The following is a 144,179-nucleotide window of genomic DNA, read 5'->3' on the forward strand; positions in this document are numbered from 1 at the left end:
GTAAATAAGAGCTAGCCATTGGCAATGTGTGTTGTTAGTCAATATCACTTTAGTATAGCTTTCTTTTGAAGATTAAAACTGGCCTGATGCCCCCTAACGGTATGAAGGAAATATAAAGGAAATCCAAAAGCTGAAGGAATATCACATAGCTGTTAGACTGTATAAAAACACTTTTGAAACACTGAGCTTTTAAACACTTTGTTTATAAAAACACTTTCTTTTTAAATATCAAAGCAACACTCTTGCTATATGGTTATGTTGATTTTAATGACTTTGCTTTAAGAAGTCGTTAACACCCTTCTGGTGTTTGATATTTCAAGGATACACATTATTACTGAGAAATTAAGAAACATGCTGCTAGTTTTTATGTAGTAACTTAGATTAAGTCGTTAGCTATTCTGATAATTTTAAAGAACAATCCTAGAGTAACTTTAATGGCACCTGATGGTTTCAGTGACTGAAATAAAAATAATGCGGATATATATATATACCGATACTGTCTGAATCTGGTTTACATGGGGTGTTGGCAACAGGGAGGCTGCAGGGGTAGCCTTTGTGAGAAGAGACTGGGAGCTGCTCCCATCTTGGACACAGCTAGCTCCAGCCAGCTCTAAAATGGACCCATGGCTGCCCAAAGCAGAGCCTTACCAACAACACTGGTGGCTGGCACCTCTGTGATAACATATTTAATAAAGAGTAAAAAATGACGCATAGCTGCTGTGAGAGAGAGTGAGAAAAATGTGAGAGAAACAATCATGCAGGCGCCAAGGTCTGTGAAGAAGGAGAGGGAGAAGGTGCTCCAGGCGGCGGATCAGAGAATCCCCTGCAGCACATGGACAAGACCATGGTGGAGAAGGTTTTCCCCTCCAGCTCGTGGAGGACCATGCCGGAGCAGCTATTCACAATGCAGCCCATGGAGGACCTCAAGCCACAGCAAGTGGACATGGCCTGAAGGAAGCTGCAGTCTGTAGAGAGCCCACACTGGGGCGGAGATCATGCAGGAGCAAATTTTCTGGCAGGACCTGTGACCTCATGGGGGAGCCACAATGGAGCAGTCTGTTCCTGAAGGACTGCACCCTATGGAAAGGATCCATGCTGGAGCAGTTCTTGAAGAACTGCAGCTCACGGGAAGGACTCACCTTGGAGAAATTTGAGAAGGATGATATCCTGTGGGAAAAACCTCACTTTGGAGCATGGGAAGAGCATGAGGAGGAAGGAGTGGCAGAGACAAAGATAAGATGAATAGATCAAAACCCCTATTTCCCATCCCCTACACTGTTTGAGGTGTGTGTGTGGAGGAGTCAGGAATGAAGGAGTGAAGATGAGCCTGGGAAGAAGGGGGAGATGGGGGGAAGGTGATTTCAGTTTTGTTTCTAATTCTTGCTATCCAACTCTTATTTTCAATTGGCAATGAATTAAATTAATTTTCCCCAAGTTCAGATTGTTTTGCCTCTGACAGTAATTGGTGAGTGATCGCTCTATCTTTATCTCAACCCATGGGCTTTTTCGTCTTACTTTCTTCCCCTGTCCTGTTGAGGAGTGGGAGTGAGAGAGTGGTTGGGTGGGAATCTGGCAGCAAGGCAAGGTCAACACACCACATTGTCTCACGCAGACTTGCTCTGTTGTTTTCATTCTCCCTAACACCAGTGGAGCCACAATGCTGCCAGCATGAGAAGCAGCCACCTACAATGGAGGTCAGGCATATGAGAAATGGAAGTTTTCTTTAAAAACCAGAAGTACCTGTGAGAAATAAGTTCCGGTCCAAATGAAACAGGCTCAGGCAGAATCCTCTGTGAAGCACGTTTTTATTCACGTTCTTGCAAGAGTGGGTGACCTAGCAAGTAGGCACACCTTCAGTTCTTGAAACACACCTTTCTATTTCCTAATCCCGGGGGAATTTTTCCCTCCCCTGTTTCCCATTGGTTAGGTACTCCAGGGTTCACAGTCTGTCCAAGGCACCTAAAATTCTTCCCGCATGTCCTGCCTCCCTTTACTTCTCTTTATGCTACACCTACAGGGATTATCTGACTAGTTTATTTCCTTCCTTTTTAGTAACAAAAAGATTGCTCAATGTCATTAGCCCTGGTTAAATGTTTGACTACCCTTCTAGACACTAATCCAGTAGGAATCAGTTTGTCCTTTTGTGTGTGTGATAAAAGATGTTCTACAAGCCTTTGCTGGAGCCTCTTTGTCTTAGTCATTCCCTTATCATGTCACCTCTGATGGAAACGGTTTTTCTCCTCTGCAAAAGCAATACCTGCCTTTCTTACAACTTCCCCTTTTCCCTTTTTCATAATCTTATTGTCTTTTGCATTTCTAGGGCATGGTTCCATATGAGGCCTCTAGAGCTGACAGCATGATGTTACATTCTTCTTCTTCTCGACAGTTTTTATTGTCTTCTAGATGAGGCATTCTCCCAGGGTATGGGGGAGGGTCTACTTCCATTCGTTTCGTTAGGGCAGTTTCAATTAATCGTTGAACTAATCCTTGCACACAGGGAATGATACAGCATCCTACAGCCGCTAACATTCCCGCTACCATTATAAGAGAAGTCAATATTGATACCACCATACATTTCCATTTCCCAAACCAGGAATCCAGCCAACTTGTCAGTGACGTGTCTATTCTAGAGTTCTCAGCTAACTCATCAGCTAGAGTGGTGAGCCCTTGAAGGGCTTTAGTTATAGTACCATCTGGAGCTGCATTGTTGGGGATGAAGGTACAGCACCGATTCCCTAACATTACACACACACCTCCCCTCTCTGCTAAGATCATGTCCAGAGCGATCCTATTTTCCCATGCCATTCGGCTGGTTGCATCCAATTGTTCAGCTATTCCTTTTAGTGCATTCCAGGTATAATTAATAAACCTCTGTTGGTTATAGTAAATATAATTTATCCAATCTACATTTTTGTTTATAGTTACCCACCAGAAAAAGACAGATTCAAATCCTGCTCCTATCTGATTCCTTGCTTTGTGCTCATCTGGGACTCCTCTAGGGACTCCAATGGAATCTATATATATCCGTTCATCAAAGGATACACCCACACTTCTTTTTACTCTGTTGCCTGAGCTCAGGGTTCCTGTTCCTTTTTCAAATGCTAGGGTGAATGGTATTGCCAATTGTACTATTGCACATGTACCTTTCCAGTTAGCTGGCAACACAGATCGCAAGGTCTTCCCTCCACAATACCACCAGAGATCCGCCCGAGGCACTCATATCACTGAGTTGTTTCCTTTTATATCCTTGGTCACATTCAGAGTTTCAGTGCACAGGGTAAATCCCCCCACAGGTTTGGTAGCATTCACACCCTGCCGTGAGAGGCAGACTGGATGGTTACCAATTGCTGTGGAAAATGCTGGTGGCACTTTAACATCTCTAGATTCTAAGGCAGGAAACAGTAAGGAAAGTGAATGACAGGTCTCATTTCCCCAGGCGGTCCTTTCTTGGTATAATGCTGTCATAGACCACATCCCTACAGAATCTTTCGTCCACCCTAAGGGAAAAGGGACGATCTGTGCTGTGGGCCTTCCTGAGGCACAAGCATAGCAATTGCTTTGGTTCAAACTACTAACAGTATATTTTACCCGTTCTACCCAAGCACTTGTCTCACCGTACCCTGTCTCAATCTCAAATGTTTGTCTAAGATCTTTAATCTCAGTAACCGTTACCAAGGCTAGATCATTCAGTGGTTCCCATTGTTGTATTACTGGGAGTTTTAGTAGTCATAGTTGTCCCTTCCATTTGACTGCTATTTTCCAGTACAGCTATTCTAAATCTTCCCCTTGGATCTCTTCCAGACACATCTGCTCCTATTCCATATATTAGGTTAGCCGTATCATCCCTCTGGGTTATAGTTATCAACAGTGGATTACATTCGAAAAGGCCACACTCTGGGGAAGGTGACCCTTTGTAAAAATGTATTTTCTTTTTTGAGAGGGTAATAGTAAGAAGACTTGATCCACTTGTCATCAACGGTCCACCCTCCAATTTGGGTGGTCCACCACACTTCACTCCATTGGTCACAAGGTGCAGCCTCATGATATCCCTCTGCGACCCTCCAAATTTCTGGGCACAGGTACTTGTTTTCACCACTCAACCATCTTTGGGCCTCTAGATTCCCACACTTCACTACTTGACGGGCATCAAAGCGTACAGTCTGTGGGGTATTTCCTTTAGTGATATTTATGATAAGCCTAACCGGGTAATCTGGGTGTGCACTTCGTATGTGATCTATGCGTACACTCCAGCTTCCTAGTGGGAAGCTCAGTACTGCCCCTATGACCAGTATCATCGCAAAATGCTTCTTAAAATTCATGGCATACACAGATTTATGTCTCCCAACTGGATCATCCCGCCCCAACCCACAGCTCATTTTCTCTTTAGGGTTACTCGCAGCGGGCTGTCAGTAGAATGTACAGTCCACCATTCTACTGGATCTGTTGGCAGGGGTTCAACTGGTCCTTTTAGCCGAGTGTAGTGAGTCCATCCTTTTTCTGCTGTCCTCACTGCGGTTTCAGTAGTGAGGAGTACTTGGAATGGTCCTTCCCACTCCGGTTGGAGCTTACTCTCTGTCCAGGATTTGACTAGTAGCCAGTCCCCTGGTTTATACGGATGGACGACAAATTCCAATGGCAGAGATTGAGCAAGAAGGCTTTTAGTTCTGAGGAAAGAGAGAGAAGACAACAGCCCTGGTATATATTTCTTAAGGAACATGTCCTTGGTTTCAAAGGGCACACCTTTCTGGATCTTCCCATTCAAATGCAAATAGATCTCTGCTCCCTTCATCTAGTGGACAAGCCCAAAAAGCATCTTTTAAATCCACTACACTAAACCATTTATGATGAGGAGGAATTTTACTCATTAGGGTATAGGGATTTGGGACCACCGGATGTCGTGCCTGCACTATTTCATTAATCTTTCTCAAGTCTTGCACTAAGCGATATGAACCATCCGTTTTTTGCACTGGCAGGATCAGAGTGTTAAAAGGGGACATACAGGGTTCTATTAACCCATCTTTGGCTAGTGCTTGTATTACTGGTTGCAGCCCTTGCCTTCCCTCAAGGGGAATTGGGTACTGCTTTTGTGGAATCACATTTGAATGCAGAATGAGTTTTACCCTGAGGGGTTCTATTTTTAACCCTCCTCGGTTCCCTTCACTCACCCGCACCTCGGGACTTATCTTTTGCTCATCCTGTTCTGTTAGCAGCTTCATAGATACCATTGTCTGTCCTCTTAAAGTTTCTATCTTTAATTCTAAACCAGTGATAAAATCCCTACCTAGGAGGTTACTCCCAGCTTCTGGTATGTATAACAGAGTTCCCATCACTTTTTCAGTTTCGCTTCCCACAGTCATGGGTTCAAAAACAGGGACTGAGAGACCTTCACCCTGTATTCCTGACACAACTATTCCTTGATTAGACAATTTTGCCCCTTGGGGTATAAGATTCAAAGAAGTTCTAGAAGCTCCAGTATCGACTAAGAAGACTGCTTCCTCTTCCTGAGGTCCCACCTTTAAATTTACCAAGGGTTCCCGGTGGGACCTCGAGCTGGGGAACCCCTGACTTCCCTATGCTACATAATCAAAATCCATCAACGACAGCACTCGTTCCTCCCTTCTGAAGTCAGGGCACTCCCGCCTGAAATGGCCTATTTTCCCACAATGATAACACCGTGCCAGTGAACCCCGAGCTGCTGGTAGGAGTGGTCGGGGCAGCCCTCTTCCCCGCTCTCTTCCCCTGTTATTCACCCCTCTTCCTCGCCCCCAAGTTTCTCGCCTTTGAGTTATTACAGGATCAATCCTTTGTCTTACGACTTGATCCACAGTAGATACCATCATTTTTGCTTTCTGCTTCTGTTTTTCCTTCTACCTTTTGACATATACCTACCATATACCTCAACAAATCTTCTAAGGGTCTCTCGCTCCACCTCTCCATTTTTTGTAGTTTCCTTTGTATATCCGGCCAGGCCTTCGTGACAAAGTGAACTTTTAATAATCCCTGTGCTACTGGGTCATCAGGGTTCATGCCTGAATATTTTCTCATTTGATCCCTCAGCCTTTGTAAGAAGGCAGAGGGTGTCTCATCTTTTCCTTGTTGTATTTCAGAAGCTTTAATAAGATTTTGCGACTTAGGAGCGGCTTCTCTAATGCCCAAAATTATCGTTTCCCTCAGGTCTTTCATATTTGTTCTGTGTTCAGGATTATTGTTATCCCACTGGGGATCCACATTTGGGAATTTCTGTTCGGCTGGCACTACACCCTGAGCAGGTGGGTTTCGTTTTTCACGTTCCTGCATAGCAGCCCTTCTAATCATTCCTCTTTCTTCTCCCGTGAACAAAATATTTAAAATGGACATGATTTTGGACCAAGAATAAAAACTTGGCCCTAAGAATTGATCTAACTGTTCGGCTACCCCTATGGGATCCGCAATTACAGATTTCACCTCTCTCTTAAACGCCCTCACTTCGCTACTTGTGAGTGGAGCACTAACGTAACCCACTTCTCCTGCTCCTAGGGGAACCTCCCTTAGGGGATCTGCAGTTATCTTGCTCCCGCTTCCGACTGTTCTTTTTCTGAAGGCAAAGGGAGATTTAGGATGTCTTTACGACATTGCTCTATTTCCTAGCTCAATCTGGAGCATGCTTTGGTGGGGGTCACGCTGGGGACTTTCACTTGGGAATCTTCCCGAGGTGGCTCTTCTCTCCTGGGAGATTGGGGCTCCCCCGCTTCTGCAGCTTCACTGGGACCTGGGAGCACTGGCACTGGTGGTGCTTGGGGTGGATTATAAGGGGGTGGTAAACAATCTAAAGGGTCTCAGTTTGTAGATTCGACCTTTGTGCTATCTGATTTATCATTAGGAGTCTTATTTGGAAACATATAAAATGGATACGGATGACTCCAACTCCCATATCTACTTATTTTAACACAACAAAATGCGTATTCGCGTTCTTCTAAGGAGACAGGTTCCTTACTATTTACATATACATTTAGAGTCTGGCACACGCGAACTTCATCAGACCTGAATTTGGGCCAAAACACACTAGGAGGTCTTATAGGCTCCTTTGTCCAGACAAAACAACAACATTGTATCACTTTCTTTTTGTCTTTATCCCTTGTACAAGATGGACTATTCCAATATCTCAACATCCTCCCTAATGGACTGTCTGGGGGAATGTTCCCGGGGTCTTTCCTAGTATCCCCTTTCCCATCCCTAGGCCTAGAATCCTTATTTCCCATTCTGAACACAGACTTTTCTTACACCCCTTCCTTTCGCTTCGTCCTTCTCCGGCTGCGCCCCTCGCGGGACTGCAGAACCGCGGATCCGGACTCCACACTCGCTTTGTACCGCAGTACATCTCAGTCACTCGCACACAAGTCCCTTAGAATGTCCCGACCACCAAGGCAATACAGTCCGATTTTTCTTACCTTGGTCCATGCACGGAATTGCCTAGTCGTGCTGTCTGTGCCTACTGCACCTATCCCTTTTCCCCCTGTGGTTCACAGAGTCTGCCGTCCAACTGGGTCTCGAGATCTTAGTCGATTCCTCCCAGAATCCCTGCCGATGATCCACGAGACCGTTGAAATCAACGGGACGCGTCTTCCCATCCTTCGGTGACAGGGACTCCCAAGAAGATGACTTCTTATCCCGGATGAGCCCCCAGATTGTGAGAAATAAGTTCCGGTCCAAATGAAACAGGCTCAGGCAGAATCCTCTGTGAAGCACGTTTTTATTCACGTTCTTGCAAGAGTGGGTGACCTAGCAAGCAGGCACACCTTCAGTTCTTGAAACATACCTTTCTGTTTCCTAATCCCGGCCGAATTTTTCCCTCCCCTGTTTCCCATTGGTTAGGTACTCCAGGGTTCACAGTCTGTCCAAGGCACCTAAAATTCTTCCCGCATGTCCTGCCTCCCTTTACTTCTCTTTATGCTACACCTACAGGGATTATCTGACTAGTTTATTTCCTTCCTTTTTAGTAACAAAAAGATTGCTCAATGTCATTAGCCCTGGTTAAATGTCTGACTACCCTTCTAGACACTAATCTAGTATGAATCAGCTTGTCCTTTTGTCTGTGTGATAAGAGATGTTCTACAAGCCTTTGCTGGAGCCTCTTTGTCTTAGTCATTCCCTTATCATGAAACGGTTTTTCTCCTCTGCAAAAGCAATACCTGCCTTTCTTACATAGCTAACCTACAAATGCACTCATTTGCTGTGAAAATAATAGTTTGCAGCTACAAGTTCATTTTTAAAAACATGCATTACCGTAAAGGCAGTTATTGCAACACACAATTCTAGTAAAAAGATGCTACTGTGTCAGCCTTACTGTACTTAATAGAGGTTAAATCCAACTCCTGAGAGATTCTGCTAATTTACATGGTAGTAAGAACAGCCTTAGTTACAAGATTCAAGATAATAATACTCCTAACTCATTTTTTCTGATGTGAAAAAATCACTTTTTCATAGCCGTGAAGAGATTCTTACAATAATCATATAAGGCTGTCCTGGAACCAGGAAGCTTATAAAAAGCCTTTCACAGTGAGAAAGGGGGTGGAGCATGGGGGTGTGTTTGGTAATTTCTGAGTCATCAGTTGACCAATCCCACAAAACAAGGAAGAAGAGATGATAAATGTGACTGTGCAGACCTGACTCAAAACTGACCACGATCACAGGCCAGATTTATGTGAAGCCCTACAGATCAGCTGGCTGCCAACTGTCATCTACTATTACACTTTGTCTGGAGGGGACAATATTAATATTAATAATAATAATAATAATAATAATAATAATAATAGCTTACAAAGAGTAGTGAAACTGTAAATAGACTTTGACATACAGCATAAACAAGTGCCTGAAACTCACAGTCATCTGAAGCTTTTCCTCAGTTAGTTACAATAACTTTTCAGTAGCTGTAGCCTCACTCATACTTGGGAAGGCAGCTTTCTGGCCCGCTCAGTCCAAAAAGCAATATACTTTTACACCCACGAAGAGCAACATTTAATTAAAAATCCATGTTTGCTGAAAAAAACCCAACCCTGTAACAAAGTTTGCTACAGTCTTATCTCACCACTTACACTTAAGAAGGTAAGCAGTTCTCTAAATAGCTGTTTAGTTACTAAGCTGTTACAATTATATTTTACTATTTCATAATCAGTTGCTGACAATAAATTGGAACTGATTTTACCTTCTTACAGTAAGGTAAGTGTGGTGGTGCAACCCCAGTGCTTGGTGTGATTTTCCTCCACCTGGGCAATGTAAAAACCCAACATAAAACAGGAAAGAATGCGAGGGGCAATGGACCAGAATGCTATGGCAACCCATTAGCACACCTAGTTCCCACATCCCCTATTGCTTGGAAACACTATCGATAATCAATCACCCCCTGACAGTACCGGGATTGTGGCCCAAAGACGGTGAGTGGTACCAAAACTTCAAGATTGAGCAAGTTCTGACCTTGCACAACTGGTGGAAAAGCATCAGATACCCCATTATCCAAGATGGGCCAGGGTGGAAAAGTCAATGATGATGAAACTCAATTATCTTGGACCCTATAGGTAGCGACTCTAGTGAGACCCTTTGAACTTCTGGATTGCAGTGGGCTGTGACCAGCCCTGAGCTGGGACACCGCTCAGGCAGACATCTCGAGGGTTAAAGGGCCAGGGCGAGTTAACCCTCTTGAGTTATCACCCACCAAGGAATGCTGATGCATTGTGAGTATTTATTCCAATTCTAACTATAGGGTAGCCTCTCTTTCATCCATCTTTCTATCCATGTGTCTCTAATATACACATTAGCTCTTACGAGTGTGGGTGTTCATACTGGATACAAATATTTTCTGTCTGTTTGTCTGTCTGTGTGGAGTCGAAAGGGATACCTGTTGACTCACTGTGAAGGGACCTTGATCCTAGCTGTTAAAAGCTCGGGTGGTGTGTGTGTGCGACCCCTTAAATGGTGTGTGTTTACATATTTTGTGTTAATACATATGCACTGATTTGGGATACCTTATAGTAAGTTAGTGTGAATCTTGTCATTTTCAAATCTGTAATTAAGTCACTGTTGAATTATCTGGATTCCAGCGGTAGCTTGCCAGCAGCAAAATACACACTATCTTTTGGACATCTGATCTTCCTGTTTCTGGTTTACCCCGTTCTAACACTGCCCAAGAAAGCTCCTCACTATCCTGGGCTGCCATCTGTTGTCTGAAAAGTTCAGGAACTCCTTTCTGCTGGCAGCAAAGCGAAGTGTGAACTTTCCCCTGGGTTAGAGAAAGGTGTCACTTTAGTTGCAACCAATGTCTGCAAAGTGTAAAGAACTGGGTAAACATTTAAACATTTTCCTTGAAAACGGCACCTTACATTTTGAGAGCTTGTAATCACTGTATCTGTCTTGTCTTAAGGATACTAGGTACAATTTTTATTCATCATTCCTACTGATTGGATGGTGGTGATCGGAAGCGAGCTTTTACTTCTCAAAGGAGAGCTGTTCGGTTGCAATTATGCGCTCCATAGAGGAAGGCATAAAGATACAGTCCCCCTAAAGTCCTTGTGATCCTCGGTCTGTCAGGTGTATTTTAAATCTGTAGTTTCCCCAGCACAGGGGATTTTTGTTCTATATTTGCACATCTGCCACTGTCGGGTCCTGGTCTATGTCTATGACTTTTATTAGCATAAAAATACCAATATTATACATATGTGTAAAGAAATACTAGCATAAAATACACATATTAAAAACTTATGAAAACAATCAAAATTTTTAATTAGTAAACTGGACTTCCCCCCTTGCAACAGATAATAAACATATAACATAGTAAATAACTTCCCATTTACAAATATTGACAATTTCCTGCTAAAATCTATTTAAAAGATATAGAGGTACACCACACACCATTAACTTTGAAGGACAGATTTAAAACAGTAGGGAGCTGGCTTGACAACTGACAGTATAAAGCAGCCTATTTAAATCTGAAAGGGAGACATAGCTTAATACAGAGAAATGACTGAAATGCCTGTCCCTCTCAATTCAAGTGTGAAGAAATAAGAGGCCCTGGAACAGGAGACAACTGCTGTCCATGAAGGAAACAGAAATTTTTCACCTGTTACCAAATTATTGCAACATGGTTCATACCTGGGCCTTTCTATATGTGGCTAAAATTCTGTCTTTGGCCTCTCCAATATCTCTGCATTGTTGGCAGTGGCTCTGCTCTTAGTTGCTCTCACAGGAAATTGTCTTTAACGACCAGTCTTGCTGTGGCTTGGTTCCCTTCCCTTCCCTTCCCTTCCCTTCCCTTCCCTTCCCTTCCCTTCCCTTCCCTTCCCTTCCCTTCCCTTCCCTTCCCTTCCCTTCCCTTCCCTTCCCTTCCCTTCCCTTCCCTTCCCTTCCCTTCCCTTCCCTTCCCTTCCCTTCCCTTCCCTTCTCTTCCTTCCTTTCTTCCTTTTCTCCTTTCTTCTCCCCCCCACTTCCGTCCAGTATTGCAAGATATTTAATATTATGATCTTGGTTTTTTTTCTGATGGTCCAGCTCAGCTACCCATCTGTTTTGTTGTATATGAGACCCATTCTTACACTAATCCTACAGCACAGAAATAAAATCCAACAGTCACAGATTTTGTAGGACAGACAGGTTTTTTTTTCCCCCTGCTTTTTAAAGCTCACAGAGATAAAGAAATGAATTTTCAAATACCTGATTAAAAACATCGAGTCATAATGGAAAATATGCTAAAGATGGTGAGGTGAGAATTTAATTAAAATATTGTCCCACAGCTGAAAAGGAGCCAGTTGAGAAACGTGCTCAGATTAAACTCCTGTTCACCATATCTGAAGCTAAACTTCCACCGTGCTCTTCCAGCTTGGTCTTTGTACTAGCACATAAAAGCTCAGATGTTCATTTGCACTGGGTTGTTTCTGTGATCTCAGTCACATGAGGAGGCTTTCAGCAGACTGTTCACATTCCTTTAAACTCTTGCATAACAGAAAGCAGTTGCTAAGCATGCTGCTGAACACTTTGCTGCTCTTCTTTCAGCCTTTCCTCATTGCAGAGAATCTCCTCCTGCAGGGAAACTGGAGATGAAGCTTTAAATGAAACATCCAGATACAACAATTAGCATGGAGAGTGAGTTATATTATAACTTGCTATCCAGCCATCTTCTGTCCACAAGTCCTAGAGAGCTACTGCTCTGGTAAACTGAGGGTTTTTTAGCTAGCTTCAAAATTACCACACACCCCTCAACAAACCCAAACTCAAAACACCACACTACAAAATACCCAGAAATGGAACTCCACAAAGTTAACCCTCATGGTCGAGTACAAAGTTTGGGGCATGCCATTATCCACAAGAAAATGGAAAATTCAATTCTGGATTTGCAGGGAACAAGTCTTTTTTTATGTGATGCCTCTGCAAGACAAAAAACTTTTACCTCAGGGTGATTAACAGGATGCACAGTGATTTACCAGGAGTTGAGAAGATTGCAGTCTTTTTCTTTTCCTACTAAGGCTGCCCGGTGGTGCAGGTCACAGGCAATAAAGGGGCCGATAACTGTACAGCCAGCTCCCCTTTCCTCAGCCCCACTCAGCCCCACAGGGACATCCAGCCTTGCCAGGAAAGAACCCTTCCTAATCCTCAGAAATAGAGGATGACCTCCTTGGAGCTCATTATCTTAGGGTTGTCAAGTTAAAAAAAAAACAGAAAAGGGATATAAAGACATTGTTCCCATCCCATAACCCCATAGGAAGGGGCTACAGGATGGGAACAATCCTGACTCCTGTCTTCAGAAAGCACAGGCACAAGTCAGGTCAAGTAACTCAAACCCAGCCAAGTCCTCCCTCCTCCTCCTCCTCTGCTGTCTCTGGGGGGAGACATATCACTTACCCAGGTTCATAGACTGAGTGAGGGAAAATTCAAGATGGTAGGCACGTGGTTACTTGTCCCATATTGTGGGGCTCATCGAATGGACTTTAAACTAGATTTGAAGGGAGAAAGGGATGAAACCAGGCTCTTTAGAGGTAAACCTGGGGGTGGTGCACCGATGTCTGGGGGACAGGATGCTAGTGAGATCCTTTGGTCTGCTGACTCAGTGACGGCAGGGAGTGGAAATTCATGCAAGAGCAGAGATGCGAGAGTCATTGATGGATTAGAAACTATGGCTGTGCCTGGGAATGGACAGGTAGGAGTTAAGACTTCTCCCAGCAAAAAGGTGTCATGACCCGTAGCCCAGTGGAAGTGCTTCTACACTAATGCACACAGCATGGGCAACAAACAGGAGGAGGTGGAAGCCATTGTGCAGCAGGAAAACCATGATGTAGTCGCCATCAGAGAAACATGGTGGGATGACTCACACAACTGGAGTGCTGCTTTAGATGGCTACAAACCCTTCAGAAGGGACAGGCAAGGAAGGAGAGGAGGTGTTTGTTAGGGAGTGTTATGTATGTCAAGAACTTAATGATGGTGACAACTGGCTTGAGTGTTTATGGGTAAGAATCGGGGGGGGGACAACAAGGCAGATGTCATGGTGGGAATCTGTTATAGACTGCCCAACCAGGATGCAGGGGCAGATGAAATGTTCTACAAGCAGCTGGGACAAGTCTCAAGATCACTTGCCCTAGTCGTCATGAGAGACTTCAACCTACCAGATATCAGCTGGGAATATAATACAGCTGGGAAAGTCTAGGATGTTCCTGGAGTGTGCTGAGGATAACTTCCTAACACAGTGGGTGAGGGAGCTGACTAGGGAAGGAACCCTGCTGGACCTGCTGTTTGTACACAGAGAAGGCCTTGTGGGGGATGTGGTGGTTGGAGGCCATCTTGGACATAGTGATCATGAAGTGATAGAGTTGAGATTGATTCTTAGAGAAGCAAGGAGGGGGGATCATCAGAACTGCCACCATGGACTTCTGGAGCACAGACGTTGGTCTTTTCAGGAGCTCACTTGACAGAGTCCCTTGGGAAGCAGTCCTGAAGGCTGGATGTTTTTCAAGAAGGAAGTCTTAAAGGCACAGGAGCAGGCCGTTGCCATGTACCAAAAAACGAGCCATTGGGAAAAAAGACTGGCCTGGCTGAACAGAGAGATATGGTTACAATTCAGGGAAAAAAGGAGTTTATGCCCTTTGGACGAAGGGGCGGACCACTCATGTAGGGAGAAAATTAGAAGGGCCAAAGCCCAACTAGAACTTAACCTGGCTTTGGATTTAAGAACAATTTAAACAGTTTCTAAAAGGACAACTAAGGAGAATCTCCATCCTTTATTAGATGAGGGCAGGAACATGGTGACAAAGGATTAGGAGAAGGCTGAGGTACTTTATGCCTTCTTTGCTGCAGTCTTCAGTAGTAGAATCTGTTGTTCCCTGAGTACCCAGTCTCCTGAGCTAGTAGATAGGGGCAGGGACAGTTCTAATTTGTGACTATGCCTGCCATCTAAGGTACTAGGCCAGCATATTTTGCCCTTGTTTTCTGTCTAATCTGACTTACAGACACCTCTGAAGGACTCAGAAGGAAACTAGCTCCTTCATGGATCTGCATTACCTCATGTTGGTGGGAACAGCGCTGTCTTAGTTCAGGTTTCTGTGTGTAAACCCACAGCCAAGGAAAGGGTGCTCCTTCAGAAATCACTGGGCTCCCAGGAAGCTTTTCTCTATCACCTGAAACCTCTCATTCCAAAATGAAAAAGGCCAAAGCAGGATTTGCAGAAACCTCCAGGTGGGTGGAGTGGCATTTGAGCACTGTCCAGAGTGGTGAAGACACCAGCTACAGTGGAGGTTGGCACCGCTGTCTCCGATTGCACCACCATCTCCCTGCCCCAGCCTGAGTTCTGCTTCTCTCAGATGAAAGACCCGAAGCCATGTCTTTATCTGCTCATCTGTGGAGAAGGAAAACCACCCAAGTTTCAGCTTGTAGTGCCTTCCGTCATTGTAACTGAAGAAGGCTGTGTCTGCCCTTGCTGTAATAAAAGAAAAGCATTTTGGTAATGCTAAGAAAGCCTGACTCTGCATAGCCCAATTAGGATGTTTTAAATGTATGTGTCTAGCAAAGCAGTACAAGAAAAGGGGTTTCACTATCTTCCTACAAAAATAAACTTTTTTTGGTTTCATTGCTAATGTGGGAATTTCATAATAAATTAGAGCTCAAATAGAGCTATGGTGAAAAACATGTGTTCAGTGTTCATGCAACTGTTCCATCCCCCATGTCCACAAAACATAACTAAGAAGTTCATGCAACTGTTCCATCCCCCATGTCCACAAAACATAACTAAGAAGTTCATGCAACTGTTCCATCCCCCATGTCCACAAAACATAACTAAGAAGTTGAAGAAAAAAACAAGTACAGTATTTGAAAGCAATTTAAAAATATTACCCAGCACCATCAGTCAGCGAATTGTTCTAACAGTTCCCTGAAGTATTTAGGTAATACTGATTTTGTATCATCTTGGCATGCAGTGTTCAAGGAACAAGAAAAACATTTTGCAGTAAGAATTGTGCCCAAAACACATATTAAAAGGATGCAAGTGGAATCTTCAGTTTTACCCAAAGCTGTACAATCTCATTGGGAAAAAAGTTTACCCTTAGTTAATGATCTTCTTTCCTTGCCGTTGTCCTCTGACCTGGCTTTGAGCTGGGCTCCGTTTGGGGCTTTTATGCTTTCTGAGGATCCTGTGCAGTTCATGATTTAAAAATAGAAGATTACAAAAATGAATATACATCCCTAGTATCTATTAGTTTAATGTGCTTGCACGTGATTAACAGATGAAAAGATAATACAGAGAGGTTATCTTTATGATAAAATTTCTCAGAAACACATTCCCATTCAAATTGAGATCTTTTTATGTTTTCCTTTCTCTAGATTGTATTTCACTGACTTTTCTGTTTAGTAAGCAACAAGAAACACTCTGCAAAGTGCAGGCATTTACCATTTCAGTGTCTGGTTCGATGTATCCCAGTCCACATTCACTTGGCTAAATATTACTTACATGGCAGGTGGTAATCCGTGAACTTTTATACCTGAACAGTTGAACTTGTGAGTGAAATTTAAAACCTCTTCTGTAGCTGCACTGAACATCTTGCAATATCACAAGGAAGAGATATCATGGCCAGGGGACTCACAGGACAGATACTGTGCAAGTCTGAATGTGCACAGGTAAGGATTATTTTCGTAAATTGGCTCTGCAAATTGAGCTCCAGCATTGACGAGTGTATAGCTAGTGGCCTAATGATGATGCTTGGAAAAAAAATTGATTTTAAATTAATATGAAAATTGCAAATGAGAATTAAAAAAATCAAATTAGCAAGGTAGGCTATAGGAAAAGTGGTTTCAAATGATGCAGCAATGTATGAATGGAAAAAAACCAAGAAGAATATACAGGTTTGGAAATGAGACCATTGTACTCTGCTGAGGTTAGGTTAATGAACCACACAGACAGAATCTGTGAAGGGCAGAAGGGTATGATTGTTGTTATTGATGTTGTATTAACTTTAAATAGACTAAGTTTTAAATATATCAATTTTTGGAATATTAAAGTCTATGCACAGAAGCTGTTTACATCCCCTTCTAAAGTCCATCTTTGCCCTGAAAGCTACTGAACTTGCTATTCTGAAATGGCTGTTAGGGAGATATGAATAGATTATTATAAGGATTTATTTGCAGGTCTTAAAATTTAAGTTTTCTTCCTGAGCTCTGGGAGGCAATTTCAACGCTTAAATGTGTATTGAGCAAATTAATCATCAAGCAGTTAAGGAAAATGGCACCTTCTTACACAATGCACCAAACCTGTTACATTCATTGTCTAAGACACACCTCCAAGATGAAAACGTCAGGAAGAATTGAAAGACTCAACTAAAAGCATGCAGTCAAAGAACTTAAGTAAAACTAGATTAAACTTCTAATTGGATATCTTCTGGTAGTAAAATGAGCTTTGATCTTGTCCGAGTAGCCAGCTCCTGTACCACTTATTCTTGTTAGTTTTACAGAGTTAATATAGCTAAGAGGAGTTAAGCTGGCTTTGACTGTGGTTCATGTACACGTACAGTTAAATCCATGGATATTTATGGTGACCCTGCAGCTGGTGAAAAATCAGTTTTTCTTTGTTCCACTTACAAACTCTGCACGCATTCTTATTTGGCATTTGTTAGTGGAGGCATCCAGGCAAAAGTATGAAGGCCCGTGCTTTACTTGGCTGTTGTTGGTCTGGCTAAAGGAGGAACAGAAAGGAAACAAGTAAGAGCATTGGACAGGAGGGTAAGCAGCTGAGTTTACCCAAGAAAAGGTGGGAGCAGAAGCTCAAAAAAATGAAGGAAAAACAACTGGCTTTTCATCTCCATATTCAGTGGAAGATGTTCTGTATAAAAGCTGTGGTCAATCCCAATGCTGATATTTAATTCCAGCTATTGTCACTAAGAGAGTAAGTGCTGGCAAATACAGTATTCTGTGGATATTCAGGGAAGAGGAGAAACAGATTGAATGTACCTGCCAAAATAATATTAGAACCAAGACAATTAGGAGGGGAATAATTTAGAGTAAATGAATTTTAAATTTCTTCCATGAACAGCAGCAATCTTTCAGCGGACACTCAGACAATCTATTCTCAAGAGTTATAACAACCCACTTGAATGATCCTTATTAAGCATCACTACATCGTTAACCAGAAGTCTCTTCAGCCCTAGCTCAAGAACTGTCTGCATAAGGAATATGTGCTTTAACTCACCAACTCATTTTGCAATCACTATTTCTTCAATATTAATTCTCAATGCACAAGAATATTTTATATCAAATACTTAACTGTAATTCATCTCAAGACACTTCCAACAAGGTCTCAAAACAGTTCATTTAGTCTGCAGTTCAGTTAATACTTTAAGCTGATGTAAGCCAGTCTTTCTATCAAAAGAATCAGTCCCACTGTCAGTTACCCATGACTTCTACCCACTCCCTTGTTCCAGTACAGTTGTTTGCCTGGCTGGAAGGTTAACTAGATTAGTAAATTTGTGGAGATCAAAAATAAGTATTTTGCTAATTTCTTTGTGCCAGCTTCATGATTCCCTTCACTGCATGGCTACACAAATACATGTGCAGAAGGCATGTGTAGGACTCCTTCAACAAGCATGGGTAGGACTCCTTCTTTTGACGTTGCAAGACATTTTGTATTTAAATTAATCATTAATTCTGTAGCCTTCTAAATGCTTCTCTTTCACCTTTAAGCATTCTGGAATGGGTTTGAACTGCTAAGCACTATGAGCCTTAAGTAGGACCAACTTTTCTGAAGACTTGGTGGCACTAAAAAAAAAATCCTATAAATATGTATTGCATCTTAACAACAAAAGTGTTTATGAAAGAAAGATAAATACAAAATATACAGAGTCAACTCTCCTACCTCCAAGCTCCTACCACAGAATGAAAAAAAATGGAGAAAAGGAGTTGTATGCTATAGAAAGAAACCCTGATGATTAATCTTTCAGAAGAGTGGCAGGTTGCCTTGTAATTTGGTAACCAAGGGCAGACAACAGCTGGCTAAGTTACAGAGTAACATATTACAATGTCTGTGTAGAAACAACCCTCAAATAACACACTGTGGGAAAGCGTTACTACATTTTCCATCTTGTCTTTTGCAGTGGTAAATTCATATTCACAGCAGGAGATCATTTCACCCCATTCAGCAAAGGGTGAACAGGTGCTCAGGTCCTAAGGACAAACCAAAGAAAACAAGATCCAATGCAGCAGAGCAGAGAAAAGGTTCTGGAAGGAGCTTGCTAATGCAAAATTTTTGGTAAAATGTTGCTTAGAAACTTTCAGCTGATTTGTTCCTATTCCTTTCTGGGTGCAGACTATTTCCTCTTAATGATTGATGACAAATTCTTGTAGGCCACCACAAGACCCTGGATCATGAGGTTTGTTGTAAATTTATCATCACATTCACATTAATATTCTTGAAATAAAAACTTATATAGTATCCATATGTGATTTATTGCTGAGTTTTTTCAGGTTTTTTTTTAATTGGTGGGAAAAATGAGAAGGGGGACAGCCTGTGTCAGCTTAACTGTGTACTGGATTTACTAATTCTCTGCCTATCATGTTCCTTTTCCTGTCCACAAGTATAGTTTCCATGTGTAAGAGTTCAGGAGAGAAAGTGCATCCAGCTGCCTGTTGCCCAAGAAAGTTCCTTCACATAGCTCTTATTTAACAGCAGCATTTTCAATATCTGAAGTAATGCAGCAAACACATTGCGGGGGTGCATAAATATACAGGATCACACCAGGAAGGTCATTCCATCATAAAGAGAGCATGAGGAGTGCAGAGAAAGCAAGCTGTGGCCATACTAGTTATAGCAATTACATTTTGCTGGGCATGTGCCGACAATGTGTGCTCACAGCCCAGAAAGACAAACCATCACCATCCTGGGCTGCATCAACGGAAGCATAGCTAGCAGGTTAAGGGAGGTGATTCTGCCCCTCTACTCCACTCTGGTGAGACCTCACCTGGAGTACTGCATCCAACTCTGGAGCCCTCAGCCTAGGAAAGACATGGACCTGTTGAAGCGGGTCCAGAGGAGGGCCACAAAAATGATCAGAGGAATTGAACACCTCTCCTATGAGGACAGGCTGAGAGAGTTGGGGTTGTTCAGCCTGGAGAAGAGAAGGCTCTGGGGAGACCTTATTGTGGCCTTTCAATACTTAAAGGGGACCCAGAGGAAAGATGGGGACAAACTTTTTAGCAGGGCCTGGTGTGATAGGCCAAGGAGTAAGAGGGAAGATTTAGACTAGATATAAGGAAGACATTTTTTACAATGAGGGCTGGTGAAATACTGGCACAGATTGCCCAGAGAGGTGGTAGATGCGCCATCCCTGGAAACATACAGGGCCATGCTGGACAGGGCTCTGAGCCACCCAGTCTTGTTGAAGATGTCCCTGCGCATTGCAGGGGGGTTAGACTAGACTACCTTTAAAGGTCCCTGTTACATCCCGGTCTGACTATGTTGGGCCCGGGAGAGGTTTGTAATGATTCCAAGTGTGAGATTAAGACACAAACAAGGTCAGATGCCACTCACTGTAGCTTTATTGTTATTCTCCAGCAATAGTCACTGAGACAAGAGATAGAGTAAAGGCAGAAGTAGAGAGAAGGCAGAAAGGAGAAGCAGTATTATGAATAAGAGTATAGTCACCATCACAGGCCCGACGGTCCTCTGGAATTCAGCGGCATCCCATTGATCCATGGTTCTCAAGTCACAATGGTGGTGAGGGTCCTGATCCCCATTGAGGTGGGGTACTGCACTAGTTATAGTCTAGGCCGGTTCATAGTTCGACCAATCAGCGTGACGGTGGCCTTTGCTCAGCCAGTCATCATTCAACACAGCCTCTGTTTGAACTCTTCCTGCCCTTGTTGCTTGGGTAGCGCTTGGTTCAGCACAGTCATCATGCCCCAGCATGAGCAGGACAAGTCCGGGCCAGTCCCTGGAGTAGATGGGGTCTGTCCACTCTGATAACCAAAGGCCTACATCCTTTTCAGTTGGTGGCAACAATGGATGGTGTCCGATAAGAAAAAGGGTGGTCTGCAGAAAGTTCTAAATAGACTCAAGCAAGCTTTGAGACAGTTGTCATTCCAGTCTCTCACAGTCCCTTCCAACCCAAACTATTCTATGATTCTATGATTTTATGCAGGTATCTCCAGGACTTTCATATCCCAAAAGCATTCTGCAGTCAATGACTAGGAGTAGGAACTCTAGACATGTCTCACACACCACAAAAAGTTCTTGTTCACTTCCGTACGGCAATGATGCAAAGAAGAAACACTGTCTATGAAGTCATTATTCGTGGTATTAGCCCTGCCTGGAAACCTATTTGCTGCTGCTTTCTCAGTAATTTGTAAGCTTCCTCTTCTTTTTGAAAAAGCAATAGTGAGCTGAAACAGTTCAGATTTTCTCCCTAAAAATCACAAGAAATAAAAAAAGAGAGTACTTCTTGTACTACTTATACTTCTTTTTTATTTCATAAGTCATAATACAAAGCTGCTAATGTTTTCAATTTTCTTAACAAAAACCATACTATCATTTGAAGTGAAAATTAGTTTTCAGAAATCTGATGTTGGAGATCTGTGTTTCTAGTGTGTGGACATGCAGAATGGAGTAACACAAAGTAAGATCAGACATCTACAACACGCTCAGCTTGCAGCCTGTTCTAACCTTTTGAGAATGTAGCAACCATCACTGACTTCTCTTCTTCATAAGGAGGTACATACAGAAGCTGCATAACAGCAAAGAATCAGTTTTCATAGTATTGAAGCACCTGAAGCAAGACTCAATTGCCGTAGCTGAGCTGGCTGTAAACATTTCCTACAAGAAGGATATTAGAGACCAGGATGAATAACACATCCCCATCCAATGAATTTATGCATTCTTAACAAATTTAGAAGACCATATTCCGTTGCACAATTGGTATGCTGTGATATGTAAAAGGGAATCTGCCAAAATAGGAAATCTATGTCTTAGGGGCTTTCCAGATGTCTTTCCAAAGTTCTTTCAGTCTACTGTTGCAAGCATACCAGAGTGTCCTGACTCTACATCAGCCAAGGCTGAAAGGATTAACTTCTAAAAGCGTGGCTCCTAGTGGAGTTGAGATCCAGAGAGAAGTCTGTCAAATCAAATCATTTCTACAAGGTAAAAAATATAAGTAAAAAGTATAAAGTAAAAGTATAAAAGTAAAAATATAAGTAAAAAGTAAAAAAATAGTTCAGGAATAAGGAAGATGCTTGAGTGCTGGACAGAATGAAGCCCATTCTTCCACTTCTATCTGCCAGTACTATTTAGCAAAAGTTGTGGCATGATACAGCACTGTGGCACCCCAGCTCAATTCCTCAGTCATTTCATGAGGAGCAATTACATTACCTTCCCTCATGATTTAAAGCTCCTTGAGACCAATCAGGCCAACTCCTTCCTTCCTCAGGACTTCCAAGAGCTTCTTTCAGCATTTCTCCTTCAACCTCTGTCACAGCAGCTGTAACTACAACTGGTCAGATTTTGCCCAAAAAAGGCCTGTGAGGTTTCCTGTGCTAGGTTTGTGTCTCTCTAGAAAGATTTCTGAGGAAGGTTTCCACTTAGTCTTATGCACCAAAATCCATCTTTCTTCAAGGTTGGTTTCTCACCCCAACACATTCTATCAGAAGACTCTTTCTGAAGAGCTCATCTCTTGAGGCCTCTTGACCAAGTTCCTAGCATTTTTTAATATGCGGCATGTAATACACAGTAGTAGCATCAGGGCTATAGTCCATCTTGTTTAGTGAACTTCCCTTGAATTACCATGTCTTGGAATAAAGTTGACTGGCTCTATATCCACATTACTCAGAAATGGGATAGATTTCCAAACTCTATGCCCTTCCTTTTGCAAGTGTATGCACGTGTATTTCCGTGCAATCAGTCTTTCCTTATTATGATTCAGTGTCTAAATTTTCCAGAACTCCCTATTTTCTCACAGAGGAAGTACATCTGAAGAGAATCCCTGTTAAACATATAGCCGTGGGCAGAGTCCTTTGGGCCAGCATAAGGTTTCCATGTGGATGATTCTGCTTTTCCTCAGATTTTGAGGATACTCCAGGGTATCTGTGTGCATATATGCATGAGTCTTCTCCTCATACAGTTATACAGTCATATATAATACTTTGTAATACACCGATATTATTATGTCAGAGTGGCAATCTGTCACCTTGAACACCAGCACTAAATCTAATGGCAGCTCTTCCAAATTTTCATTCATTTTTAAAAGCCATCAGCCTTTGACATTCCAAAACTATAGTAATTTTGGACAGGTTTTAAGCAGACAGTATAAGCATTAAAGTGTTTGGTGGCTTTTGAAACTCCAGGTCCAGCAAGACAAAGTCTGTGGTAGTAGGATTCACTGCCTGGTTATGCACTAAAATGAAATCTCCAAGTTGAACTGCCTGTGTAGAAAGTCATTAGTTAACACAGCTTGAGCTACCACAGAGAACCACATAAGAAGAGAAAGAGTTTAATTACTATTAGCCTCCATTTATCTCTACTATGGTATGTCAACATTTTCTCATCAAGACCCACTGTTCTGGTAACCTGTTTTTCCCTTTGTGATGATAAGCGGTGTCAGGTTTGGCCACAGCGCTGACCTATGTTGGTCATTATTCCACAGCAGGAAGCCATCTCAGAATTAGTAGCTTGCTCAAGTCAATTACTTTTACAGTTTTTCACCCTGTCTCACTGGGTAGCCACTTTACCCTCTCTGTTCCCAAAAGAGATTTATTCTACCATGGATTTTCCTTTTTTAATCCCTTTGACAGCTTTTACTTTGACAAGTAAAACATGCTTCCACTACTAGTCCTGGAGGCCGACTTTCAACTCTTTTCAAGTTCAGATTTGAATCATCTGCAGTCTTCCCAAAAGGGAATAACTCTGCTTTGAAATTACTAATAGTAATAAAATAAACCCCATAATAATAATAATAAAATAAAACCCATTCTGCAAATAATTCGTAGTGGATTGTTTAATAATTTCAAGCTATTCAGGATTAATTAATTCCTTTACCGACCAATGTCTTTACTTAGTAATTGAATCACTAATTAAATATTTTACTAAGTAAATTAAGTACTGGGTAATTATCTGTTCACTAATGTTGTTACCTTCCCAAGCAAGTAATTGAACACACACGTGGCCCATTTAAATTGTTCCCTCCAGCAAATAGTTTATGTAGTAATTGTATTGTAGCGATAGTTTTGAAATTATATTCCCAGAAGACCACATATGCAGGTTGTACGCTGAGCTTGCAAACTCAAAATTTCTTGTGATACCATAAAAATGTATGAAATTGATCTGAATGTTTTCTACCAAATAAGGAGTTTATTAGCCCATAATTTGAAACTTGTTGCTGAAATTTCTATGTGTGTGATAGTTGTGACTGAATAATGTTATCTGCCCCATTTTTACTGTCCTTTGCTGTTGAGTAAAGCCCTTACAAAGCTGAGTGAATGCTTTGTGAACTGGGATCTTAACCAGCAAAAAATGAAACTTGTCTTAAAGATAGAAATCTAAATGTCACTCCTGTTTCACGGAGAATGAAGGCTATTTACTTGTCACCTCAGCCCAAAGGGTATCGTGACACTGTTGAGAAAGATTGAGTCTAAGCCAGATATTAAAATGTGCCTATTGAACATTTCGTAAATAAGCTTATGCTAAAAGGGAGTCTTAGTTGAGCGCTGGAGTCAGCCTAAGTACATTTAGTGCCTTACAATGGGCCTTGCTTCTCTTGTTCATGGTTCTGGATAAATCTGATAGATCTATACAGTATACAGATTCAGAGGTACGCTACAGTGCATAGAGATATTCCCAGCAGGAGCACTGGCTTTATTTCCAGTTTCCTGAAGTCATTCACCTCTCCAGTGATGTTTACAGGGTCACTTCCATATTTAATATTATCACCTCTTATATGTTGCACTTTCTGGGATAAAAGGAATATTCTTCCTTTTCACAACATCAGCTCTTCCTTGCCTAGCATAGGTGCTTCTCTATGAGCCTTCAGCCTGCTTGTATTCAACTCTGTTGGGCTCATTTTGCAAAGTCTGAGAACAGAAGAATGGGAGGTCTGGTCTTTTAGCCACAGAGCTTTGCCAAGCTCTGGTCTGCCATGCAGATATCTAGGTGGGAGCAAATACAGATATATTAACACCCTCTGAGACACCTCTGCAGCTGCTACTGAACAGTCATAGATGGACATCAGCCAATAATAGTTCAAGTCCTGTAGGAGTCGTGTTGCCAGAAGCTAGGGAAGCAGAAAAGGTGCAGACACTACAGCAGGATAACTCTGGTTCTCAATACATACATTCTTTCCATAGGTCCTACAACTACCTGAAAGGAGGTAGTGAGGTGGGGGTCAGGCTCTTCTCCCAGGTAAGAAGCGATAGAACAACAGGAAATGGCCTCAAGTTGCAGCAGGGGAAGTATAGATTGGATATTAGGAAAAATTTCTTCATTGTTGTCAAGCATTGGAACAGGCCACCCAGGGAAGTAGCTGAGTCACCATCCCTGGAGGTATTTAGAAGATGTGTAGATGTGGCACTTAGGGACATGGTTTAGTGGTGGACTTGGCAGTATTGGGTTAACAGTTGGACTTGATGATCTTAAAGGTCTTTTCCAACCTAAATGATTCTATGATTCTGTAAGAAGAAGCTCCCTTCCCCAATGTACTCTCTCAGCGGCCTGCAAGTTCTGACACAGCGGTGTTTCTCTATATAGCCTCTATATAAAACATGCACTTTAAACCAAAAGAAAACAAAAAAACCCCACAAACAAACAAACAAAAGAAACACCACAAAACCCATCTCTGAAAGCATAAACAATTAGGGAAGTGTATCTGCAAAGAAGCCGTTTTGTATTTGCCCTGAGGCTTAATAAGACAAATCCGCCCAGTTTTTCAGGACACCTGTCTTTCCTCCTTGCAATCAACCTGAGGGTTAATGTCAGAGAGAATGAAACACGTAGAATACCTCACCCCTTCCTGCTTTATTTTCGTGTAAACGTGCATTTCCTCAATGTGTCTAATAAATCTATAGGTCTAATAAGACAAAGAAACTGAGGATCTAGGTCTGCTGATGACAAGTTGAGATGCTTACTCACCTGCAGGCAGGTGTTCATCCTGGGGTGGAGTGATGATTCTGTTAATTTGTATTTCCCTTTGGGGATTTTAGAGGGGATAAAAGTACAGACATGTACATACACACACATACACAAAACTGCAATTGAACACATTTCAAACAAAGAGAAAATGGCTCCATAGGGAATGAGTGCTGGTTTTTCTTCTTGTAATCTGGAAATCCTATTTAGTGAATGGAAGCCCAGCTGTTCGTATCAACAGAATTATTTGCTATTTTTTGCATAAAATAAATAAAGCCACTAGCAAATTAGCAAGACTATCTGAGATCCTGAATGTATAGCATTGCATCCTATTTTCTTTCTTACACCAATGTCCGTGATTTGCATTTTATATTAGCATTATATCTGCAATTACTAATATCAGTAGGTATTATCATTAGGTCAAACCATGCTAGTCACACTGCATCAGAAGGGGTGATAGCCAGGAAAGCAAGATTTATTAATTATATTTTAAGTTCTCCAGGGCTGAAAACTTTGGAAATGTGAAAACTGACTGTCTCTAAAAATTGACCGTGCTTACAGACGATGTAAATTTGTACATATCAATACAAATGAGTTGTATTAGTGTATTGGATATCAGGAAGAAATTTTTCTTTATGAGAATGGTGAGGCACTGGAACAGGTTGCCCAGGTAAGTTGTGGATGCCCCATTGGAACCAGATGATCTTTAAGATACCTTCCAACTTAAACCAGTCTATGATTCTATGATCTGTATAAATACATGTATCTATTACAGATCTATAATTTAACAATAAAGACAAAACAATTATTCTACTTTAATAATGAAGAAAAAAAAGCCAGTTTAAATTGAAAATATGTAGTCACACCTTAAAAAATATTTCACACCTAAGAGTAGGATATCAGCTTTTTTTTACTCTGCCTGGTTTAATAATTAACTGGAGGAATAGTGCTTGGCTATATGATCCCTCTCATAGAGTTCACCTGAGGACTCTGAAGAGGTTTTTGACTGAAGTCACCAATTCAGCTGCTGCATCTAAATCTGACAGGGCTAATGAATGAGGACTTTCAGCTACTGGAGCTCATTGTCTGCCATATTAACACACTGAAATGTTGATTTGTCTTAATACATGAACTGAATTGTCTTAACATATGAATGGCTGAACAGCATTGCTGCTCCCGTGGGCAGAAAGGCTCTCCCTTCTGTCCCACTTTGGACAGAAAGATAGAGTGGACAGCTTGCATGAATGACCAAAGATGGTGATGTGCACCATCTGGATGCTTTCCAAGCGTGTGACAGCACTATGAGGGAGGTAGAAAATTCTTTCAGACTAGCATATGCTCACAGGTCTGTAAAGTCACAGATCTATCCCCACATTTTTCATATACTTCTGTCACTTCAAAGTACAGACACCTCATGCTCCAATCCCATGCTTTCTGTCATCTATAAGGATCAAAAACTCATTCTTCACCTTTCTTTTTCCCCTGTTTTTGCAAAACTCCCTGGAACTTTCTCAATTTCAGGAAGGGAACAGATATCTATTCCATATTTGCCCTTGTTGCTTGGTCATCATCACGAACAAGAACTTTCAAGCAGCAACTGAAGGTCAACCTGGTCCAAAACTTGTTTCTTCCTGACACAGACTATCTACTGATAAGACAGAAACGCTTCTTTTGGTTTGTTAGTAGTCCAGTGAAGGTAAGCCTGAGGCAAGGGCTGCTGGAAGTAGAGAGAGGAGCAAAATGGAAAAGAGAAAGGAGAAAAGAGTGTAAACTTTCATATAAGGGAGTCTGAATGTCAGTACTTACATCTAAATGTCAGCACATTCTATCACTGTCTTTAAAAGTTGGTCACTGGCTAGCAAGGTAGACACTTATGTATCTGTGCTACTATATTTCCCACTGAAATGTGAACAATAATAAAAGATGGGCCGGAAACGACAAACCACATTAGTTAAACATATATTTAAGATTATTTGCAACGGTAAATTATCTTGCTGCCTATACGTGACAGGTCACGCAGAGAAACAACCAGGATGACAAATTCACAAGTTTTCAATTCCACTCCCACCCCACTTAATCACCTTTAAGACAAAGAGCAAAACAATGAAAAAGTGCAAGGGGTACCTTGCTGCTTGCTCCTTGAATTCCAAACTCCTTCGTTATGGAAATTGTCAGACATTTTCCTTATGTACCTTAAGGCAATTTACGAATGAGGGCTAGAGCAAGAAATTGTAGGTATCAAAAAAGATTTCATATAGGAAACTTTTTTGCAATCTTACAAACTAATTGGGTTAGAATCATATAATTGTAGTAGCATTGGTAGGTGCCCTACTTGTAACATGCAGAGCTTTTGTAACTAATGCAAGTATTCATTAGCAGGGTACATTTCAAAATGCTCACAATTACATACCTCAAGATCATTTAGAAGATGCAACTACCTTAGAATATGACTGCCAGCTCTGTTAGTGGGTTATATGACAGAAAGAATATTAAACATTTTCTCCAAAGATCATCCTGGATATGTACTTGCATGTTGATGTTGCAAAGGCGTAGATACAAACCCCTTGGGACAGGAGCTGCCCCTACTTCTCTGTGAGTGACATGATATAACTATGTTTTAATCCTATCTGGGTCGTATTTGCTTCAGTAATATAAATATTAAATAATAACTATGGCTGTCATTTTAGCTGCTTCAGCAATTGCTTCTCAATATCAGTGTAGTCCATCAACTGATGAACTCCTGAACCCTTTTTTTCTCTCTTAGCTTTAATTTCCTTTTAATTTTGTATTTTCATATTCACTAGTTGTAAATATTTCTGCCTTGGTATAAAATTTTCAGAGGAATTGCGGACAGCTTCTTGACAAAGGATGAGAGAAGGCTGAGGTACTTAATGCCTTCTTTGCCTCAGTCTTCAGTAGTAGAATCGGCTATTCCCTGAGTACCCAATCTCCTGAGCTAGTAGGTAGGGGCAGGCAGCAGAATTAAGCCCCCATAATCCAAAGGGAAATGGTGAGGGACCTGCTCCAGCACCTAGACATATGCAAGTCTATGGGGCCGGATGTGATCCACCCAAGGGTACTGAGGGAGCTGGTGGAAGTGCTCACCAAGCCACTTTCCATCATTTACCAGCAGTTCTGGCAAACCAGGGAGGTCCCAGTTCACTAGCATCTAGAAAATATGACACCCATCCACAAGAAAGGCCAGAAGGATGATCCAGGGAATTACAGGCCTGTCAGTCTGACCATAGTGCCTGAGAAGGTCATGGAACAGATCATCCTGAGTCCCATTGTGCAGCACAGGAAGGACAAACAGGCAATCAGGCCCAGTCAGCATGGGTTCGCAAAGGGCAGGTCCTGCTTGACAAATCTGATCTCCTTCTATGACAAAGTGACTTTCTTGGTGGATGAAGGAAAAGCTGTGGATGTTGTTTACCTGGACTTCAGAAAGGCGTTTGATACGGTTACCCATGGCATTCTCTTGGATAAACTGGCTGCCCATGGCTTGGACAGGAGTGCTCTCCACTGGGTAAAAAACTGGCTGGAGGGCCAGGCCTAGAGAGTGGTGGTGAATGGAGTTAAATCCAGTTGGTGGCCAGCGACGAGTGGTGTTCCCCAGGGCTTGGTACTGGGGCCAGTTCTCTTTAATATCTTTGTCAATGATCTGGACGAGGGGCTCAAGTGCACCCTCAGTAAGTTTGCGGACAATACCAAGTTATCTGGGAGTGCCGACCTGCTTGAGGGTAGAAATGTGTTGCAGAGGGATCTGGACAGGCTGGATCAATGGGCCGAGGCCAGTGGTATGCAGTTCAACAAGGCTAAGTGCCGGGTCCTGCACTTGGGCCACAACAAACCCATGCAGCATTACAAGCTTGGGGAAGAGTACCTGGCGAGCTGCCTGGCAGAAAAGGACCTGGGCGTGTTGGTCGACTGCCAGCTGAATATGAGCCAGCAGTGTGCCCAGGTGGACAAGAAGGACAACAGCATCCTGGCCTGTATCAGGAAAAGCATAGTGAGTAGGACTAGGGAAGTGATCGTACCTCTGTACTCAGCACTGGTGAGGCCCCACTTCGAGTACTGTGTCCAGTTTTGGGCCCCTCACAACAAAAAAGACATTGAGGTGCTGGAGCATGTCCAGAGAAGGGTAATGAAGCTGGTGAGGGGTCTGGAGAATAAGTCTTATGAGGAGCAGTTGAGGGGAGACCTTGTCATGCTCTACAACTACCTGAAAGGAGGTTGTAGAGAGGTGAGGTCAGTCTCTTCTCCCAAGTAACAGGCAATAGGACAAGGGGACGTGGCCTCAAGTTGCACCAGGTAAGGTTTAGACTGGATATTAGGAAAAATTTTTACACAGAAAAGATTATTAAGCATTGGAACAGGCTGCCCAGGGAAGTGGTTGAGTCACCATCCCTGTAGGTATTTAAAAGACGGGTAGACATAGTTGTAGTTTAGCCTCAGACGGCAACAAAGAACCACGTGGCCACTCTCTCAACCCCTCCATGGTTGTGGCAGAGAATCGAAAGAAAAAGGCAAAATTTGTGGGTTGAGACAAAGGCAGTTCAACAGAACAGCAAAGGGAACAAGAAAACACCAACAATAACACTGATAGAGGAATGTACAAACATGATTACAGTACCACTGCTCACCCACCAGACCTGGGACACTCCAGCCTGCTCCAAGCGGTGACTTCCTGCCCCCTCGCCTAGCCAGGTCCCAACTATAGACTGGGTGTGGCTCACATGGGATGGAATCCCTGTGTACCTGCCAGATCCTGGGGAAATTAACCCTATGCCCACCAGAACCAGGACAGTAGTGCTTACAGATATGGTTTAGTGATAGTTTTTGTCAGTGTTAGGTTGATGGTTGGACTGGATGATCTGAAAGGTCCCTTCCAACCTAGGCAATTCTATGATGATTCTATGATGATTCTAATGCAATGAGCTGGCTCATTTATCAATTCATTTATGCTGCAGCCTGGTTTATTCTTCATATGTACTTTGTGCTAGGAATAGTGTGAATACTGGGAATTCTCTAAACCTGCAACATAGCATTGGACTTTGGTATACATACACATGTCTCAGTGCATACTGTAATCCACTATCAATTAGTATTTCATAACTATTAGTCCATTTGTCCCCTATTTGGCACCTCATTAGAGTCTACATCATACTGCTGATATTCACAAAGTTGAAGGATGTTTTTCATCCTTCAACTTTTTTCATGTTCTTGTTTAGCATTGCTTCTGAGTTTAAATTTTTGCCATATCCTATATATATGCATTTGAAAATAGGGTGTTTGTAAATATGGTCAAAACTCAATTCCATTTGAGTCAAACATTGTGTAAATTAAGCATAATGAAAATACAAAGATGTGTTTATAACAGACATTATATCATTCTGTCTGCAGTTTGTAGTTCAAAATCCTTCCATTCATTTCAATGCTATTCTACCTCCAGAATACAGAATATAGAATATTCTACCTCCACACAACCCATTTTTGTGCACACGTTGACATCTGTGACAAGGAGAAAAATATTTACTCTCTTGGCCTGGATAAGTGTCAGTTTTCTTCCATCTGTTTTGAATGCATCATAGCTACTTGACATGATAGAATTAGCCCTACTCTTTAAAAGCTGAGTATATTCCTGATGATTTTAACTAATATTCATTTGTGTATGAAGAAGTAACAAAGACCAGCCAAGTTTACATGCTCCACACTCGTTTCAAGCCCTTGCTTTGGAAATTTAGTTTGAAAACAAAGACAGCCAGCAATAAAATCACTCTTGGTCCAAACATTTTGTTGTTGCCCTTGTTGTACTCCTCCAGCTTGACAGCTTGCCCGACAGCTTACGGTCTTCTCTCCTGCTGCTGTACTAAAACTCCATAACATTGGTGTAATTTACTGCTCCTTGAGTTCCAGAGTGCAACAATTATGACACTGCACTTGACCCCTGACTTCAGAAAGACATATGAAAATACACTGTAGGGTGAAAAACAGAAGAAATCACACAGGGTTAAGAAATGCTACCAAGAAACGGATCATGCAGAACTTACGTCCCTTCCACCTAGCTGTTTCATCTTGGAGGTTGCAGTGTTCTTAAATTAGGGGGCTATACATATCTAAAAATAACAAACCCCTAAGAAGAAACACCCATCAGTGAGGCACAGGTGGCCAGATACCATTCTCCTCAAAAAAAAGACCTGCCGCTAGAATAGCAGAGGTGCTCACATCAGTGGAAAAACTCTGTTGAGTTTCGATAGAAGAGCAGTAGTCTAATGGGAGACAGAGCTATGCTACAAAGAAAAGCAGAATCACAGACTGTTCAGAGGTATGTGGCATGTTATAAATGGTCCAGAGCTGTGAGTATCAGCTCATACAGTGCTGCTGTACTTGCCAATATATTCTTATCGCTACTCGTAAAACAGGACTGTGGAGTGCATACCAGTTAAATGGTCTGTAAATGTGGAGGGCAAAGAAAGCTGGAGCATGTTTTTGTGCTGATATCTAAGGGGTGGTATAACGTGATGACATTTCATTACAGTTGAGGAAGTTGCTCACTCCTTAATATGCAGTTTTAGGGTAGAAATATAGTAGATACATATTAGTGAGATGATGGTGACTAAGCACTGTAATTCACAAAATGAGCAGTATACTGTTTAATGATTCACCACGCCTTTTATGGATGAAACACAGAACTTACTCTCTAAGATATTTTAATGCTTTTTAAAATATCATGAGTTAAAATCATTCCACCATTACAAGTGATCAAAGCCATCTATTAGATATATGTGTGTGTTTACAGCCATAAATACTGTGTCCATGCTGGGCATTATTTTAATGTGGAGAGAGATGCTTTTAAAGCTGTTTACATTTGCATTAAATGTATGCTGTACTGTATAGATCAGTACCAGCCAATGGCTAGATGAGTAAGCAGAAACTGATTTAATAAAGCTTTACTGAAGTCAAATTCTAATTGTACAGACTCAGAGTTTAACAATCTGAGAAGATCTGAAAGTAAAAAGATTCCAGTAATCACAGCTTGATCTTTAAAAAAACTATATTGATTTTAAAAGGTTAATATTACAGAGGCAATTTTTTGATAGCCTTTTTTTGATCTTTACTGTGTCTGGAGGTAAGTAGATTTGTTCCCAATTAAAAAGCTACAAAAAGAATAGTAAATTTACTGCAACTGCTTGACTGTTTGAGGATAATCTTCTCTTGTTAAATTACTATACTACTATTTTAAAAGGCTTTTACACTGAAATCAATCCTGCTTTAGTACATCTCAAGCGCAGGAAGCATTTTCTCCCTCCAAATGCTCACTGCAGCCAGCAAGATCATGTGCTGTGGCTCTGTAGCACCAAAACTCAGCAGAACACTCACGAATGTAAAAACATACCTAAACTTACCTGTGGTCTTAAGTCTTACACACCTACACAAGCTAAAGCTTGTGCTTACAAACTTCACCAAATTGAGAATCTTATCATTTAAGGAGGGTTGTCATTAAGCTTTAGGCTGCCTGGAGCACTGAAAAAACATGGCCATTGAAAGCAAGGGAAAACAATAGCCAGAAGACAAAGTCTTCCAGCTTCACAACTTTTTGTATATTTCTGAATGGGCTGCAGTGGGTACAGGAGTCTTCATTTGTCTGTGTTTGACTTAGAGCCTTAGGCATAGGTAGAGTTTCTGTGGCATTACTGCCTTAACATAGGGTGTAACGCCCACACTAGTTTGGATTTGAGATGGTTTACATCCTGTTAGGACCCCAAACTGGGGTCCTATTTTTGATTGTTTTTGAATAAAATGTTACAAAGATGACAGAATGTCTGAAAAAATGATACATTAGATTTAGTACTTCTTATATTGGTCCATTGGTATCTAAGCAGTCCACTGTTTCTACTCATTTTACAACATCTCCAGGCCTTCACCAGAAGTTTGGGGGTGAATGTGGACAACAACAGTTGTTTTTCACCAGACCTAAATATTTTAGTGGTTCAAGTTTAGTGGTTCAACACTACCCATTTTAGTGTTCCAAGGTCAAACTGAACTCCCTAGGTTTCCTTCACAAGCTTCATTTGGGGAACCTGCCAAGATTTAACTAGGAGAACTCGTGACATTTCTTCTAGCTCTTTTAAATCAAGTCCCTTGATTTATAAGATCAAGGGTTTATAAGTCTCATCCATTATACCACTGAACTTTCTTCTGTAGCTCTGCCAAAGATTAAAAGGTAGAAATTTGAGTAAAAGCGAGAGACTTCAGTGCAAATCAGCATATGTCAAGAGTACATAATTACAAAAAAAATGTGAGTTAAAGTTTGTTGAATACCTCTGTATCCTTTGTACCCTTCTTATATAATATTGCTTCAATGTATTACAATGAAACCCATATGAAAGTTACTCAATGCTGCAGCCTTGGAACAGGGAGAGGAGTGCTTACAACTGATGCTGTCGGTCCTGTCTGGGAAGTATAAAGCAAGGTGTGGGAGATGTCTCCAGTCTCTCTAACCTATGTCACATTTGGTCATACAGTATTTTTCTATCCAACTTGCAGGGTAAGAAAAGTCTTACATGTAAAGGGGGACCTTTAATATTTGGTACCTTTGGAGCAATGAAACAGTAAAGCAAAAACCAAGTAACAAAATTAATGTTAGTTCAAAAGAAAGTGATACAGAGACAAACAGCTAAGAAAAAGTGGTCAGAGTTTACAGGTAGCACTGTGAAAAAGAGAGCACATACACCATACAGGTTTTGCATTATCTAGGCACTAAAAGACATCAAGTAAGCAGAGATACTGAAAGCTAAACAGTACTATGAAAAAATGCAAATGAAGAAGTACTGCAGAAATGTGAAAAAGCGTCCCAGGAAAATATTTCTGTAATGTAAAAACTGCACCAGATAGGAGGGGAAAAAAACGGCCTTTTCTGCAGAGAAGACCAAGCAAAGCCTACGTATTGCAGACCTTACCAGGTGCTCATTTTCTTTCTGCAGATGGGAAAGATGGGGATGTTTGGAATCTGACTGCAAATTTCAGAAGTGGTGATAATGCTGTTAAGTCAAAGGCCTTGCTGATCCCTCCTTCTACTGGTAATATTTTGCTAGTAGAAAAAACCCTTAATATATTTCAGCTTTGCAACTTACTGATAAACTGTATTTTGTTGTTAACTAAGACTATTAAAGTGACTTCCATTCCATTTTTAAAACAATGCAATTTAATGAGGTTTGATAGAAGCTGAAGTACAGAAAATGATGACAACAGGTAACTAGTAGATAGTGACAATACATGTAAGAACTGAAGAGACTGCAACTCAGTATATTGCTTGAATAAACACTGATTGTATGCAGAACACTTAAATCAGCAAAACCAATTGTTTGTTGTGACCCAGGTTTGGCAGAGGGCTTCTTCCAATATTGTTTTCCCTGGCATGGCTATGAAGAGTAAATGCTTCATGGCTGCAGCTACAAGCATGGGACTTTCCTATGTAAAGTGGCATCTACTATTTCTATTTACTTCGCTGTAAAATACAATACAAAAAAAACCCAAATACAAAATAAGAGACACTGCTAGTGCAATAAGAGACACACCTCTGCAGTGGATTTCATCCTAGGTGTTCTTCATATCACAAATGCATAATGTAGTGTTTGCAAGTCTAAGATATTTGTATAATTATACGCCTTGCCAAGTAAATGACTGCAGCAACAAAAGCTACGGAAAAAGAAATATGTAGGTAGGTTCTGGATATGAAAGGTTCTGTCAGGCAAATATCTTTAATTCTTCCAAACAGTGAAAGTCTGAATTCAGGAAGCTCAAAATGCTTAAAACTAAAGCCATTATCCCATTAAAAATACGTGGGGATTACCATAATAAAAATAACTGTATTTGAAACAAGCTTCTAAGAAAATGTCCAAAGGATGACAGATGAAAGGAAAGGCTATTTGTCATGTCAGGAAGGATAATAATATAATGAGAAAGTCGTTTATATAGACAGAGTAGATTTTAGTCTCACATGTTTTATAAATAGTATTCAGGAATTATTTTCCCCACTGGTGGTAGTCACTGAGGAAACATAAGCTGATCCCTTCCAGCAGTACACAGACTTGAATCAATTCCTCCTTGAGAGAAAGGATGATCTCGCTCTAAAGAACCAGGTGGAGTTACAGGAGTGGTGTAGAGTGTAGGAAAGGGCAAAGAAGTGCTGGCATTGCCCCCACAGCTTCAGCATTTCAATACTTGTTATTCGTTCTGATATCTCCTGGAAAAGTGAATCACAGATATTTTGTATTATAGCTCTACTGCCACACAGGCTTTCCACCATCAAAGGAATCCACTGGTGGAAATATGCCTTATTGATGCAAGGCCAGAAATTGCACACAGTGAGGAAATGCACAAAAGTACAAGTCACAAGAAACCATGATATTTACTGTGCTTTATCTACTGATAAAAGCTATGACAGATAACAGGGCTGGCCCCAGAGAAAGGGCAGAACACGTGAAACACAGCATTGCTATGCAGATATTCAGTACAGACAGCAGAAAGGCATACAAATTCACTTAATTGTTTAAACTTTTGGGACTTCTGAAATATTTGAGCATGTTAGTTATTTAAAGGAAGAAAAGATGGCAAAAACAAAATCATGAAAAATATCAAACTAACATGAAGAAAATGAAACAACAATGAATTTACAAAAACCAGACTTTTTTATCTGATTTATTTTTCTTTTACTGTTAAAAATCAAAAAAATTGCCATAAGCATTATGCTACCACTACCTCTCTGCACTGCATGATGCAAGTCCATGGCTAATCTACCTTTCTTTATTTCCATTCTGGTTTAAAAGAAAAACTAAAATTTCAACTGAGTTTACTAGAACTGTGTTTGCTTACAGGCTTTTTTTTTTACAGCAGATCATACTAAGTAACTGCTAATTTCATTGATAAATAACTGTATTTCTAGGCTGACACACAGACTCCTTTGATACAGGTTGTGTGAGTGAATGCTCACCATAGAAAGGAAGCAAAGGGGTCTCAAAATTTATGTCTCAGGATTTGTGTTATCAGAGATAAATAGGGCTGTATCTTGCAGTCTCCTGGGCAAAATAAGGTGTTGGATTGAAGTTGTTTAGCAAACTTGTGTACAGAAATATTGTAAACTCAATTAACCCATAAAATGCTGTCCAGACTTGCATTACAGACTCCAGATAATTACCAGAGGGCACAGTAACTTTTTTTAAGAAAGCACAAAAAAAAGGACTTAGATTTAAAGTTTCTTATGTATAAATATTATACAGTCATCATTACATCTCACAGATTTGCAATTAACTCCTAAATGAAGGATCACAAATTGATTAGCATTGTGTTTGGATATTCTTGTATATGTTTCCAAGCAGATGCAAAGAGGTATACAATCTTGTTTTGTTGCCCTGGTGTATGTTAAACTAGGATACTTTTTTATGCCGTGTTATTCTATCCAGCAATTAAAAACTGTTCTTCCTGACTAACGCACCATTGCAATATTATTCACCTTAATATATAATTCCCTGGTACTTTATTGCCATCTTTGGACCCACATGTTCCTCCAAATGAAGAGATAGCCTATAATAAAATATACACGTCACCATACTCAGATCAATATCTTATGCAAAGTCTTTCCCGCATATATAGGTAGACACACAAGTATTTATACCAGTGTAAAAATACTCCTCTCATTTACGGAGGAAAAAAGAAAGAAGTGGAGGAAAGATCTCATCTGTTTTTATCTCTTATTAAGGACAGAAGGTAACTGGGATTTGATGAAATCTACTGTGAACTCTCTGAGTAGATCTCAATGGCTAGGGAACTCCTCTGGTCCTACACTATCTAATATCCTAATGCATTTCAGTAGGCATCCTAGATGTTTCCCATGTCCTAGTGAAAGAAAAAGAAACCCCAGGCTGCTGGGAAGTGAAGGGCATTTGGGACTACAGCTAAAAAAATTACCCAATCCCCACTTTCAGCACACGGATTCCCTGCCGACAACAGCATGGCTGAATTTTTAAGGGAACAAACCTGCCAGTCAGCACTCTCACAGCAACCTCTGCAGGCTGATTGGTGGTGTGACAAAAGAGAAGATCACAAAATAAACAAATGAACAAATCATGGGGTTTTTTCTTCTGATGTGAACTTAGTGCTTGCAACACTGTGCTCTTGTAAATGAATCTGTCACTTACAAACCCTTGAAAAACAGTGAAATTCAAGAAATATCCATGTTGCGCTGCTTGTGGCCCTGACCTTAGTGCTGGAAAAATCCCCCTATAGGGGTGAAAACAGTCTTAAATTCCTCTCCTATCTGTCCTGGGTGTCTTATAAGACTTCCAGCCGCTGTGTTATTTATTCATGTGGACAACAGAAAACTTTTCTGATTGCTTTCAAAAGTCAAAGAGTCAGTAGAAAGTAATGCTGTTCAGTCATTATTCTCTCGAAGTTCTTTGAGCGCTAAAGGCTGAAGAGCCCTTTTGGAAATTTAGGCCTATAAGTTGTACCTAAGACTGCCATATAACTCAGGGATGTCAGAGGCAGGACCAGTGTGCAGGAGATACTGCCTGTTCAGGTTGTTTGAGCACACTGCTGTTCAGCACGCCACAGAATAGAAGACTGTACAGACACCCGCAATGGTGCTGTCTCTGTTAGACCTCTGAAAATGATTCGCTGATGTATTTTTTTACACACCATAAGAGAAATAATTTTCGACAGAGAGATGAAATCAATTGTTACCTTGTCATGGTGTCCTGTCAATGTCATGATGTGTTCTTCCAATGGGTATTTCTACTTTGGCTTTGCATTGCTGCTGCATCAGTCTGAGGGAACATAGCTTAGAATAAATATGCAATTTTCATTACTTCCTTTGCTGTCTGGAAACTGTATTTAAAATTCTCCCTCCTCCGCAATAAATCACAATTCTTTGAAATGTAGCTATCAACACAAAGATACCCATAAATAAGAAATACTAGTGTCTCCAGTCTAGGGGGTGATGCAAATAAAGTGAAGAAACAAAGAAACTTCTTTCTTAGATTCCTGCTTTCTGGAAAAGATTAACACAGGCTGCCTGCACATCCCACACTGAAAGGAACGCACCGAGTTTCTGGCGTGACCCTTCAATAGCCACACAAAACAGCAACACATTTATTTTAGAGAAAATTTGTTTCACTGTAAGAATGCCAACATGTCAGGAAAAATTACTAATTTCCAGGTGAAACAATTGAAATGAAAGCATGGGTTGCAGGGAGCAGGAGCAGGAAAAGTGGGGAGGAGAAGAATGTTTCAGCAATAAGTCTCAAGAATAAATATTTCATGGGATCATAGCATACTGTAGGATATCAATGTCGGCTGCAAAAATCTTCTGTATCTCCTGGGAAGCTGGTATTAGCAGTTGTCAAGAAACTCTTCTTTTTTAACCTGATAAGAATGTAAGGACATTAAATGTCATATGAAGGGAATAATTTGTGATAGAGAAAGCCACCTGAATTCAATACATACACATCAGTAGAGTATGTATTTTCATTAGAAAGGCCTCCAAACACAATTTATTACACTGTAGTAAAAGCATGACCTGAAAAGAATGAAGTAACTACTGATTCCAAGAATATTTCTAGAATTAATTAAATTAGTATGGTTATTAAATACAGAGAAATCAGACTAGCATTAGATGACTGTGAGAGTAATACTGCAGAAAATATATCCCTTTTATTTGCTGTCATTAGGAGTTTCTTTCCCATTTCTGAAGAGGATCTAAAACTTAATCCCATATTCCTGATTTGTTCCAGTATAACTGAAGTAGTAAATCTTCTTACCATTGAGTTTTCTTCATCCACGATTCTGCACCTTGGGATAAAAATCCAGATGTACAAAATGGGTATGCTTGGAGGGTGGAAAATATTGATCAAGACCTGGAACTAGAAATATCATTGTAGAACATAATATTTTCACAAGATCTGGCGTACCAGAAGATTGTTACAACCTTTGGGACCATGCTATCTCAGTCCACATAAAAGTAGGTTTAAGAAGCAAACAGTAACACAGTTTCTACAAAAAATTATAAAATCTGTTTCAAAAGAATGAAAACCATGTTTTCTAGTTAAAACATAACTAATGAAAACCAGACATCAGTATATGGAAGAAATGGAGTAACCCCTATATTTCTATAATGACAAATCACTAAAGTTTAAAATATCATATAAGGTAAAATGGTAAATTGCAAAAAGGAAGTAAAAATGTCTGCAGAAGTTGTCCTTGGAGGACAGTGTCTCTGTGTTGAAAAAACATATGGCCTTTCCAAAGTCCTGAAGTTCTCCACCAGGTCTAAGAGAAATAAGTCATGTTAATAATGATTTTTAACATCTATACAGAAAAGAGCAGACATTCCATTGGTTTAAAATATTAGTTACTTAAAACATAACATCAGAAGGATTTCAAGGGCATTTTTTGTCAGTTAAAAATATATTGTAAATTATTTCATTTCATGTTGAAAATTTAATTTTCTAAAAGATAACGTAAGTGTATTTAAAAGCATCATTGGAAAAAAAAAACCACCACCAAAAAAGTGTTGCTTTAAAATGCATGGACAGCAAATGTAAGTATTATTTTCCATTTTTACAATATTTTATACAACATAAGACACAAGAAACCATACAGGTTCTCCCTGTTTGGAGTCACTGTCAAAAAGCATGCCCATATTAGTTTGTTGAGGTTTAAGTGAATCATTCACGCTCTACTAGAGTTTATAAGAGATCATGAGATTCCTCCTTGAATCAAAGAGTTATGAAGGCATATCTCTTTTGTATCATCTGAATGAAATAACATCCACGTTAAAGGAGAAGCTTCTGTCTGAGCATTCACACACCATTCATGGTGTCGCACACCCACACACTTAGTCTCAGGCACACTTCCTTGGAGAAGGACTTCAAGCTCAACCTTAGGTTTCTTGCAGCAGAGCCTTAGGTGTCAGATTTTACAGAATAATTTATTTAATTGAAAGCTACAGCAGCAAGGACAGCCTGGGCTGGGTGCTTCCAAAGACAGGGACCTCGAACAAAGAAATACCCTTGTGATCCATACATCTGCCCTTCACATGCTGCCCACGGGTCTTTAAGTCCAATGGTGATTACTGGTCTGGGGTCTTCTAACATCTTATTAGATTCTTTTTCTGTGTCCAGGCAGGCAGGGTCTTATCTTGTTGATTTGCAGATTCAGCTGAGGGTTGGAGCCTCCTTGTCTTCTGGTTTACATTCCTTGTGCACCTGCACTCGCTGACAGACCATGGAGATCTGGAGTCCCAGACTTGGGAAAAAAATTACCAGAACATCAGTGTGATATCAACATCTTTCCCATACTTTCCCATACATAAAAGACTAAATGCAGCACTGTACCAGCTGCTAGGAAAATTACTAAGAAAAGTAACTCTATCGCGGCCTAAAGGCTTCAGCAAATCTAGCTACTCATGCTAAGTAAAGCTAGGCAAACAGCACAAATCACACCATATTATTAATCCTAAGTAATTTATTCTAATTAAAACTTATTTATGCTAAACAACTAATACCCGTCAACAATCCATTTCCACATAAAATTATTCCAAAACCCTGAAGAAAACACACTTTATAAAATGGGCAGGCTACTTGTCTATTTGAACATCTATTTAGCATCTGTAAGACTTTTAAAGAACTTTTAAAGTCTTAGGTAGGAAAATAATAGTACTATGCAGGATCTTCAACTGAGTAATCTAGGGTTCTGATTTTGTTACAGAATTTGTTAGATTCCCTTAACGTCTGTTCTGTAACATCTGTTTTTATTACAAATCTATTCATCACAACCATGGCTTTTTGCCTCAATAATGGAATTGGAACAAATTTGTTATGGTACTATCATAATGATTTCTCATCTGTATTGTGGGGTATCACCTATGATCTTTCTTTAGTGACCAAGACCACATTATGCTAGGTACCACACAAACACAGAACAAAAAGATGATGTTTATCCCTCAGTTTTGCATTCTATAACATGGCACATTCATTAATTCCGCTTTCTTGTGTAGAGTAAGTAACTGTGTACATTCAGCTGTCACACATGCCTGATCAGGCTACATCACGACAGCCATGGAAAAGCTCGTTTCACACTAGGACCTTCACAGTAGGACACTGTTCACCGCAACCTGCCTATCTCCTTTCTTCAAAGCCTATTTAATCAATGTGAGAGGTTTAAATCTACTTACAACCTATGCCAGCCCCTGTGTTTTATTTGTAGTGAATAATACTTTGTCATGGAAATGTAAATATGGAGCCAAGGTCAGAATACATTCTATAGGACAATCCATTCTTTGTGTACCTCTTTCATAAAGCAGACCTTGTGGGTTTTGCTGAAAAGCTTTTTATGTTAATGGTGGAAGCATGAGAAATATTTTCCATTACAATCACAGCTCTGAAAAATTGCGGCAAACAGGATGGCTAATTACTGTTTTGATTACACAGCTGGAATCACAGCCATGAAAAACTCTAGTCACAATTCTGCATTCCATATGTATTCCAATTACTTCAGTAAGTCAAATGCAAAGTGTATAAATTCAGTCTTCGTGTAAGTGGGGTGCTACAATAACTGCTCTGTTTCTGACAGAGGTAAACATGGCCTAAAGTTATTTATCTGCTATTTATAAATAAAGTGCAATTTTTCCTGTTTTTAACAATCCTGTTTGCTTCTTGTGTTAACCATGAGAGTATAACCACATTCATGCCATTCATTAGATACTGAATTTAGCTGAAAGGTAAACACAAGATAGGTAAGAAAAATCTTTCTGTACTATTAACACATCTGCATCACTCTGAAACTTGTTGTACCTATGTCCAAGTTCTGGTGGGGATAGGGTTAATAATCCCCAGGCTTGGGGAGGGACACAGGTATTCCATCCCATGTAAGCCACATCCACTCTAAGCTGCCGGGGGAGGGGGCAGGAAGTCGCAGCTTGGAGCGGGCTGGGGCATCCCGGGTCCGGTTGGTGAGCGGTGGTTCTGGTTCCATAACCGTGTTTGTATATTCCTCTATCTGTGTTACTGCTGTTGTTTTCTTGTTCCCTTTGCTGTTCTGTTAAATTGCCTTTGTCTCAACGCATGAGTTTTACCTTTTTCTTCCGATTCTTTCCTGTATTGGGAAAGCTCAAGAGAGCAGCACATGGTTCTTCATTGCCATTTGAGGCCAAACCACAACAACCTATGATTCTGTCATCACAAACACATTTAGCTTAAAACAGAAACAACAAGTAGGGGATGACAGATGGTTATGAAGTTAATTTCACAACTAAACTGCCTTGATTCTGCAAGCAAAAGTGCAAAGAGAAGAATCCACACCACAGGTCATCTTTGTAGACATTATACTGATACTAGAAAGCCTTTCATTTGAAAATACAGTCAACCAAGAGGTTTTTCTGGAGCACCAAAGCTATTTGCTTTTCCACCCTCAAAGAGCCCTGGTGAACTTTATTTTTCAGGGAGTCTAAAGCTACACATTGAGCAAAAAAGACCTCCTATTGTCATATTTTAGTATGAGTATTGCTCCAGGACAATTCTTGTCATGGATTATTGCATGAGACAAAAAGAAGCACTTTTGTATACCTACACATTCATTTGCCGTCTCATGGCTAGGATAACCTGCATATTAAATTAAACTCTTAAATGCTGGGAAACTGACTCATAAGTAGTAGCAATCTGATTGAACTAGAAACATTTGCTTTTAGCTCAGAAAATACTCCAGTGGTCATTGCCTATAATATTTTCCAGGACTGGCTATATATTCAGAAATCTTACCTAGATGGATTAGCTTAATATCCACTTCAGGGGGAATTTCCCTTTGGTGACATATTTTAGGATTTTTAGTGATATAGAAAGTCAGGCTATTTATTAATAACCTTTTGATTTGTTCCTATTTTTTGTTTTTAACGAGAGAAGGGAATTTGTGATCTACTATGAGTTTGCAGATTTTAGCCTTCACGATGTAAGCAGTATCCTACTGAGTCAGTTTCAGGGGCAGACACATTTTAGGATTTGGCTTTTTATGAAAAACTGAAGCCCTGTAAGTGTTTTAAACAATTGTCTTTGCTTGTTGGATGCCATGCAGAAACAAATCTGGACTTTAGGGCATAATCCATTACAAAGCCACTGGTGAAGCCTTGATGGAGTTTAGTTTTGTTTATAAAGCTAAGATTCAAATTCTGTGTTAAGTATATGGAATTCATCATATCTTCCACAAACGTTTATCACTTATTAATTGAATATGTAATTATTTTTTTTCAGTATTTACATATAAAGTCATAAACTGAATAATAGATTAAAAGAAACTAAAAATGAGACAGAATTTTAGCATCTGTGTGAGCTGGTCCTTTGCCCTGAATAATCCAAACAATGGAATAAAGCAGCCCTTTCAGGCTCATTGTGAAAACTAATTGAGATTTGATATACAGGGCTGTATTTGAATATGTTCTTAATAGTTGCTGTACCTATTAATTGGAAAGTCTTGAAGAGGTCATCAACTCTGATGACTTTTAAATGGAATTGTGGGAATAGTTTAAATGATGACTGTTCATCCTCTAGATTTACGCCAGTGAAAAAGTTCTGCTATTTTTTGTGACTCAGAGATAAGAACGAAGCCAGATACTCATGTCACCTCACTACCAGATTACATGTTCCATCCCTGCTTGTTGTTAAAGATCCTACGGTTGCAGTCAAGCTCATGTGTCAGTGCCTGATGGACACCTGGGGGCAGCGCTGGCTTGGTTGTAAGCTGCTTAAATCTAAAAGTTTTTCTTCTTTTCTTAAGTGTGATGTTGGCATTAATGAAAAAAGCTCTGAATTGTTCAGAAATGGTCATTTTGCAAACTGGACTCTTATAAACTCAATCAACCTACAGCCCTGCCAGCTTTGTTATACACATACATGGCTATACCCTACATTATTTCACTAAAAGGCCTTAGCAGAAATTTGGACATGTATTTATAAATTGAGAAAATCTGTCAGTCTGTATTTCTATATCGTTCTTGGCTTCTGCAACAAGACTGTTAAGAGAGGTGTTTTTTTATCTACTGTGAAAATAAAAGGGAAACAACCAAATATGTTTCACATTAAGTGCATTATAAAACTAACACATCGTAGTCATTGCCGACATAGTGTGGCCATAACGCAGGAAAGCAGAAGTGGAAGTCTGTATGTTCAATTTCAACCCCTGCAAGTTAACATATTGTAAAAAAAGGAAAAGCAAAATAAACATTTACTTGGGGTGAGAGAAACCCATAGGTTGTTCATGTGTTTGATCTTGGGTTTGAACGCTTGGAGAAACTGTAAAAAGGGAGGAGATTCCAGCAAAATTGTTAAGATCCCCAGGCTCTCAAACCGTTTTAAATCTACTTATTACTGCCTTTGGAAACTGAGCTGCAGGTAAATTAAATATCTTCTGCGCCCCCCCCCCCCATCCCTGTCCCTGCAGAAGTTGCAGAGTCAGAAAATAAGTTGAATTAATTTAGTTCTCTTGAGTGTGTACTTTGATGTAGTCTGTAATTTCATGGTTGTCTACATTTCTCTCCTCAAGAAAGATCTTTGCCTCTTTCAATGCACAGTATAAACATTATACATCTCATGGGGAAGAGAAAAATGGAAAAAGATAAATACTACTGCACAAGTGTGTAATGTCATCCATTCAGGTCATCAGTTGACTTAGAATCTGAAAATCCTCTGCACAGACCTCTGTACTTGAACTAATAGAGTAACAGTCTGACATTTTGCCAGTCTGTTTGGACAAGCCCTAAAGGAAGAGGAGATACTCCTGTGTTTTTTAGCATCAAGTAAATACTAAACTTCCAGAACATTGAGTTACACGGTGGTGTCTTCCTCCTTCACAACCCAAAAGGTTGTGAAAGGGGACATTAAGAACACAGAACAGGTAGACAAACCTTAAATCATAGAATTATTTAGGTTGGAAAAGACCCTTAAGATCATCAAGTCCAACCATTGACCTAACACTACCAAGTTGTCCTGGTCTGAGGTAGAACAGAACCAACTTTCTGTTCAGTAATTTTATTTTTTAGCTCAGCCTCTTCTAACTCTCTGAAATTAACAGCATATTGTGCAGAAAACTGTTCATTCTCAGAGTGATAAGACCTATGCTTATAGTTAATGCCAAGGAATGGCATGCAGAGAGGCTCTTGCTTATACTTATTGCTATAACAACCAAGGTCAGGTACCTTTGTTATTTGCCCCAGTGGAGGGTCGGAATCAGAAATGCATAAAGGGGTCATACCTGTGGGGAGAAACAGACAGGACAGTTGACCCAAAAGTGACAACGGGGTACTCCATCCCATCTGCCCCATGCTTAGTGCAAAAGCTGAGGGATCAAAGGTTCAGCTCTCTTTCTTCAATGCCACCATCTGAGGAGGACCTTGTCTGTCTGTCTGCCTTTGATCCTGATCCATGTGTTCCTGATCTGGAATCCAGTTCCCATCCATCGCTGAGTCCAGTTTGGGAATTCCCCAGTGCCTGCTGGTGATATCATCCTGGGAGATTGATACAGTTTCATATATATTGTATCTATTTCATTATTTTCTTTTTATTTTATTATTAATATTTCATTAAAGTAGTTTAGTTCCTTCTAAACTCGTAATCCTCTTTATCTCGCCTTCTCCTCTCCTGGGAGCAAGAGGTGGGGGAGAGCATCTGTCATCTTGTCATTGGCCAATCCAGCCTAAACCAAGACACAAGTCCACCACTAAACCATGTCCCTAGATACCACATCTACCACATCTTTTAAATACCACCAGGGATAGTGACCACTTCCCTGGGCAGATTGTTCTAATCCTTGATAACCCTTTTGGTGAAGAAATTTTTCATTATATCAAACTTAAATTTCCCCTGGAGCAAATTGAGGCCGTTTCCTCTTGCCCTATCACTTGTTACTTGGGCAAAGAGACTGACACCCACCTTGCTACTTTCAGGTAGTTGTAGAGAGCGACCAGGTCTCTCCTCAGCCTCCTTTTCTCCAGACTAAATAACCCCAGTTCCCTCAGCTGCTCCTCATAAGACTTGTGCTCTAGACCCCTCACCAGCTTTGTTGCTCTTCTTTGGACACACTCCAGCACCTCAATGTCTTATTTGCAGTGAGGGGCCCAAAACTGAACAGAGTATTTGAGGTGCGGCCTCGCCACTGCTGAGTACAGCGGGACGATCACTTCCCTAGTCCTACTCACCATACTATTCCTGGTACATGCCAGGATGCTGTTCGCCTTCTTGGTCACCTGGGCACACTGCTGCCTCATATTCAGATGTCAGTAAACCAACACCCCCAGGGTCCTTTTCTGCCAGGCATCTTCCCCAAGCCTGTAGTGTTGCATGGGGTTGTTGTGACTCATGGAAACTGTCCACAAAAAGTTCCTGTAATGTACCAAACCCGAGTTTTCTAAAAAGAATGTTTGCCAGAATTTTTTCGGAATTTCAAATCCTGCAAAGCAAAATAGCGAGCATCAGGGGAGAGACATTTGGCTTGTAAAACTGAAGCTGTAATGGTTTTTCTTGGCAGAGTTATAAGGCAAGTTATGAGAAGTGATAATTGACCTTAAAATTCCTGGATGTGCCTGAAATATTTGCATGTGTGTGTGTAGAAATGTTTTAAAATTTGTATAGTTCACTGAAAGAAACAAACATTTCAGGTGCTTATGAGACTGTGATTTTAATCATGACAATAACACAACTCATTTCTATAGAGCTATAATCCTCAAATGACAGGTCAAGACCCTCAAGCAAGTCATGAGGTGGTAGGTGGTAGGAGACAGAAAGCAGCAGCAGCAGTTTTACATCCTGTGAGCTGTGCAGAAGCTCAGTTCTTTCAAGGTGGAAAAATGAGAAAAGACCATAGTGACTGACAGTAAGCATTTGTTAGACAAGATCTGCCTTTCATTACTGGCACTCAGTTTCTGCAAAGAAGGGAAGTAAACATAAACACTTGCTGCCACTTATTATTCCCATTTTCCAAGACCCTATTCTGGAGACGCCAAACTGCTAGCATGGGTATACCTTTACTAGGTTGTGCAAAGGACAGAGCTTGCAATGAGTTTGACCACTGATGGTTACGCATTTTTCCATACTAATATCCAAATACTGCCCACGTACTAGACAAATGAGAAAATCATATTGCTTTCAAGTTCCCACATTCCCTTAAGAATTTCAAGTATTAAAAAATACTTACAAGAATTATGTCTGATAAAACTTTAAAAAATTGTTGTCATATATGTTGCTACATCTATTGACATGCCAAGAGAATGAAATCAAAACTCAAAATGTCTTGATGACACTTCCAAAAAACTAACAAAGTCTGCAAATTCCATCTTCATTTCAAATTTACTTAGAGCCTGAAGAATGTTGCTCAGCTCTTCCAGGCATTTTCTCAAGGCAGTAGGTGATGAAGGATAGTTTTCCCAGGATTTCTCCAACTGAACTGCAGGCTTAGTAACATTACATCATACATATTTTTCTTATGCTTAATGGGGTTTAGTCTTTAATTTTAAATTGTATGAAACCTCACTCTGAAAGTAAACCAGGAAGGATGCTGTTTCAAGAATGAATGAAAATTTTTACCCTTTGACAATAACCTTTAATTTTTCATTTTGGGTTTTGTTGTATTGTCTCTTTTAATGGTTTCCATACTGACTGCCCATTTATCATTTACATATTTCTCATGATAAGAAGTGCATTACAGAATGTTAATTAAAAAAGTATTATTTCTTATTCTATGAGAATACAAAATTTTTCAGCCTTCAAAAATGGTATTATATATACTATATATATAATATATACTAAATGGTATTATATATATTATATATACATATATATATACACATTATATATATATGACAAAAAGAAAAGAAGTTGCTTTGCAATTTGCATTTAAAGCAGCACTGAAAATTTATTCTTTCAGTTTTCTGACTGTCATATGGTCATTTTTTAGGACAATTAGGTATTGCTGTTACTTAAATTGCAGAAATACTGGCAGAAGAATGTTTTTCTTACCTTAGGTCTTACATTATTAATTATATTATCCATGTAATACCTCTGTCAAATAATTTGCTATTTTGACTTCAATTTGTTTCATCTTATTCTCCAGAATATAAACTTCTCAGGTCACTTAATTGACTTTTTAAATGAGTATCATTTTAATAGTACAGGTGTATTTTATTTGTTTTCAAAGAAATGCTTCTTAAGTATGCATCTCAAATTATCACGTCACAGTTTAAAAATAAGAATATATTGTTTCCTTGTCTTTAAATGTTAAAAAATGACATTTTTTTACAAATGACATCTACATTTGCAGAATTGTACCATATATATCATGCTTGGAGCTTGAATTTCAGCTTGAAGCTGACATTAGTTGGAAAATTCTTCATCAATTGTGAGCTCACTATACTTCAAAACTTTGAATCAAATAACTTCTTATTCTCAAATATGCTGGTCTTAAAATAATTCATCATTAAACTGCTACCACATGCTGAACCAGTGGTTTTAACAGGGGTCTAACTAAAAGATTGTGAAATACAATATGGAATTTTACACCAAAAGTCATAGTAACAGCAGGGTAATTGATTATAACTTGTACCCTCTGCCGCATTTGTAAATTTTAATGAAGAATGAGAACTCCATATGACAGCACAAAAAGAATGTTAATGATCTAAAAGGTATTGTCATTAGTTTATCAGCATTAATAAAACCATACTTTACTTATATGCGATACAATCCAATATTTTATGAAAACCAAAAGAACAGTGCCTAAAGTTATCCAGCTGTTTAAATGGTCTTCTTATACAAATGGTAACAAAAAAAATCCATCCAGTTAAACACAGGTAACCTGTGAGTTTCAACTACATTAAGAGCTACTTATTTTCTTAGGTGTATAAATATGTGTTCTGGTAAATAATGTGAGCAGAAAGATGTTCTCTTAAATGTATGTCCTTAAGTTTTATATTGGAGTAAGACATTGATTAAGTAATTCATGTTTATATAGCACATATATAAGCATTTGTAAACCTGATTTTAATGTTAGTCTTCATCGAATGCAAACATACTTTCCACTTTGCAATTGCAATTTTTCTTAAGGTTGCATAGACTTACCCTAAAACTCAAATATATTGTTTCAGCATTGTGAGACATGTTTCCTAAACACAAAGACGGCTTTATTTACTTGACTGAACACGTTCAGATCATCAATCACTTCCTCATAGTGGATACTAGGATAAACACAGACACTTTCCCCGACCACAGCTGAGCTGTGTCTTGAGTAAGGCGTGACCAATAGCTTTTTTATCTTCTGGCATGCTAAAAAAAAACAACAAAGAAAGAACAGAAGTAGAAACAAAACCCTTTCTCTGCATTCATCATTTTTGAATGGGAAGGGAACAGGGCTGGTGTATCCAGAGAGAGTTAATTGAGCATGGCCAACAGGGCATAGCGTGGCAGTTTGCATGGAAGGGTGTGGGAAGGGCGCGGAAAGCTCAGGAGGGAAGCTCAGCTGTGGTCTCTACCCAAAAGACGCAGTTTCCTGCGTCTTCTGCACTTGTCAGAGCAGACGTAGCCATACAAACAGAGCTCTCATGGAGGCATGCAGCCACCCAGGTCTCTGGCTGCAGGGGGTGCCTTAACCTCTCATGGCTAGTGGACGGTAAAAGAGATGACAGCTGTGTGAGATGCAATCAAGTGGATAACCTACTCAGCCTGGTAGCAGAGCTAAAAGAGGAAGTAGAAAGGCCGTGGAGCATCAGGGAGTGTAAGAAATTGATTGGTAAAAAACCAGAGGAGCCACCAAAAAAACCCCGAGCTGAAGGTTGTTCTGGTACCCTCCCCCTGCTAGACCGAAGGCAGTGGCCAAAAGAAGGGTATTGAATGGACGCTAGTCCGTACTAAGGGTGCCAAGCAAACCCCCTCCTTGCCCACATTCCCTAACCAGGTGCCTCTGTATAATAGGTATGAGGCTTTCAAGGAGGCAGGCCAGCCTATGGATAGCATGGAAGATGGTTTGGCTACACCAGAAGAGTTGCCAGGACCAGTAAGGCCTACTCCCCATTTGAAAACCACCTCCACAAGGAAGAAGAGGCGAGCTATAGCAGTAGGTGACTCCCTTCTGAGGGGAACAGAGGGCCTAATATGCTGGGCAGACCTTCTTCATAGGGAAGTATGCTGCCTCCCTGGGGCCCAGGTCCGGGACATGGCTAGAAAACTTACCAGCCTGGTTCGGCCCTACCACCCACTGTTCCTCTTTCACGTGGGTGGTGATGAGGTGGCAACACATAGCCCAAGAACAATCAAAAGAGACTTCAGGGCCTTGGGAAGGTTAATAAGGGAGTCTGGGGTGCAGGTTATCTTTTCTTCTGTTCTCCCAGTTACAGGCAGGCACTCTGAAAGAAACAGACATGTGCATTCTGTCAATACATGGCTCCGTGGCTGGTGTCACTGCCACAGTTTTGGGTTTTTCCACAATGGGATGGCCTAAACGGCACGAGGCTTGTTGGTGTCGGATGGGGCTCATCTTTCCGACAGGGGGAAGAGGGTGTTTGCTCATGAGCTAGCAGGGTTCATTGACTGGGCTTTAAACTAGACTTATTGGGGGAAGGGGATATTACCTGGCTTGCTCTTGACAAGCCAAGGGATGATGCTCTAAGGACTGAGGGATGGGTCACTAGCAAAGGCCTTCAGCCTGTTGCTCCGAGATGTGCTGGGTACACTGCAGCACACTCAAAGTCTTATGGGGAGGAGCCAGGGGCTCCTGAGGCAATAGGACCCGGGGAGTCACAGATAAACACCTCAAAGGAAGACCACCTGAAGAGCAGCATGAAGGAAAGGCAGACGCTCCAGCCAGTGAGTCAGCTTCATCAGGTGCCCAACTGAAGTGGCTTTACGCAAATTCACGTAGCATGGGAAACAAGCAAGAGGAGTTAGAGATGTGCGCACACCTCCAGGGCTATGATCTTATTGGCATCAGAGAGACATGGTGGGATGGCTCTTATGCTTGGAGTGTTGGAATGGAGGGATACAGACTCTTCAGGAAGGACAGGCTGGGGAGATGAGGAGGGGGTGTTGCTCTCTATATCAATGAACAGCTGGAGTCCATGGAGCTCCACCTGGGGATGGACGAAGACCCAACGGAGAGCTTAGGGGTCAAGATTAAAGGGAACACAGGGGCAGGTGACATTACAGTAGGGGTCTGCTACAGGCCACCTGACCAAGACATTGGAGTGGAGGAGGCCCTCCATAGACAGATAGGAGCAGGAGCAGCATTGCATTCACAGACCCTGGTCACCATGGGGGACTTCAGCCACCCTGAGATCTGTTGGAAGGACAACACAGTGGGGCAAGAGAAATCCAGGAAGTTCTTGGAATGTGTCGATGACAACTTTCTTCTCCAAATGGCAGAGGAGCCAATGAGGGTCTGTGAACCTCCGGGAACTATGCTGGTCCAGGAACCCATAGTTCCTGGGTCCAGGAACTATGCTGGACCTTGTCCTTGCCGACAAGGAGAGGCTGGTGGGGAATAACAAGCCCAAGGGTAGCCTTGGCTGCAGTGATCATGAAATGGTAGAATTCAAGATCCTTCGAGCAGTAAGGAGGGCACACAGCAGGCTCGCTACCCTGGACTTCAGGAGAGCAGACTTTGGCCTCTTGAGGGACCTGCTTGGCAGGGTAACATGGCAAAAAGTACTGGAGGAAAGAGGGCCCCAAGAAAGCTGGTTAGTATTCAAGGATCACCTCCTCCAAGCTCAGGAGCGGTGCATCCCAAGAAAAAAGAAGTCAGGCAAAAATGTCAAGAGGCCTGCGTGGATTAACAACCTCAAAAGCAAAAAGGAGGCCTACAGAGGGTGGAAGCAAGGACGGGTTGACTGGATGGAATACAGAGTGTCCAAGTGGCCAGGAACCAGATTAGGCAAGCTAAACCCAGATAGAATTATATCTGGCTAAGGAAATCAAGGATAACAAGAAAAAATTCTATAAGTATGTCAGGGATAAAGGCAAGAGTAGGGAAGATGCGGGCCCTCCTTTCCACAAGGAAACAGGAGACTTGATCACCCAGGATATGGAGAAGGCTGAGGTGCTGAATGACTTTTTTGCCTCAGTCTTCACCAGCAAGGGCTGCAACCACACCACCCAAGTTGCAGAAGGCAAAGGCAGGGTCTATGAGAATGAAGAACCACCCACTGTAGGAGAAGATCAGGTTCAAGACCATCTGAGGAACCTGACGGTGCATAAGTCCATAGGACCTGATGAAGTCCATCCACGGGTCCTGAGGGAACTAGCATATGAAGTCACTAAGCTGCTTTCCGTTATATTTGAAAAGTTGTGGCAGTCTGGTAAAGTTTCTGCTGACTGAAAAAAGGGAAACATAACACCCATTTTCAAAAAGGGAAAAAAGGAAGATCCAGGGAACTACAGACCACTCAGTCTCACCTCTGTGCCCAGCAAGATCATGGAGCAGATCCTCCTGGAAACTATGCTAAGGCACATGGAAAATAAGGAGGTGGCTGGCCATAGCCAAAATGGCTCCACCAAAGGCAAACCGCGCCTGACAAATTTGGTGGCCTTCTATGATGTTGCCACAGCATTGGTAGATAAGGGGAGAGCAACCGATCTCATCTACCTGGACTTATGCAAAGCATTTGACACTGGCCTGCATGACATCCTGGTCTCTAAATTGGAAAGGCGTGGATTTGATGGATGGACCACTTGGTGGATAAGGAACTGGCTAGATGGCTGCACTCAAAGGGTTGTAGTCAATGGCTCAACGTCCAAGTGGAAACCAGTGACGAGTGGCATTCCTCGGAGTCAGTACTGGGACCAGTGCCATTTAACATCTTTGTCGGAGACACAGACAGTGCACCCTCAGCAAGTTTGCTAATGACACCAAACTGTGTGGGGCGGTCAACACACTACAGGGAAGGGATGCCATCCAGAGGGACCTGGACAGGCTTGAGAGGTGGGCCTGTACGAACCTCATGAAATTCAACCAGGCCAAGTGCAAGGTCCTGCACCTGGGTCATGGCAATCCCAGGCACAAATGCAAGCTGGGCAGAGAATGGCTTGAGGGCAGCCCCAAGCAGAAGGACTTGGGAGTGCTGGTGGACAAGAAGCTCAACATGAGCAGGCAATGTGCACTTGCAGCCCAGAAAACCAACTGCATCCTGTGCTGCATCAAAAGAAGTATGGCCAGCAGTTCGAGGGAGGTGATGCTACCCCTCTGCTCCACTCTGGTGAGACCACACCTGGAGTACTGCATGCAGCTCTGGAGCCCTCAGCAGAAGAAGGACATGGACCTGTTGGAATGAGTCCAGTGGAGGGCCACGAAGATGATCAGAGGGCTGAAGCACCTATGCTATGAGGACAGGCTGAGAAGCTCTGGGGAGACCTTATAGCAGCCTTCCAGTACCTGAACGGGGCTTACAGGAAAGATGGGGAGGGACTCATTATCACGGAGTGAAATGATAGGACAAGGGGTAATGGCCTCAAACTGAAAGAGGGTAGATTTAGGTTGGATATTAGGAAGAAATTCTTTACTGTGAGGGTGGTGAGGTGGAGGAACAAGGGAGATTGTGGATACCCCATCCCTGGAAGTGTTCAAGACCAGGCTGGATGGGGCTTTGAGCAACCTGTTCTAGTGGGAGGTGTCCCTGACCATGGCAGGGGGCTTCAACCAGATGACCTTGAAGGTACCTTCCAACCCAAACTATTCTATGATTCTATGATTCTATGATTTTGTCTCGATACAAACTTGCGTTTGCAGAGGACAAAAGCAATCTGCTGTGTCAGCTCTTTTGACAGCAGATGTCATGAATGTTTGAGCCACTCAGAATGTCTTGCTTATATCTGCATAGCTCTGATTTGTATCCAAATTAATTTCCTATATATTTTCTTTTTTTTGGGGGGTGGGGTGGTTTTGCTGGGTTATTTATTTATTTAATTAATTTGGTTTGGTTTTGTTGTTGTTGTTGCTGGGTTTTTTTTGTGTTATGGGTTGGGTTTTTTTGTGTGCTTCGTTTTGTTTTAGTTTGTTTTTTAATATTAGTCACCTCCTGTTGGTTTGCCTTCCTCACACCACTTTACTGGTGAGCCACAGATCCCCAATCACTTTCACTGGATGTGCAGAGAGGCTGGGGAAAGAGGTTATAGTCTAGTTATGTTTCTTTAGCTGTGTGCACATTTATTGAGGGGAGTTCAGGGAGATGCAGGTTATTATAATCATTAAATTAAATATTGTTGTAGTTAGTGTTTTAAACATCTTAAAAAGTACAAAAATATTACAGCATTCTGTCAGAAAATAAGAGAAAACTTTTTTCCGTCAGAGTGGTCAAACACTGGAAATGGTTCCCCAGAATGGCTGAGGAATTTCCATCCATGGAGATATTAATCTCCTGACTAGACATGTTCCAGAGCAACCTAGTGTCGATTTAAGTCTGGTGTCTACTTTAAGCAGTGGTATCAATATAAATGCATTAATTATTCCATATCAGCAAGAGAAAAAAGAGGAAGGAGCAGCAGAGACATCATATGACAAGGAGACAAAGGAGTTGTTAAAGTTGTTATTAACAATTGTGAAATAAGACAAGTGGAAATGGTGGAAAGTAACAGCACAGAGTTGCAAAGAGTCTAGGAAAAACAGTAAAGGGGCTTTTGCTTGGCATAGTGAATCAGAGAAAACCAGCTGCCTGACAAAAAAAAGTGAACTAAAATGGACAGAGCAACACAGATGATTCTGTGATGGTGTAACTGTTAGGAGGTAAGTGCTAGGGAGAAAAAAAGAAGCAAAGAAACTATGACTCTAAGATTCTGGGACATTTAAGCTGCAGGCAGGAGGATTTGGTTGGGTGGAAAGAAATGAAAAGACATTTTAAGCAATATTAAGCAGTAAGATTTAAACAGACATAGTAATAAATAAAGACATGAAAGTTTAAGATCTCTTATTTTAGTTCCTCATACAGCTCTAACCTTGAATTAGTTTTGGAGAGGAGCAATTTAACAAAGATATGTAGTAATACAGTTACAACTTGTCTTTAGGTCACAAAAAGAGGCAAGTTTTAGATAAACATATCTAAACCAACCCTTATTATTGTGTGTTACACAACACTTGAAAAATCAAGCCCAGAGGTACAGTCTTTTACTTAAAATGAAAAAAAAAAATTACATTACCTGTTCTTTAATACCACTGGCAATAATCTTATATCAGGCAAAGGCAGTGACTTCCCATAGTCCCACCACCAAATTTTAAATACCATGGTTCATTTTAGACACAAACATTTTGTATGCAAAAAACACAAGTCTATTTTCTATCTGGTCAGGCAGAAGTGCATGGCATTTGCACAAGAGTGGTATTTCTGGGATCCCAGCAAATGACCATAGAGTCCTGACCTGTCTATGTTTCCTTCCTCAGAAATGCAGATATTTGAACACACATATAAAGCAGGCCAAGACCTGAATTTATTCCCATATTTCTTCTTCATAAACAACTGTAGTGACAAGTCACACATCAACCCGATTGAACTTCATAATATTACGTCATCTCTTTGGAAGCGATGGATTTCATCCATGATGTTCAGTCTCAGAATAATAATTGCTTAAAAAAAATAAAAATCAAGGAAAGTAAAACAAAAGATCTAAACTAAAATGTGCAAAATGTCACCTTGCATGAACAATGCTAGCAAAATTCTTATACTCAGACTGATATAAAAACCTGAAGGCAGATATACCTTAAATAGTAATAGGAAGGAAATGCAGCCCTGCAAAATGTAAATTAAGTTACTCATGTTCTGCATCCCCACCTACACAAAAGCAGAGTCTATACATTTTTTCTCATCAGTGTGAAGCATACATTCAAACCTGGCTCAACATTAGAGAAAATTCTAAGCAAGTTCTAATGGACTTGGTTAAGGGTGCTGGCTGAACGCTCTGCAGGTTGTGCACTCCACTACAAATGACAAACATGGTCAACTAAAAAATTTCCACAGCCCTTTCTGTAGTACCAGAAGCTTGTAAGTTGCATTCACAGTATCACAGAATTGCATAATATACAACAGGTTTTCTGTCAGCCTAAGTATCCATAATGATCTATTGCTGAAAAATGCGTTCTCACTCTGCTGGTGTAATATAAAATAATCACCATAAAAATCTGGAAAATTTTAATGCTGCTCATTTCAGAGGAGTAAACACAACCAACATTTGTAATCATGACGGCAACAGGAAACAACCTAGACTTAGGAGGTCTTATCCTTCTATGTGTAATAATAAGTCATTCATCCATTAAGAAACCAGGAAAGTTGAGAAGATAAAAAAAGTTCTCTGTAGGGGTTACCCTTAGATTAGTTCCAGAGCTCTCATGGTCCACCCCATTCACATACAAAACACATCATGCAACAGGTCAGATTTTGCCCTCTGGCCCTTCTTTTGCTATTCCTTCTTCACAGTTGCTTCAGTGATGAATATCCCACTGCCTCTCTTGTGACTGCCTGCTCAACACCACCCATCTGCAGTGGCATTTTTCTTCCTTTCTGAAGACAGATCCATGGGCATCACTGGAGCATCAGCTGAAGCTGGATCTTACCCATAACTGTTAACATGGATGAAGCAGCCCATAATGTGTATGCATCTTTTCAGATAAGAAGTTGTCTGATTCAATGTCGCTTTACCTGCTCAAGCTGTTTTACCTTTCTGATTACCATTATCTCAGGAAATAAAAAAAATCTGTCAATTTTCTGTATTTGGCTTTTATATGCCTTTTATAAGGCACATTTTATAAGCTCTGGGATAGATCTCTTGCTCTTTCCCATCACAGTTGTTCCATTTATACTAATTGACATATAAACAGAGAACTAGAGAGAGTGAATAAATCCATAGCCTAGTAGGTGTGTAGGTACGTGAGCTACGGACCACTCAGGTTCACTTGCTTGTTCTGCCAGAGTATCTCATATCCCATTGAAATGTAATGTCTCTGGATCAATTATTATTAGCATCTCTGTGTTTTTTCAGGAAGGAAAGGGAAACTTCAAAAAATATTGCATTTATCCTGACATTGATGGCAATACTTTGGAAATTATTAAGATATTTCTCCCACCAACCTCTAAGCACAATGTCTGGGAACATTTTCCAAGGTGTATTTACTAAAGTTCCTGTTTTCACATGAACACTGAAAATGATACTGTTGAAAGGATGTGTTTTGAGCATGCGTTCTGCTCACTGTTTTAAGTTATGTTCCTCTGTGGAGCCAAGAAGTCTGAAGTGGGACCTGAAATGCTGCATACTGAGAACTGGCATTTGGCACAGAACTAGATTTTTATTCAGAAAGCTCACAGCAAGGAACCTCACTCAGTGAGCCAAGCTGCCTTCAGTGAATGAAGTAAGGAGATATGTAAAAAAGGTACTCCCAAGTAAGCTGCATTCCATCTAGGTGTCTATCTATGCTCCTTATAAATAACCTGTAGAATTACAGCAGCAGCTACACCAATAAAGAAAGTTAACCAATTCCTGTATGTGTCTTCATTCCATTAAAACACCAAGAAACACACTATCTTTGTAGAGCTGGCTAATGTCTAGTAGCTAAGATGCCTGAAATAATTAGCTTTATGGAAAAAATCACTATAACACACTAGACTTTGGGAATCCAAAATGGATTTTGTTAAGTTTTTGTATTTATAAAGCAATGATATTTTAAGGGAATTGGTAGATCTTTTGCATGTAGTATCACATACATTATAAGTATTTAATATTGTATTTTACTATAAAATATTCTAATATGTATCAAAATAATATTCCTAATATAACTGATGTTTTTGGAGGTGATAAGGATATAGACAGTTCTACTAAGGCACAAGCTGAATAGATGCCAATTCTCATCACCAGTTTGCATTACAAAAGCAGCACTGAAAAAATGCTATATTTGTAAAGAAAAAAAAAACAAACACAAAAAAACAACCCAGCTCTTTGCATTTGACATTGCTTTAGTTAAACTGTAAACAGAATTCACTTTGAAATTTTGTATTCACTAAGATCATAGCTGTAGACTCCTGGAAGACAATCTTCAGCATCATGCATCGAACATCCTGCAAATAAATATAACTTCCCTTCTGGCACAGTGAAATGTAAGGTAAGGATTGAATGACTGATTTATAACATGGCTCCTGAGTTAATAAGTACAATTTCTATAAAATCCAGGATGTTTTCAGATTTATTCTTTACAGCAAATAATATATGTAAAACATTTATTGGATTCAGGCATAATAAACTTCATCCGCAATCTGATGAAAATTCCTACTTGCTTGCATTATATGTAGCATTTTCAAAAGCAGTATAAGGGATCAGTATACTAAAATGGCATATGCATTCCCATTGCTTGCATATGAAGCTTTCATTTTACTCTTCAGTATATTAAAAGGACTACAAATAATTTTACAAAATTCAGAAGTATTACAGAAAAAAAGCCTTCCTTTGATTTTTTAGAATTGAAATGCATACTTTCAACTTGTTGCTGAAAAAAAAGTGTTGTTTTGTCCTTATGACACATCTTTAAGCAGTGTGAATCAAAAAGCACGACAAAGAAATGAAAAGTAGTTCTAAATCAAGGAAAGTAGAAGCTATTGCCTCTTAAGTAAAAAATAGAAGCTTATCAGTGTGTTTAAAGAAAATTAGTATAGATTAAAAACCTAGAAAGCAAAAATACATTGATGCCAAATTTTTACCTGTAATTCACCACTGCTGTTGAAACAGAACAATGTTATTCTTCCTTCAGTTTGACTAATATGGAGATTTGGATTCTAGTTGTATTTTTCCAGATTTTGTTCTGTTTTAATTTGTATATTGATTTCAATAATTTTAATTTTTCAGTAGATACCGATGTGATTGTTTTACACTATCTTCTTTACACTATCTTTTACAATTAGTCGTTCAGAGTGATTCATATATTTGAGTACTTTTACAACAACTTTTGCTAAGCTTTTCTTACTAAGGAAGCCTGTGCTACTCTTCTATGTTATCTGTTACACATATCTAATTGTTGCGTATTTTTTTGTGATTAAACATTGTGGATTTTCATATAGGTATATAGTTTAAAGGATGCATATGCCATTTTAGTATACTGATCCCTTATACCACTTTTGAAAATGCTACATATAATATCTGATCAATTTTTCTCTCTAAAGCATCTATCTCTAAAATGATAATGAACTAGTAGAAGTATACATGTAGAGAGAGCAAAAATACAGTTGCTTTGCTTGACTATAGAAAGTTTAATCTATGAGAGTCACGTCACATGTCTTTCCTATATCCAAGACTGAAATCTATGCAGTAAGTGGAAATCTTAAAAAGATAGACTACTGCTACAGGCCAAATGAGACACTGGTATAGTGATTATATGGATTATAAATATGTGTTTCAGAAACAGATGATTTCAAAATACAGTGAGGTCAGCAGTCCTCCTGACAGTCCTTCGACATGACTCTCATGGTTAAGGACTCCACGCCATGCAACTGTTTGGCTGTCATGTTTTTCATTTGTTTTTTTGGCTGCACCACATGAAATCAATTCCAAGCAACAAAATAAAATCTTTTTGAAAGCAGAAAACAGTCAGAAGTTTTATGTACGTACTACAATTCTTTTATTTATAAGAATACATATTACAATGACAATTAAATGCAGAGTCCAGAAGGGAGTGCTGAGAATTAAGGCTCAAAGCTTCTGGGCCTTATCTAACCAAAAACATGCAAAATCACTGAACCAGTTCTATTTCTCACTCTCTTTGTCTTTTAAAAGGAAGTAATACTAAGCAACATCATAGGAATGCTGCAAGCTTTGGTTACCTGATACTCTGAAGAGCTTCAGTATTCTTAGAAGCATCGAAATGTTCTTATTCCTTTTAAGATTAAAAATTCCCTTTTTCTTTAAGAATGTATGTCTCTCCAGTAGACAAATTGGCTCCTTATGGGAAAAGCGTGTGCAAGAGGCAGTGAACACAATGGCATAAATTAAGAGTAATGTTAAGGAACCTTACAAATGATTGTAAAACAGTTAACAAACGTGATCTTTTGCTGTAGGTTGTTTTCTGTGGTGTGTTTCCACTTAGCAGTCAGGTTGCTTATTGCACTCAGGCAGAGCAGTTCTGTTGATGTGTGTTCCCTGAGAAGCCTGACACTGAGAGCAGGGCTTTGTCTAGCTTAGAGACAGTTGCACCAGCAAATGCACCAGTTTCACCTCGGTGCAGCATATTGCACTAGAAAATTGCTCAGCAATACATCAACATAATTATACAAGAACAACTGCCTCTAACTTATCCACAGCTGGAAACCTCATGCCACATTATCTAAATTTTATTCCCTTAGACCATCGCTCTTCAACATTTTTAATTGATAGATCACCTAGCCTTTTTAAAATACATGCACAAAACTGCATGCCTCTCCTGTTAAGTACCAGGCAAGACAGCTGAGGATTGCTGTGTATCATGTAAGTAAATAGAAAGTTATTACTTTATAAAATTGTGGTTTATCTCAAAATTAGAAACGATTAAATCCAGAAGACCAAAAAAAGAATGTGGCGCTTGGGCTGGGATGCCAGAAGATACCCACAGCAATCATGAATTAACTCCTAGCTTTCCTTCAGGGTACTTGCTATTTCTCTGATTGCAGTATTTTTTACAAATTATCTTCTCCTGCCTTATGAGTAAATTGTGACTTATGGACAATGGGCTAAATAACACTGCAGATGTACTTATGAGCTCCCAACAAGAGAAAGAAAGTACAGTTAGCATCTGAAATTAGGTGGGAGTGGGGACAGGAACTTAAGCCTGTTGGAGGGAGGACAGCAAGGAATACAATTACAAACCATACGCAGATCCTTAGTGTGAAAAATAGTGAAGGTATTGTTGGCTTTCGCCATAATAAGGCTATAAATCTTTGACTTATAAGGATAACTAACCTTTAGTAAATTAGGAAACATGAGAAACCTCAAAGAATTGGCCTTGGGCTGGGTATCGTGCTGGCCAAGACTTTCTTCTTTCCAGTAGGTATTATTTCCAGCTTCACTATAATTGCTCACTAGCCATGTTGGGGAAAGGGGGACAGAGGTCCATGGCCAGCTTTCCAGGCCAAATGGTCCTCCACACACCCAACAGTTAAACATATTAAACATACTGTCTACAGATTTTCCCAAGGTTACAAACTCATTTTCCCATTTGAGGGAAAAATTTGTTGCAGGGACTATTGCAGGGGCTTGTAGAACCACGGTTAGAAAGACTCCGCACTTGCTCCCCAGATCCGGACTGTCTGGTCCGAGTTCCACACACGCAGCAATCAAGCCCCAAACCCGCCCAACCAAGCGGTACTTACAGTCCTGTTTTCTTGCCTGGGTCTTCGTGCACAAGAATTATGGGCTACCGCGGTTTTTCCTGGGGAGACTTACCCCTTTTGCTTTATGAGTCCCTCCTCTCGTGGGATTATTAGCTTGGAGTCTCAACAGGCACCGGGAAGTCCTCCGAGCAGGCCGCCAAAATCGGTGGGGTGCACCTCCTGCTGGGGGTCTCGGAGCCCACTGGGACCAAGTGGATTATCCCGGACGAGCCCCCAAATTGTAACAAATAGCCAGATCCCTTAAACAGAAATGGCCCTTATTTTATTATAGGGACAAAGTCAATAAAGCAAAAGCACAGCGCTGGGTACATGACTCAAGTCAGAGGCACACCAGCTAACACTTCAACCATGTCTTATGTACATTCAATATTGCATACGTATTCACTATTTTAGACAGAGTAATTGTTTATAATGACTGATTGTTATTAGTCCTTTTTCTCTTCTATTTGTGTGTTTCCTTCTGACAATTGTTTCTGAGGATCGATGATCTTCAGTTCCCTTTTCCCGTGCATCTGTTTCCTTCTGGTAGGATCGATTATCATCAACTCCCTTCTCCTATGCATCTGTTTCCTTCTGTTAATCACTTGTGGAGTCTTTTGGAGAAGTTCTCTTTTGTTTCTCTCGGATGTTTTTCTTCATGATGTTTTTCTTCATAGTTGCTGTTAGTTGTTATCTTTGAGGTTTCTCATGTTTCCTAATTTACTAAAGGTTAGTTATCCTTATAAGTCAAAGATTTATAGCCTTATTATGGCGAAAGCCAACAACACCTTCACTATTTTTCACAACCAGAACTCAACAAATTTTCTGTACCTGCAACTTACATGGATATCCTTATTAAGTATGCTGTGAATTTACACATTCATTTTCACTAACTAGGTTGGCTCTATAAAATGTTACTTTGTTAATCACTAGCAACTAGTGATAGTTTTTGTCTGGTAAATATTTTTAGAACTCTTTTTTTTCAAACTGAAAGGGGATGTTCAAATAACGAGTAGTGCATAGAATGGTATTAAAGTTCCAGTAAAAACGCTGAAGGTATACTATTGCAAGGTATTTACACGATCATGCACTACAAACAGAAGACTGGAGCTAGTTTGTTCTGAATGAGACACCCTCGTGGGAAATGGGAATCACAACACAAGCAGTGGAGGCAGCCATGACCACCCCTGTTGCAGGAAGCTACCAAACAGTGCTCTGCAGTGCCTCGCAATATGTGAATCTGTCATTCAAAGTGAAGTGCTATGAATGCTCCAACCTTTAGGCCCTTTCAAACAGCTTAAATCACTATTATATTTCATATTCTATTATTTTAGTAGAAGTTTAAAGAGGTGATAATTGTATTCTTCTTCCTTAATTGGTGACATGAGATCTGTAAGGTTAGGGATACAGAGAAGTCAACACAATAAGGACGGCTTTTCTACTACCCTACTAGTAAGCTTGAGGCTAAGCTATGGCTCAGTAAACTTTTGCTTCACACCAGAGAAGCAGAGGAACAGTAGCACCAGCAGCAGATAGATTTAACTGGATAAGGGCAATGCTAGCTGAAATTCCAACAGAGAAAATATCTGGTTTCCAGCTGTAATTTTTGATATTCACATTTTCTGTTTCTTGAGCAAATTCAGGTTTAAGTAAGTATGTTCTGCCTTCCCGGCCTTTTCCTTTACTTCAAATTGACTCCTCTATTCTTTATTTCATCTATTAAATTATGCAAGCTGCTGCAAACTCTTGAACTACAGCCATTTGTGGTTGAGTGATTGTTGTGATATAAAGTGAGGAAGCAGTGCCCACTACAGTTGAGTTTTGATTTCCATCCTTCACATGTAGCCAGTAAATTCACCTGGGGCTGAGTTTATATGAAATAGGATCTGTGTTGATAACTGTCAAACACCATCTTCCTTATTTCGGTTTAAGTTTGAACTCTTGCAGTTTCTGGCACTGGCACCAGTAGCTAACCTGACATTTCCTGCCGACAAGGATTCTTCAGCATTTTAACGTGTTGGTTTTTTTATTATTCATTTCTACTACTCTAAAACCCATAGAGAACATAGGAGATATGCATATCTGTATACGGTAGAGACAATTTTAAAATACAGAACAGTAGTAATTAAAAGTTTCCCTTATTCGTTGCAACCTGGATCTTTCTTGATGAAGCCATACTTTGATAACGCGGTAATTTTCACCATAATGTTTCTTTTCCTTTGATTACCAACTGGTCCCAAGATGTAAACACACACAAAGGCCTAGTGATAGATATGTGAGTGTCTTGGAAATATGGCATCAATGTCAACCTTGCTGCATGCCTGAAGCACCGTTGAACACATTATTTCCTTACAGAGTAACCGAAGGCACAAGAATCTACTGGAACTTCTTCTAACTCATCTCCCATAGGAAATCAGCTAAATGAGTTTCTGGACCTCCACAGGAAATCAGCTAAATGAGTTTCTGGACCTCTAAATAGTGGTCCGATTTTTTTACAGCACTGCTGTGAGCCAGCAGTATTTCCCTTGTTGCCTGTGTATGCATTCTCCTCGATGCTAACATGCCTCTTCAGACTGAAAGCATATACCATTCTGACTTATGAATAGGTGTTCCAGTTCCCTTAATTGTCCTAATGGATCACTTCAAGACCATAATAATGGTCAAACTTTCAATATTGTCCCACAGATGTAGCAGACTGTATATTATGATCTGAATCAAATGTATCAGTACCATAATTTCCAATATTCTTAAATCCCTATAATTTTCAAGTAGGAACGTAGATTTACACATTATGATTTTTGTAAAACTGTTAAGCAGTAGAATTCCATGCTAGAGGGCTCCCTTAGGCTAAAAATACCCCAAACCAATTAGAAGTAATTTTAAAAGGACACAAACAGGGAATTGTCAGTTTTGAGTGAAATGGTTAAAGGTCTCGAAAATCCTACAGTGATTCAGAAAAATAATTGTCTAAATTTGCTCTTCTGACAAATCACAGCATAACAATGTATATTATACGTATCTTGTGAAGTAACTGGTGGAAGAAATGGTTAGATGCTGATCCTGGTTATCCTTAACAATAATTAAATAAATTTAATTAAATAATAATTAAATTAAAATTTAGAAGATAAATAACTGGGCCCAGTATTAACAGGTCTCATCTCATTCTTATTATTGATATCCCATGATCCCAGTGTTCCCAGTTGGAGTGTAATTTGTGACTACATTAAAAAGTAGGCATTTTTCATTGTCATATTTAGATTTTGAGGTAAAACAAGACTAGATTAGGTAGGAAACAGAATTTCTATTTAAAAGAGATATATCAATGAATGGAGCACCTTGATCTGATGTATAAATGTTGACTATCATATCGGGTATCGTACTGGTACATGTATGTAAAACATTCTACTGTCTGTATTTTTTGTGAAGCCTATTCCCAACTGCTTCTATTTGCTCTACAATAAGGGTTTGCGGAGATATGCAAAGGGTAAGACAATAAAACATGGGATGGTCACTTTTCCACAGCAAGGTGCATTATTCACTCAGATATACAAAGCATTCCTGAATTCCATTCCTCTCTCAGATCCCAGCTGGAGGGTTCTCTGTTATTCTTGCATTTTTAATGAAATACAGAGATCACTTTAGTAGCTCTGTTGATGACCAGACAGCCATGTGTCTCCAATTAACAATAAGTGGAGCTATTGTGCATCCTACATTTTGCAATATGGAGTTCCTAAACTGAGCAACTTTTATAATTGATATAGAAGTTGAAATAGGCAATACCACAAGGGAAAATGCTAATGCTCAACTGACTTCTCCCTAGTCCCTGCCCCTGCTATGAGGTAATTTCACTTCACGCAGCACAGAAAAACATTCAAGCCAATCAGTTATTACAAATCATCAGGAATACGATTTTTGAAAACATCTTCTTGTTAATCTTCCAGGTCTTCTCTGACTACACTAACTCCTTAATGGTAACTCTTGCCACTCATTAGCAATAACATTTTTACAGTTTTTAAGTGGACACCTACCTATGTTTGCTTAAATTAGCTATAATATATTCAGGGACTTAACAGTAAAGCACCTTGTAAAGAAATACCCCAAGACTCCTTTGAGTGGAAAACCTAAATTGATGTTTACCCCTGGCTGAATTCCAATAAAAAACAAAGGTAAAATGTGCATAACACCTTCTTCAGTTCACAGTGAACAACACTTTGTTCCTGAAAGATAACTGACTATCATATTTGCATATAATCTACTTGACAGCTATAAAAAATAGAAATGATGGAAAACACACCTTCATCACTGTATAGATAAATCTGAAATAAATTCATTACAAATTTTTTGAAAACTCAAGCATATCACTCTTATGACTGTACACAAACTAAAGACAAATCAAATTGAAATTAGCTTCCAAAACTATCGGTCAAAAGTGGGAAATTGCCCATATCCTGCAGCTGTGGATCACAGAATTACACAAAATTGTCTTTAAACATTTTGGCCTGAACAGTTGCACTTTACCACTCATAGGCATTTAGATAACATGGGGTTTGGAACTAGATGATCTTTAAGGTCCCTCCCAACTCAAATCATTCTATGATTCTATAATCTCATAGACTAATGTTTTAGTTTTTGTCATTAATTTTTGCTGTATGTTTTTATGTGTTACACAGCTCATCCATAACAACAGTCTACACTGCTTGATGCAATATCAAATTTTGACCTTTGCTACTTTTGTCTATGGAATTAAGGAAATGGTCTAACCAACGTGTATGTTCTTGTCTGACACAAAAAATATACCCTTCATGTGGTATCCTCTGCAAAGTCATATCAGTGTGAGTGACCACTGACAAATAAGAATGTTATATAAGTAATGTACATGTTATACTTTCATTATTTTCAATAATAATTTCACCTTGAAATTATTGTAAAGAAGTGCTTTTTATTTGGAAAACAGCACATGCTACATCTTTTGACATGGATGCTTTTAGTAAGGAATGGATTACCTACCATCGAGGAAGAAAAATTCCTTGAGCTCCCAGCTCACCATCCTTTCTTCCCATCCTTGCTGAAACATGTCAAGTTTCTCTGCTACAATGTTGCAGAAAAACCCAAACCTCAATTATATGTTGTAAAAGGGATTATGAAAAACTAATTCTATATGCTGGAGATCTGGCAGCAACAGCAAAGTGTTCTAACTACATAGAATATTTCCACAAGCATATATGAATACAGCAGGCTAGCAAATAATGACTGTTAAATGGAACCACAGAAACATAGTAGCATAGAATAGTTTTGGGTTGGAAGGGACCTTTAAAGATCATCTAGTCCAACTTCTCCTGCAATTAGCAAGATCTGGTTGCTCAGAGCCCCATCTAACCTACCTTGAACGTTTCCACAGACAGTGCATCTACCACCTCTCTGGGCAACCTGTTCTAGTGTTTTACCATCCTCATTGTAAAAAACTTCTTCCTTATATCTATTCTGAATCTACCCACGTTATTTTAAAACCATTACCCCTTGCCCCTCGTTCTTTCTTCACAGGAGAGGTGTTCCATACCTCTGATCATTTTTGTTGCCCTCCTCTGGACCTGCTCCCAACAGGTCCATGACTTTCCTGTACTGACGACTCCAGACCTGCACACAGTAGTCCAGGTGGCGTCTCACCAGAGCAGAGTAAGGGGGCAAAATCACCTCCCTCGACCTGCTAGCAATGCTTCTTTTGATGCAGCCCAGGATACAGTTGGCATTCTGGGCTGCGAGCACATACTGTCAGCTCATGTTCATCTTTTCATCCACCAGTATTCCCTAGTCTTTCTCTGCAGGAATGCTCTCAATCCTTTCATCCCCAACCTGTAATGATACTGGGGGTTGCCCTGACCCAGGTGTAGGACCTTGCATTTGGCCTTCTTGAACGTCAAGAAGTTCACATGGGGAACCTTGTAGTTGGTGCCTACTACAAGCCACCTGATCAAGGGGAACCTACTGATGAAGCCTTCTTACTCCAGCTACAGGAGGCATCGCGCTTGAAGGCTCTCGTCCTGCTGGGGGATTTCAACCACCCCAACATCTGCTGGAAAAGTAACATGGCGAGCTCTAGACAACCCAGGAGGTTCCTGGAGTGCCTTGACGATAAATTCCTAAGACAGGAAATAGACAGCCCTACCCAGGGGGTTGCCATACTGGACCTCCTAGTCACCAGTGCGAGTGAGCTTATAGGGCATGTCAAGATTGGAGGCAACCTGTGCTGCAGTGACCACACACTGGTGGAGTTCACGGTCCTGAGGGATATGTGCCAGACGAGGAGCCTAGTCAGGACCCTGAATTTTAGGAAAGCAATCCTCTGGCTCTTCAAGGAGTTAGTCAATAGGAGTCCCTGTGAAACGGTCCTCAGGGAAAAGGGGGCAGAACAGAACTGGCAGATCTTCAAGGACACTTTCAATAGAGCACAAGATCTCTCGATCCCCAGGTGTAAGAAATCAGCAAGAAAGGGAAGGGACTGGCATGACTGAGTTGGGACCTGCTGGTCAAACTAAAAGGCAAGAAGGAACTGCACAGGCAGTTCAAGCAGGATCAGGTGTCCTGGGAAGAGTATAGGGATGCTGCCCGGTTATGTAGGGATGAGGTCAGGAAGGCCAAGGTGCAGCTGGAGATGAACTTGGCAAGGGATGCTAAGAATAACAAGAGGGGCTTCTACAGGTATGTCAACCAGAAAAGGAAGGTTAAAGAAAGCGTATCCTCCCTGATGACCAAGAATGGCAAACTAGTAACAACAGACAAGAAGAAGGCTCAGGGTCTCAACAATTTTTTTGCCTCGGCCTTTGTGAAAGACTGGAACTTTAAAATAATTGTCTCAAAGCTTGCTTAAGCTTCTGCAAATTGACAGCAGGCTTGCGGGCTGGTAAGAAGCTTGCTTGTATCTATTTAGCACCTTCTGTAGACTATCCTCTCGCTTGCCAGTCACCACCCAAGACTGCCATCAGCTGAAGAGGGTGTGTTGCCACCCCCCAGCTGGAAAGGGTGTAGGCCTCTGGCTATCAAAGTGCCAGACTTGTATCTCAGCTTGTGGCCAATGCTGTATGCGGTTAGAAAAACACTCTCTTAAAGACGACACATTACATGTTTGAACAGGTAAAGGACTATGGGATGCCTGGCAAATAGACTACGTTGGCCCATTCCAAAGGTCTAACAGGAAACATTATGTACTAGTAGGGGTGGAAATTGTGTCAGGCCTGGTGCAAGCTGAGGTTTTTTCCCGTGCGACGGGAGAAAGCACTGTTAAGGCCTTGCAACTGTGGTTCAGTACTTTCCCTAAGCCACAGTCTATCCAGTCAGACAATGGCTCCCACTTTACTGCCAAGGTCATACAAGATTGGGCAAAAGAGAAAGGAATTCAATGGATGTTCCACACTCCGTATTATGCTCAAGCCAATGGAATAGTGGAATGCACTAATGGTCTTCTCAAATGATTCCTCAAGCCCCATGAGTCAGGATGGGACGAGCGTCTTTGGGAAGCTGTCACACACATCAATAGTCAATGGGGGACAAACAGGTGTCTGAAAATTACAGCCTTCTGCCCACAAGCCCCTGCAATAGTCCCTGCAACAAATTTTTCCCTCAAATGGGAAAATGAGTTTGTAACCATGGGAAAATGAGTTTGTAACCTTGGGAAAATCTGTAGACAGTATGTTTAATATGTTTAACTGTTGGGTGTGTGGAGGACCATTTGGCCTGGAAAGCTGGCCATGGACCTCTGTCCCCCTTTCCCCAAAATGGCTAGTGAGCAATTATAGTGAAGCTGGAAATAATACCTACGGGAAAGAAGAAAGTCTTGGCCAGCACGATACCCAGCCCGAGGCCAATATTGCCTGAACTGCACCCAGCTGGGTGGTACTTTCATGGGAATTAGTAGATGTGACTGGACCTTCACACAGGCAAATCATAAGCCTCCTAATAGTACTTACGTGGTATCCACACAACAGGCCCACGGCCTCGCAGTCGATGGTGTAGCCAAGGATGCCTAATGGGCTTGGGTTAATGAAGCAGGGCATGAGAAATCATTTTCTGGCTTCTGGTCTCCAACTAATATGACCAGAAATGAAACTCATGGAGAGTGGCCATTTACTACAAAACTAAAAGTAACAAGTAAATGGAGGAATAACACAGGTGCCTGGTCATGTCATGTTGCGGGCCTTGCCTTTTTCCTTGGTTCATACGGGCCATGGCTAAATCTGACAGTCCTCAACCCTCTAGGGATGGGCAACTCAACTTATTTTCAAGTGCCCTCCACTCCCACCAGTTTATTTGAAAATGGTACTAAAGCCCTAAAACGCCACTATTGGATTTACGGACATTGCACATATAAAGTGCTGCCAGCAAATTGGACTGCAGTATGTTATGTTGGAATAATTCGCCCCTTGTTTTTCTTACTCCCTGAAGATGGTGGTGATAATTTAGGCGTTAAACTGTATGATGATCTCATATGAAGTAAGCGATCTATTAAAACAGGTCTGACTGCCGGAAGTGGACAAAAGTGGGGCCCCCAGCGAATCACTGAACATATGGGCCAGCCACCTGGAACCCCCATGAGTGGATTAGTGGCGCTCGAGAACCTAGTTATAATCTAAACCCATATAATTCGACTGCAAGCTGTTTTAGAAATTATTACTAATGAAACTGCTCGCGCCGTGTATCTATTGGCAGACCAAGCCGTGCAAATGCGAACTGCAATTTTGCAACACCACATGGTTCTCGATTACCTGCTAGCCGAGGAAGGAGGTGTTTGTGGTAAATTAAATGATTCGAACTGTTGTTTAAAATTTGATGATAATAGCCAAGTTGTTAAACAAATAACCTCCGGAATAAGAAAACTGGCCCATGTCCCTGTTTAAACCTGGAAAGGTTGGGAATTTAATCCCTTCTCATGGCTTCCAGGTGCCCCATGGGTTATGCGTGTCCTGTTTTATATGTTGTGTGGTATAGCAATGTTGTGGGTTTTACCATGTATTGTTCCATGTTTAATACAATTAATTCAGCATGTTGTAACCAATACACAGTTTGCTGCCACTCCACCACCAGATGGTGTCAAATATATACATGCAGTGTAACAGCCGAAGTGTTCAGTTGTAGAAATTGCATGACCAAATGCTTTTTTCCTGCTTTATTATCTTCTCCCTCTATCACCACCTCGGACCCTGAAGACAGCAACAGCAACCTTTGAGCCACAGGGTGGTGTGAAAGACTGGAACTTTAAAATAATTGCCTCAAAGCTTGCTTAAGCTTCTGCAAATTGATGGCAGGCTTGTGGGCTGGTAAGAGCTTGCTTGTATTTAGCACCTTCTGCAGACTATCCTCTCGCTTGCCAGTCACCACCCAAGACTGCCATCAGCTGAAGAGGGTATGTTGCCCTCCCCACCCCCGGCCCCGCCCCCGCCTCCCCCCACCCTCCCCCCGAGTTGGAAAGGGTGTAGGCCTCTGGCTATTAAATTGGCCAGACCCTGCCTACTCCAGAGCCCACCTGGGGCTGTGCTGTTAACTCCAAAATTGCTGAAGCACAATGTCTGTGCTGAGCCAAGCACTGCCCAAGCACCAGGAGGCAGGAAAAGCTTATACAGGGACTGTGTAAAATGACAATTAGCTGGGCAAAGGCCACTGTCACACTGGTTGGTCAAGCTACAGACCAACCTGGGCTACCTGGACTATAACTGGAGCAGTGACCCACTGCAATTTGGGAATTCGCACTGAGACCCCCACCACCATCAACCATGGATCAACAAGATGCCGCTGAACTTCCAGAAGACCACTGAGACATTGTCGGGCCTGTGGTGGTGACTATACTCTTGCTACGCTCTGTAGTACTGCTTCTCCTTTCTGCCTTTCCTCTACTTGTGCCTTTATCGCTTGTCTCTGTGACTATTGCTAGGGAATAACAATAAACCTGCAGTGAGCAGCATCTGAGCTTATTTGTGTCTTAATCTCACAACTGGAATTATTGTGAACCTCTCCCGGGCCCAACATGGTCGAACTGGGAGGTAACAATACCGCCAGTGGCTGACTGGGCAGGAAAGCCACCAGACTGTAATACACTCCTGTCCTCCCTCCTCTGGCACTGAGCTGTACAGTTGTGAGCAGCCTACAGGGCAGATAAGGCAGCAAAAACACCTACCCCCAAGATGGTCTTAGCAGGAGCTGGAAGCTCCCCAAAGCCATGAACAAAGGGAGCTCTCTGTCCTTTTTCACTGCACACCCTGGGGCTGAGCTCCTGGCACTATTCCTAGTCATAGAGTGACTATGCACGAGTGGGCAAAATGCTGGTGGTGGCTGAGGAGCAGCCAGTTGAGATGGAGCTGGGAGGGGAGGGAAGGGGGCAGGGGCTGTCCATGTTGATGGAGGGTGGCTGCTTTGTAGTGCACTTGGATGTCTGGACAAGGAAGCCACCAGACCACTGTGGTGGTGCAATTTTCCACCTCCTTCAGGCCACCCAGTGCTTGGTGTGATTTCCCCCACATCTGGGCTACATAACAAGACCAGAACATTACCTGAGACACATAACGGTCTGACACAAAAGAAAGAAAAAGGTGGAGAGTAATAGAGCAGAAGATTACAGCAACCTCTTCTTGTACCTGGCTCCCATGACTCCTATCATTTGGGAACAATAACAATAATGGATCACTTCTGATAATATATGGATTGTGGCCCAAAAAGCAAGATGATAACAGAACTTCAAGATCTAGCAAGTTCAGGGCTTGTGCAATTGGTAGAAAGTACCAGAATATCCCATTGTCTGCGTTAGGATGGAGTGTAAAAGTACCTGATGAAAGTCAGTTATCTCAGACCCTATAAGTAGCAATTCTATTGAGACCCGAAATGAGCTCTTCTGGATCACAGTTGGCAGTGACCAGCATCTCCCCTGAATCGGGACGCTTCTCTGGCAGACACCTCAAGGATTAAAAGGCCAGGGCGAGGCAACCCTCTTGAGTCTCAGTTATTGTTCATTGAGGAATGTCAATGCATTGTATTTACTTCAAGCTCAAGAAGTTAGTGTATGCTTACAGAAAGAGTGGAAAATACGAGCAACAGGAGAGCGATGTTCCAATAAATTCACCCACCTTTTGCAGTCAGCACCTTAGGGACTTTCTATTGCTTAATAGCCCTTAATGGAGTTTTATTACACAAATTTGTGTAATTGCCATTTAAACCACTTGTACTTTTGAACCAAAATATCCTGTGGAAATTAGGTCCATGATTTAATGAGAATTTGCCTATAAAAAAACCATTTGCTTCTGTTTGTTTTAAACTTGTTTCCTGATCATTCGATTAAGTGCCTCCTCTTCCTGCATTATAAGAATTTTAAGTAATGATAAAAGACACTTTCTCCATACCAGTCAGGATTTTATAATTGCTGTCGTACCATTCCCTGCTCTCAGTTATCTCTGACATACTGAAGCCATTCCATAACTCTGCTCATCTCAGTCTCCATGTTTTACTTTTTTTGTGGTTTTTGTTAATTCTGTTTTGAGATGGGTATGAGAACACCATAGAGACTTCATGGATGTATGATATGTTGACATAGTATTTGCAACATTTTCCTTACCTAGTTATTTCCTAATATTTTCAAAATGTCTGTTTACCTTTTTAACCACTTCTCAGAATTCAGAAAACTGTCTGTACCGTTTCTAGACCCTTTCCTAACTACAAATAGCTAATTCAGAGATCTATAAACCCAATGACTAATTTGAATTCTTTTCCCCTCAATTACCCATCTTCATTCATCAACATTTTCAGCTGACACTTTAGCATTTGCTCAAGTTCATTATATTTTTTACAACTCCTTGTTGTTTTGGTCATGCTGAATAGCATTCTGTAACAAACTTTATATCTTCATTATTAATCCCCCTCCAGATAGTTTAAAAATATTGCTTAGGAATATTCTAAAAAGCATAGAGCACAGAATTGAGAGGAACTGTAATAGTAACATCTCTTCACAAACTGAGTATTTATTCCTTCTTTTTGTTTCCAGTTATTTGGTTAACCAGTTCTTAATAAATATGATATACCTTGCTGAACTTGTGAACAAAACCCTTCCAACTTCAAATTCTGTACAGCACAAGGACATAATGACATGAAATTACTAGTCACTGTGTATAGAGCCTGAATCAACAGCCATAGAAGGTGATCGAAGACTTTCTGTTGATTTGTTTATGAATTGGATAAAATAGTTAAGTGATATATGTAAATATTGTAACGCTGAAATTTTCAAAACACAATGATGATTTCAAGCAATACTTTTTACATGAACTTGATGTGGTAGCCAGAAACATGTCTACCTACAAGAGCCGATATATTAAGCCTATAAATTCATACCTTTCTAACAGAGGAAGGTGTTTGAAATAAAAAAAAAAAATTCTCAGTATTTGGAAGCCTTTTAATTAAAAAAACAAAACAAAACAAACAAAACACACCAAAGCTAAACACACAAAACTGTAAGGGATGAAGTCCCTTGGTTTTCAAGTCAATAAAAAAATGGTCAAGTCTTCAAAGGCGCAAAAATGTTACTGTATTTTGCAGTGGTGACTACTTTTGAAGAAATTAAAGGTTTTGTACGAACTTCTATGCTACCAGAACAAAAAAAAGTGGAAAGGAAGCATGAAACTCTATACACAATTGGCTTGGGCTGGCTAAGGAAAGTAATTTTAAAGAATACATGTTGATTTACTAAACCCTATATAATAAGACAGAAAATTTTGCATGTCTATTTAATTCATGGTACTCAATTTTCCTCTTAAAATGCTGATGTCTACTCTAAGCAAGACAGAGCTTCAACGAAGAGACATGCTTTCAATACAGACATGCTTTCAATTTAACATATGCCCATTTGCTAAAAGAGAACACTTGTTAAATTGCTGTGCAACATACCATAGAAGATAATTTTCACAATGTGCTATATTTAGCAAGTATATCTTGTTATACACTGACAAAATAGATACACAGCAAATAGAAAATGGCACTTTAAGTGAACATTTATTATTCTAGCAAACTGAAAAGTTCTGATCCTGTAAACAGCTTGGCACTTAGTGGAAAACACCTAAGGTATCAGGGAAAACAAAGGCTTGACCCCAGTAACATATCAAGATGGAAGGAAACATTTGCAGGATGAAAGCCTCTCAGCATTGGCCATGCACAGACGCTCTGATCTCACTGGCAAACAGCTTATTCTGGACAGGCAGATGGCCTGCTGGACTGATTTTTTATGGTCTGTTAGCAGTCATAAGCTTTACTGTCAGCACTAAATTACCTTACACAAAATGTGTGCACATCTGCTCAACTGAGATGCACACAGCTCTACTTCTTATGATAACTTATGATACTTTTGATAACCGGCTGGCCTTGTAGTACCTAAGCGCAAGGAAACCGAGCTCACAGTTACACCTGCCCAGTGACAACGGGCCAAGGCGTCCAGCAAGGTTTAACAAAGCCAGATAAGGACAGCAGTTTGGAAGAGATTCAGTTCCCCAGAGGGAACCTGGGAGCTGCTACCGGGCATACCTCTGCGAGGCAGGATAAAGCTGGGCGCCTCAGCCGCTAACAGAGCACCATCCCTCCAAGCGGCCGAGCAGCTTCCGGCCGCCCGAGACAACTTCCGCCACCCTGCCTGGGCAGGGCGGCGTGCTATGGTCATGTGATTCCCCGCCCCGGCAGCGCGGCGGCGGCAGCCGCGGGAGGCCGCCCCCAGCCTGCTTCCTAGTAGCAACTTCTGTGGCCCGGCCTCTCCGGGAGGATGGTGGCAGTGAGATGAGCCCCGAGTCGGAGCCGCCGCCATCTTCGGCCCAGGAGGAAGAGGAGGAGGAGGAGGAGGTGCCGCCGTCGCTGCTGCCGCCGCCGTCGCTGCTGCTGCTGCTGCTGCTGCCGCCGCCGCCGCCGCCTCTGCTGAGGGAGGGCAGCGGCACCAGGCGGGGCGGCTGTATCATGCTGGTGAAGAGGGTCGGCCTCAAGGTGGGCGGTGGCGCGGTGAGTGCGAGGCGGCGCCAGGGTGCGGTGAGCTCCGCCGGAGGCCGCCAGGTGCTGCCGGCCGTGGGGGCACCGCCGCGGGGCGGGCGGCCCGTGACGGCCAGCTCCCTCCCCCCTTTCCCGACCGTGGGTGGCCGGCTGCCCCCCAGGTGCCTCCGCGGCCCCGGGAGTTTTCTGGGAGTTGGGGTGCGGCGGGGTGCCGGGCTCCCGCCGGCTGTGCCGCCTCGTCTGTGCCGGCCCGGGGCACTCGTCACTAGTTTATCTCGGTCAGAGGCGACACCTGTAAGCAGGTGGTTGTAAATAAGTTTTCCTTTAAATATATAAACGCAAGGTACCTGGAAGTAAAGCTTAGTTTTCCTTTGAAGTTCTAGGACGTGCCTGTTGGTAAACCAAAACCGTAGAGTTATGCAATTTTAATAATTTACTAGTCTTTCTTGTCCGTCTCTCTTTTTGAGAAGGCGGTATTACTTCTCAGCAGAAACGTCTTTTGAGTGGCTTAAGCCTTTCCCTTTGAACGTGTACACGCTCACAGGATGCCTTAAAAACACGCTTCCTGAGCTTTCTGCAGTAGATAGGGACAGGCATCTTGTTTCAGGCAGGATGGTCCCAGCCGAGATAGTATAACCCATCCGCTTTTGTCGGTAGTGAGCTCAGAGGATAAAGTAGGACTAGGGGAACCCAAGGGAGCACACAAAGTAACAAAACAGATGATCCTGGCATTGGCGGTGTTTGAAGGGGTACAGATACAAAACTAGGTGAAGTCTTGCCACCATAAATCTCTTTTGGCAAGTTAAAATCATACAAATTTTATTTGCAATCTGGTTTACTGGCTATTAGTACTTTTTTAGACTATATTCATGTTCTGGTGTTCCTGAATAATGTGTTTAATATTAGTTTACTCACAAAATGGATATGCTGAAAGCATATCTCATGCCAAAAGTTTTAAAATGATGTTCGGTTTGTCAGGGAGCCAACATCACCTACATGTGTCACCTACCCTCCCACAGATAAACATCTCTGCTATTGGAGAGAGGATAGTTTACTGATTTGTGTTAATGTGAAGTGAATGAAGTTGTAATATCTTTATCTGAGCATTAATAGTGTTGCATTAATGTGATATCATGGCTAAAGCTCAAGAATGTAAAAAAAATCTTGAAACTATCTGTCTGATATCAGTAGGTTCTTTGTCCCTTACTCATATCTGATAAGGGTGTTAAGGTACTTTTAATAAGTGATTAACCCAGAGAAGATGTAAAAAAAATGTTCTTCCATGGAATTCATTAGTCAAATAAGTTATTTCATGTAAGTTAATTCTGAAGTGACTGCTTCATGCGTCTTGTAAGCGATGACTTCAGTATTTGAGTCTTCCAGTTCTCTTTTTCCAAAAAGCAGGGTGGACTCTTTCAAGAAGTGCAACTGATGTCTGCTGTATGGTATACTTGTTCTTCTAGGATTGTGTGCAGCAACTGCTGTTTAGAACTCCAGATATATATGATGCAGTAACCCAATCTGAAGTCAGAATAGGAAAGTAATGCTAGAAGAGGCCTTTTAACATCTTAGTTAAGAAATGTAAGCTTTCAGTTTTATCAGTACAGGTGATGTGGTGAAAGAAATAATGGCTGATGCCATTATATGAAAGAGAAACAGATGGATTTATTTAAATATGAAATGGACGGTAGAGGTAGGGAAATTTAAAAAAAAGTCAAAAAACTTTGATTTCTTTTTCTAACTTTAAGAAGAGTCAAAGTCAAATGGAAAATAAATCTATAACTGACAAAGGACTAACCTGGGTTTTTTTTATTAATGGATGGGATGTTTGTTAAAGGTGGATGAAGGATTAAAAGAATGCTTTTTAGTACTTAAAATATGCTGGTTTATCAGTTTGAAAATTTAGCTTCCAAATAACATAAATTCTTAATTTATAAAATGATCTCAGGTTTTGCTTCCTTGTGTTTTTTTTTTTATCCCCTGCCTCCTAGCTGTGCCTTTTAAGGGACTTCGTGTTCCTATAATGTGTGTCTTACGAGGGAGAGACATGGGGCTCTAGATTTATCTTCTGCTATACATTGGTATAGCAGTAGCACAACTGCACTTAAATCAGCTTAGGGTCTGCTTCACAATTCCTGACTGAACAGTCTGTTTCCTGCTTTGTTATTGCAGTTCCTACAGCTCCCTGTGATTCTCATGTGGCTGGTCATATTGCTAGAACTCTCTGCCTAGACTCTATTGAAAGAGCTTATTCAGACTAAAATGAGAGGCTGGATCATGGCTTTAGATATAACTCTTTGATATCAGTGGGAGTGCATCCCTGGCATTCAAAAATGAAAGCTTGTCCTTTGGGCTGCTGATGAAGAAATAAATACAGAACTCAAATTTTGGTGAGCTGCTTCTTTGGTTTGTAAAGGACGTTTTAATGATAATTTTTATTCTGAATCTTCTCTGTCACATTGGATTGGTAGGGCAAAGTGAAAGAGTGTGACCAAGTCTGTCAGGTTGTGCAAGGCTTTCTTCCTGTACCCCTCCAGCGTGGGAGTAGCAAGCTTCTGGTTTTCGTTATGAGTAACTAACTTCACCCTGTTGAATGCATTGGCTTCACTGAATTGAAGGACTGAAATATAAATACTGAACAAATCACTTCTTATGAATTGACTTACTGGCTCAAAACTAATAAGAACAATTGTATGTTTGAGTAAATTCCACTGGAATTAAATCAGCTTCCATTGGCTGTACTACCCTGATTTCAGTGAGCCCCAGTGAGCTTCAGAAACTGAAGTAAATGATGCAATGGACACTTTGTTACTAGTTATGCAATCTTGTTCCATCTGATTTATGAACACTGGTGGTACAAACGTTAGTGTGACATTCAGAATATTCATATAATGTACTTAATTTCTGTGTAACCTATTGTTAGTAAAGTAATGCCACACTAAGGAAGCTTTTTAGCAAAATACAGTACCGTACTGTCTAAATAAAGTGCTTTTATGGGACAAGTCCCCAAACAGGCTATCTAAGGAGAAAAAACACTTATGTATGTCTTTGAGAATTAACCATACATTGGTTTCAGGTTCTTGGACACTGTAAAATGCCTCAGCTATTGTGAAGCCCGGGACTTATGTGTTTTTTTAGAAACATAATGAAAGCATTCTGAAGGTTAAAACTGTACGTTGGTCAGAAGGTTGCCAGCCTTTATTCATTAAACTGTTTTAGACAGCAAAGCACAATTGGTGTATACCCCAAGAGTGACAGGTTTTTAGTCTTGCTGCTACCATTTTTGTTTTTAATACTTAATAAAAAATATAGCATGATGGAACTGAGGCAGTGTAATTAAATATTGTGAGACTTTACTGAAGCACCTTTCAGTCCAGTAAGCTGGTGTCTTAAACTTCCTGCATGTAGGATTTAAATTGAATTGCTAGTAGTAAGCACATTTTTCAAATTGGCAGTTTGGGTATTTAGTCCTGGTGGCAGCAAGGACTGTTTGTGGGGAGCACTGTTTTCTCTCACACAAAAAAACTTTTTCCTGTTAAAACTGAATAATTAGAGATAAACAGTGTTGCCTTCTCAAGGTTGCCAGTATCACTTTGAGTCTTCCCATCATGTTAAATTAACACTGAGGTCTGAACTCTGAACCATTACCACAAGTGATTAGCTGCTGTCTTTAAAAACAAATCACTCTTGCTTATATTCATGCTGAGAGGACACTTTTGCTGTTCTGAGCTTGCTGTTGCTGATCCTCCAGGTTCTAGCAATCTGGAAGGCTTTGTGTCCAGAGAGAAACATGCTAGGCTAGAATATTGGAAACTCAATTATGGAAATAAGACTTGGTATTTTAGTACTGAAGATCCAAACTTAACCACTAGGCAATGAGTTTGAGTAAATATCTATCCCATGGAGAAGCACGTGAATTAACTAAGCAGTCTGTGCTTTTTAGAGGAATTTCTCGGTGTCTTACGTCTATCTACATTTTAGGAAGAAAACTTCAGCAATGGAGAGATCAGCTTGCAATTTGATGTAGGATAATAAGCTGGTTATATCTTATTTCTGTAAGAAGTATTTTAATTAAGCAATGCAGTACTGTCTAAAGCTGAGCTTTCAGAATGTGGCAAGGCATATGGTGATTGTTTTCTTGGATGCTCTTCCTACCCTCGATGGCCTCAGCCTCAAAGAATGAACCAGAAATGGTGTTTTCATGTTTTACACTTCTCAGAAGATTCCTACTTTATAAGCTTGTCCAGTCTAAACTTAAACAGGAATGTGTTCCCAGCAGAAAAGATGGTGTGGTGAGACATTTTAGACCTTGAGAGTAAATTGTGTGAAGTGCCATCCAATTTAAACTTGCTGTGTTGGGTCCTGCTTTACCTACTGTCTTGTATTTTAGTATAAGAAGGCAGTGACAATTGTTTTCCCTTCACATGCTTCATGTCACTCCCAGTTCAATAAGTCCCAGTTGTATCTTTCTGCAGATGTTTTGACTGCAGGTTGGGAGAACCTACTTCAGCATTCCTCCATACCTTTGGCAATGTTTTTTGTCCTTCCGTGGGCCTCTTTCAGTTGTGCTTCTGTAATATGGGCTTTTCAACAATGTGTATTGCTTAAAGCTTCTGAACAAAGCAAGGAGTCATGGGATAAGAGGGATGATCTTTACATAGATCTAATAAAAATGGTTAGAACACCAGAAGCAGAGGGTTAGCAAGGCAGGCACATCACATGTTTATGCAGTAATATAAGGATAATTTTTTCCTCACAGGGTGTATTTTTGTATACACTTTTTGTAACCCACTGCTGAATGCTAAACTTGTGTCTCTTATGGAACTGTTTTCTCCAGGATCACGTTCCTAAGTGGTAGTCATGCTATGTGTGGAATCAAAATAGTTTTTTCGTTATTTTATTGGTGAAATTTATCTACATTAATTTTGATCTGCCATTTAATTTATTTTACTGATTCCATCAACTTCTGATGTTTATTACCATTGCCTTCTAACTTTTACTTTTCTAATGTGAATTGTGTTTTGTCATCAGCAAACTTTCTCTTTGCTTTCACCCTTTTTGCAGCTCAGTTATGAATGTGTTGAACTACATAGACTCTAAGACAGAGCACTGGGACTCATCTGATAAATTCCCTCTGCTGTGAAAAGAGATTTTTCTTTTTAAAAAAATTATCCTGTTTCTTTTCTTTTATCTTTTTCACTAATTTTTTTTTTACTTTTAATTCCTGTGAAAAGTTTGCACCCTTTTCCTCTTGCTTTAAGAGTCTTTGGTGAGGGTCTTTGAGTATGTTTACTTGAATTTTCAAAACGCTTATTAACATGATCTCCTCTATCTGTACGTGTTATTTTGAGAACTGCAGGAATTTTTTTAAGGCATGGTCTCTCTTTACAAAATCTGTGCAGGCTTTTCCATCTTGAACAAGTTGTGGTTCTAATACTCTAGACCAGTGCAATATGATTTACCCTAGCTTTTTTTTTTTTTTGGAGAGACTGCATCACGCTGTTACTGTCCAGATACAGATCAGCTTAAGGTATTTCTTTTACAATTAAACTACAATTAAAATTAAACAATGTATAAGCTGAATTTAGTTATGATTTTTGATTTATGCTCCAGCTCACAAAGCATCTAAAATGCTAAAGGCTGTGGTGGGTTGGAAAGTACTTCACTTGTGTTTAGTGTGTTCTTGCACTGCCTACAAGTTAAATGTGTTAGACTGGGCTTTGTGCATATAATCACTTGGTGATTGCTGCATGTGACAGAGGCAACTAAGGTCTTTAAGGTGCTTTTTACACTTGAGTGAATTCTTGCCATTTTGAACAAATGGGGTATTTGTGGGGAACGGTTGGAATTAAGGTGGTTGCTAAATACTTCTGATTGAAAATTAAAGACAGTAGACACTAGGAAGAGGTAAACATGCAATATGTCTAGAGGGAGCTATCTGGGTAATAGGTGTGGAAGAAAGAGCATCCATAATGTGGTGAGATGGGCTGGTAGCATAATATTTGTGCTAGAATAAGCTAAAATGATTAAATAGTGATGTCGTGGAGCATACCAGGAAAAGTTTGCATTTGAAATGATTGAATTTTTGGGGGAAACTAAGAAAACGGCAGTGAAGGTAAACATGGAAAAGGAATGTGCTTTATAATTTAGCATGAACTTCAATGTCTGAATGATTCATACATGAAAGCATGTTTCTCAAAATGTTTTACTGATTCTGTTAGTTCAGTTCTTTGTTTTCTTCAAAACATTAGAGTTGACATAGTGGACTGCAGTGCAGGTAGCCGTGTAAAAACTGTACTTGTAGCAGTTAATTTTTGTAGGTGGAGAATGTTACTGTAGACAATTTTTAAAAAAGAAAGTAACAAGTTTCTTCATACTAATGCACTTGAATTTTACTTTAAATACTGTACAAGGACAGAGAGTACTGTTTGCAAAGTCATCTCTGTACTGGAAGTAGAATAAGCAGCTAGCAGGCTCTCCTGAGAGAGCCTACTGCCTGGTGGTAAAGAAGTCCCCGGAGGAGGGTGTCAGGGGAGAAAGACAAGTTCCTGTGATTATCTGTTTAGAAGTTTAACGTGAGCTTGGCTGTTACCTGCCTCAGAGGTAACAGGATTACTGGAGAGGTACTTCAGGGAGATCTCTTCCTTCTCGGGGCAGGATAATCTATGAGGCCTGAGCAGGTTGCCTCAGGCTTTTCCACTTGGGTATTGAAAGCCTTTGAGCACAGAGAATGCCCAGTTCTGTGGGCAGTGGGCTCTGCTACACCCTCGTGAGAGGAAAAAAGTATGCTGTATTTATCCAATCAAGTCTTTTTTTTTTAATCTGTCTAGCAGGATTATATGGCCCTCATAAAAAAATGTGGAAAGTCTGAAAAGGCACTCTGGGGGACTTCAGGATTTGAACAGTTACAAGTGGTTTTGTTCTGAAGTAAGTGCATTGCTTAAGAGAAATAAACAGTTAAGCATGTTTGAAATTGGATGGTAAGGTGCTTTTGCAACCATTCAGACAATTTTAATTGTTAAATTACAAAATTCTTACAATTTCCCCCTTTCCTTTTTCATAATCTTATTGTCTTTTGCATTTCTAGGGCATGGTTCCATATGAGGCCTCTAGAGCCGACAGCATGGTGTTACATTCTTCTCCTTCTTCTCCTTCTCGACAGTTTTTATTGTCTTCTAGATGAAGCATTTTTCCAGGGTATGGGGGAGGGTCTACTTCCACTCGTTTCGTTAGGGCAGTTTCAATTAATCGTTGAACTAATCCTTGCACACAGGGAATGATACAGCATCCTACAGCCGCTAACATTCCTGCTACCATTATAAGAGAAGTCAATATTGATACCACCATACATTTCCATTTCCCAAACCAGGAATCCAGCCAACTTGTCAGTGAGGTGTCTATTCTAGAGTTCTCAGCTAACTCATCAGCTAGAGTGGTGAGCCCTTGAAGGGCTTTAGTTATAGTACCATCTGGAGCTGCATTGTTGGGGATGAAGGTACAGCACCGATTCCCTAACATTACACACACACCTCCCCTCTCTGCTAAGATCATGTCCAGGGTGATCCTATTTTCCCATGCCATTCGGCTGGTTGCATCCAATTGTTCAGCTATTCCTTTTAGTGCATTCCAGGTATAATTAATAAACCTCTGTTGGTTATAGTAAATATAATTTATCCAATCTACATTTTTGTTTATAGTTACCCACCAGAAAAAGACAGATTCGAATCCTGCTCCTATCTGATTCCTTGCTTTGTGCTCATCTGGGACTCCTCTAGGGACTCCAATGGAATCTATATATATCCGTTCATCAAAGGATACACCCACACTTCTTTTTACTCTGTTGCCTGAGCTCAGGATTCCTGTTCCTTTTTCAAATGCTAGGGTGAATGGTATTGCCAACTGTACTATTGCACATGTACCTTTCCAGTTAGCTGGCAACACAGATCGCAAGGTCTTCCCTCCACAATACCACCAGAGATCCGCCCGAGGCACTCATATCACTGAGTTGTTTCCTTTTATATCCTTGGTCACATTCAGAGTTTCAGTGCATAAGGTAAATCCCCCCACAGGTTTGGCAGCATTCACACCCTGCCGTGAGAGGCAGACTGGATGGTTACCATTTGCTGTGGAAAATGCTGGTGGCACTTTAACATCTCTAGACTCTAAGGCAGGAAACAGTAAGGAAAGTGAATGACAGGTCTCATTTCCCCAGGCGGTCCTTTCTTGGTATAATGCTGTCATAGACCACATCCCTACAGAATCTTTCATCCACCCTAAGGGAAAAGGGACGATCTGTGCTGTGGGCCTTCCTGAGGCACAAGCATAGCAATTGCTTTGGTTCAAACTACTAACAGTATATTTTACCCGTTCTACCCAAGCATTTGTCTCACCGTACCCTGTCTCAATCTCAAATGTTTGTCTAAGATCTTTAATCTCAGTAACTGTTACCAAGGCTGGATCATTCGGTGGTTCCCAGTGTTGTATTACTGGGAGTTTTAGTAGTCATAGTTGTCCCTTCCATTTGACTGCTGTTTTCCAGTGCAGCTATTCTAAATCTTCCCCTTGGGTCTCTTCCAGACACATCTGCTCCTATTCCATATATTAGGTTAGCCATATCATCCCTCTGGGTTATAGTTATCAACAGAGGATTACATTCTAAAAGGCCACACTCTGGGGAAGGTGATCCTTTGTAAAAATGTATTTTCTTTTTTGAGAGGGTAATAGTAAGAAGACTTAATCCACTTGTCATCAACGGTCCACCCTCCAATTTGGGTGGTCCACCACACTTCACTCCGTTGGTCACAAGGTGCAGCCTCGTGATATCCCTCTGCGACCCTCCAAATTTCTGGGCACAGGTGCTTGTTTTCACCACTCAACCATCTTTGGGCCTCTAGATTCCCACACTTCACTACTTGACGGGCATCAAAGCGTACAGTCTGTGGGGTATTTCCTTTAGTGATATTTATGATAAGCCTAACCGGGTAATCTGGGTGTGCACTTCGTATGTGATCTATGCGTACACTCCAGCTTCCTAGTGGGAAGCTCAGTACTGCCCCTATGACCAGTATCATCGCAAAATGCTTCTTAAAATTCATGGCATACACAGATTTATGTCTCCCAACTGGATCATCCCGCCCCAACCCACAGCTCATTGTCTCTTTAGGGTTACTCGCAGCGGGCTGTCAGTAGAATGTACAGTCCACCATTCTACTGGATCTGTTGGCAGGGGTTCAACTGGTCCTTTTAGCCGAGTGTAGTGAGTCCATCCTTTTTCTGCTGTCCTCACTGCGGTTTCAGTAGTGAGGAGTACTTGGAATGGTCCTTCCCACTCCGGTTGGAGCTTACTCTCTGTCCAGGATTTGACTAGTAGCCAGTCCCCTGGTTTATACGGATGGACGACAAATTCCAATGGCAGAGATTGAGCAAGAAGGCTTTTAGTTCTGAGGAAAGAGAGAGAAGACAACAGCCCTGGTATATATTTCTTAAGGAACATGTCCTTGGTTTCAAAGGGCACACCTTTCTGGATCTTCCCATTCAAATGCAAATAGATCTCTGCTCCCTTCATCTAGTGGACAAGCCCAAAAAGCATCTTTTAAATCCACTACACTAAACCATTTATGATGAGGAGGAATTTTACTCATTAGGGTATAGGGATTTGGGACCACCGGATGTCGTGCCTGCACTATTTCATTAATCTTTCTCAAGTCTTGCACTAAGCGATATGAACCATCCGTTTTTTGCACTGGCAGGATCAGAGTGTTAAAAGGGGACATACAGGGTTCTATTAACCCATCTTTGGCTAGTGCTTGTATTACTGGTTGCAGCCCTTGCCTTCCCTCAAGGGGAATTGGGTACTGCTTTTGTGGAATCACATTTGAATGCAGAATGAGTTTTACCCTGAGGGGTTCTATTTTTAACCCTCCTCGGTTCCCTTCACTCACCCGCACCTCGGGACTTATCTTTTGCTCATCCTGTTCTGTTAGCAGCTTCATAGATACCATTGTCTGTCCTCTTAAAGTTTCTATCTTTAATTCTAAACCAGTGATAAAATCCCTACCTAGGAGGTTACTCCCAGCTTCTGGTATGTATAACAGAGTTCCCATCACTTTTTCAGTTTCGCTTCCCACAGTCATGGGTTCAAAAACAGGGACTGAGAGACCTTCACCCTGTATTCCTGACACAACTATTCCTTGATTAGACAATTTTGCCCCTTGGGGTATAAGATTCAAAGAAGTTCTAGAAGCTCCAGTATCGACTAAGAAGACTGCTTCCTCTTCCTGAGGTCCCACCTTTAAATTTACCAAGGGTTCCCGGTGGGACCTCGAGCTGGGGAACCCCTGACTTCCCTATGCTACATAATCAAAATCCATCAACGACAGCACTCGTTCCTCCCTTCTGAAGTCAGGGCACTCCCGCCTGAAATGGCCTATTTTCCCACAATGATAACACCGTGCCAGTGAACCCCGAGCTGCTGGTAGGAGTGGTCGGGGCAGCCCTCTTCCCCGCTCTCTTCCCCTGTTATTCACCCCTCTTCCTCGCCCCCAAGTTTCTCGCCTTTGAGTTATTACAGGATCAATCCTTTGTCTTACGACTTGATCCACAGTAGATACCATCATTTTTGCTTTCTGCTTCTGTTTTTCCTTCTACCTTTTGACATATACCTACCATATACCTCAACAAATCTTCTAAGGGTCTCTCGCTCCACCTCTCCATTTTTTGTAGTTTCCTTTGTATATCCGGCCAGGCCTTCGTGACAAAGTGAACTTTTAATAATCCCTGTGCTACTGGGTCATCAGGGTTCATGCCTGAATATTTTCTCATTTGATCCCTCAGCCTTTGTAAGAAGGCAGAGGGTGTCTCATCTTTTCCTTGTTGTATTTCAGAAGCTTTAATAAGATTTTGCGACTTAGGAGCGGCTTCTCTAATGCCCAAAATTATCGTTTCCCTCAGGTCTTTCATATTTGTTCTGTGTTCAGGATTATTGTTATCCCACTGGGGATCCACATTTGGGAATTTCTGTTCGGCTGGCACTACACCCTGAGCAGGTGGGTTTCGTTTTTCACGTTCCTGCATAGCAGCCCTTCTAATCATTCCTCTTTCTTCTCCCGTGAACAAAATATTTAAAATGGACATGATTTTGGACCAAGAATAAAAACTTGGCCCTAAGAATTGATCTAACTGTTCGGCTACCCCTATGGGATCCGCAATTACAGATTTCACCTCTCTCTTAAACGCCCTCACTTCGCTACTTGTGAGTGGAGCACTAACGTAACCCACTTCTCCTGCTCCTAGGGGAACCTCCCTTAGGGGATCTGCAGTTATCTTGCTCCCGCTTCCGACTGTTCTTTTTCTGAAGGCAAAGGGAGATTTAGGATGTCTTTACGACATTGCTCTATTTCCTAGCTCAATCTGGAGCATGCTTTGGTGGGGGTCACGCTGGGGACTTTCACTTGGGAATCTTCCCGAGGTGGCTCTTCTCTCCTGGGAGATTGGGGCTCCCCCGCTTCTGCAGCTTCACTGGGACCTGGGAGCACTGGCACTGGTGGTGCTTGGGGTGGATTATAAGGGGGTGGTAAACAATCTAAAGGGTCTCAGTTTGTAGATTCGACCTTTGTGCTATCTGATTTATCATTAGGAGTCTTATTTGGGCCAAAACACACTAGGAGGTCTTATAGGCTCCTTTGTCCAGACAAAACAACAACATTGTATCACTTTCTTTTTGTCCTTATCCCTTGTACAAGATGGACTATTCCAATATCTCAACATCCTCCCTAATGGACTGTCTGGGGGAATGTTCCCGGGGTCTTTCCTAGTATCCCCTTTCCCATCCCTAGGCCTAGAATCCTTATTTCCCATTCTGAACACAGACTTTTCTTACACCCCTTCCTTTCGCTTCGTCCTTCTCCGGCTGCGCCCCTCGCGGGACTGCAGAACCGCGGATCCGGACTCCACACTCGCTTTGTACCGCAGTACATCTCAGTCACTCACACACAAGTCTCTTAGAATGTCCCGACCACCAAGGCAATACAGTCCGATTTTTCTTACCTTGGTCCGTGCACGGAGTTGCCTAGTCGTGCTGTCTGTGCCTACTGCACCTATCCCTTTTCCCCCTGTGGTTCACAGAGTCTGCCGTCCAACTGGGTCTCGAGATCTTAGTCGATTCCTCCCAGAATCCCTGCCGACGATCCACGAGACCGTTGAAATCAACGGGACGCGTCTTCCCATCCTTCAGCGACAGGGACTCCCAAGAAGATGACTTCTTATCCCGGACGAGCCCCCAGATTGTGAGAAACAAGTTCCGGTCCAAATGAAACAGGCTCAGGCAGAATCCTCTGTGAAGCACATTTTTATTTACGTTCTTGCAAGAGTGGGTGACCTAGCAAGCAGGCACACTTGCAGTTCTTGAAACACACCTTTTTATTCCCTAATCCTGGCCGAATTTTTCCCTCCCCTGTTTCCCATTGGTTAGGTACTCCAGGGTTCACAGTCTGTCCAAGGCGCCTAAAATTCTTCCCGCATGTCCTGCCTCCCTTTACTTCTCTTTATGCTACACCTACAGGGACTATCTGACTAGCTTATTTCTTTCCTTTTTGGTAACAAAAAAATTGCTTAATGTCATTAGCCCTGGTTAAATGTCTGACTACCCTTCTAGACACTAATCCAGTAGGAATCAGTTTGTCCTCTTGTCTGTGTGATAAGAGATGTTCTACAAGCCTTTGCTGGAGCCTCTTTGTCTTAGTCATTCCCTTATCATGTCACCTCTGATGGAAACGGTTTTTCTCCTCTGCAAAAGCAATACCTGCCTTTCTTACCTTACTGATCATATATTGTAGTTTTTCCCCCTTTTCTATGAGAAATAGCTCGACAGCTGGATTTATGATCTTGACATCTTCTCATGGGTTTGTTATAGTTGAATTTAAAATAAATCGAGTCCGAAATAGATTCAATAAATATTTATTGAGGTAGGAAGGCAAAAGCAGCGCTGGGCGGCCGGGGAGTCGCAGCTCCACCAAAGGCCGGCAAATTCAAGCAAGCTGAGCAGCTGTTTTTGTCTTCAGGGAGGTCAGTTTTGACATCTTCGGTACACCCCTCTGTAGCTTCTTGCTTGAGGTAGTTTAGATAAAATGTGGGTCACAGAATCATCTCAAAACAATACATTCCGATAACATTGTGGTTAAGCTTTTTGTCAAACAGGAGTTCCTATGTTGATGTAGCAAGATAACATTGCGGACATGTCTCTTCTGGTTAAACAGGGAGTTCTCAAGACTGCCACAATGGGTTCATTCCTCTTGCTTAAGTTGTTTGATCAGCAAATCACCTTTAGTTACTTATTACAGGTTTATTGATGTTCAAAAGCTGTGTTCTGCTTTTAAAAAAAAGAGTTTGTATTGCATCCCAGTAGTTCTCCCTGTTGTCTTCAAATTAACTGTTGGGTTTATTCTGCACGCAAGAAAGGCAGAAGAAAAAATATTTTGGGGGTATGGAGGCAAAGAAGCATATAAGGAGCAGAAGTGTAAAATTGGAAAAATAGTACATATTTTGTTAAAACTCCTAGGATTTCAGATTTTATAATGATGGCCTTAAACTTTTATCGTTAAGCATCTGAGATTACGTAATGTTTTGCTTATTATTGACTATGCAAGTATTATACCTTGACCAGCAACTGCATTTGAAAGCAATCGTAATGTTCATATGTAGTTTCTTAGCCCACATACTGTCCTGTTGTATGAAGATCTGTGTGGGTAGAAAATAAGCCCATAACAGATTTTAAGACTTCCCTGAGGGCACTTAATTTTTAATATTAACAATTTAAAGTTTGAGGGTGCGGGATGATGAAAGCAACTTTTAGGTTGACCATATCTGCACTATTTCTGAAATTCTTTTCAAATTCTTTATCCATAAAGAATTCATTATGTTGTCCCCATATTGTCTAGTTCAAGAAGCCTAAAGCTCTTTGTGCTTCAAGTTTATAACCATTTTTTTTGCATGTGTGTCTCAAATTCATTCTTTATGTAAATTGCATGCAGTTGTGTTCTTTTGCAAATATTTTTTCAATATAGAAATGAGCCACACATTACTTCTGGGTTAGCTTCATCTTAAAAGCAAGTGTGAAAAGTTTTTAGAAAGCTCTTTGATTTCAAAATGAGTAAAGAGGTTTTGTTGCTTTTTTTTTTACCTGTGGTCCAGGCTGTGTACATGATCAATCATAAGCTATTTTCTTTTCTTGAAAATAACTTGATATTTTATTAAAAATTTGAAAGCTTTTATCGTAAGAGTGATGAGCATCTAGAAGTAACTATCTGCATTGGTCCATTTGACAATGTTAGTGAATTTTCCTGATACAGACATTTGCACAGGTGTTCTTCAGTTATCTAGACATTAGGGCTCTGTAAAGAAAACTGAAAATCAGCTACAGTCTAGGTGAATCATTGATCAGGTAACTATTAGTATATCTGATGTGGAATGCTTGACTTCATTTAGACTGGTGCATGTTCCGTTCAGGATTTAAATTCTACTTTTCCAGGTTATGTCTTGAACCCAAAAGGCTATAGAGATTTCTGTTTTTTCAGTAGTTCAGTGCAAATATCTGTAAACTGAATGATACTGCTAAAAATGATTTGCAGACTGTTTTAATCTCCAGGAGATACTCATTTACGTTCAGTACAGCAAAAATGCTTTTATTTCACAGAAATTTTTGAATGACTTCTGAAGAAAAAAACCATGCATGTCTTTTTGAGTATTTATGTACTTCATCTTTCTGGTAAACCACATAAATCTCAGATCAAATTTGCATGTAATAAAAACATTAAAAAGACCCAAAAAACCCCCCAAAACCCAAAACAAAACACTGCATAACTTTAGAACTGTTTGCTGAAGGCAAACCAGAGGTTTATGCTCCAACATCATGCTAAGTGATACGGGTTGGGGCGGGTGGATTAAAGTAAAGTAGAGGCAGGAGAAAAGCTGGCGAGTCCCTTATGTACTCTCTATTGTAAAATTTGCCTGTTCCAGAGAAAACCACTGTGGAAGGGATCTTCAGACTTCACCGAAATCTGTGTGAAGTGCTAGTCTGACTGACATACATCTTAGCGTAAAAATACTCTTAAAATTGTTGTCCTATTACGTTATGTAGAAGTATGTGCAGACTTCTTATATGAGGAATATTTTTTTTCTCCCCATAATCTTTGGTATCTTTGCTATTTAGAGATTAAAAGTTCCATGGTAACCTATGGAGAAATTTTAATAATGCTTGAAAGTTATCAGCCTCCCAGAGATAATCTTTGATCTGTGATACTATCATATTATTTCCTAGGGGTAAGGGAACTGTTTCTTCAGATCTTCAAGCTCTGAAGCAAGCTGCAATGTAGAAAATAATTTGACTCTTATTAGCTAGAAAAATGCTGTCTGATTATGTTTAGTTTGCTGCTACGAGTTTTGATAAACTCTGATAGATTTAAAAATTATTAGAGATCTGGGCACTTTGACTGTCCAGGCAGTAGGGATTTCTTTAAAAATTGTTACTATAGGTGGTTGGTTTAAATGAATCTTGTAATACAAGTGTTTTCTAAACCTATAATTATGTCCAATCTAGATGAATGGTACTGAGTAGGTGAGAAACACCAAATGTGTCTCTGCTTTACTTTCGTCACAGGCTGTCTTTGACTTTTTTTGGGTTCAATGGGAAACTCCAAGTTTCATGTTCTACCTACTTTCCACCTGCTGAAATCACACAATCTGGTTGGTAACGTCACTAGGTTACATCAGTTCAGCTGAATCCTGCATTATCAAATTGCTCAATATGCAAGAGAAGCATCCTTTTTTACTTTGGGTAAACTTCCAAGTATGTGTAGGAGTACCAGATGACAGCACTGTATTGCTCCTTTCTAAGAATTGCCAGTCCTATGGGAGTGTAATGCCTTTGGATTGGCTAGAAACACTGAAAAACAGTTTTCTACAGGACAAGTGTTAGAGGAAAGGGAAAGTGTAATTTTAGAATACAAAAACTTTGTAGCAGTTACTATGGCACGGCACACATAGAAATGAAAGAAAGCATCAATTGTGGTTTGATCTGCTTTACCCAAGGGTTCTGCTGGGTTTGTCTAAATAAAAAGATTCTATCTGTCTCATCTGGGATCCAGTCCATGGGTCTGGAATGGCAGTGGTTTCACAGCATCATAAGCACATCCATAGTTTGTTAATTCTATTACTTGTTGACCAGTGGAACTGGGTCTCCAGTCTATGGGCATACACAAGCATGAAATCAGTGGATCAGCATTCGACAGACAGATGGCATAAGCTGCCCTGTCTTTTCTCATAGTTTGGCAGTTTCAAATACAAAAATCAGTGCTCTTCTGATTATGTACATTGTCATAATTTTGTTGTAATGGTGATGTAATCTTCATAAAGCAGATGCGTTTTATTGTTTCTTGTGGAGGTAGCAGGGAGAGTTAGCCGTTTTGTCATGCTGCTATAGAAGGGTTGTGAATAGTGCTCGAGGGGAGGAAGCCTAAAGGCACACTGGAGATGACAGCAGTATAGGACAATGTCAGGAATGGGGAAAGCAGTTCTCTTCAATCAGCAAAAGTTTGAAGGAACAAACTTTTTCACGTTCCCTGGAGATCTTTAGTTGCTTTGTAATAACTTTTCTCCACCCTTGTTTGGCTTTTTATTGTTCCCAAGGGCTTGGTAGTAGGTCATCCTGAAAGATGGTTATGCTTAAAATATGTTTGCAAGAGATCTTTGCACACATAATGAACTGTATGTGTACAACCACTGCATCTGTTTTTCTTTCTTAGCAGCAAGGTATTGATCGGCCAAGCGTATACCATGCGGTAGTCGTCATATTTCTCGAATTCTTTGCCTGGGGACTCTTGACAACCCCAATGCTAACGGTAAGTATCACTGATCAGCTGTTGTCTTAGCAGTAATAACAAAAGTTAATTTGCTAATTCCTAGGGATCGGAGTTTGGTTTTACAGTTCCTGCTTACCTCATTAACTGAATTCCAGGAGTCTTAGCATTCAACACTCTGCAATAGTAGTATGTAACAGCTGAGATCTGGACTGCTGGAAGACTAAGATATAGTGAAAAGTAAATTAGCAAAACATTGTACTACTCTTTAACTTTTATTTGCCTTTTAGAGTAACATTCATTTAGCACATTGATGAAAGTCTCTCTGTAAATGCTTGCTTTTTATAAGACTTCATAGTTCCATTAACCTTCCAGCCTTAACAATTGAATAAACTATGCATCTCATAGTAAACTTTGTACACTATTGTGGGGTGGCTGTTTTGCCAGCATGTAAACTGAAGTAAAATATAAAGGCTTTCATCTAAGAAATGGATTTTATAAGTATTTAATCTGTTCTGGAATGGAGTTATTTTCCAGATAATATGAGTGTTTGGTAATAGGACATGAAACCTTTCATGTAATGACATGGGTCTTATTCGTTGGAATCAGGCCTGCCTGAGAGAAGCAATCAGGAGTCTGTTAGTGCAGTTTTTCATCAGATAATGTCTGAAAATACTTTGGATACATGACGAGCAAGGTCTTGTGGGATTGGAACACCTTGGAGTTAATTATTTGCCTTTCCCAAACTCCAAATAAAATAACTCTTGAAAGGTGTTTGTCTGACCTTCCTAAAGACAATCACTGATCTTTTTAACATAGCTTAATGATAAGCAAGTCCATATAAACAGTTAACAGATTACCATAAAGTAGATGTCTCATCTTGTTATGCTATTTTGCTAATGTTAAAATATGAGGAAGCTTACTGGGTGGCCTTTCTGATTCTTTTTTTTCCTTTCCTTTTTTTCTTAACCAAAATGCTCAGCTTCAAGTTGCCCTAACTCAACGCTTCTTACTGAAAAGGATAATGTAATAATAGCAATTCTTAAGCAATCTTCAAAAAAAAAATCCCACTTTAATAAAAACTGTATGTTAGGGGGGTTCTTTCATGGTGTACTCCAGTTGAAATAGTTCTGTATGAATTTATACTGTTAGTCACATGCAGCTGAAATGTTAATTCTTGAAATTAGTTTTAATCGTTGCCCTCTGTCTAATGGGAGTGTTATGAAACACTTCTAATTCTTACTTTGCTAAAGTAAGCTAAATTCTTACTTTGACTGAAGTATGTGGATTCAGTACAGTCAAGGTCTTGAATGTCTTGTATTTTGAATATTGTGTTCCTCTCATGTGGTCTTGAATACTTACGAGGCTATTGCATTGGATTCAAAACTTAATTTAAAGCACTGAGTTGCGTATAATGGTGTAACATACCTTATACAGGTGTAAATTACTTACTTCTGTGTTCCTGAGGGTGATCATCTTTATTTGTAATCAGCTTTGCACACACTGAAAGGCTGCTGTTTGTTTTAAATCATTTCAAATCTGGTTTGATACTTTGCACCCTTCTGTCTTGTCGTAACTCAACCTGGCCTGCTGATCAGACAGCAGTAGTAGTACTAGGCATGTAGAGCTTTGAAATCAGCCACCTTGCTCATAAGAACTGCCAGCTGCCCGCAGGTTTATCCAATGGGAAGCACAGAAGATGAGACCAAAAGGGAAAAGGGGTGTAAATAAGCAGGATTATCTGACCAGTAGTTAACATGGGAACAACTACGTCTATTAAACCTATAATTTGAGAATCTCAGTCATCCTTGAAAAATGATGCTGATAACTTTTCAGTGATACTAAAGTATTGCTTCAAGCTAGTGGCTCTCTCAATATGCATATAAATAATTTTTGTAGTTGTTCGCACTTATCTATAGACAAAAACAGCAAATGAATCTGAAGTGTGTGTGCATACACACTTTGATCATTGCGATAGCTTTTTCAATTGACACAGTAGCACCTGTGAGGCCTTTTAACTCTCTTGCATATTTATGGTAAATCCTTTTAGTATAGATTAACATGCTTGCCCTTGAATTAAGACTGCTGGTAAAGCACCTTAAATTAATTTATAGCTGTACTTAAAGGACATATGAAGCACTCGTGACTGTTGCTGGTATTTATAAGCATCTACTTGTTCATTGGAAGACTATTGAACATGTCCGATTTGTTCAGAAATAGTTTTCTCAGTGCCTTTACGGGCAGTTGTGAATATAGCGCTGTTTTTTTCTTTGCAGTTATCAGAATCTCGTTTTCACTCCTAATTAGTAATGATGATTGAGTCAATCATTGAAGGAACTATCTACCTCAAAAATTCTGTGATTGGTACCACATGGAGTGATTTTGCTTACATTAATCCCCTTTCTGAGCAAAGTACCCTGAACCAAACTAGCTCTGCAGTACTGTGTGGTTGTATGAACAGAGGAATTTATGCCAATAAATTGATATTAAACCTTGTCAATATTTTCTCATGAAGAGAAATAAAAGTGTAATTATGGGATAATATACTTCTTTAATAAGTCTCAGTAGAGCTATCCTGTTTCATAAATCAAATTTTAAACTTTGAAACAACTTTCTCCTGCCTTTTCTGACTCAAATATTGCTTTTGTCCTTTGTCAGGTCTTACATGAAACATTTTCCCATCATACATTTTTAATGAATGGTCTTATTCAAGGTGTTAAGGTAAGAATTTATTTTTAAAAACTTCTGACCTAAATATTTTGTGTGTTTCTATATCATAATTTGTCTCTCCTTCATTCTCCATAAAAACATTGAAAACCCTGAGAATATGGTTCATTCTTAAACCATTTTTTCATTGTAATGATTGTATTCTTGGGTGTAGTTCAAGATTTACTGCTAAATGCCAGCATCTTGGAACAAATGCAATATTTCTCAGAAGCTTAAATTTCTCTCATTTGAATAGGTACCAGTCGTAGCTATTGTGATCTTGATAAGCATCCTTCTGAGAATGGAGCTAGGTTTTTAATGGCTACTTCGTAATGTTAGTTGATTTATATCAAAAGCAGATTAATGCAGCCATGATGATACCATTGAGATAAAAAATGAAGCACTTAAAACACTGTGATTTTGTCCAAGATGTGGTATAAAAGCTAATTTTCATCAGGATCATTTATTTTTTTTTCCCCTGGTCTTTTTTTATCAATTTTTGAGCATTTTGTGGTGGTCAAGATATTCAAGGCAGCTTATAGCTTACTTATACCATGCAGTCACACAGTGGCTTTGCTGGATTGTTGCCACAAAAAAAAAGCTTGCAAAATTTCTCCACCGTAACTAAAACTTGAAAGTCTCTTCTTTTGCTAAGTGTCTTACTGATAGGCTTCAAAGCACTTACTGTAACTTACGACTAAGTTAATTTATAGCAAACAGAAATTACTTAGCATGGTATTCTGTTACGAATCTAAAGTGTTGTTTTTAGCTGTAAGAACATGACATCTTTAGGATGGACTTGCTGTCTTGATATCTTTCATGGTGGATTGTCTCAAACTGAAAGAGGGAGTTAACTTTGTGTTGTTCTCTTAGAAAAACAAAGGTCATGTTCCTTTTGGTGTTTTCTTTCAACTGTTCATTCACAGTTAAGTATTACTATGAGTACCACTCACAGCGATACTCATCATGAAGGGAGTATTCCCCATATATTTTCTACAGAGCAGATCTGTAGAAAAGTGCATTGATATAATGGTCTAAATGTATCTATTACTCTAACAGGTGTAATGAACAGTGGAGCATGGACCAGAGTGAGCTTGCACTTCAGTGTCCAATATTTTCTTTAAAATGCTTATGTCAGAAGTGACAGCAGAACATGTTAGTTGATATTCTACTGAAGTCTGACTCTGAGGAGCAAAAATATTAATTTCAGCTAAGGCATCGAACTTTCCTGGGATCTGATGGTCTGGCTTTATAGCTGTTGCTCTCAATTTACTTACTGAAATCATTGGAATCGGAGTTGTTTACTGGGATTTAGCAGAATAGTGATTTAGCACAGTAGTTGTACACATATGTTAAACTTGAAGGTCAGTGTATTTGTGTAGCAGAGGCTAGCTAAAGTTAGCTGGAGTAGACTTCCAGGGTATTGAGGTGCTTACGGAGCCATGTATTTACTAATGTTTGGCTTTATGGCAGAGTTGGCTGATGGGAGAACACTATACTAATTAGGAGGGCAATGCATCTGTTCTGGAGGTTTTGCATTTAACAAACCTGTGAAGGGCTTTGCTTATTTTAATTCTGTGTGATATAGAACAGATTCGAGGTCTAGATCTAGGACTTTATAAAATGCTGAAATATCTAGTATTTGATTCTTAGTCAATTTTTTCCATGACAACTGTACCTGTAACGTGACTTTTGCCACTGCAATATCATCGTGGTGTTCTACTGTCTCAAGTTGTCAAGCTTGCTCAAATGGTCCTCATTTGTAGATCCCTGCAATCTACAAATGTTCTGTACATCAGAAATGTATAGTATAAAGCAGTAAGTGTTCTGTTTAATTTGTTTCAGAGAACAGCTTGGTTACACGAAACTCTCCCTTAAGATAGTCCAAATTGGGAGGGAATTTGGTTTTGGGATCTAGCACTAAGTCTCATGATAGAGGCTATGAAGGTAACCTTTGTGAAACTAAACTGTAGATTTTGCAGATCTTTAAGAAGCTTTTGCAGTCTGTGGTAATTATATGTTGAATCAAATTGATCTTGAAAAATGCATGCTTCCTCTTTTTTTTTTTTTTAATGCACTCAGGTTTAATAGATTTGAAACAAAACATGAGTCGCAGAAAAGTAGAAGAAATTGTGTACAATTACAGTTATCTGCAATTTTGTGTTTAATTTCAAATCAAATCGCAATTTTAGTCCTTTTTTATGTTGTGGTTAAAGTCAAACTTGGAAATATAAATATAGACATATTAATTGTTTTTCTTCTGTCACAGGGTTTTTTGTCCTTTCTCAGTGCTCCACTAATAGGTGCTCTGTCAGACGCATGGGGAAGAAAATCTTTTCTTCTTCTTACAGTTTTCTTCACCTGTGCCCCAATTCCGTTAATGAGGATAAGTCCATGGTAAGTGGTACAGACTGCAGTAGTGAGCTTGTCAGTATAGCAAAAATAAAGTCACAGGTGTAGTTTGGGGAACTGGAAGAGGTACAATAAGACAAGAGAAAGCCACTTTCCTTTCTAGATGTGACTGCATTATTATGGAGCTTTTCTGTTTAAGAGGTGTTAAAACTGCACATCTTTAAAAGCAGAAATTACAGAATGTGATTTAGTTACTGTATTCACAAAAGTGTAACAGCAATTGAAATGATTTTGTAGCCCTGTCTAACTCAGTTTTAAGCTCAGCTGTTAATTTATTTTTTTGCCCCCTGAGGACTGACAAAGCTGTAATAAACATATTTTTAAAGGTAAATGCACCTTAGAATTTATTGACCACAGAAAACAGTAACTGTTTCAAGTGAGATCATCTAACTCTTGACTAGGTAACTTTAAAGTCTTTACTGAGTGGAATTGACTTAGTTTCAATTTCATTTACATTCATTGTGAAACTTAGGAGGATTATGAAAAAACTTTGTGTACACTGAATGCATTAAGACTTCAGCTTCCAAAGCATTTCATATATGATGGTTTATTTGTTAATTATTTAAGAAACTGAGTTCTAAGAACATACCTTTTTCATAACTTAAACTTGCTTCAGCTTTGAGAATGTGAAAATGTATGGGTACCATGTCCTGAAGGGGCCACTTCTCCTTTTAGGCTGATGTAAAATTAAAATTTAAAAATTAAAAAAATTAAAGTGCTGTTTTCCGGTATTTAAGTGAGGCTGCATAATCATTCATCTCCAGTAAAGTTCTACGTTAGTTCTTGAGGAACGCTTCTCATAGATGAAATAAAAACTTCCTTGATTAGTAAGAGAAAAGCAAGAGGTCTTAGCTTAAACTTTCTAATTGTTGCTTTTAAATCATTAGGTGGTACTTCGCTATGATTTCGGTATCTGGAATCTTTTCTGTTACCTTTTCTGTAATATTTGCCTATGTAGCTGATGTAACCCAAGAACATGAAAGAATTGCAGCCTATGGACTGGTAAGATGCGCTAAACTTGGAAGAAAAGGTCAGATTATGACCTCCATATTGAACTTGTGTTTTGATGCACAGATTGTTTCCTGATTAAGGTACTGATGTTGATGGAGAAAGGAATGAACCATACATCAAGGCACTGTATTAGATTGGGAAATCTAATTCAGAGTTTTTACTGCTGTACAGACTACTCTGTGCTTATAGGAACAGAAGAAGAATTTATAGAGGGCATGTATAACAAAACATGTTTTAAATTTTGCAGGTAGAACAAGAAATGTTGTTAAAGGCAATGCAACTTATTTAATACTTGATCTGGCAATATCTTTCCACCGTCTGTAAATTGCACTTTCAGTTTATGTGACTTCTTTTTAATACAGAATGGCTTTTTGTATAGTCCAAAGGGGCCAGAAGGGCAAAAATGCATAATACAGTATTTTTACTAACTCAGTCATAACCTTTCTTAATTAGAGAGGAAAACAGTTCAGCTAGTACAAACTACTAATAATATAATATGATACAGTATAATAATATAATTCCTGCTTAGTTTGCTTTCCTGACTATCTGTATTGGTTTAGGAGACCCATTGGTAGATGCCCTTAGCCTTTGAACATCATTTATCCCTTCATCCTCTCTGTGTCTGTTATCACCATACAGATAGATGGATAGATTGATTTATGGCCTTGGTTTCTTGGCTGACTGTGCTGTACTTTGAGATCTTAAGGTTTCCCTTTATTTTTAGCCTTAGAGATGTATGAGTCATCAGATGATGATTTAACTGTTAAGAAAATAAAGGACTTAATTCTTTTGTAGAAACTTGTGTGTATTGTAGCAGAGCTCAAAACAGGTTTATAAATTCTGGAATTCCCTCTTTATTTCTCCTGCCCCAAAAGTCTATAAGTATATTTGGAGCATATATATTTGCCTGCCTTTAAACAGGTTTTTGTTAACAGAAACAGCTTTATCTAAAATTCTATAAAGTGATAAAGTGCAATTGTTTTAACGAGGCCTGTATCTCTTTGTAATTAGTTTGTTCTACCTTTTCCTTAGGATTTTTTTTCTAGCTTGGTATAAAGCTATATATCTAGTTTATGTTCTTATTTTATAAAATAGTTCTGCAGAGTGGTTTTTATTTTGGGGTCTGCAAAAGAGTGTTAATTAAAAAAGCCAAACTAGCTTTATTCTAACATTTTCTGATGATTTTTATAGTGAAATTTAACTACTGCACTTGATTTTTCATCATGTTCTGCTGTATGTGAATGTACTAAGTGATCTGTTAGTAGCTGCGTGTCACTACAACATAGTATGAAGCAATACAGTAGTTGCTGAAGTTATTATCATAACTAGTGATCTCCTAGTTTGCTGTGCTATCCAGTGGTAGCTAGTACTTAAAATGCAAACTGTAAACAAAGGCAGTATGTATTAATCTATGTATTACCCAGAGTGCTATGGCTCAGGTTCGCTTAGGCATTTAAATGTGGTGACAACTTTTTCAGTGAAATCTCATCAAACATAATTGGAAATCAAAAACCCTCTTAGTCTATTTGAAAGTAAGAGCCATTTTGCTTTGAGCCAAACTTGTTCTTTGACTGCAAATCTTGTCTTACATGGTGAGCTGTGGAGGAGGCTGGAGAAACTTTATTTGGACCCATATTTAATGTCATAAGTGATTTTTTTTTTAACTTAAATTTTGACTGGTGTTTTTTTTAAAACCATACTTCTGTGGAGGGGTGGTGGTGTTGAGCAAGTTACTCTACTTTTTTGCAATGGCAGAATAACCACTTTGACAAGTTTGTAAACTGTCCTTGTGCCTAGGTATCTGCCACCTTTGCAGCAAGTTTGGTAACTAGTCCTGCTATTGGAGCATACCTGTCTGCCAGCTATGGAGATAATCTTGTTGTACTGGTGGCCACATTGGTGGCTGTGGTGGACATCTGTTTCATCCTGCTAGCTGTACCAGAATCTCTGCCAGAAAAAGTGAAACCTGCTTCATGGGGAGCTTCTATATCATGGGAACAAGCAGACCCTTTTGCAGTAAGATGCACTTCGATAAATAATTAATAAATAATTGATGATTAATTAATTATTAATAATAATAAATAGTATTTTGTAAGCTTGAGAAATCTTTAAGCTTGTGGGTAGCTTGAGTGTTGAATATACCATAATCTCTGTTCTCTGCTTTTTCACAAAAAGATCTAGCTACATTTAAAGACCAAAACCACACCAAACTTCATGGATTAAATGATTCTTGAATTATAAACAACGTTTGGTGTGACATCCAAAATGTTTTACTTTTCTAGCTTGCTTGTTCTTTTCTATTGTAAGAGAAATGCTGAATTCTTACACCACTACAGACCCCAAAACCTGATATCATAAAACTTTTCCATATTCATTTTATGCTTTGTACTTTTGGTTGGTAATATCTTTCACCACTCTTGAATTTCACTTTTTGTTATATTTGTTTTCTTTTTAATAGAATCATAGAATGGTTTGGGTTAGAAGGGACCTTAAAGATCATCTAGTTCTAACCCCCCTGCCATGGTCAGGGACACCTCCCACTAGAACACATTGCTCAAAGCCCCATCCAGCCTGGTCTTGAACACTTCCAGGGATGGGGTATCCACAACTTCTCTGGGCAACCTGTTCCAATGCCTGACCGCCCTCACAGTAAAAAATTTCTTCCTAATTTCTCATCTAAATGTCCCCTCTTTCATTTTAAAACCATTACCCCTTGTCCTGTCGCTACACTCCCTGATAAAAAGTCCCTCCCCATCTTTCCTGTAGGCCCCAGTACCTTAAGGTACTGGAAGGCTACTATAAGGTCTCCCCGGAGCCTTCTCCTCCAGGCTGAACAACACCAAATCTCTCAGCCTGTCCTCATGGCGTAGGTACTCCAACCCTCTGATCATCTTCGTAGCCTTCCACTGGACCCATTCCAACACGTTCATGTCCTTCTTGTGCTGAGGACTCCAGAGCTGGACACAGGACTCCAGGTGTGGTCTCACCAGAGTGGAGTAGAGGGGTAGAATCCCTCAACCTGCTGGCCTTCTTTTGGTGCAGCCCAGGATGCAGTTGGCTTTCTGGGCTGCAAGTGCACATTGCCTGCTCATGTTGAGCTTCTTGTCCACTAGCACTCCCAAGTCCTTCTCCTTGGAGCTGCTCTCCTCCAGCAGCTGCAGCTGCATTCTCTGCCCAGCCTGCATTTGTGCCTGGGATTGCTATGACCCAGGTGCAGGACCTTGAACTTGGCCTGGTTGAACTTCATGAGGTTCGTACGGGCCCACCTCTCAAGCCTGTCCAGGTCCCTCTGGATGGCATCCCTTCCCTCCAGTGTGTGAGTCATCAGCAAACTTGCTGAGGGTGCACACAATCCCACTGTCTGTGTCTCCGACAAAGATGTTAAATGGCACTGGTCCCAGTACTGACTCTGAGGAATGCCACTCGTCACTGGTTTCCACTTAGACGTTGAACCGTTGACCAGAACCCTTTGAGTGCAGCTATCTAGCCAGTTTCTTATCCACCAAGTGGTCCATCCATCAAATCCATGCCTTTCCAATTTAGAGACCAGGATGTCATGCAGGCCAGTGTCAAATGCTTTGCATAAGTCCAGGTAGATGAGATGGGTTGCTCTCCCCTGATCTACCAATGCTGTGGCAACATGATAGAAGGCCACCAAATTTGTCAGGCATGACTTGCCTTTGGTGAAGCCATATTGGCTGTCACCAGTCAATAGAATGTATCTATGAAGCCTAATTTTCCTACAGGCTTATATAGGAAGGGTTAAAACATACTATGCAGTCTTTCTTGTATCTTGTTGACTTATTCATGCTTACTCAGCTAATTTGTGTTTGTGTTACACCTTGCTCTCCTTAAGAGAGGAAAGAGTGATTGTTCTTCATGAGATCCATTCTGCTGGGAGCTGGCTGTGAATGTTGAGTGATGAGTGTCATGCTTGAAAGTCTGCAGTTAAAGAATTTGTTTTCCATAATTTATTTGTTACTTAAACTGATACATGTTATGGGTGAACAAATAAAAGAAATGTACAAGCATAAATACTCATAATTTGGGAAAAGAAACAGTTGTAAATGAGCTGTATTATTTACTAGCATCTTTAAGAACAGATTGTTACAGAGATTGATTAGAAGATATCATGCATTTCCCTAAATAGGATATGATTCTGTTTTATGTGAATACTTGTAACCTGGCACTGAACAGTAGCTTCAAAAATCAAACGTAAACTTTGCAAGACTTGGATACCACAAAACTTATATAACAGAGGTTTCTAACTTAAAATTCAGCTTAACTGTTTCCGTGTGTGATTTTTTTTGACTCATATGCGTGGGTAAAAAATGGATTTTAAAAAAGTGAATATACCTTCTGCTTTCTGTATGCTTTCATTAGACTTTATATAAATGTTCCAATACTTGTTTTGCTTCTTTGTTTTACAGTCTTTGAAGGTTAGAAAAGATTCTACGGTTCTCCCGATCTGCATTACAGTGTTTCTCTCCTATCTGCCTGAGGCTGGCCAGTATTCTAGCTTTTTTCTGTACTTGCGACAGGTAAATGTTGGTTCTTCTCTGTGGTGTCTTCTCATCTTATTAAGGATGTTTACATAACTGTTACCCAAAACCTCTTTATTTTTTTGAAGACTTTGCTCAGAAACCTGCTCTCTGGCAGATTACAGCTTTAAAAAATGAAGGTATGGTACTTTGATAAGCCAAGAACTGAATATCACTTGGCTCCTGATGCATAAACCCTGCCATAGCTTAAGCTTGTGTTACATAACATTAAGCAGACTTTTGTTCCCATTCAGTCCAGTAGTTTGTATGTCTTGAGGTGGGATCTTGCCTGTTGAAGAGCTGTTGTGTCTGTGGGAGGGGATAGAGGACTTCAATTTCCAGATACATAACGTCCTCTGCCTCCCTTTTTTAAGACCTTTTTTTTTTCTTGTGTGCATTTCTTCACAAGCAGTATAGTTAAGGATTATTCTTGAAAGTGGACACTTCTGTATGGATTTAGATTATAAGCGGGGATCAGTGTTTTCTTTGAAGAAGGTATCTCTTTGCTAGTGATTGACCTGGATTGTGTTTGGCATTTGTTTTATGTATTTTCTGGTTCTCTTCAGATCATAGGTTTTGGATCTGCTAACATTGCAGGATTTATAGCTGTGGTAGGCATTCTGTCTATAATAGCTCAGGTAAGCTTTATTCTTTCTAGTGTTTCATTAAACGGTACAAACTGAATGCCACGTCTTCTGACTATTAAGCTTGTCTGTAAACCATGTTATAAAATGCCAATGCACCTTTCATTCACTAAAGGCTCATATGTAGTCTACGTAAATGTCTTGCTTTAAATCTGCTTTCCTTAGAAATACTAGACCTGGACATCAGAAAACAAAACTAAAATTTGCTAAGCTTAGCTCAGTAAATTTGCTGGAACTATGGCTTTAAATGTATTAAAATAATGTGGGAAATTCGTTACTTAATGCAAGGCCTTCTCAAAGGGGAATGTGTTATTTTAAGCAAAAGTCATGCTACTTGCACCTATTCAGTTGGCCTATGCTATCAAACTTGCCTACAAATGATGCAGGTAATTGACACGGTCTGTCCACGGTTGCTTAGGCTCAGCGTGGAGGCCGAGGAACTGTGAGGACTTGGTATATTGTTTTCATACGTCTTAATTGGCAACAGTGAGCTGGTTTTTGGACAGGTCCTTTATGCCTTTTAGAAATCAAACAGCTTTTATGATGTGCTCTTTGGTATCTTTATGGGACCATTTGTCTTCCTGCTGTGTTAACAGGAAGAGGAATGGCACGTACAATGTTCTGTAACCTTGTTGCCGTCCTTAGCAGAGTGGAGGTCTCACTGTGAAGCAACACATTCTCCGGCGTCAGTTGGTGTCCTTTGTTATTAATACAAGTCATTAATTTAATCCTTACTCTGTGGTTTGGTCTGGTGCTTTTCTGTGCCCTCACATTTGCCAATCATGCTTTATTCAGACCAGTATTTTTGCTAAAAGTCTCTAAAATGCCTGCCCTTCTGGTTCCTAATTTTCAGTGTAAAATTAGGAAAGTCTGTGTTGATTTTTGAACTCTTTGAAGTGTGCAGCTTATTGAAATAAGCTTTGCTTCATAAATACCAATTTGTATTGGTGTGTTGGATATCTCCAGATAAAACTGATCACATGTAGATAGAATTACTGGGATTTTTTGCTATATAGCTTTCAAACTGGCTTAGTCTAAGAATGAGAAACAAGAAGAATACTGTGAGGGAGATGTACGTGAGAGACAAGTACACTCTGCTCTGTGGTCCTTCTGGTTCCTTTTCTCTGGCCATTTACTGATACGTTGCCGAGTTCCTCATGTTAAAGAAAAACATGTGCACTGTTAACTGAATGAAGTTGTCTGTATGGATGTTGCTTTACTAGGAACAGTCTCCTCCTTGCCATGAGTGCATTGCTGTTGTATCTGAATTGGGACCTCCTTCCCTCTCAGCAGTAACACTTCTAATGATGAAAAACAGTGGTCTTCCTTTAGGATTAGTTTCCATGTACAAATAAAAATTTGAGTGGTGTAAAGGTAATTGGTGATAATTGGTGTAAGTGCTGAAAATGTAACAAAAGATGCCTAGGAATTCGCCCCAGCCAAATTTCAATGCCTATGGTGATGTTGGAAAAGCAGCAGGATTTACTTCCTGCTGTTAACTGTAAATTTGGCTAGGAGTTCACCTGACCTAAAGAGATTACTTTTTTCTGCACTAACAGTCTTTTTTTTTTTTTCTCTAGTATTTGTAGATACTGGTAAATTCAGCCCGTATCCAGCCTGTACTATCTTAACTATCAAGTTAAGAAACTTGATACCAGCATTTATTGTGGTAGTCTGTAGTCTGTAATGAGACACAATTGTAGAGGTGGAAAAAAAAGCCTGTTTACAGTAGAAACATTAACTGAATATGGTCCATAGGGAAGGCAATACATACGCTTCTCGATGTCCTGAAGTAGAAGCTCTTCAATAGTTAAGAATGTCTGTACATCAAATATTGATATGACTAGTCTGCATTTTGAAATTAATACAGGGGAAGTAAGAACACAAGTAGTGTGAAGTTCTTCAGCAGTTGAAAGGTCTTCTGAATTTCTTGGTGTAGAAGGAGACACTACTTTAGCAATCTGGCTTTTTAAAATAACTCTGGATGAACCTATTTCTCTTGCAGACTGTGTTTCTCAGTATCTTGATGAGGTCGATAGGGAACAAAAATACAGTTCTCCTTGGCCTTGGCTTTCAAATCCTTCAGTTGGCTTGGTATGGTTTCGGATCTCAGTCTTGGTAAGCACGCATTTGCATAGGTATATGCCTGTTAAGGAACTTAAAATGTTTTTCCAATAAATTTTACCACTTAGTTCTGTCATCATGAGTATTTAAATGTTCTGTGAATTCTCATTTGCATTACTCTACCAAAGTGTAGTCTGTATTTTGTCCATGTAGGAATGATAGCATTTTCCACGTATGTAGTGTAAGTTGCAAGCTAACAGCCCTTTTGAAAAAGAAGTCTTTGCTCTGTTTTGGTCCACTGAGTTTTATGTCTACAAAAGTGGTTAAAACATTTTCTTAAATGCACAAGCTAGTAAGTAGTATGTTCTCTCCGGTAATTCCGCTAGATCCGTTCTAATCAAATTCCGCTAGATCCATTCTAATCAGTTACTGGACCTCTACTTTTTTCTTTTTTTTCTAACATGTCATTCTCAAACTGTAACTATGTTTGGTCTTGGAAACTATCTAAAGCCTCTGTTTTTGGAAAAACTGTAAGTAAATTGAAATAGAATCATAAGCTGTAACAGCTTTTTATTTACAATGTTTGTTCTACAGACAGTGATGAATGCTTGTTCTATCAGCACTTTCTAGTGAGTTATACAAGGTAGAGAACTGCCTTACTGGGCCACCCTTGTAAAGTTGTTCCTTTGTACAGCCTTTGGAGAGGGAAAGCCTGTCCCTCACTTCACTCCCACTTCCTTCTTTTCCTCTGCTGTAATAGCTAGGATAAAATCAAAAGTGATTCTTTCCAAGAAGCTCAGGGTAATTTGTGAGAGGGGAGTAGGAAGAAGGCCCTGACCAGATAATTTCCAGTCTTTAGATACTTTTAATAAGAGTACTTTCAAAAGGACATTAAGCCTTAAATGAAGGTACCGTCCTTGTGGCCCTTCTTGAGGGAGGTTGGGAGCAATTATATGGGCAGTCTCATTTTTAATTCAAATTATGATTTAACATAGGATGATGTGGACAGCAGGAGCTGTAGCAGCAATGTCAAGCATTACATTCCCGGCAATCAGTGCTCTGGTTTCACAAAATGCAGAGTCAGATCAACAAGGTGAGTATTGAATGAATTTCTGTTTCATCGTCAGACTGCTTTCTTGGATGACTCTTCTGTCTAAAAAGCAGAATACTTACATAGGTGTAGTTTTCAAATATGTTGATGAGTAATGAGTTTCTTTGGTAGTAGCTGTGGAAGCCTGCCTATCCATGTAGAAAGGAAGGAGGTACACAAATTTATCAAATTTGCATTGCAAAATACATAGTTTCTGTCTGACCAACTGCTTGTCTTCTAGCTTCCTGTAAAAGTACTACAAAAGCAACAAAAGCATATGTGGTAACTTTCATGGTTCTTCCGTCCTCTTTTTTTGTGAAAACTAATATTGTCTTAAGTAGATAGTGAGTATTAATGTAACAATACTGTCTTTTTACTGGAAGCTAAAAACACATTTTACCAGATTAAAGTAAGCCTATACAAGAAACTCTATTCTGTGTGGAAAGGTTGGCCTTATTTGCAGTAATGCATCATATCTTCAAGGAATAGAAAAGGAAGCTTAAATAAACAGTTGATCTGAGAAGACAGAAAAATTCATTGGTATTAATGTGAAGAAGAAGGAACAATCAGAAATAAATCTTCATTTTAAATGAAGTGAGGGAAGGCATCATCACAAAATACAACGCTGGTGTATAATAACTGAATTTAATGTTCTTTTTTAAAAAAAATCCTGTACTTAGGGTTTATATGTATCCGTCTTGCTTTAACAGTGTACAACTTGAACATAGATAATGGGAGGTACAAAGGAGGTGCAGTTCTGGGAGACAGCTTTCAATTGAGTTTGAAAGGTGCAAAAGACAATGTTTTACGTGGCTTTTTTAATCATTCCTCTCCCCAGCTTTTGTTTCTAATAGAGGCGTTTAAAAGACTTGCTTTCTATTTATGTCATGAAATTAATAGTTTAGTTAAGTTGATAAAGTCATTGATCTTTCATTTTACTTAGAGGAAAGTACTGTTAGTAGCTCAGGCATACAATAATTTCTAGAGTGAAGTTTTGCCACCTAATGGCAAGAAGATTTCAAGCTTACATGTCAACATATGACGAAAACACTTGGAGAACTTTGTTTGGTGTGTTTTCTTTCCTTCCGTTTTACAAGTTACTGCCTGAAGAAGGAAGGGTATACGCAGACTAGTGACATTGTAAAAGTAGTGTTCTGTAGAATTGTATCTGTAAGATCATCAAAAAACTTCTTATACTGTTGTCACAATCACTTAATGAAGTTGAAACGGAAATACACATGTAAAACTTTGATTAATCAAGCTTTTAAAATAACCTAATGTAAAACCACAACCAATTCTGAATTTATTCTGAATTTACTGCAGCATACTGCTGATTTTACTGCCCCAAATAAGTTAGCTGGTACTTAAATAAATCCTGATATTAGACTGGTGAAGGGAAGAAATCTGTTTGTGCATATTTTGCCAATAACAACCCTTAACACATAGATACATTACTCTAAATTTCAGTTGAAAATAAATTGAGCCAGTAACCACTGCTTTGGGTGGGAAGATTAGATTTGCACATAAACTTGGTTACTCATATCACTTCCGGTGGCATGAAAGTACAGTGACAGAAGTATGATCGTGCCGGGGATTATTTTAATCTAGTAAGGTTGTCTTCAATGTATTTCTTCATATCTTAGTATGTACAAATAATTGAGACGTGCTACTTTGGAACAGCAATTAGAATACACTCAGAGATGTTGGCTCTGACGGTTTAATTCTTGATTTAAAAAAAAAGTCATATTCTTATCTTTTTTTCTTCTTTAGGTGTTGTCCAAGGAATAATAACTGGAATAAGAGGTCTTTGCAATGGCCTGGGACCAGCACTGTATGGCTTTATTTTCTTTCTCTTTCATGTGGAGCTCAATGAATTGCCACCTGATCAGACTTCTGAAAAAAAGGCAATGCAAGATCCCAGTGATGAGGTAAATTTTAAGATTTGGTGTGAAGTTTGCAGTGTAGAGCTCAGAAGGATAAAAAACTGTCATTTTTGGTTGATTTACAATCTTGATATCTAATTTTTGCATTACTTAATTCTCAGTTGTCACTTTATTGAACTATTAAGATAGCTCATAATTTAAATTTGATAGTAAATATTTAGTTTTATAACTATATATAATATTTAGGGTTTTTTTTAATATATAATATTTAGTTTTATAACCATAACAGTATTCTTTGGTTGAATACTGAAGTATTCTAACAGAACTGGTTAATTTCTTTTGATGTGAATCTACTCAAAACACAGCTGTAATCCTAAATTACAGCAAAATATTAAATTTTGACAATAGGAAGGTCGTTTTTGTAACTCAGTCAGTTGTACCAAGTTTATCTTTGAACCTTATAGCAAAAGTTTAATTATTCATGTACACAGTAATTCAGTATACAGTTGAGATACATTTTTTTTTTTTAATTATTTTTTTTTCAGTGGCAATAACAGTGCTGTTCATCACTGATATCCAATCCTATACAACACTTCTTTGAACTCCCTTCAGTCTTTTCTTGTATTCTTTACATCTTTGTTTCAGGTCTACATTTTTGTCTGCTTTGTTGGTTTCCCATTTGGCTTCCAAGATACCAAATCTATGCTTACCAGAGCTCAGAGACCCTTTTTTCTTTTTAGCTTGAATGCTGTGATTTCTTCAGCTACAATTTCATTGCTTTTTCAAAATTCTATGAATAGACTTTTCAGAGAGATTATGATCTCTTAGATTACCATTAATCTGTTTAAGAACAGATTATCTGAATATGTAAACAACTGGTGACTGTTACTGTGGAAACAAGTGTTTGTTGTTCATCCCTGAGTCTGTGCATCTTTCCAGATATTAACTGTAACCAGTGCTTGAACATATTGCTCCTGTACGTCTGGTGAGGAGGTCCATAACTTGTTCAAGCAAACTGAGTAGAGATTTAGAGTAAAGGGGCAAAGACACTTTTTTTGTTGTACAAAAAGGAAACTGTAGTAAAATAGGGGAGAACCTTTATAATCATGATATCAGGTTTTCCAGAGCTTCGTCGTGCTTCCACTAGTTAAAATTTAAACGATGAACTCAGTTTTTTAAATGATCAAGTCACGTAAGCTTTTCTTAGGGGAAGGGAGTGTGTTGGCTCTTTGACCTTGTACACACATTTCTGTTACAAGTAATGTCAGTATGTTCTGTTACTTTGAGAATATCCATGTGTTTTTGTGTTTGTTGAAGTAGCCCAAAAGCATTACAGTGGAGCAACTGACTGTTCTGTAATTTATAAATGAGTCAAAACTTCTGTTGTGGAATTTTCTAAAACTTGCACTAGAAGAAATTCCTGCGCTGAAGCCTAGTGTATGAGCTTCCTTATAAAATAATGATTTTTCTAAGCTGTAAGTGTAAATTAAACTGTTGTTTCAGACATCCTTGTTTTCTTGAAAACCTATTTAATAAATAAGTAGACACTTTTTTAGTTAGCAGTACAGCAAAATCAGTAAGTATTTGCATAATTAAGATTGCTTTTTATTCTAATTTCAGTGGGATAGTTTTTATGTTTAATTATGTATGTACTCATAAACTTTGTTAAATGTCTGTAACTACATCTCTGCCTTTTAATAGTTACCGGGCACCTAACACTTAAAACTATAACTCGGGAACATAACAATACTTTTTTTCCCTACTAATTCTTAAGTTCAAGTCTAATATAACAGTGGAAAGGAACTCCACAATTTGAATATTATGTAGCTTTAAAAATTGGTCGAAGTAAAATGAGTGAAAGTGAAAACCAGGCAACGCACCAAGACTGGACAGGGAAATTAGCAAATGTGTAGAAGCCTATCTTACAACACTAGTACTAATACCTTGCATTTGCAAGGCCCAAATGCAAGCTACCTGTCTCTCGATTTTGTTCAGTGTTTTAAATTGGTAACTAGGAGTTGCTTTACAGATACAAGTAATTTGAAAAATGCTAATAACAAGTTTAAATGGTGAAGTACCTTGTTTTAAAAGGTTACTGGATGTCAGTGGAACGGCAGTTAACTGATATAATGTCTTTTAGTCTATGACAAGCATTGTTAATTTTTTTTTTTTTGACATAACAGTGCATTGAGAATGCATGGTTACTGTGCTGAACCTTAATCAAACCCAATGTGCTATTGAGGTGAATTAAAACCAGTTCTTCCTCCTTTGTTTCCACTACTGTAATACTAGGTGTTAGTGCAAGGAAATAGATTTTTAAGTTATTATCAGAAATAGGTTATTTATATAGGTATTTTTAAAATTATTAGCGTGAGGGATAAATTGGTTTGTGTAACTTTTGACACATTTTACTTTAAGAGAAAGCCATTTAAAAAGAATATTTAACAAATGAAAGCTGGTTATCATCATAATTTAGAATTTTAACTTTATATCTGAAAGTCTTCTGTGTTCACTGGTGGACAGAATGCTAAAACAAATTGTTAGATATAATGGTTTTGTAAACCTTCATATTCAAATAATGATGACAGGAAAGTGGATGCAAATTTCAGTTATTTAAGGTGTAGAGTAAATGGAGGAGAAAACATTGTCGTGGTAATTCCTGGTGGTTGTTTTTTTAAACAGCTTGAACTTCTTTTTTTTTTCTTTTTTTTTGACTTGCCTTTAAGTATTCATTTATGTTACTCTTGAGTACTAGGAGGACTAGAGGAATAGGATTTTACTGAATATCACTTTTTTTTTTTTCCTCATGTGAGGGCTGCAATGTTACCACAGGTCACACTTCTAATTTTCTTCCACCAAGCAAAACATCTGATGCACCAACTCAAGAAAGATTGTGTATGTGCTCTGCCAAGCATAAATAGTAGAAGTTAAGCATATCTGTCTTAATTCCCATTTAAATAACTGGTTTTGAACCTGGAGAGCCTAAAGAGGAGAGTGAGGTTGCACAGGGCACCCTTACAGCAAACAGTACATTCATAGGCTGTGTTTGGAGAGTAATAATAACACTTGGCAATGCAGTGGGCAAGGACTGCATTTCAAAGCTTCTTACTCCCTTCAGTGAAACCGCAATAGTGGAATATTCAAAAGCTGCTCAGGTAAATCAGCTGTTATACTACAAGTGGGCATATTAATATGTGGAAATTTATTAAGTACTTGTGGACTTAGCAGCACTTGAAGATTTCAGTAATGTTGTTAATATAAATTCTGTTAATATTATTATATACTTTAAATTTAGACATCATCAGCTGAAAAATTAGGCCTCTGCTTGTAGCAAGAGTTGAAGCAAGGAAAATATCCTTTTATGGTATGCTTAATTTCAGATACTTTCGCACTTCATATTAGAATAATTTACTGCATTTCATTTGGTAGAAAAGTAGTGCACTGGACTGACAAATTTAATCTTGTGGTTTTGTTTGGTTTTAGTTCACAAAAATACAGAAAAGTTGTTTAAGATTTAAAAAAAAAAAAACAACAAAATTGGGGGATTGCTACACTGTCTTTTGTAGAGTTTTGTCATCAGACTTAGCTGGTTTAAAACACCTTTCTGGTGTTTGTTTTTAATTGTGGTTTTGAAATGTGTATAAGTTGTATTTTAAGTTTTAAAATAAACTGCTTAGAAGCAAAAGAGAATAACTCCAAAGACCCAAGTTATCATACATGCCAGCAACCTATCTGTTCAGTGAGAACAGTACATACTGCATAGCCTGCCTTTCCTCACTAATGTATTAGTTTTTTGGGATATTTTTTTTTTTATTCAGCTAACTTGATTCTAAAGTTTGCCACCCGTGGAAGCAAGTTGAAAAAGTGAAATTAAGTGAAAAATTTATTGAGCATTTGTACTTCTGGATGTTGAAAACTTACCCTATGAATCTTCACAGGAGTCTTGCTGATTTAACAGGCATGTTGCCTAAAGAAAAAAAATAATTACAAAGAAGCATTCGTCAATGTCTGTTTCATCTGCGGGGCAGTTCTGTTGCCAGTTGATAGTTTGCATTTTTCTGTTTCTTAGATCACTGTGCAGACCAGAAAATTCACGTTGCAGTGCACATATGAACTAGTTTGCATAAACTTTATAGTCACTATAAAAACATCTCCCACTATCTCCTGCCTTAATGTTATATTTCTTAATGCAGAAGTCAATGTCTCAAACTTCATGAATTCTTTGATGTGCCTTGTTTCCCCGCAGAGATCAATCGTTTCTGGTCCACCCTTCCTGGTTGGAGCATGCATTGTTCTTCTGGCTTTTCTAGTCGCCTTATTTATTCCTGAGCACAGCATAGACAACAGTACCAGAAAACACAGCAACAGCATCAGCAGTACTCTAAGTAACAACCTAGACCAAAGTAGTGAAGAGGACATTGAACCACTGCTGCAAGATAGCAGTGTATGAAGGCTAACTTCCAAGGAGACTATGGAAAAAATTCATGCACTGAACTGTGGCTGTGGAAGTTTGATGGGATGTACAGGGTATCTGGCCTCTGAAAGGAAGACAGCTGTGTACAAGGGAAGGTCACATGCTGTATGATACTTGAGGTTGATACAATACTTGCAGGAGCATTTGTTCAGCATGGCAGGTGACAACTGGGTGTGATTCTACCCAGTATTGGACTGCAAATGCTAGGTCAAATCCTGGTATTGGGCAGAAACCCGAATATACAGACATAACGGAATTTTTATTAAAGTTTGAATGTTCAGTTCCCAAAGTTGTATACAAAATAATCAGGTTTGAGGCAGAGCTGTTTCTGCCACTGCTGTTAAAGGTTGTTTTGCCTTTCTTAGCCTTTTATCTGCATGTATGCCACATGTAGCCCTCACAATGTGAGGGGGACTGATGTATGTGATCTGTGTATCTGAAATAGTGGTTATCAATAAAAGTACATTTTCTGAAGATGCATTCTCAAATACTGTTTAGTAACAAGAAGTCCAGTAGTTACCAGAAAGCATTGATGAAACTGAGATCACTTCTGAGGGTGTATGACACATGACAGTCATTACCCATAAATGAAGGTTATATTGAAGTCTTAAACCCATGTTCCAGAACAGTCAGTTCTGAGCAGTTAAAGCAAATCCAGATGGCACCTGAGAGCACTGGTCACATTAATGTTTTGCTGATAAAAAATAGAACTTTAATTGTAAAATGAGCAGTGTCAGAAACATGGACACTCCTGACTCATGAGGCAGGAAAACCAGTGGGTGCCAGAGTAGTTTACATCAAGAAATACGCATATTTATTGCATTTTGTCACTTTATCTGTCATATGAAATAATCTTTCCTATTAATTCTTTTCACCTCTGCCTTAACTGCTACATAGCGTTCAGTTATTAATCATATTTAGCCTTAGGATCAATGTCTTACCTGCTGAATCTCATGGATATATTCATATCAAATTTCCTTTCTAAAAGATGGTTCAAAGAAGTTATGAATGGCTACAAATGTGCTAATTTTTAGAGACATTTTATGAAAAATACAAATTTATATGTATTTTGCTGCAGCATAAATGGATTGTTAAACCCAACTTTAATGAAGTACTCCTATGAATGTTTTATAGTATGAATATATGTAGATATTTGTAAGGAGTTTTAATTTTTCAGATGGGGTGCTGTGTAAATCATGTATTTATAAATGTAATGAGGGTACTGACAGATATACAGTTTTTTAAAAGGACTGTGGATTGACTGAAAAAATCTTAAAAATATATATTTTGAAACTTGTTCCACGGAGATAACAAACCTTTTGTACTATGCAGTATGGTTTTTAAGTTAATAAGCTTCCTAATGCATAATAAATCTACTTCTTAAGCTTTCTAGGTTTTACGTGTTTTCTTCCAAGTTTCAGTATTGTGTCTTCCCTGCTTCAGAACAGAAGTGGTTTAATCCTAATGTTGGATCACAGTACCTGAATTCCTGTTGTACTGCTGTGTTGTGTCTGTGTCATCGAGCATGGTGAAAAGCATGCTTTGCTCAGAAGTCCATTTGGTGTCTGACATGGTGTCTACTGGGGTAGAGAAGTGGAAAGAGTGAAAGGGAGTCAGTGTAAAAAAAAAAAAAAAAAAAAAAAAAAAAAAAAAAAAAAAAACAAACCTGACTACTGATCTGAATAGCTCTACAGAATCAAGATGCTTTTTCGGATGAGGCTTAGGTGGTGTTTTTAGAATCATAGAATAATAGAATCATAGAACCATTTAGGTTGGAAAAGACCCTTGGGATCATCAAGTCCAACCATCAACTCCACAAAGTTCTCCCTTACACCATATCCCTTAACACCACAGGGATACTTTGAATTACTTGGAATCCAAGCCTGAGCTTTTATGCTGGATATTTTATTTTTGCTGCAGGCCAGACTGTAGTCAAGTAGGTTTTGCCTGATCCCAGTGTAGAATGTCTTAAACTTGATATAGAACTTAAGAGATCATACAGTATGTTAGTGTTAAAAGTAGCGAGTGTCAAATTTATTACTGATAATAAGTATTCCAGCAATGGATCAAATATGAATTTTTATAGTAGAATCACAGGATGGTTGGTGTTACAAGGGAACTTTAAACATCACAAGGCATGGACATCTTTCACTAGATCAGGTTGCCCAGAGCCCTGTTCAACCTGACCTTGAATGCTTTCAGGGATGGGGAACCTACCACCTCTCTGTGTCCACTCTGAACTTAACACTTTTCAGTTTAAAACTGTTGCCCCTTGTCCTGTCATGACAGGCTCTGGTAAAACATATCTCTCTCTTTCTTACAAGTCCCCTTTGTATATTGAAAGGATCTCTCCAGAGTCTTCTTTTCTCCAGGATGAACAATCCCAACTCTCTCTGTCTGTCCTCATAGGAGAAGTGCTCCAGCCCTCTGATCATCTTTGTGGCTCTCTGGACCCTCTCTAACAGGTCTGTCCTGTGCTGGGAACCCAGAGCTAGATGCAAAAAAATATTTTGAGCATGCACCTATACTGGTATAAATTTATAAATTCTATTAATGTACTGCTGTACTAATAAAGTATAATATAAAAATAAATGAAAAAGTGTAAGATATAGATTAAGTAAACAATTTAAAAATATTTTTATTAGTGGTACAAAGTAACTTTCTGCTCTTACTAGAAAATTAGTGACTAAGTGATGCTATGGAACGTGCTTTGTTATTTTTTTACAATCTTGGTTTAACACTGTCGTACAGAGATTCAACTGTCTCGTTCTAAATTCAATTTATTTTGACACTTGGTTTTAATGGCTGTCATTGCTGAAAAAGATACCTCACAAAGATACATAGATCCAAATGGAAGAATGGATACTTACTAAATAGTGAGGCTCATTTATCAATCCCATCCACCAATTATGCAAAGGTGTTTGTTGAAATTCAGCTAGTAAGTTTCCATCTTGCTTGATGTCAATCAGTTTTTCTTGCAAGCTAACTGGAAGGTCTTGAATTTTTGTGGGTTTTGTTTAACAAATATTTTGAAAACCCACTAAAATTCTTAATTTGAAAGATCTTTTAAACAGGTGAGAAGATTGTTTCTCTGAGTTCAAGTGTAGAGGTATGAGAGTTTTTGTAGGTGATAGTTTTGCACCACTTTTTGCAACAAAATCACATGATGGTGGAAACATTTCCAAACTTCTGTTTTCAAAATGCTTTCTCCATACAATGAGGTTTTTTAAAAAAGCAGTTATTTTCTCACTTCTTGTAAAAATGTCATCTTTACCTTAGAGAGACAGATTAAATATTTTTCTAAAATATTGGCCTAGGTAGCATAGTACTGACAGGCCCTTTTCATCACAGAAAAGGTCATCAGATTTGGAGCACTTGCTTGTCTTTCTGTGAAAGAAAAATGCATAGTCATCTTTAAGTTTGATAATTCTTTAAGCACTTTGTTATGAACCAGTGAATCTCTGTGATACAGAAGACATTCATGGTCATTCCACATCTCTTTCCAAAGTACTGTAAAGATTCTAGTATTGAAAGGTCTTGGGTTTATAAAATGAATCATGTTGATGACATCTTGTAGCACTTTGTGCACTTCTGGCTCTTAACTTCTTTGCTGCACAAGCTTGCCCATTAGTGATCCAGTGAATTATTTGCACTATTGCTGTAACCTTTTTTTTTATTCCAGTGAAAGCAGCAACTCCATCAGTGGTTACGCTTGCACAATTTTTCCATAAAATATAATTTTTATTAAAGAAACTGTCTACTGTTGAAAATACACCTTCTCCAGTACATTTTTCCTTTAGTCACTCACAAAAAAAAAAGTTGTTCTTCATATATTTAATCATTTAAAAAAAATAGCAAGATTTGCTGAAACATATTAGGAACTCCTATACTTTCATCCAATTGTATAGGACACTTCCCACACCCTATAACTTGTTCTAATACTTGTTTATTCAAATCTTCAGCAATGTTTTCTATGGAATTTTGTGAAGTACTGGATTGAGTATCACTTGACTTCAAACATAGCTGAAAAAACTTCTTGTCATAGGTGACTCATTACTGAAGGGAACAGAAGGCCCAATATGCAGGCCGGACCCGGTACATAGGGAGGTCTGCTGCCTCCCTGGGGCCTGGGTCAAGGACGTGAAGAGGATGCTTCTCTCCCTGGTACGGCCCTCAGACTACTATCCACTTTTGCTCTTTCAGGTAGGCAGCGACGAGGTAACAAGAAGAAGTCCAAGGGCAATGAAGAAAGATTTCAAGACCCTGGGACGCCTGGTCAAGGGATCAGGAGCACAAGTTGTGTTCTCGTCTATTCCCCCAGTTGCGGGGAATGATGAGGGGCTAAATAGAAGGAGCCAGCAGATCAATGCCTGGCTTCGAGCTTGGTGCTGCTGGCAGGACTTTGGGTTCTTTGATCATGGCCTGATCTACAAAACGCCTGGCCTGCTGGTAACAGGCAGGAATACCTTGACCTCTAGGGGAAAAAGGGTTCTAGGACAAGAGTTATCGGGGCTCATTGAGAGGGCTTTAAACTAGATTTGAAGGGGGGTGGGGATGGTACTGGGCTTGCTGGTGAGGTGCCAGGGTGTAGTTGCTCAGCGCTCGTGGGCCAGTGTGCCAGTATTTCTGAAAGCCAGAAGGCACACCACATCTCAAGGGTCAAAACTACACACACAACTCCCTCTCTGAAATGCTTATACACCAATGCACGCAGCATGGGGAATAAGCAGGAAGAGCTGGAGGTCTGTGTGCGGTTGCGGGGCCATGATCTCATTGCAATTACTGAGACGTGGTGGGACAACTCGCATGACTGGAATGCTGTCATGGATGGCTATGTCCTTTTCAGGAAAGACAGACCAGCAAGGCGAGGTGGTGGAATTGCACTCTATGTGAGAGAGCATTTGGAATGCATTGAGCTCTCACTAGGGGCGGATGAAGAGCGGGTTGAGAGCTTATGGGTGAGGATTAAGGGACAGGCAAATATGAGGGACACTGTTGTGGGTGTTTATTACAGGCCACCTGATCAGGATGGGGAAACTGATGAGGCTTTCTACAGACAACTGAAGGTAGCCTCGCAATCGCAGGCCCTGGTTCTCATGGGGGACTTCAATCACCCCGATATCTGCTGGGAAGATCACACAGCCAGGCATGCACAGTCCAGGAGGCTCCTCCAGTGCATTGATGACAACTTTTTGACACAGGTGGTACAGGAGCCAACAAGGAGAGGAGCACTTCTAGACCTGGTACTGACAAACACAGAGGGGTTGGTGGAGGACATTAAGGTTGGGGGCACCCTAGGTTGTAGTGATCATGAAATGATTGAGTTCAGGATCATGGGTACTATCCACAAAACAACAACAAGAAGTAAAATTACAACCTTGGATTTCAGGAGGGCTAACTTTGACCTCTTCAAGAAACTGCTTGGAGAGATCCCGTGGGCTAGGACTCTGGAAGGCAAAGGGGCTCGAGAAAGCTGGTTGATATTCAAAGACCACTTCCTCCAAGCTCAGGATTGGTGCATCCCTAAGAGAAAGAAATCGGCCAAGGGACGCAGGAGACCTGCATGGTTGAGCAGGGAGCTTCAGAAAAAGCTCAAGTGGAAGAAGGAAGTTTATAATAAGTGGAAGAAGGGACTGACCCCTTGGGAGGATTACAAGAATGCCACCCGAGCGTGCAGGGATGAAACAAGGAAAGCCAAGGCCGCCTTGGAATTAGACCTGGCAAGGGACATCAAGCACAACAAAAAGAGCTTCTACAAGTATATTGGAAGCAAAAGGAAGACCAGAGAAGTTGTAGGCCCACTGCTGAATGAGGCAGGAGTCATGGTGACGGAGGATGTGGAGAAGGCAGAGTTACTGAATGCCTTCTTTGCTTCGGTCTTTTCTGCTCGGCCCAGCCCTCAGGAGTCCCAGGCATTGAATAAAGTAACAGGGAAAGAAGAAGACTTCCCTTGGGTTGAGGAGGAGCGAGTGAGGGACCAATTAGATCATCTAGATATTCACAAGTCCATGGGCCCTGATGGGATGCACCCAAGAGTGCTGAGGGAGCTGGCAGAAGTCATTGCTGGGCCGCTCTCCATCATCTTTGAAAAGTCCTGGAGAACAGGCGAGGTGCCTGGGGACTGGAGGAAAGCCAGTGTCACTCCAGTCTTCAAGAAAGGCAAAAAGGAAGAGCCGGGGAACTACAGGCCGGTCAGCCTCACCTCCATCCCTGGAAAGATGATGGAACAGCTCGTTCTGGGTGTCATCTCAAGGCACGTGGAGGAAAGGAAAGCTATCAGAAGTACTCAGCATGGATTCACCAAGGGGAAATCATGTCTGACTAATCTGATAGCCTTCTACGATGGCATGACTAGATGGATAGATGAGGGGAGGGCGGTAGATGTGGTCTACCTTGACTTAAGCAAGGCGTTTGACACGGTCTCCCACAGCATCCTCATAGGGAAGCTTAGGAAGTGTGGGTTAGATGAATGGACAGTGGGGTGGATAGAAAACTGGCTGAAAGATAGAGCTCAGAGGGTTGTGATTAGGGGCACAGAGTCTAGTTGGAGACCAGTGACGAGTGGTGTTCCCCAGGGGTCAGTACTGGGTCCAGTCCTGTTCAATATATTCATCAATGACCTGGATGAGGGGATAGAGTGCACCCTCAGCAAGTTTGCTGATGACACCAAGCTGGGTGGGGTGGCTGACACACTGGAAGGCTGTGCCACCATACAGAGAGACCTGGACAGGTTGGAGATCTGGGCAGAGAGAAACCTTATGAAGTTCAACAAGGGCAAGTGTAGGGTGCTGCACCTGGGGAGGAACAACCCCATGCACCAGTACAGGTTGGGTGCTGACCTGCTGGAGAGCAGCTCGGTGGAAAGAGACCTGGGAGTCCTGGTGGACAACAGGTTGACCATGAGTCAGCAATGTGCCCTTGTGGCCAAGAAGGCCAATGGCATTCTGGGGTGCATCAAGAAGAGTGTGGCCAGCACGTCGAGGGAGGTCATCCTCCCCCTCTACTCTGCCTTGGTGAGGCCGCACCTGGAGTACTGTGTCCAGTTCTGGGCTCCCCGGTTCAAGAGGGACAGGGAACTGCTGGAAAGGGTGCAGCGGAGGGCTACAAAGATGATTAGGGGACTGGAACACCTCTCTTATGAGGAAAGGCTGAGGGATTTGGGTCTCTTCAGTCTGGAAAAAAGACGTCTGAGGGGTGACCTTATCAACACTTATAAATACTTAAAGGGTGGGTGTCAGGAGGATGGGGCGAGGCTCTTTTCAGTGGTGCCCAGGGACAGGACAAGAGGCAATGGGCACAAACTTGAACATAGGAAGTTCCACCTAAACATGAGGAGGAACTTCTTTACCCTGAGGGTGGCAGAGCACTGGAACAGGCTGCCCAGAGAGGTGGTGGAGTCTCCAACTCTGGAGACATTCAAAACCCACCTGGACGTGTTCCTGTGTAACCTGCTCTAGGTGACCCTGCTCTGGCACGGGGGTTGGACTAGATGATCTCCAGAGGTCCCTTCCAACCCTATGATTCTATGATTCTATGATTCTTAAGGTCTGTCTTAGTATTCTGTGCTGACCCGGTGGCTTCATACTATTATTAGCTAACACCTAGAGGCACAAAATACGCTTAAACAGTGGTTCATTATTAGCAACAGTGAATGTAAATTTGTATTTCCAATATATGTCTTAAAAATTTTCAGGTTTTTTGTCCAACTTGGTCAAAACTGATTAGATTGTCATTGGTGAGAACAAGCAACAGCATTCCCTCTTGGCAAGGGAAGCAATTGGTGTGGGAGCAATTGCAAGACACATGATATTTTTGAGCCCAGCCCTGGAAAAAGTGAAAAAAGGTTGGTCCGAGCATGAAGTCGCCAGGAAAGCACAGAGCCCCAAGCTTTATGGGATGATGAAAGTGTTTTCCAGAGACAGTGAGAAAAAGTAACATCTTTCCCTCCTGGCATCTTTGGCATTGGAGGAATCACTGTGCTGTTGCAAATTTGGCCATGCCATAGGGAGATGGGAAAAAATTGTTTTGAGGTCAAGTCTCCAGGAAAGTGACTTCAAAAGATGGCATTGCGGATAAGATTACTGGGAAACTGTGGAGCCCCAAGCTTTTTTAGATGATGAAAGCAGTTCCCAGAGACAGTGAGAAGCAATGGTTTTCCCTCCTGGTACCTTCAGTGTGTGTGCAAACACTGGACATCTGCAATTTTTGAGCCCTCGTGAAAAAAGGTTGTTTTCAGCATTACGTCACGAAGAAAGCATGGAGCCAAAGGTCTGTGAGGTGGTTAAAGCACTTTCCAGACAGAGAGAGAACAAACAACAGTTTTCCCTCCTGGCATCTTCAGTGTGGGAGCAATCTCTGGACATGTTGATATTTCGGAGCCTGCCCTTTGAATAGGGAAAAAAGGTGGTTTTACAAACAGGAATACCAGGAAAGCACAGAACCCCAGTGTTTGTGGGATGATGAAAGCAGTTACCAGAGACAAAACAAGCTGTTTCCCTACTGGTACCTTCAGTGTATAAGCAATTGCTAGACATTAGATATTTTGGACACTGCCCCTGGGGAGAGTGAGAAAAGGTGGTTTTGATGTGAAAATTGTCAGGAAATTGTGGAGCCCCAATTTGTGGGGTGATGAAAACTGTCCAAGAGAGAGTGAAATCACACAACAAGTTTCCCTCCTGGCACCTCCATTGTGCGATCAATCTCTGGACTTTTGCTATTGTTGAGTCTACTCTTTGGGAGAGTCAAAAAAAGTTGGGTATGAGGATATCGTCAACAAGTGTAGACTCCCAAGGTTTGTGGATTGATCAATGCATTTCCCCAAGAGAGTGAGAACAAGCAACATTATTCCCACCAGGCACCTTAGGTGTGGGAGCAATCCCTGGACAGTTGGTATTTTTGTGCCCTGTGCTGGGGAGAGTGAGAAAAGGTGGTTTTGAAGTGAAAATTGCCAGGAAATTGTGGAACCCCAATCTTTGTGGGATGATGAAAGAGGTTCCCAGAGGGAGTGAGAGCAAGCAGCTGTTTTTCCCTCCTGGCACCTTAGGTGTCAGAGCAATCCCTGGACATTTGCTATTTGTGAGCCCTGTCATTGGGAGAGTCAAAACTGGTGGTTTTTAGGATAACTTCGACAGAGAAGTGCAGAGGCCTTATGTTTGTGGGGTGATGAAAGAGGTTCCCAGAGGGAGTGAGAGCAAGCAGCACTTTTCCCTTCTGGCAGCTCCAGTGTGGAAGGAATCTCTGGAAGGTTGCTACTTTTGAGCTTGGCGCTGGGGAGGCTGAAAACAGGAGGTTTTGACAATGTCACCACGGAAGCGAAGAGACCCAAGGTTTGTGAGGTGATCAATGCGGTTCACAGAAAGAGTGAGAACTAGCAACAGTTTTCTCTCCTGCTATCTTCAGTGAGGGAGCAATCTCTAGTCAGTTGCTATTTTTGAGTCCGGTCATTCAGAGAGTCAAAAGGGGTCGTTTTCAGGATAACATCAACAAGAAAGCATAGACTCCCAAGGTTTGAGGGGTTATGAAAAAGGTTCCCAAAGGGAGTGAGAGTGAGCAACAGTTTTCCCTCTTGGCACCTTTGTTATGTGAGGAATAACTGGACGTTTGATGGTTTTGAGTCCAGACATTGGGAGAGTCAAAAAAGGTGGGTTTGAGGATAGCGTCAACAAGAAAGCGTAGACTGCCAATCTTTGTGGGATGATGAAAGAGGTTCCCAGAGGGAGTGAGAGCAAGAAACAGTTTTCCGTCCTGGTACTTTAGGTGTCAGAGCAATCTGTGTACGTTTGCTATTTGTGAGCCCCATCACTGGGAGAGTCAAACCAGGTGGTTTTCAGGATAACATCGACAAAAAAGTGCAGACCCCTTTAGTTTGTGGGGTATGAAAGAAGTTTCCCAGAGGGAGTGAGAGCAAGCAGAACTTTTCCCTCCTGGCACATTGGGTGTAGGAGGAATCCCTGGGCATTGGTATTTCAATGCCGTGTCCCGGGGAGAGTTAGAACAGGTGGTTTTGAGGCAGAAGGCTCCAGGAAAGCCCAGAGCCCCAAGGACTGTGGGGCCATTCAAGTGGTTCCCAGAGAGTTGTAAAACAAGCCAGTGTTTTCCATTCTGGCTCCTTGGGTGTGGGAGCAATTACCAGATATATGGAAATTTTGGAGGCTGGCGCTGCGCCAAATGGAAAAGGATGCTTTTGAGGGTGAAGGAATCAGGAAAGCCTGGAGCCCCAAGGTCTGTGGGGCCATGCGAGCGGTTCCAGAGATCTTTAGACCAAGCCACAGTTTTCCCTCCTGGCTCCTTGGGCTGTGGGAGAAAACTCCGGATACATGGCAATTTTTGAGGCCGCCTCTAGAGCAAGTGAGAAATTGCTCTTTTGAGGCTGAAGGCGCCAGGAAAACCTGGAGCCCCAAGGTCTGAGGGGTGATGCAAGAGGTTACCAGAGAGCTTTAGAACAAGCCACAGTTTTCCCTCCTGGCTCCTTCGGTCTGGCAGCAATCTCTTGACGTTGGGTATTTGGGAGGCCGGCCCTGGGGTGAATGAGAAAGGATGCTTATGAGGCTGAAGGCAACAGGAAAGCCCACAGCTCCAAGGTCTGTGGGGCCATGCAAGCCATTCCCACAGAGCTTTAGAAAAAGCCACAGTTTTCCGTCCTGGCTTTTTGGGTGTGGGAACAATCTCCAGAAATATGGAAATTTTGGAGGCTGGCGCTGCACCAAGTGACAAACTGTTTTTGCGGCTGAAGGAGCCAGAAAAGCCCGCAGCCCTACGGTCTCTAGGGCAATACAAGCAATTCCCAGAGAGATTTAGAGCAAGCCACAGTTTTCCTTCCTTGTTGGGGGCGGCTAGCAGAAAAGTACAAGTATGCAAGAAATTCGAGGGTATGCCGACCTTGCAGACCTGAGACAAATAAATCTGAGGAGCCAGGGAACAACTGGCCTTGCAGGTCTGAGATAAATAACCTTGAAGAAGTAGGGAGTAGACAACAAGTTATCACTGTAGCTTTTAGCACATTCCAAAACTGTAGCTTCTAGCATGTAGCGGAACCGCAAGTAGGAGGGATTATTGTAATGAAACATTTAGAGCTAAGCCAATTAGAAATGATAGAATTTGTGTAATTTATGTAACTGTTAAGTAGCTGTATAAAAGCTTTCCGACGCGTCTAATAAACTGACATCTTGCTTGCATCAAGCAGCGTCCCGTCTCTCAATCGCGGCAAATTGGTGACCCCGACGTGATGGGGTGGTGAACCGCCTAGCTGAGCGGCTTGCTGCGAGTCCCACGGAACTTTGAATGAGCTGCTGAAAGGAAGCAGGAACTGGCCAGGAATCCCTCTGGAGTTAAGAGGTGAGCTGTGGGAAACGTGGGGTATCAGATGTCCCCCGCAGAGAGAGACGTATATGAGGTTATGAAAACGCTCCTCCGGAAACATAAAAAAGATATTTCCGGGCAGGACTTAAAGATCATGCTTAAGTGGGTACAAATCCCCACTGTTACGGCCTCCAGTATTTTTACCGGGGAACTTTGGGATGATGTGGGGGTAAAGTTGTGGGACTTAGCGATGTCAGGGAATGCCGAGGCTCAGCGTTTGCTTCCGTGGTGGAGAAATATCTTTGAGGCTATTAAGGCACAGAAAAAGGGCCATAAAGACTCTCCAGATACTAAGGGGGAACCTTCATCAGCTCCGCCTTTGCTTCCCCCTCCGCTACCTCCGCGACGTGCTAAGTCACCCGGACCCTTAAAGGTCTGTGCCGCAGGCTACCCTCCTGAGGAAGATCCGCTTGACCTGGGGCCCGTTGATCCTGATAAAGAGCCTGACTTGTACCCCCCTGACCCTCATGATACGTGGGCGAATAGTAGACGTCAAGCTTTAAAGGAAGGTGACTTGGAAATAGCGCGAACGATAGTCGCCCCTGTTATTTATCAAGGCCGGGGAGTGCAGTGGAAGGCTTTGTCCTTCACGGTGATTAAAGAGCTGCGCCGTACCGTCACAGAACATGGGCTCTCTTCCCCATATTTTGCGAGCCTGCTGTCTTCTGTCTTTGATACGTACGTTATGACTCCCCATGATTTAAAATCGCTAGCGCAATTGTTATTAACCCCTTCCCAGTATTCCCTGTGGGAGTCGCATTGGAGGGGGGGCCTTCAAACTCTCCTCACCAGCTACGTGGGTCATAATAATGCTGCTCTTGCCGCACTGACCATGGAGCACCTTATGGGTACGGGTCAGCACTCTAATCCAGCGGCACAGGCTCGAGATTGTCCACGAGAGGCCCTGGAAGCGATCCGTGAAGAAGCAAAAAAGGCTTTACTTAAAATACCCGATTCCAGTAAACCTCAAAAGGCATTCACCTCTATTACGCAGGAACCTCGGGAGCCGTACATGCAATTCATTGATAGACTTAAGCAAGCTTTAGAACGCCAAATAGATAATACCGAAGCTCGAGAAATTTTGCTATTAAAATTAGCAGTTGAAAATGCTAACGCCGACTGTAAAAAATTACTTAAATCTCTCCCTAACCCAGCTCCGACTTTGGTTGAAATGGTAGAGGCTTGTAATCGTATCGGTACTGTGGACCATAAATTTGAAGCGATGGCAGCTGCTTTCGCAGCTATGAGAGGCATGTCTGGGGGAGGAAATTGTTACGGTTGTGGTAAACCAGGCCATATCAAACGAAATTGTCTCGCTTCTAATGGGGGGGCTAAAGCCCAAGCCCCTGGGATCTGTCCCCGATGCAGGAAGGGGCGTCATTATGCTAATCAATGTCGTTCTAAGTATAATTTTCAAGGGCAGCCGATACAGGGAAACCGCTTGCGGAGCGTGGGGCAGCGACGCGCACAGACACAAGTATCGTCGCCGGTGAATCGAGCCATGCAGATGGGTGTGACCTCACCACAAGTCTTCACCCAGCAACAGCCGGTAGCGCCGGATTGGACCTGGCAACCTCACACGCAGTAACGTTGCTTGATTCCTCTGTTCATTTATTAGCAACTAATGTTTCAGGTCCTTTACCCCCGAAAACACAAGGGCTACTATTAGGGAGATCATCGGTTACCTTAGCCGGACTTTTTGTATTGCCTGGCGTAATTGATGCGGATACCGTTGGGGAAATTAAAATCATGGCCTGGACCCCATTTCCCCCTTGCACAGTACCCAAAGGAAGCCGCATTGCACAATTACTACTGATCCCGCAGAACGCAAGCTCTCTTTCGCCTCACCCACCTCCGCAGCAAAGACAAGGAGGTTTTGGATCTACTGGGGATCCACAGATTCTCTGGGTACAGTCCATTTCCCAGAAGCAACCACTTTGTCAATGTACTCTTATTCACGGCACTCAGCAAGTAATCCTACATGGGATTATTGACACAGGGGCCGATGTTACCGTAATTTCACAGGTGAAGTGGCCTCCACAATGGCCTTTGGCAGCTGTGCCTCAGGCGCTAGCCGGAATCGGAGGAGTTGGTAGAAGCCACCAATCCTCGGAATTGATCCAAATCAAAGGCCCAGAAGGACGAGTGGCTTCCGTCAAACCTTTTGTGCTGCCTGTTCCTATGGTCTTATGGGGACGTGATGTGCTATCACAATGGGGAACTTCCATTCAGTCGCATTTTTAGGGGGGGCCATTGAGGTGCGCGACACCCTGAAACTGACTTGGAAAACTCAGATGCCCATTTGGGTAGATCAATGGCCCCTACCACTCGAAAAGCTTCGCGCTCTCCAAGAACTGGTTACGGAACAATTAGCAAAAGGACATATAGTACCTACTACTAGTCCTTGGAATTCACCTGTCTTTGTTATTAAGAAGCAATCTGGCAAGTGGCGCCTGCTCTATGATCTCAGAAAAATCAATGATGCTATGGTAGATATGGGAGCTCTGCAGCCAGGGCTCCCTTCTCCAACTATGATCCCCTGCAATTGGCATCTCACCGTTATTGACCTTAAGGATTGCTTTTTTAACATTCCACTACACCCTGATGACGCTGCCAAATTTGCTTTTTCAGTCCCAAGTGTCAATATGCAAGCCCCTGTGCAACGATATCAGTGGGTTGTACTGCCGCAGGGAATGAAAAATAGCCCGACAATTTGTCAATGGTATGTCGCTAAGGTACTTAGCCCTGTTAGGGTTGCGTTGCCTCAAGTTCTGTTATATCATTATATGGATGATATCTTGATGGCTGCGCCTCACCTTGAGCTCATGGAACAGGCCGTAGCCCTTGTCACGGCCGCTGTCAATTCGGCAGGCCTCTGTATTGCGCCCGAAAAAGTCCAGAAAATGCCCCCTTGGACCTACTTGGGTTGGTGCATCAGGACCTAGACGATAGTTCCCCAACCTGTGCATATACAGGCGGACATTAAAAATTTGCACGATGTTCAAAAATTATTAGGGACCATTACTTGGGTCCGACCCTTGCTAGGAATCTCCAATTCAGACTTAAGCCCTTTGTTTGAACTCCTCAAGGGAGATCCCGATTTACGCTCCCCTCGTCGACTTGGTCCTGAAGCCGTTGCCTCATTACAAAAAGTAGCGGAAGCCATTGCCTCACGGCAAGCACACCGCTGTGCGCCTGAATTGCCCTTCAATTTAATTATTTTGAACCCTGCACGTCAGCCATATGCTTTGATTTTTCAATGGGACCCTAACAATCCCGATCCCTTATTAATCATTGAGTGGGTCTTTCTACCCAACCAGCCCACTAAAACAATTTGGACGCAACATGAAATGTTTTCTTCCTTGATAATTAAAGCACGGCAGCGCTTGCTTGCCCTGTCAGGGATGGACTTTGCTTCTATCTGTTTACCTGTAACTAATATGTACCTACAATGGTTATTCCAACAGTCTGATGCTTTCGTGTTTGCCTTAACAGATTATACGGGTCAACTAACCTCACATCCTCCGTCCCACAAGCTTCTACATGCTCATTTTAACTTAATATCCATACCAAAGAGATGTCACCAGCCCCTCCAAGGCCTTACTGTGTTCACCGACGGGTCTGGAAAAACACACAAGTCGGTGATTGTCTGGTGGGATGACCGCTCTCAACAATGGGAGTCGGACGTTGAGACAGTCTCCGGGTCCCCTCAAATCGTAGAGCTTGCCGCTGTTGTTCGAGCTTTTCGTAAGTGGTCTAAACCACTGAATCTTATCTGATTCTGCTTATGTCGCAGGCGTTGTCGAAAGGGCAGAGGCCTCGGTGCTGCGTCATACTTCGCATGCTGATTTGTTTGCTTTGTTGCAGGAACTTGTTTTCCTTTTAACCTCTCGAACACATCCCTACTTTGTTTTACATGTTAGATTGCACACCTCTTTACCTGGGTTTATTGCAGAAGGCAATCGACAGGCCGATATGCTCACTCTGCCGGTACAAGTTTTACCTGACCGTATTGCACAAGCTAAGCTTAGTCATTCCTTTTTCCATCAGAATGCAGGGGGCCTCAAACGTCAGTTTGGCCTCACTTCTCAGCAAGCGGCGAACATTATCGCTGTCTGCCCTGATTGTCAAAAACATTCTTTTCCTACGGCACCAGGTGGGGTTAATCCCAGAGGCTTACAAAGCCTGCAATTATGGCAGACGGATGTCACACACTATCCAGAATTTGGGAGATTAAAATACGTCCATTCCTCTATTGACACCTTTTCAGGCGCTTTATTTGCCTCCTGCCACGTGGGGGAGGCGGCAAAAGATGTTCACAGGCATCTGCTGCGTGCTTTTGCTACCTTAGGCATCCCTGCACAAATCAAAACAGACAATGGCCCTGCTTATATCTCGGCTGCACTTAAAACCTTTTTTATCTCTTGGGGGATCACTCACATCACTGGGATCCCGCATTCCCCTACGGGCCAGTCCCTGATTGAACGCTCTCATCAGTCTTTAAAGCGCTTGTTACAACAACAGAAAGGGGGAGTAGGGACAGCCACCCCTGAAGAACGTCTACAGAAAGCCCTGTATGTTTTTAACTTTTTAAATTGTTCTTTAATAGATAACAACCCTCCGATCGTTCACCACTTTAACACAAACACTTCTTTCGAAGCCAGCGTAAAAGCTCCAGTCCTGATCCGCGACCCTGAGACAGGTAAGGTCTTGGGGCCATACCCCCTTGTCACATGGGGCAGAGGCTATGCTTGTGTTTCCACAGAACGAGGCCCCAGGTGGATCCCAGCGAAGAGCGTGCGACCTTTCCGTGAACCCCTACCACAATCGGATGGCCACAACACCAATCCACAGCTAGATCATTCCCCTGAACGGCATACCGAAAAACATTCGGAGGACTGATGCAGTGCTTTTATGGACAATAGAGCAGAGACTCCAGTAGAACATATTCATTGCGTCGCCTGTGGTAATTGTGACCCTTACGTTTTATGTGACTGCTATCGCTGTGGTAAGAGATGGTAGCGATGGTTAATATTGGCCAATAGATGGTGTGACAGTTGCCTAATATATGAAGTTAGCATTGTAAGAATTTAGCATTGTAAAAAAAAAAAAAAAAAAAAAAAAAAAGGGGTGGTGGGGGGAAGAGTCCGTCAAACATTATGATCCTGTTAACAATTTTTTGTATATGTGCAGCCTGGACACATGCCAATCCTTTGCCAGGGTACCATCCTCACCTTTTTGACCCCCGTCAAAATGTCTGGGTTACTCTGGCCAGGTCGCTCAATACAACTAGCTTTTGTGCCAGTCTTGCTACGCCCAGCTCGCCCTTCACCACCTGCTTAGTAGGGGTACCACTGAATAACTCGACCTTTTTACTGTTTAATAACTCTATGACAACCTTACGGAAGCAGTACAATATTTCTGGAAGGCTTCCTTTTTCATGGAAAAAATCTTAAGGACCTTTTTGAAAAATATGATAATTGGGATGATAAATTACCAATAGGGCCCGAGCCGCAGGAAATTGACTTAGTAGATTCTCTTAATGCTTCTCACTGTTTGTTTATTGGCCTTAGGTCATGGTCGGGGGCCCAAAAAGAGGGGCGCTTAGTAAAGGATTCTCCACCGACCGTCATCTCACCTATTGGTAATGCTACCCTCTGGCAACAACAATGGTGTTTGAGCATTGCTCGAGATGCCACTCACTCAGCCCCCGGTACCATGCTCCCTAGGCGGCTCCCCTTGGGGTTCTTTTTTATTTGTGGAAATAGAGCTTGGTCTGGGATCCCTTCTAACCCTAGAGGAGGCCCGTGTACTATTGGACAGCTTAGTCTTGGCACTCCTCACTATCATCCAAGCCCAAAACAGCGGTTACGTTTTACGCGTGACACAATACAAGCATTAGATAATACCTGTGACGATAATGTTAAGCTCTGGAATCGCTGGGAGGTTTTTTTTCGCCTCGCTATTTACCCCTGGGGTGGCAGCAGCAAGAGCCCACAGAAACTTAGATGCAATTGCCTGTTGGGTTGTTAAGCAAGCAAATGCTACCAGACGCATACTATCTGAGATGGCTGAAGACTTGTCTACGGTACAACATGCAGTCCTGCAAAACAGAGCCGCTATTGACTTCTTGCTACTAGCCCATGGACATGGCTGTGAGGATTTTGACGGAATGTGCTGCATGGACTTAGAGGACCACTCTTCTTCGATACATAAGCAAATTACACAACTCCTTGCGCATTCACAAAAGGTGCAATCTGATACGGACTTCTTCGGATTGGGTACTTTGGGTGATTGGTTTGGGCTAAAGGGCTGGCTTAGGAGCCTGGTACAATCTGCTGTACTCATATTAGTTATTATATTGGTAGGCCTTTTGATTCTAAGCTGCGTTCTTTCCTGTGTCAGGTCTATGGTGACTAAAATTATTCGACATACATGGTTTATTCAAAACGGCGATATTCCAAAGATTTACGCTAGTGTTAGTTCTGTCCAGCTCACTGAGTATGATGACCTTTAAACCCGCGCCTCAGTTCTGCCTTTAAAGAAACAAAAAAGGGGGAGATGTTGGGGGCGGCTAGCAGAAAAGTACAAGTATGCAAGAAATTCGAGGGTATGCCGACCTTGCAGACCTGAGACAAATAAATCTGAGGAGCCAGGGAACAACTGGCCTTGCAGGTCTGAGATAAATAACCTTGAAGAAGTAGGGAGTAGAAAACAAGTTATCACTGTAGCTTTTAACACATTCCAAAACTGTAGCTTCTAGCATGTAGCGAAACCGCAGGTAGGAGGGATTATTGTAATGAAACATTTAGAGCTAAGCCAATTAGAAATGATAGAATTTGTGTAATTTATGTAACTGTTAAGTAGCTGTATAAAAAGCTTTCCAACGTGTCTAATAAACTGACATCTTGCTTGCATCAAGCAGCGTCCCGTCTCTCAATCGCGGCACCCACTGTCTCTAGGAACGGCTTGCACCGTCCCAGTAACCTCAGTTGTTATGCTCTGCAAAGAGCTGCACACAAAAGAAGCAAAACAAGGAAATTGCTCCCATATGGAAAGTGGTCGGAGGGAAATGTAGGCCTTCTTCTCAGGGTCTCTAGGAACTGCTCTCACTGGTTCAGGCAGTTCTGGGCTAACCCTCTCCAGAGAGCGTTCCTCAAAACAAACCAACAAAGGAAGAAACATCTGGGGATATCTGCCACATGGAAAGCCCCGGGAGGGAAAAGGAAGGCTTGTTCTCAGTGTCTCTAGGAACTGCTTTCAGTGTGCAGGGAACTTGTGTGCTCACACTCTCTTCGGAGCTGCCCTGAAAACAGGGAACCGTGTGCAGATTGCTCCCACACAAAAAGTGGGGGAAGGGAAAGGTGGGTCTTGTTCTCACTGTCTCCAGAAACTACTTCCACTTATTGCTTTGCTTACACTCTCCTCGGAGCTAGGCGCAAAAGCAACAACCATCTTGCTAGATCTCCCACATGGGAAGTGCCAAGAGGGACTTGTAGGGCTTCTTCCCACTGTCTCTAGGAACGGCTTGCACCGTCCCAGTAACCTCAGTTGTTATGCTCTGCAAAGAGCTGCACACAAAAGCAGCAAAACAAGGAAATTGCTCCCATATGGCAAGTGGCCGGAGGGAAATGTAGGGCTTCTTCTCAGGGTCTCGAGGAACTGCTCTCACTGGTTGAGGCAGTTCTGGGCTAAGCCTCTCCAGAGAGCGGTCCTGGTCCTACAGACCAACAAACAAAGAAAGAAACATCTGGGGATATCTGCCACATGGAAAGCCCCGGGAGGGAAAAGGAAGGCTTGTTCTCAGTGTCTCTAGGAAGTGCTTTCAGTGTGCAGGGAACTGGTGTGCTCACACTCTCTTTAGAGCTGTACTGAAAACCGGAACCGTGTGGAGGTTGCTCCCACACAAAAAGTGCCGGGAGGGAAAAGTGGGCCTTGTTCTCACTGTCTCTGGGAACTGCTCTCGCTGCTCAGGTTGTCTCTTTGCTAACAGTCACGTGAGAGCTACACTGAAAAGCAGGAACCATGGGAGGTTCCTCTCACATAGAAAGAGCCAGGAGGGAAAAGTGGGGCTTCTCCTCACTGTCTCCGCAAACTCTATCCAATTGCACGAGCTACCTCTATGCTATCACTCCCAGAAGAGCTGCCCTAAAACCAGATTGCCGGCTAGATGCCAATTTTTCCAACGGGTCCTTCGACATGAGAGAACGGGTACTTTGGAGGTCGGAGGCGGCAGGGAACCGCGCAGCCCCAAGGTCTGTGGGGCCATGCAAGCCGCTCCCAGAGAGCTTTAGAACAAGCCACACTTTTCCCTCCTGGCTCCTCAAGAAAGTGCCAAGAGGGAAAAGTGGATCTCCTCGCAGTCTCCAGAAACTACTTCCACTTATTGCTTTGCTTACACTCTCCTCGGAGCTAGGCGCAAAAGCAACAACCATCTTGCTAGATCTCCCACATGGGAAGTGCCAAGAGGGACTTGTAGGGCTTCTTCCCACTGTCTCTAGGAACGGCTTGCACCGTCCCAGTAACCTCAGTTGTTACGCTCTGCAAAGAGCTGCACACAAAAGCAGCAAAACAAGGAAATTGCTCCCATATGGCAAGTGGCCGGAGGGAAATGTAGGGCTTCTTCTCAGGGTCTCGAGGAACTGCTCTCACTGGTTCAGGCAGTTCTGGGCTAAGCCTCTCCAGAGAGCGGTCCTGGTCCTACAGACCAACAAACAAAGAAAGAAACATCTGGGGATATCTGCCCCATGGAAAGCCCCGGGAGGGAAAAGGAAGGCTTGTTCTCAGTGTCTCTAGGAAGTGCTTTCAGTGTGCAGGGAACTGGTGTGCTCACACTCTCTTTAGAGCTGTACTGAAAACCGGAACCGTGTGGAGGTTGCTCCCACACAAAAAGTGCCGGGAGGGAAAAGTGGGCCTTGTTCTCACTGTCTCTGGGAACTGCTCTCGCTGCTCAGGTTGTCTCTTTGCTAACAGTCACGTGAGAGCTACACTGAAAAGCAGGAACCATGGGAGGTTCCTCTCACATAGAAAGAGCCAGGAGGGAAAAGTGGGGCTTCTCCTCACTGTCTCCGCAAACTCTATCCAATTGCACGAGCTACCTCTATGCTATCACTCCCAGAAGAGCTGCCCTAAAACCAGATTGCCGGCTAGATGCCAATTTTTCCAACGGGTCCTTCGACATGAGAGAACGGGTACTTTGGAGGTCGGAGGCGGCAGGGAACCGCGCAGCCCCAAGGTCTGTGGGGCCATGCAAGCCGCTCCCAGAGAGCTTTAGAACAAGCCACACTTTTCCCTCCTGGCTCCTCGAGAAAGTGCCAAGAGGGAAAAGTGGATCTCCTCGCAGTCTCCAGAAACTACTTCCACTTATTGCTTTGCTTACACTCTCCTCGGAGCTAGGCGCAAAAGCAACAACCATCTTGCTAGATCTCCCACATGGGAAGTGCCAAGAGGGACTTGTAGGGCTTCTTCCCACTGTCTCTAGGAACGGCTTGCACCGTCCCAGTAACCTCAGTTGTTACGCTCTGCAAAGAGCTGCACACAAAAGCAGCAAAACAAGGAAATTGCTCCCATATGGCAAGTGGCCGGAGGGAAATGTAGGGCTTCTTCTCAGGGTCTCGAGGAACTGCTCTCACTGGTTCAGGCAGTTCTGGGCTAAGCCTCTCCAGAGAGCGGTCCTGGTCCTACAGACCAACAAACAAAGAAAGAAACATCTGGGGATATCTGCCCCATGGAAAGCCCCGGGAGGGAAAAGGAAGGCTTGTTCTCAGTGTCTCTAGGAAGTGCTTTCAGTGTGCAGGGAACTGGTGTGCTCACACTCTCTTTAGAGCTGTACTGAAAACCGGAACCGTGTGGAGGTTGCTCCCACACAAAAAGTGCCGGGAGGGAAAAGTGGGCCTTGTTCTCACTGTCTCTGGGAACTGCTCTCGCTGCTCAGGTTGTCTCTTTGCTAACAGTCACGTGAGAGCTACACTGAAAAGCAGGAACCATGGGAGGTTCCTCTCACATAGAAAGAGCCAGGAGGGAAAAGTGGGGCTTCTCCTCACTGTCTCCGCAAACTCTATCCAATTGCACGAGCTACCTCTATGCTATCACTCCCAGAAGAGCTGCCCTAAAACCAGATTGCCGGCTAGATGCCAATTTTTCCAACGGGTCCTTCGACATGAGAGAACGGGTACTTTGGAGGTCGGAGGCGGCAGGGAACCGCGCAGCCCCAAGGTCTGTGGGGCCATGCAAGCCGCTCCCAGAGAGCTTTAGAACAAGCCACACTTTTCCCTCCTGGCTCCTCGAGAAAGTGCCAAGAGGGAAAAGTGGATCTCCTCGCAGTCTCCAGAAACTACTTCCACTTATTGCTTTGCTTACACTCTCCTCGGAGCTAGGCGCAAAAGCAACAACCATCTTGCTAGATCTCCCACATGGGAAGTGCCAAGAGGGACTTGTAGGGCTTCTTCCCACTGTCTCTAGGAACGGCTTGCACCGTCCCAGTAACCTCAGTTGTTACGCTCTGCAAAGAGCTGCACACAAAAGCAGCAAAACAAGGAAATTGCTCCCATATGGCAAGTGGCCGGAGGGAAATATAGGGCTTCTTCTCAGGGTCTCGAGGAACTGCTCTCACTGGTTGAGGCAGTTCTGGGCTAAGCCTCTCCAGAGAGCGTTCCTCAAAACAAACCAACAAAGAAAGAAACATCTGGGGATATCTGCCACATGGAAAGCCCTGGGAGGGAAAAGGAAGGCTTGTTCTCAGTGTCTCTAGGAAGTGCTTTCAGTGTGCAGGGAACTGGTGTGCTCACACTCTCTTTAGAGCTGTACTGAAAACCGGAACCGTGTGGAGGTTGCTCCCACACAAAAAGTGCCGGGAGGGAAAAGTGGGCCTTGTTCTCACTGTCTCTGGGAACTGCTCTCGCTGCTCAGGTTGTCTCTTTGCTAACAGTCACGTGAGAGCTACACTGAAAAGCAGGAACCATTGGAGGTTCCTCTCACATAGAAAGAGCCAGGAGGGAAAAGTGGGGCTTCTCCTCACTGTCTCCGCAAACTCTATCCAATTGCACGAGCTACCTCTATGCTATCACTCCCAGAAGAGCTGCCCTAAAACCAGATTGCCGGCTAGATGCCAATTTTTCCAACGGGTCCTTCGACATGAGAGAACGGGTACTTTTGAGGTCGGAGGCGGCAGGGAACCGCGCAGCCCCAAGGTCTGTGGGGCCATGCAAGCCACTCCCAGAGAGCTTTAGAACAAGCCACACTTTTCCCTCCTGGCTCCTCGAGAAAGTGCCAAGAGGGAAAAGTGGATCTCCTTGCAGTCTCCAGAAACTACTTCCACTTATTGCTTTGCTTACACTCTCCTCGGAGCTAGGCGCAAAAGCAACAACCATCTTGCTAGATCTCCCACATGGGAAGTGCCAAGAGGGACTTGTAGGGCTTCTTCCCACTGTCTCTAGGAACGGCTTGCACCGTCCCAGTAACCTCAGTTGTTACGCTCTGCAAAGAGCTGCACACAAAAGCAGCAAAACAAGGAAATTGCTCCCATATGGCAAGTGGCCGGAGGGAAATGTAGGGCTTCTTCTCAGGGTCTCGAGGAACTGCTCTCACTGGTTGAGGCAGTTCTGGGCTAAGCCTCTCCAGAGAGCGGTCCTGGTCCTACAGACCAACAAACAAAGAAAGAAACATCTGGGGATATCTGCCACATGGAAAGCCCCGGGAGGGAAAAGGAAGGCTTGTTCTCAGTGTCTCTAGGAAGTGCTTTCAGTGTGCAGGGAACTGGTGTGCTCACACTCTCTTTAGAGCTGTACTGAAAACCGGAACCGTGTGGAGGTTGCTCCCACACAAAAAGTGCCGGGAGGGAAAAGTGGGCCTTGTTCTCACTGTCTCTGGGAACTGCTCTCGCTGCTCAGGTTGTCTCTTTGCTATCACTCACGTGAGAGCTACACTGAAAAGCAGGAACCATGGGAGGTTCCTCTCACATAGAAAGAGCCAGGAGGGAAAAGTGGGGCTTCTCCTCACTGTCTCCGCAAACTCTATCCAATTGCACGAGCTACCTCTATGCTATCACTCCCAGAAGAGCTGCCCTAAAACCAGATTGCCGGCTAGATGCCAATTTTTCCAACGGGTCCTTCGACATGAGAGAACGGGTACTTTGGAGGTCGGAGGCGGCAGGGAACCGCGCAGCCCCAAGATCTGTGGGGCCATGCAAGCCGCTCCCAGAGAGCTTTAGAACAAGCCACACTTTTCCCTCCTGGCTCCTCGAGAAAGTGCCAAGAGGGAAAAGTGGATCTCCTCGCAGTCTCCAGAAACTACTTCCACTTATCACTTTGCTTACACTCTCCTCGGAGCTAGGCGCAAAACCAACAACCATCTTGCTAGATCTCCCACATGGGAAGTGCCAAGAGGGACTTGTAGGGCTTCTTCCCACTGTCTCTAGGAACGGCTTGCACCGTCCCAGTAACCTCAGTTGTTACGCTCTGCAAAGAGCTGCACACAAAAGCAGCAAAACAAGGAAATTGCTCCCATATGGCAAGTGGCCGGAGGGAAATGTAGGGCTTCTTCTCAGGGTCTCGAGGAACTGCTCTCACTGGTTCAGGCAGTTCTGGGCTAAGCCTCTCCAGAGAGCGGTCCTGGTCCTACAGACCAACAAACAAAGAAAGAAACATCTGGGGATATCTGCCACATGGAAAGCCCCGGGAGGGAAAAGGAAGGCTTGTTCTCAGTGTCTCTGGGAACTGCTTTCAGTGTGCAGGGAACTTGTGTGCTCACACTCTCTTCGGAGCTGCCCTGAAAACAGGGAACTGTGTGCAGATTCCTCCCACACAAAAAGTGGGGGAAGGGAAAAGTGGGTCTTGTTCTCACTGTCTCCAGAAACTACTGCCACTTATCACTTTGCTTACACTCTCCTCGGAGCTAGGCGCAAAACCAACAACCATCTTGCTAGATCTCCCACATGGGAAGTGCCAAGAGGGACTTGTAGGGCTTCTTCCCACTGTCTCTAGGAACGGCTTGCACCGTCCCAGTAACCTCAGTTGTTACGCTCTGCAAAGGGCTGCACACAAAAGCAGCAAAACAAGGAAATTGCTCCCATATGGCAAGTGGCCGGAGGGAAATGTAGGGCTTCTTCTCAGGGTCTCGAGGAACTGCTCTCACTGGTTGAGGCAGTTCTGGGCTAAGCCTCTCCAGAGAGCGGTCCTGGTCCTACAGACCAACAAACAAAGAAAGAAACATCTGGGGATATCTGCCACATGGAAAGCCCCGGGAGGGAAAAGGAAGGCTTGTTCTCAGTGTCTCTAGGAAGTGCTTTCAGTGTGCAGGGAACTGGTGTGCTCACACTCTCTTTAGAGCTGTACTGAAAACCGGAACCGTGTGGAGGTTGCTCCCACACAAAAAGTGCCGGGAGGGAAAAGTGGGCCTTGTTCTCACTGTCTCTGGGAACTGCTCTCGCTGCTCAGGTTGTCTCTTTGCTAACAGTCACGTGAGAGCTACACTGAAAAGCAGGAACCATGGGAGGTTCCTCTCACATAGAAAGAGCCAGGAGGGAAAAGTGGGGCTTCTCCTCACTGTCTCCGCAAACTCTATCCAATTGCACGAGCTACCTCTATGCTATCACTCCCAGAAGAGCTGCCCTAAAACCAGATTGCCGGCTAGATGCCAATTTTTCCAACGGGTCCTTCGACATGAGAGAACGGGTACTTTGGAGGTCGGAGGCGGCAGGGAACCGCGCAGCCCCAAGGTCTGTGGGGCCATGCAAGCCGCTCCCAGAGAGCTTTAGAACAAGCCACACTTTTCCCTCCTGGCTCCTCGAGAAAGTGCCAAGAGGGAAAAGTGGATCTCCTCGCAGTCTCCAGAAACTACTTCCACTTATCACTTTGCTTACACTCTCCTCGGAGCTAGGCGCAAAACCAACAACCATCTTGCTAGATCTCCCACATGGGAAGTGCCAAGAGGGACTTGTAGGGCTTCTTCCCACTGTCTCTAGGAACGGCTTGCACCGTCCCAGTAACCTCAGTTGTTACGCTCTGCAAAGAGCTGCACACAAAAGCAGCAAAACAAGGAAATTGCTCCCATATGGCAAGTGGCCGGAGGGAAATGTAGGGCTTCTTCTCAGGGTCTCGAGGAACTGCTCTCACTGGTTGAGGCAGTTCTGGGCTAAGCCTCTCCAGAGAGCGGTCCTGGTCCTACAGACCAACAAACAAAGAAAGAAACATCTGGGGATATCTGCCCCATGGAAAGCCCCGGGAGGGAAAAGGAAGGCTTGTTCTCAGTGTCTCTGGGAACTGCTTTCAGTGTGCAGGGAACTGGTGTGCTCACACTCTCTTCGGAGCTGCCCTGAAAACAGGGAACTGTGTGCAGATTCCTCCCACACAAAAAGTGGGGGAAGGGAAAAGTGGGTCTTGTTCTCACTGTCTCCAGAAACTACTGCCACTTATCACTTTGCTTACACTCTCCTCGGAGCTAGGCGCAAAACCAACAACCATCTTGCTAGATCTCCCACATGGGAAGTGCCAAGAGGGACTTGTAGGGCTTCTTCCCACTGTCTCTAGGAACGGCTTGCACCGTCCCAGTAACCTCAGTTGTTACGCTCTGCAAAGAGCTGCACACAAAAGCAGCAAAACAAGGAAATTGCTCCCGTATGGAAAGCGGCCGGAGGGAAATGTAGGGCTTCTTCTCAGGGTCTCGAGGAACTGCTCTCACTGGTTCAGGCAGTTCTGGGCTAACCCTCTCCAGAGAGCGGTCCTGGTCCTACAGACCAACAAACAAAGAAAGAAACATCTGGGGATATCTGCCCCATGGAAAGCCCCGGGAGGGAAAAGGAAGGCTTGTTCTCAGTGTCTCTGGGAACTGCTTTCAGTGTGCAGGGAACTGGTGTGCTCACACTCTCTTTAGAGCTGTACTGAAAACCGGAACCGTGTGGAGGTTGCTCCCACACAAAAAGTGCCGGGAGGGAAAAGTGGGCCTTGTTCTCACTGTCTCTGGGAACTGCTCTCGCTGCTCAGGTTGTCTCTTTGCTAACAGTCACGTGAGAGCTACACTGAAAAGCAGGAACCATGGGAGGTTCCTCTCACATAGAAAGAGCCAGGAGGGAAAAGTGGGGCTTCTCCTCACTGTCTCCGCAAACTCTATCCAATTGCACGAGCTACCTCTATGCTATCACTCCCAGAAGAGCTGCCCTAAAACCAGATTGCCGGCTAGATGCCAATTTTTCCAACGGGTCCTTCGACATGAGAGAACGGGTACTTTTGAGGTCGGAGGCGGCAGGGAACCGCGCAGCCCCAAGGTCTGTGGGGCCATGCAAGCCGCTCCCAGAGAGCTTTAGAACAAGCCACACTTTTCCCTCCTGGCTCCTCGAGAAAGTGCCAAGAGGGAAAAGTGGATCTCCTCGCAGTCTCCAGAAACTACTTCCACTTATCGCTTTGCTTACACTCTCCTCGGAGCTAGGCGCAAAACCAACAACCATCTTGCTAGATCTCCCACATGGGAAGTGCCAAGAGGGACTTGTAGGGCTTCTTCCCACTGTCTCTAGGAACGGCTTGCACCGTCCCAGTAACCTCAGTTGTTACGCTCTGCAAAGAGCTGCACACAAAAGCAGCAAAACAAGGAAATTGCTCCCATATGGCAAGTGGCCGGAGGGAAATGTAGGGCTTCTTCTCAGGGTCTCGAGGAACTGCTCTCACTGGTTGAGGCAGTTCTGGGCTAAGCCTCTCCAGAGAGCGGTCCTGGTCCTACAGACCAAGAAACAAAGAAAGAAACATCTGGGGATATCTGCCCCATGGAAAGCCCCGGGAGGGAAAAGGAAGGCTTGTTCTCAGTGTCTCTGGGAACTGCTTTCAGTGTGCAGGGAACTTGTGTGCTCACACTCTCTTCGGAGCTGCCCTGAAAACAGGGAACTGTGTGCAGATTCCTCCCACACAAAAAGTGGGGGAAGGGAAAAGTGGGTCTTGTTCTCACTGTCTCCAGAAACTACTGCCACTTATCACTTTGCTTACACTCTCCTCGGAGCTAGGCGCAAAACCAACAACCATCTTGCTAGATCTCCCACATGGGAAGTGCCAAGAGGGACTTGTAGGGCTTCTTCCCACTGTCTCTAGGAACGGCTTGCACCGTCCCAGTAACCTCAGTTGTTACGCTCTGCAAAGGGCTGCACACAAAAGCAGCAAAACAAGGAAATTGCTCCCATATGGCAAGTGGCCGGAGGGAAATGTAGGGCTTCTTCTCAGGGTCTCAAGGAACTGCTCTCACTGGTTGAGGCAGTTCTGGCCTAAGCCTCTCCAGAGAGCGGTCCTGGTCCTACAGACCAACAAACAAAGAAAGAAACATCTGGGGATATCTGCCCCATGGAAAGCCCCGGGAGGGAAAAGGAAGGCTTGTTCTCAGTGTCTCTAGGAAGTGCTTTCAGTGTGCAGGGAACTGGTGTGCTCACACTCTCTTTAGAGCTGTACTGAAAACCGGAACCGTGTGGAGGTTGCTCCCACACAAAAAGTGCCGGGAGGGAAAAGTGGGCCTTGTTCTCACTGTCTCTGGGAACTGCTCTCGCTGCTCAGGTTGTCTCTTTGCTAACAGTCACGTGAGAGCTACACTGAAAAGCAGGAACCATTGGAGGTTCCTCTCACATAGAAAGAGCCAGGAGGGAAAAGTGGGGCTTCTCCTCACTGTCTCCGCAAACTCTATCCAATTGCACGAGCTACCTCTATGCTATCACTCCCAGAAGAGCTGCCCTAAAACCAGATTGCCGGCTAGATGCCAATTTTTCCAACGGGTCCTTCGACATGAGAGAACGGGTACTTTTGAGGTCGGAGGCGGCAGGGAACCGCGCAGCCCCAAGGTCTGTGGGGCCATGCAAGCCACTCCCAGAGAGCTTTAGAACAAGCCACACTTTTCCCTCCTGGCTCCTCGAGAAAGTGCCAAGAGGGAAAAGTGGATCTCCTTGCAGTCTCCAGAAACTACTTCCACTTATTGCTTTGCTTACACTCTCCTCGGAGCTAGGCGCAAAAGCAACAACCATCTTGCTAGATCTCCCACATGGGAAGTGCCAAGAGGGACTTGTAGGGCTTCTTCCCACTGTCTCTAGGAACGGCTTGCACCGTCCCAGTAACCTCAGTTGTTACGCTCTGCAAAGAGCTGCACACAAAAGCAGCAAAACAAGGAAATTGCTCCCATATGGCAAGTGGCCGGAGGGAAATGTAGGGCTTCTTCTCAGGGTCTCGAGGAACTGCTCTCACTGGTTGAGGCAGTTCTGGGCTAAGCCTCTCCAGAGAGCGGTCCTGGTCCTACAGACCAACAAACAAAGAAAGAAACATCTGGGGATATCTGCCACATGGAAAGCCCCGGGAGGGAAAAGGAAGGCTTGTTCTCAGTGTCTCTAGGAAGTGCTTTCAGTGTGCAGGGAACTGGTGTGCTCACACTCTCTTTAGAGCTGTACTGAAAACCGGAACCGTGTGGAGGTTGCTCCCACACAAAAAGTGCCGGGAGGGAAAAGTGGGCCTTGTTCTCACTGTCTCTGGGAACTGCTCTCGCTGCTCAGGTTGTCTCTTTGCTATCACTCACGTGAGAGCTACACTGAAAAGCAGGAACCATGGGAGGTTCCTCTCACATAGAAAGAGCCAGGAGGGAAAAGTGGGGCTTCTCCTCACTGTCTCCGCAAACTCTATCCAATTGCACGAGCTACCTCTATGCTATCACTCCCAGAAGAGCTGCCCTAAAACCAGATTGCCGGCTAGATGCCAATTTTTCCAACGGGTCCTTCGACATGAGAGAACGGGTACTTTGGAGGTCGGAGGCGGCAGGGAACCGCGCAGCCCCAAGATCTGTGGGGCCATGCAAGCCGCTCCCAGAGAGCTTTAGAACAAGCCACACTTTTCCCTCCTGGCTCCTCGAGAAAGTGCCAAGAGGGAAAAGTGGATCTCCTCGCAGTCTCCAGAAACTACTTCCACTTATCACTTTGCTTACACTCTCCTCGGAGCTAGGCGCAAAACCAACAACCATCTTGCTAGATCTCCCACATGGGAAGTGCCAAGAGGGACTTGTAGGGCTTCTTCCCACTGTCTCTAGGAACGGCTTGCACCGTCCCAGTAACCTCAGTTGTTACGCTCTGCAAAGAGCTGCACACAAAAGCAGCAAAACAAGGAAATTGCTCCCATATGGCAAGTGGCCGGAGGGAAATGTAGGGCTTCTTCTCAGGGTCTCGAGGAACTGCTCTCACTGGTTCAGGCAGTTCTGGGCTAAGCCTCTCCAGAGAGCGGTCCTGGTCCTACAGACCAACAAACAAAGAAAGAAACATCTGGGGATATCTGCCACATGGAAAGCCCCGGGAGGGAAAAGGAAGGCTTGTTCTCAGTGTCTCTGGGAACTGCTTTCAGTGTGCAGGGAACTTGTGTGCTCACACTCTCTTCGGAGCTGCCCTGAAAACAGGGAACTGTGTGCAGATTCCTCCCACACAAAAAGTGGGGGAAGGGAAAAGTGGGTCTTGTTCTCACTGTCTCCAGAAACTACTGCCACTTATCACTTTGCTTACACTCTCCTCGGAGCTAGGCGCAAAACCAACAACCATCTTGCTAGATCTCCCACATGGGAAGTGCCAAGAGGGACTTGTAGGGCTTCTTCCCACTGTCTCTAGGAACGGCTTGCACCGTCCCAGTAACCTCAGTTGTTACGCTCTGCAAAGGGCTGCACACAAAAGCAGCAAAACAAGGAAATTGCTCCCATATGGCAAGTGGCCGGAGGGAAATGTAGGGCTTCTTCTCAGGGTCTCGAGGAACTGCTCTCACTGGTTGAGGCAGTTCTGGGCTAAGCCTCTCCAGAGAGCGGTCCTGGTCCTACAGACCAACAAACAAAGAAAGAAACATCTGGGGATATCTGCCACATGGAAAGCCCCGGGAGGGAAAAGGAAGGCTTGTTCTCAGTGTCTCTAGGAAGTGCTTTCAGTGTGCAGGGAACTGGTGTGCTCACACTCTCTTTAGAGCTGTACTGAAAACCGGAACCGTGTGGAGGTTGCTCCCACACAAAAAGTGCCGGGAGGGAAAAGTGGGCCTTGTTCTCACTGTCTCTGGGAACTGCTCTCGCTGCTCAGGTTGTCTCTTTGCTAACAGTCACGTGAGAGCTACACTGAAAAGCAGGAACCATGGGAGGTTCCTCTCACATAGAAAGAGCCAGGAGGGAAAAGTGGGGCTTCTCCTCACTGTCTCCGCAAACTCTATCCA

The 144,179-nt window shown here is 41.7% G+C and overlaps 1 protein-coding gene and 1 long non-coding RNA gene across 2 annotated transcripts; both read left to right on the forward strand.

The window, feature by feature from the left end:
- The first annotated feature begins 16,041 nt into the window (after positions 1 to 16,041).
- Positions 16,042 to 65,126, forward strand: LOC134508515 (uncharacterized). The gene is made up of 3 exons (XR_010069075.1): positions 16,042 to 16,119; positions 58,651 to 58,747; positions 64,332 to 65,126. It is a non-coding gene; the product is annotated as an uncharacterized LOC134508515 (long non-coding RNA).
- Positions 65,127 to 75,425: 10,299 nt separating this feature from the next.
- Positions 75,426 to 114,117, forward strand: MFSD14B (major facilitator superfamily domain containing 14B). The gene is made up of 12 exons (XM_063320247.1): positions 75,426 to 75,980; positions 92,765 to 92,860; positions 95,477 to 95,539; positions 97,794 to 97,921; positions 98,824 to 98,938; positions 100,745 to 100,963; positions 103,378 to 103,488; positions 104,055 to 104,126; positions 106,138 to 106,250; positions 107,192 to 107,289; positions 109,057 to 109,214; positions 113,416 to 114,117. Exons 1-12 carry the CDS (start codon positions 75,765 to 75,767, stop codon positions 113,617 to 113,619), a joined length of 1,593 nt encoding a protein of 530 aa, XP_063176317.1. The 5' UTR covers positions 75,426 to 75,764; the 3' UTR covers positions 113,620 to 114,117.
- The last annotated feature ends 30,062 nt before the right edge of the window (positions 114,118 to 144,179 follow it).

The sequence above is a fragment of the Chroicocephalus ridibundus genome, chromosome Z, assembly GCF_963924245.1.
Source record: "Chroicocephalus ridibundus chromosome Z, bChrRid1.1, whole genome shotgun sequence".
Taxonomy (NCBI): Eukaryota; Metazoa; Chordata; class Aves; order Charadriiformes; family Laridae; genus Chroicocephalus; species Chroicocephalus ridibundus.

What these genes read in the sequence shown, in the direction of transcription:
- MFSD14B (XM_063320247.1), top strand. Translation starts at nt 75,765, where the DNA reads ATGAGCCCCGAGTCGGAGCCGCCGCCATCTTCGGCCCAGGAGGAAGAG. An exon ending in AACAAGCAGACCCTTTTGCA is followed by an intron (nt 100,964 to 103,377) that starts GTAAGATGCACT and finishes TTTGTTTTACAG; the next exon opens with TCTTTGAAGGTTAGAAAAGA. An exon ending in TTTTTCTGTACTTGCGACAG is followed by an intron (nt 103,489 to 104,054) that starts GTAAATGTTGGT and finishes GGTTCTCTTCAG; the next exon opens with ATCATAGGTTTTGGATCTGC.